This window comes from Lutra lutra, chromosome 4 (assembly GCF_902655055.1).
Source record: "Lutra lutra chromosome 4, mLutLut1.2, whole genome shotgun sequence".
Lineage (NCBI taxonomy): Eukaryota > Metazoa > Chordata > Mammalia > Carnivora > Mustelidae > Lutra > Lutra lutra.
In genome coordinates this window covers 20,827,549-20,971,727 of record NC_062281.1, presented here as the reverse complement: position 1 = coordinate 20,971,727, position 144,179 = coordinate 20,827,549, and the positions used below count along the sequence as shown (strand labels likewise).

Sequence of the window (144,179 nt, the reverse complement as noted above, 5' to 3'; positions counted from 1 at the left end):
ATTAGATAGAATTTTTAGCATTACTAGACTCAAAACTATAAGAAATATTCTCAGAAAGAGCTAAGTGAAACTGAAGTTATGAAACATAAGCCCTTTATTATGTTCCTTTATCTATAGGGAAACCCAAACATTTCAGATCTAGTTTCCAGCAGTTTATGGAATGCTTTTATTGATGATGAATTTGACTCCATTTGAAATTTCTCTATTTGCTGTTACAGAGGTGAGTGTTAGGATCACATCCTACTTTCAGGGTTGTCATTGGTTAATTTTTTTTTTTTTAAAGTTAGGGTACTTAAACATATCAGTAGTTCTACAAAGCATTTTATCTTTATTTGCATATTTCCCATCCCCCCAGAGAAGGTTCGGTCCCTCTGTGGCTTCCATAGCCAATACTCACTGAGAACTATGTGTCAGACTCTCTTCTAAAACATTAACACATGTTAACTCTTTCAATCCTCATGATATCCCTGGAGATGGTACTATTATTACACATTCTGTAGGTGAGAAAAATGAATGACAGATTCAGTTGTCGGCTTGAGACGCTACAGCTTTCGAGCGGCAGGGTCAAAATCTAGACCCAGGCAACTTTAATCCAGACCTGTGTGATTATACAGTCTCTTCAAGAACTCAAAATAATTTGCAAAACCTGAAACACTACACATCATGATGCCTGGAAACAAGAAAAAAAACAAAAACTATAAACAGAAGACTATACAGGGAAAGTCAAGTAATAAGGCTAAGATAAATGGATGGAGGGAAGGTTAAAACTTGACAGTAGATGTGGGCTTAGTGCAAGATCCCGAAGTTGAGCCAAAATTGTACTCCTGAATTTCTTGGAAGTCAAGGCAAAAAGGAAAGTAGAATATGTGGCATGACTTTCATTATATGGTAAAAGAAGTCTAAAAGTTTTCGAGGAGAAACAAAATGTGTCAGACTGTATTCCCAGCCTTTCAATTAATTTCCCGGTTTTGAACTTGAGCAAGTACAGAGGTCTCATCAATGATTAGTTTCTGAGACTAATTGCTTTAATTTTGCTGGTCAGGGATGTAGTTTCAAGAAATGCTCGCATTTCAATATGCCTATATGCCAATATGCCAATATTTTCTCGAATAAGGTTTTTTAAAATTTCAATTTATTATAGCTAAAAAAACCCCAAAACTTCACCCATTTTCTCCACCCCCTACCCTTTGTCTCTGGCAAGCACAGACCTGTTAATCATATCCATGAAATTGTTTTGTTTTGTTTTTTTTTAATAGGAGAGAGATCCACATGTAACAGAGATCATAAAGTATTTGTCTTTCTCTTTCTGACTTACTTCACTTAGCAGAATGCCCTCGATTTCATTCTTTTTTAAAGCTGAATAATATTCATACACACACACACACACACACACACACACACACCCCACAATTTCTTTATCCATTCTTCCACCGATGGACACTTAGGTTGTTTCCATAACTTGGGTATTATAAATAGTGCTTCAATGAACATAGGGGTGCATACACATTTTTGAATTAGTATTTTTGTTTCCTTCAGATAAATACCCAGAAATGTTATTGTTGAATCATACAGAGATCTATTTTTGATTTTTTGAGTAACCTCTATACTGTTTTCCATTGTGGTTGCACCAATTTACTACACATGAACAATGCACAAGGATTCCCTTTCTCTCCAACTTCTCGCCCACACTTGTTATTTGTATCTTTTTGACAATAGTCATTCTAGTAGCCATCTCACAGGTGTTGGAGGTTTCTATCTCCTTGTGATTTTGCTTTGTAGTTCCTTGACGATTAATGATGTGGAACATCTTTTCATGTACCTGTTGGAAAAATGTCTATTCAGGTAAGCTCATTTTTATTCTTTATTTATTTTTAATTATTTATTTTAAAATCATTTTTAATATTTTTTATTAGTGTATTAGTTGTATTAGTCACCGTTAGTTTTTTTAAAAATTTTATTTACTTTTTTAAAATTTCTTTTCAGTGTTCCAGAATTCATTTTTTATGCACCACACCCAGTGCTCCACACAATACGTGCCTCCATAATACCCACCATCAGGCTCACCCAACCCCCCACACTCGCCCCTCCAAAACCCTCAGTTTATTTCTCAGAGTCCACAGTCTCTCCTGGTTCGTCTCCCCCTCCAATTTCCCTCAACTCACTTCTCCTCTGCATCTCCCTATGTCCTCCATGTTATTCCTTATGCTCCACAAGTAAGCAAAACCATATGATAATTGACTCTCTCTGCTTGACTTATTTCACTCAGCATAATCTCTTCCAGTCCCATCCATGTTGATACAAAAGTTGGGTATTCATCCTTTCTGATGGAGGCATAATATTCTATTGTGTATATGGACCATATCTTCTTTATCCATTCCTCCGTTGAAGGGCATCTTGGTTCTTTCCACAGTTTGGCAACTGTGGCCATTGCTGCTATGAACATTGGGGCACAGATGGCCCCTCTTTTCACTACAACTGTATCTTTGGGGTAAATACCCAGTAGTGTAATTGCAGGGTCATAGAGTAGCTCTATTTTTAATTTCTTAAGGAATCTCCACACTGTTTTCCAAAGTGGCTACACCAACTTCCATTCCCACCAACAGTGTAAAAGATTTCCCCTTTCTCCACATCCTCTCCAACACTTGTTGTTTACTGTGCTGTTGATTTTGGCCATTCTAACTGGAGTCACAATTAGTTTTTGATGTAGTGCTCCATGATTCATTGTTTGTGTATAACACTCAGTGCTCCAGGCAATAGGTGACTTCCTTAATACCTATCACCAGGCTCACTCATTCCCCTCACCCCTCTCCCCTCTAAAACCCTCAGTTTGATTCCTAGAGTCCATAGTGTCTCATGGTTCATCTCCCTCTCCGATCCACCGCTTTATTTTTCCCTTCATTCTCCTAATGTCCTCCAGGCTTTTCCTATGTTCCACAAATAAGTGAAACCACATGATAACTGTCTTTCTCTGACTGACTTATTTCACTCAGCATAATCCCCTCCAGTTCCATTCATGCTGTTGCAAATGTTGGATATTCATCTTTTCTGATGGCTGAGTAATATTCCATTGTATAAATGGACCACATCTTATTTACCCATTTGTCTGTTGAAGGGCATCTCGGCTGCTTCCACAGTTTGGCTATTGTGAACATTGCTGCTATGAACATTGGGATACATATGGTCCCTTTTAAATCAGATTTTGTTTTTCCTATTGAACTATATGAGTTCTTTATATATTTTGGAGATTAGCTTCTTATCAGATACATAATTTGCACAGATTTTCTCCCATTCAGTAAGTTGTCTTTTCATCTTGGTGTTTCCTTTGCTGTGCAGAAGTTTCTTAGTTTGATGTAGTCCCACTTGTTTATCTTGGCTTTTGTTGCTTTTCTTTTGGTGTGAGATTAAAAAAATCATCGCCAAGACCAATGGCAGGGAGCTTGCCACCTGGGTTTTCTTATAGGAGTTTTACGGTTTCAGATTTTATATTCAAATGTTTAAGCCATTTTGAATTAATTTTTGTGTGTGGTGTAAGATAGTGGTCCAATTTCATCTTCTTGCATGTGGCTGTCTAATGTTCCCACCGCCATTTATTGAGATTATCTTTTCCCATTGCATATTCTTGGCTCCTTTGTTGTAAATTAGTTGACCATATGTGCTTGGATTTATTTCTGGATTCTTTACTATATTCCATTGATCTCTGTGTCTATTTTTATGCCAATAGGACATTCTTTTGTTTACTATAGATTTGTAATATAATTTGGAATCAGGGAGTGTGAAATCTCCAGCTTTGTTCTTTTTAAGATTGTTTCAGCTATTTGTGGGTTTTATAGTTCCAAACAAATTTTAGGACTGTTTATTCTATTTCTGTGAAAAGACATTGGAATTTCAATAAGGATCACATTGAATCTGTATATTGCCTTGGATAGTATGGGCATTTTAGTGATACTAATTTTTTTAATCCACAAACACAGAATAGGTTTCAACTTATTTGTGTCTTCTTCAGTTTCTTAGAGTTTTCAATATAAAAGGCACAAGGCATTCTGAATCAATCCTGTCTTATTACTGAAGAAAGGAGGATGGTTCTGATTTTCTCCTTCTTCATTGTGAATTGAAGGGCAAAATTAACACGGACAAACATGTAAAAATACAAATTATTTCTCTCCACAACTCCTTTAAATGTCATGTTAGGAGATAGAGCTTTAAAGGGAAATAATTTGTGCCCAGAACACAATTTTTCATTTAAACACAATCTTCATTTTGAAGTGAAACAAATGGATGTAATATGACCCTGTTGGCCTTATGTACCACGAATGCCATGTGAAACCATGAAAGGAACCACATCAAGGCAGATTAGACCACTGAGAACTTCAAGGAAATCATGTAAGCCACACATGATTTATCTGTGTACCTTTGTTAGAGAAAGCAAGCTGAGTGGCTCAGGGCTAATGGGAAAAGTCATCAAGTTAGAAGTCATCTTTTGAAATGACACAAAGAAGCAAAAATCCAAAGAGTCTGGAAATGTCTTCAATTTCATATACTTGGAGGTTTCTCTCTTTTAGGCAATAAGAAACAGAGTGTAATGTTGGTTAGTGTACTTAAAGTATTAAAATCCTCACAAAAGGGACAACCTTTTATTCTGTCCTTTTGGCCCAAGGAAAAACTTTTTTATTAGTCTGTTTTTATTTTTACACATTGATAATATAATAAATATTCATTTTTTTGCATTTAAATATTTGTGGAAGCTCAGCTCCATCATTTATAATCTATAAGTCAGTGTTGTGTAATGTGTGAAGAGACTGGGTCATTTAACCACTCTGCCTGGGATGCACCATAAGATGCACCACTTATGGGCCATGTGACATTTGTCAAATATTTACTTTCCTGTGTCTTGGTTACCTCAATTTGAGAATGGTGAACTAGTACACGTTCCATTAAGTCCCTGTGAGGATTGAATGAGATACAATAATCAAATTTCTCACAACCCTCCTTGGTACAAATTAACACCAAATGAGGACTAGCTATTAAAATCCTCATGTCAACCCCATGAGGTAGATCCTCATTCTCTGGATAAGGACCTAGAAAGGGAAAGTAACTGGCCCAAGAACTTAGAAATGGTAGAAGTGGTGGAGACAGCACAAAGCTAGTTGGGAGTCTGGCTACAAAATGCACACTCTAGAAATAAGTCAAGCAGAGAGAGTCAATTATCATATGGTTACACTTATTTGTGGAGCATAACAAATAGCATGAGGACAAGGGGAGATGGAGAGGAGAAGGGAGTTGAGGGAAATTGGAAGGGGAGGTGAACCATGAGAGACTATGGACTCTGAAAAACGATCTGAGAATTTTGAAGGGGTGGGGGGTGGGAGGTTGGGGGCACCAGGTGGTGGGTATTGTAGAGGGCACGGATTGCATGGAGCACTGGGTGTGGTGCAAAAATAATGAATACTGTTATGCTGAAAAAATAAAAAAATTTAAAAATTAAAAAAAAAAACAAAAAAAAAAACAAAATGCACACTCTAAGCACTCATTAAAATAGATTATTTTTTATTTTCTTGTATCATAGTTTTTTGAATTTAATTTGGATACAAACCTCAAGAAGACAAGAGCACCTGTGCCTATTACTTGTTATAGGTTTTCTGGTGTGACCCAGTTTTGTGTTCTGGAAATACATTGCAAAAATTGCTGAAAGAGAGAAAATTGACATTTATAAACACTTAAGAAATGTCTGCCAAGAACTATGGCCAGATACTAAGATAAGTTACATTTATATTTAATCTTTACAATAATCTCAAGAGACAGATGTTAATATCCCCGTTTTACAGATGTTGCCTAGAGAATGTCTTTTTTTTTCTTTCCTCAGACTATGTTTTCTCCTTATGGAATGAACGCAGTAATTGAAGGCAGGATTTTAAAGCCAAATCAAACTTGGTAAGAAACTTGGATTTGCAAACTGATGGCTGCCGGAGGGAAAGGGGATGGGGCAAAATGGAAGAAAGACACTGAGAGTTATAGGGAATTTTCAAGGAGGAAGGGAATAAATTAACAATTTATTAATAATTAATAAATTCCAATGAAGTCATGGGAATAAAAGGCAAAACAGCATAGGACATAGAGTCAATGGTATGATAATATCTTTGTATGGTGACGGATGGTAGCTGTGCTTGTGGTGAGTATAGCATAAGATAAAGGGAAGTTGAATCACCACACCTGAAACTAGTGTAACATTATGTGGCAACTATACTCAAATACAAAAATTAAAGAAAAATAAAGGAAGAAAATTGGGGCCTGGGGGGTGTCTGGGTGGGCTCAGTCAGTTAAGCATCCAACTCTTGATTTTGGCTCAGGTCATGATCTCAGGGTTGTGAGATCGGGTCCCACATTAGGATCTGCACAGGGCGTGGAATCTGCTTAAGATTCTCTCTCTCTTCCTTTGCTCCCTCTGCCCCTCCCAGCCCCAAAGAAAGAAAGAAAGAAAGAAAGAAAGAAAGAAAGAGTTCTGTTCCTTACTGAAGTTCATAATTTTGAGTTATTAAATTTCTCAGAGTTTCATTTATAAAATGCATGCAGTAAATAAGCCTTCATCAATGGATAATTACATTAAATGAGACAATACATTTGAAGCCCTCTACTACAATCACAGTAAGCAGTCAATAAATGTTAGTTATTACTGTTGTTCTTATTTTGTTATCACTGTTAATATGTGTTTTAATAGAGTCAGCTGAAGTGAAAGGACCTTTATTAAATTTTAGCCTATCAGTGTCTGCTTTAAAATGAAAAATAGCCCCTCTAAAATGAAGAGGTTTTGCGGGTCAATTATACAGGTAATTAGTTTCTACAACTCCACAGGACAGTACCTGCCCCCAAATAATCATTGTTTCGGTAAAAGAGTCATTAGAACTGTTTTAAATAAAACAGTAAAAATATGACTTCCTAACAGGAGTGTTGCCCATAAGTTTATAGGAATAGGCAGCATGTGATGTGAAGATAGAAATCTGTATGCAAGGAATGTTTCTTCTCAAACAAAAAGATCTGATCTCAAAAGGGACTGTGAAGCTAAACCCATTGAGATTTTATCATCATTTGGTGATCGCACTTCAGAAGTTCAAAATCCCAAGGGGAGGAAAACTTCACATGTAATATTTTGTGTGTGTGTGTGTGTGTGTGTTTTTTTATTAATCATTTTTTTAAATTTATTTTCAGCGTAACAGTATTCATTGTTTTTGTACCACACCCAGTGCTCCATGCAATCCGTGCCCTCTCCAATACCCACCACCTGGTTCCCCCAACTTCCTACCCCCCTACCTCTTCAAACCCTTCAGATTGTTTTTCAGAGTCCATAGTCTCTCATTGTTCCCCTCCCCTTCCAATTTCCCCCAGCTCCCTTCTCCTAACTCCCCATGTCCTCTTCCATACTATTTGTTATGCTCCACATGTAATAATCTCATTCTGCTTTAGAAATTATGATAAATCACCTTTTATCCAGAATGATTGGTACATTGAAAGTGCTACTTGTAACTAAATAATATTTGCCAAATGTCCTAAAGCCTAGAATATTCATATCAAATATTACACAATGACTAGTATATCTAACATTAGAATTTCAGTGAGTCAAATATTTTCTTTGACTGTTCTGAAATCACTTTAGATTCTCCGAGTGCCTCAATGTTATCATTAGGAACCGTAATTATGATAACATAAATTTCAGCATAAAGTAAAGAAGATATTTGCACAGAGAGAGCTGTTCCAATTTGGACTGGGCCATGCTGGGATTTTGTGGAGTCCCTTTGTAGGAAGTTTCAGACAATGGCTGCAGAATTGCTGGGCTGGAAGTTTGCAAAATCGATGTTAGCATAAGATGAGGAATCCCAGGGGTGCCTGGGTGGCTCAGTGGGTTAAAGCCTCTGCCTTCAGCTCAGGTCATGATCCCAGGGTCCTGGGATTGAGCCCTGCCTCGGGCTCTCTGTGTGGCAGGGAACCTGCTTCCTCCTCTCTCTGCCTGCTTCTCTGCCTACTTGTGATCTCTGTCTGTCAAATAAAGAAATAAAATGTTTAAAAAAAAAAAAGGATGAGGAATCCCAGTACTGATGTTTCCCTAAACTGATCACACATATTTCCTAGGGCTGCCATAACAAAGACTACAGGCTGGGTGGCATAAAACAACAGAAATTTATCTTCTCCAGCTTCAGACCAAGACATTGTTAGGGTCGATTTCTTCTGCAGCCTCTCTCTCTGGTTTGTAGATGACCACCTTCTCCCTGAGTCTTCATATGGTCCTAATCTGTACATATGTGTCCTACTCTCTTCTCATAAAGACACCAGTCACATGGGATTAGGACCCACTCAAATGACTATTTAACTAATAACTTCTTTCAAGACCCTATTTCCAAATACAGTCACATTCTGAGGTACTGGGTATTAGGGCTTCAACGTAAGTCCTGGGTTTGGCGGGGGTGGGTTATGGGGCACGATTGAGTCCGTAACACTGGTTTTGCAGGAGAAGCACTTGGGACCCTGGTGAAAGATTCATAATTCCTCAGCTTCACTTCTGAAGAACAATTCATTAAGTCAAGGGAATTGCATTTTTTTTTTCTGAGTAGAAGAATATATTGCACTCTTTATTTCTTTCCATTCTATTTATTTTTAAATTGAACAAAACCTTTTTTTCTAATTTTATTTTTTATAAACATATAATATATTTTTATCCCCAGGGGTACAGGTCTGTGAATCGCCAGGTTTACACACTTCACAGCACTCATCATAGCACATACCCTCCCCAGTGTCCGTAATCCCACCCCGCCCTCTCCCAACCCCCCTCCCCCCAGCAACCCTCAGTTTGTTTTGTGAGATTAAGAGTCACTTATGGTTTGTCTCCCTCCCAAGGGAATTGCATTTTTAACGAGGGTTTCAGAGGAGTTATTTTTTTGCAAATGGCGTAAGACCTGTCTCAAGCTGTGTCAATCAAAATAAAGAACTGAACATTTGAAGAGGAAAGTTTTTTTTTTTCTTTAAGATTTTATTTATTTATCTGACAGAGAGAAATCACAAGTAGACAGAGAGGCAGGCAGAGAGAGAGGAGGAAGCAGGCTCCCTGCTGAGCAGAAAGCCCGATGTGGGGCTCGAACCCAGGACCTGGGATCATGACCTGAGCCGAAGGCAGCGGCTTAACCCACTGAGACACCCAGGCGCCCCTGAAGAGGAAAGTTTTAGGTTGGATCAAGAGCCTAAAGGATACCATGACATGATTCTGTAGTATAAATGATACCATAATAGCCTAACTTCTCTTTTTACATTTCTTCCATCTGCTTTCTCAACGTTGCCTCCCTTTCTCAGTCCCCTTGTGGTTGGAAGGTGGCTTGACCCAGCCCCTATATCTTCAGAAGTTCATATTTAGTTGGGTTGAGGGTAAATCTGATTAACTTTTTACCTGTAAAGTGGCAAAATCAATGTTCAGTGGTAAAAATGGACCCTAAATGCCAAAATAAAGGAGGAATAAGGATTGGTGAATTTCCATGCTTTGGCAGTGACCTGACACAAAAGATACAAAGTATACAATTATACAAAGTATATTTGCAAGTTTGCTTTAGCAATAAAATAATACTAGTGTTAACTTAGTGCTTAGTATGTGTTAGCCTAATCGACATTGTACAGACGGGGAAACTAAATCTCCCAGAGGCTACACTTGCCCCAGGTAGCAGGGCTAATAAAGTAGGCAGACCTGGGATTTTGTGTCTTAGTACTTTGCGGTTTCAAAGTTCCTGTTTTGAGGTGTCACTTTTTGCTGCCTAATAACACACTAGCTATCAGAGTTAACTCTCTCTTTAAAAGAAAAAAAAAACCTAATTAATTAAAAAATCTTTTGCTTATAATTTTCTTTCTCAGTTTTATTGAGATATAGTTGACACCCAGCATCTGATGTTTAAGGTGTACAGCATGACGATTTGACATATATATCATGAAAAGATGGCCACAATAAGTTTAGTTATTATCCATCAGCTTATATAGACACTACGATAAATGTTTTTTTTTCCCTTGGGATGAGGACTTGAGGATCGATTCTCTTAACAACTTCCAAGTATGCCACACAGCAGTGTTCACTGTCGTCGTCAAGCTGTACGTCACATCAGAGTTAGCTCTCCTTAGCAGGGCTGAACTCCCTCAAATTTCAGCGGTCTTAATATGACAGCAGTGTTGGTGATGAATAGGAGGCACCATTATTTCTTAGAATTATCAACAGGCCCTAGGAAGACCACTTATCTGACGTTAGTTAGCAAAGCTGCCTTCCACAATCAATAAACAATGGTCATTATATCTCCTCAGCACGAGCCTTAGGAATTTCCAGAAGGCAACAACTTATTAATTCAATTCAATGTGGGCAAAAGGAAAAAAAAAAAAAAGGTCCAAAAACGCTTCTTTATTCCCTACTGAAGCTGTGAGTTCTACCATATGACTAGGTAGGGAAGGATGACCTTCCCGACGAGCAGACCGAGAAGCCTAACAAACCAGGACACAAAGCCAGCATTCACTGTGTCTTGCTCTTATTCAGCTGAGTACATTTATTTTACTACTGAATTGCACCAGAATGTAGGTAGGTCTTTCCCTGGAATTTGAGCAGGAGGCTTGTGTCTTTTTGCTGAGAAAATGCATATAAATGGCCAAACCAGTTTAGTGGTCTTTACCAAAAATAGCTTGGCCTTTTGACTCACCCAGGCTGCCAGTAAACTCTGCTTTTTTTTTTTTTTTTTCCTCTCTCCACAGATAGGCTAAATCTAGTAACATCACGTCAGTGCATTCCGAATTGGATGCAGCATTGAATTTGTTTTAGTTTGGGAATCCTTGTTATCAGTTCATATGCTGTATCAGAGAACATTGGGACAGGGAGGGTCTGACAGGTGTTCAACTTCAGCCCAGCCTCGTAGATTTATAGATAAGGATATAGAAGCCCAGAGAGGTTTAAGCGACCCACACAAGACCATGTTGCTGGAAAGTGGCAGCCCTAAAATAACTCTGGGCTGCTGATGTTTGAAGGAATCTGTTTCATGTCAGAGTGTCAGCAGGAGGTCTCATGGCTGGGCTATGACAATGACGGGTCCCCCTCAAAGTAGTTTGAGAGAGAGATAGCAAGGGAAGAATCCTGGCTGCTGCTGTGTTTATAGAATTTCGAAGAAGGAATGATGCAAAACCTAGGAAAACAAAGAGATATTTAAACGCTTGAACTTGGCTGTGGGTGGCCCTCTTATGGGGGCCCAGAGAAGCAGCTAATTCACATCAGCAAGTTACTCTAAGGTCTTTCGAAGCACCTGAGTCATTCCTGTGGCTTGTGGGCTTGTGGAAGGCCTCACGCCTTCCCTAGGTGGCCCGAGTGTAGTGCTTTGTGTAAGGAAACAAAGCCAGCAGCTTGCCCTTCACCCAGCAATCAAAACCTATGGGTTTCTCCCCATCCTTTGACCGCCGGGCCAAGGTTTCATTGGCAAACAGATATTTCTCTCTCTCTCTCTCAGGTCCTACCATCTGCTTGGATTTCAGGAGAGGTTCTGTTGCATTTTGTTTTTAACTGAGAAGGACACAAATTCTTTCTTTTTGAATTCAATTTGACATGGTTGTCTGTAATGTAAAGATGGAACTTGCAGTGAAAAAATGAAACTTAGTCATACTCAGGAAAGCAAATATGCCTTTGCTGAGTATATATGAAATGTCTCTTTAGACAAATATCCTGAATGTAATTAAAACCTGTATAGCGTCATTACAATTTTTTAAAAAAGTAAAGCAGGAACAGATCCTGGAGCAACATTTACCTTGTGTGCCAGTTTTGCAGGCAAGAAAACTGAACCTCAGAAAAGAAGGGTCTTGGGTTGGGTTGCAGAGATAGGAAGGCAAAAACAAGAACTTGGACCTAGATCCGAGGCTCCCCAGTGGTCATGCTCTTTCCATTTTGTTACACTATTGACCTCTACTGACTTGACGGTCAAATGTTTGACTTCAGGAAGTCATCATATCCTTTGCTTTTCACAGTCATCATATCCTTTGCTCTTTCCAAAGCCTTAGGAGGAAACTCAATGTCATTGACCCTATTTCAAGAAAAGGTACCTGAAAAGAAAATAAGAAAAGATATTTGAGCACCAGAGAAGTGAGTTGGCTTACCTGAAGTTGCCTGCCCAGAAGTAATTGATGTGGGACTCAAATCAAGGACTTACACAGTTAAAGTAAGGTGGGGAGTGAAAAGTATTTGGTATGTGGGTCAAGAGACCCAGGCTCAAGTTCTAGCTATTCATTCCATTTATTTGAAGTGTATCCTAGACAGAGGAGATTACTTTTCGAAAGTTCAAGTTACACCACTTTGCTTTTATGAAAGACCTACATTAGTACATACCTGTTTTCTCTAACCAAAAGAAATATAAAGAGAATTAAGTGTCATAAGGATGAGTGGCATAAAACATAGAAGATAGCTACGAACATCATTTCAAAATCCTGGGTTTTTTAAATCATTTAAACCTGGCTTTGATTCCCCGGCTCTGCCACTTAGTAACTGAGTGACCTTGGCCCAGTTAGGATAGAAAATTTCTTTACATAATCATATTTATTTAATTCTCTCTTCACTGACTTAGTTCCAGTTGAATTTGTACGTTGCAAAGAACAATACTCTGGCTGAATATCATAACTAGTTTCAGGAAGTGAAGTGTATAGGTAAATATTTAGGAAAAACTTGTGTGACCAGTTACAACAGAGAGGTCTTAAGTTTTACCAATTACGTTTTTTCGACTACTTTTGGTAAATCTCCTAAGTCAGATGACTTTAAGAGTATGCTTGACAAGAAGGTTGTAGTTCAATATTACTTGAAGATTAGAAGTCAGGAACCACATAAATAGAAATGGTGTACAGAATAAATTATACTCTGTACCAGGTTCTAGTTCACTGGTTTTAGGGCTCCCCTGAAATATTTCTTTTTCTTTTTTTTTTTTTAAAGATTTTATTTATTTATTTGACAGAGATCACAAGTAGGCAGAGAGGCAGGCAGAGAGAGAGGAAGGGAAGCAGGCTCCCCGCTGAGCAGAGAACCTGATGCGGGGCTCCATCCCAGGACCCTGGGATCATGACCTGAGCTGAAGGCAGTGGCTTTAACCCACTGAGCCATCTAGGCACCACTCCCCTGAAATACTTCATTGGTCCCCAACTGGCAAAATTATTTCCAAAAACAACTTCTCTTTTTGATATATTCTTAAAAGGTGACTTTGTATGTCATCATCACAAACTGATTTCACCATAAACAGAATGAATGATTGGCATCACTGAGCATAGGCCGAATTAATTGGATGTCCTTTTTATACAGGATGCTTGGAAAGCAGTATGGACCATTTAGAGAGATCTGGAAATTTTATCTTCTCTCTTATTGTTTGGTCATAGTTGTGCCACTTACCCTATACCCTTATCTCTGAAGTTGAGATAATAGTACAAAGCAAGTTGCCCAGATTTCACCATTTTCACATCTGAGCACACAGAAAATTGTAATATTCTTCTAGCACACTGAAGAAAATAGATGAGGCCAGAGGAAACTTGCTTGAGGTTCTCAACTATGCTAAGTTGGTTAGCCTTTTTGAGGAGATCAATATTTCATCACATTGATAACTAGGAGAATCGTAGAATTTATCATGCAGCTAAGAATGCTTCTGAGAGTTGAATTGTGCATGTTAATAATAACACTAAGATTGGTACATTAAGGATTTTACTGGGAAAACCAAGACATGTTTAACCTAACTAAAACCCATCCACAGCAAGCAGCATAGCTTTGGGGGAACTCTAGACTCAAGCAATACCTGATATATTCGCATGAGGATAAAAGGTATAGCAAAGGTAATATAGTCAATGATGTTGTAATAGTGATATATGGTGCCAGATGGTAGCTACCCTTGTGGTGATCATGGCATAACCTATAGACTTGTACAATCACTATGTTGTTTACCTGAAACTAATGTGACATTGTGGTCAACTACATTTCAGTTTTTGGAAAGTGGTTAGCTGCTGTTACTTATAGGAAATCTAAGTGGGGAGAACTGGTTTGACCCCTAGGAAAACAATTTCCTCCAAATGAGGTACTCATTCAGCCATGATGCCTACCATCTGTTCTAGCAATTCCAGCTATAGGATCAAGGGAGGAAAACCAACAACAATGATCCCAAGAATTCTAAGTTACCTTTTCAAGTGTCATGGACTTGTTGCTTCAAGTTCAGTCTTTTCCCTTATAGCTGCCAAGAACTACCCTTGAGGAAACCCCGTGATGTGTAGTAGTCTTTCTGAGGCTGTTGTTTTTAGGTCCCTTAGAATTCCGCCTATAGCCTAAGTCTCTCTCTTGAATTCCATACTCTTATTCCCATTGTCTTTTGAATATATACATCCAAATTTATATCCCAGTCTTTTAAACTCTCTGTACCCAAAGGGAACCCTATGTTTTCAATTTCACCCACACCAGCCAACTTTTTCCTGGTTTATATTTCTAACTTGCGTATGACACAATTAATTCACCCAAATTCTCACCTAGGTTCTTCTCTCCTATACTCTCCTTGGTCAGCCCAAAATCAGCCCACTGACTCTTCCCCCAGAATAGTTTTAAAGTGGGTATTTCATCTATATTCTTACTGTCCAGATTTTGAGTATCATCATATATCGCCTCTTTGCTGAAAATTCTTATTTTTTGGCCTTTATACCTCTAGTTCTAGCACTGTTAACACTGCCCACATACTTGTTTAAACATGCAGATATCAGCATATTTTTTCATGATCAAAATCCTCCAATGGTATCTGTCAAAGGGTAAGATGTGAAATAATTTTCATCTCATAGAAATATCCTTGGGATTAGTTCTCTAAGTGTCAAGCCTAAATTTTCTCAACCCTTTTTGCTTTATACTGCATCAGATACTTCTTGTGCACTAAGTCAAAGCTTCTCAATCCTCACCTCTTATTTCAGTCATGGTCATGTTACCATGACCAGTTTTATATAGAACTTGACTAGTTTCATTCAGGCGCATTCAGAAAATGCCTCACCTTTTACTCAAGCCACATAGTTCTTCCTTTCCTGGGGCTTATCAGTCATCAAAACGTGGGGCTCTCTGAGGAATCCCCAAAGTGTGAGATAATCATACACATGGAGCCACCTTGGTGTACAGAAGATAAAAGTTTGAAACTAAAGTTCAGAGAGAGATTTTCTTCTTAAGATTTTATTTATTCATTTGACAGAGAGACACAGAGAGAGCACAAGCTGGGGGAGTGACAGGCAGAGGGAGAGGAAGAAGCAGGTTCCCCACTGAGCAGGGAGCCCAGTGTGGGGCTCAATCCCAGGACCCCAGGATCATGACCTAAGATGAAGGCAGATGCTTAACCAAGTGAGCCACCCAGGTGTCTCCAGAGAGAGATTTTATAAACCTCTTTCTATTGCAGGTCACAAAGTAATGAGCATGTGTCACCTGTGCCAACAACCAATGAAACAAATGATATTTATTTATTTTTCTCTCTTTTCATTTTTTAGTCCCTCTTTCCATAATTCTTGATACATGAGATTACTTCCAAATAGATTACCTTTGTGTAAGGCTTTAACTGAAGCTTTATTTTCAAAAAAAAAATGAAAGATTATAGTTACTAGGAATGTTCATATAATACAACTCCCTGTGATGAGGTTTTGAAGCTAGATTACTCATAAATCAGAAAGGAATAAAAATCTGATTACTTATGAGAAGTGGGGGGGAATAATCTTTGACATGCAATAGCATCATAATAAGACTATCACACATAGTAGATTGTGATGAAGTATGGGTAGAAGGAACATTGCATTACATGGGAGCTTAAGCATTTGATTGGTATAGAGTTCTCTAAGTAATAAAGATTCTTCTTTGTATCACACTGCATCAGATACTTCTGTGTAGTTGGACCTTGAGATCGTGAAGTTGCCAGAAATACAGACCCTATAGGAGACATGTGAGCTAGAATCACAGGATGAGAAATGAACTCCACAAAGATTCAGAGTACTGCCATAATAATGAATATTTTGGTGTTGGTACATTATATGAACAATAGTTTAAAGGGACTGTTGGCACAATACAGAACCAGTCATGGGTAGTCCTAAATGAGATTGGTGGGGAAAAATCCTCCTAAGGGTCAGAGTTTGTGAGAAAAGCACTTGGTTTGTTTACTTTGTATGGATGGAGAAGTGGCTTGGGGTATGGATATGTAATAATTCATCACTATTAGAACACAGCTTGCCTATTGGTCATAAACATAGAATGAGTAAGACAAAAAGAAGGGCAAAAAGGAAGTCTGCATAGGAGTCAAATGGATTGACCTCTGGTAGTAGATCCAGCCATGAGGAGAACATGAACCAAAGAGGAGACAACCTATACTAACCTAGAGAGGATGACATCCTGCTCCACTTGCTGCTTGGTGCTGGTACAATGGGCTCATGAATTAAGTGACCAGGGTGACAGAAATAGAGTCTATATGCACAGACTCATAACATGAGATGCCTCTCCCCAAGGCTAATCTAGATACTTCTGTGGCTAAATACCCAAATCTGTAAGTATCAGAGACAAATACTGAGCCCTCGTAATGGTAATCTGGCTCAATGAAGCCAGTCACTGGTTTGGTGCTCGGCTGGTTGGATACATCAAACCTCTTTTTGATGATTTTTCCTTGATGGAATTGTTATATGGAAGCATATGGGTTACCTTTTCTGCCTTCAGTGCTACAAGCAGCACCAAATTTGGAGTCTTATAGAATGCCTGAAATATCATCATAACAATGAGATCTACTTGACTTATTATATACCCAGTAATCAAGAAACAATTGACCTAATAGAATAATGAGCAGGTCTATTAAAAACTCAAGTAATGTGCCAACTTAATAATATTGACCTTAAGATTATAAGTATACTGAGTCAATGGTCAGAAGATGATGTTAAATCCCTGGTAGGTAAAATACATGGATCCAGGAACCAAGTGGATTACAGAAAATTAGGCATTCTTATCATCATTCTCTGTAACCAACCTTAAAATTTATGCTTAAGCTCTGCTGGACCGGAGACCCTATTTTCACAAAGAGTTTACCTCCACTCTATTTGAACCCACTTTAATAGGGTTCCACTCTATTTGAAGTTAAAACTATCACTTAGTTACTCTGGATTCTTCGTATTAGTGGACTAGCAAGCAAGAAAAGATTATAGTACTAGTGTGAGTAAATGATCATGATTGCCATGAGGAGCTAGGGTTGTTGCTGTAAGTTGGAGTATAGCCAGAGGACTTGCTTAGAAATGTCTTGCTTGTTCTGTACCCACCAAAAATGGTGACAGGGCAAGTATAACAGCAATGACCTTAGAAGGCTATGAGTCCAAAGCCCTCAGGATAGAAGGTATAGACCATCTTACTAAATACTCACCCTAGACAGCTAGGAAAGACTACAAGACAGCCAAAGTGCGACTAAAGATGAGAAAAATATTAAATAAATAGCGTATTAGTCTTCTCAGGCTGCCATAACAAAATACCATAGACTGGGCGGCTTAAATAACAGAAATTTATTTCTCACAGTTTTGGAAACTGAAAGTTCAAGATTAAGGTTTTGGCCCATTTGGTCCCTTGTGAGAGCTTTCCTCCTGGCTTGCCGATGGCATCTTTCCGAGTGTATGTTCACGTGGCCTTTCCCTTAATTAATTTCCAAAGGTCTTATCTCCAAATATCATCTTACTGGGGCTTAAGGCTTCAATGTGTGAATTTTGGGGGGACCCAAACATTCAGCCCATAACAGAGAGAGTAGGAATAAAAGGATGAATTTGAATTATGTGCTTCAGGATGAGTTATAGCAGCAGGGATGGAGACTGATTCCACTAGTCCACCCTTATTATATTATATTATATTACATTATATTATATTATGTTATTATAATATCCACTGCCTATTACTTTAAAGAAGGTTTTGTGACTGGTTGATAAATGGAAGGCACAAGCATAAGAGGTGGACAGCACTGGAAATGGCTGGTGTTGGGTATTCCTTGTGCACCACCTCAAATCCTTAGAGCAGTTATGAGACATACTTCATAAGCTGCCAATAATGACTCTCAGACTCAAGCAACAGTTTCCTCTATCAGGGCCAACTAGATGATATAACCTGGCATTGGCTTGTATTCTTTTTCTATGTCACTGTTCCCTGACTTTCGAGATCACTTTCTAAATATACTATATTCACTAAAAAATTAGGCTCAGGAACTGTTTTGGGGGTAACTTTCACAAAGGCATCTACTTTAAACAACATTACCAAAATAATTACAGCACCTAGTGAAAGGACTGACACATGATATTGACCCAATGAACAGTTATGTAATTCTCTTTCGTGACATGCCATGCTTTTTCTGGATCTTTGGTTCTATCTGGGTCTTTATGCATCAATTTCTTTCTTTTTTTAATTATGTTATGCTAGTCACCATACAGTATGTCATTGTTTTTGATGTAGAGGCCCAAGATTCTTTGTTTGCATATAACACCCAGTACTCCATGTAATACGTGCCCTCCTTAATACCCATTACCAGACTAACCCATCCCTCCACCTCCCTCCTCTCTAAAACCCTCAGTTTGTTTCTCAGAGTCCATAGTATCTCATGGTTCATCTCCCCCTCTGATTCCCCCACTTTATTTTTTCCTTCTCTCTCTTCATATTCTCCATGCTATTTCTTACGTTCCACAAGTAAGTGAAACTGTATGATAATTGACTTTCATTTTTTTCTGTCCCAAGTACCTCCATCAGATTTATCACCTGTAAAATTTCTACCCAGGGGTTCCTGGGTGGTTGAGTCATTAGGCTTCTGCTTCGGCTCAGGTCATGATCCCAGGGGTCTGGGATGGATCCCTGCATTGGGCTCCCTGCTAGGCGGGAATCCTGCTTCTCCCTCTCCCACTCCCCGTGTTCCCTCTCGCTTTGTTTCTCTGTCAAATAAATAATAAAGTCTTAAAAAAAATCTCCTACCCATTTTTAAAATTTTAATTGGTTTTCAAGTCTACAATGTAAAATTTCCTGAGTTCCTATAGGAAACATAATGCAATTTGATCATCAAACAATTTGATTTCTGGAGATACTGGAAGAACACCTTTCCCAGTCCGCATTGTATGTCTGTAGGACAATATGACTGAGTCCTAGCCAGGGAAATGTGGGCAGAGGTGGTATAAATGATTTACAACACTAGCCATAAAACAATTTGCATGATTTTCCATTCTCCATCTATTTCTGCCTATGCGGTTGGAAATGAAGGAATGAACCTGGAAAAACTGGCAAAACTATAAGTTGAAAGTAGCCTGTTTCCTGGTTCATCACTTGGAGGAGAGTTTCCTAGACATATTCCCCACTCTGCATTAGACTTTACTTGGATGATTAGTAAACTGTCAATTGTATTAAGCCACTAAGACATCAGATTTTAGTTTTACTTTAGGATAACCTAACATATCATAACAAACACAACTGAGACAGACATAGAGGATTCCTCTAAATGTATATTAAATACATATTTAATTCTATTTGTCTCATTTCATTTCCATCTATTTGACATTACCTTTATGGATTCCCCAATGCTGGTACTATACTATATACTTATTGATTGGATGGATGGATGGGGAAGGACATGTAGATTTATTCTGTAGGATACCAGGAGAAAAAGTGTTAAGAAATTATTGAGAGACATATTTTGATTGACTAGGAAAAAAAAACTTTCTAAAAACTGTAGCCATGGAATAATGGTATAGGGCTGCTTATAGACATGATAAGAAATTTATCACCAGAGGGCTTAGTTGGCCTGAAATTTCAAGACCAATTGTCCAAACTGCTCAAATTCTTCGTGAAGTAATTAAGTCTAGGGGAGGCAAAGGACTTTCCCAAAGTATGTTTGTAGCAGAACTGGAAGTGAAAGTGAATGTTTTGCCTCTGATACCAATATTTTATTAAATCAAAATTCAGAGAGTCAGAGTAACCAGAACATCAAATGTATACCATATCTGAGTTAAGTCCTGATAATTTGCTAATAATATGTGCCTTTAGGTTAATTACTTAATCTAGCATAGGAAATTTTTCTTATTTATAAAAATGGGATATGATCTCTTGATAAATTTTTGTAAGATTGTTATGGTATGGGTTACAATTGTTATTATTACATTTAATATAATTTTAGTAATTGCAAGAAAAATAAATACTTCTTATTCAAATCTATTATTTACATTTTACCAGCATGGCATTTAGTAAATTTCAGTTTTATTATAGATTAGAGAATTTTTGGTCACTAAATTGAGAACATGAATCCTATGGAAAAATGTAGTTCAAGACTCCAACAACTGAATTTGAAGTGAGTTGTGGAACACAATGATTTTTTTTCAAACTGGGGACTCTCTGAAAAGACATTTTATAACATGTCTGACTCCAATTAATTGCAAGCAGTGAATGGAAGACAGTAAAAAGTAATCTGGGAACTCAGACCACGGTAAAGACTGGAAAGTCCCAGAATACCATGCCCCTTCTTACATTCTTAGTTCCCATATTTTAGCGTAATAGTCCTCAATCATGATTCCCATGAAAATGAGTAATTTTTTAAGTGTAATACTTAGGGCCAGGGAAGCACTAACTTAATATAATCATTGTCTAAAGAGTTGGTTTTGTTTAGTTTTGGTGAGTTTTTTTTTGGGGGGGGGTGTTGGTTTTTGTTGTTGTTGTTTTGGCATTAGGATTCAGTTTCACTTGTTTTGGGTCCATAATAGCTCAAAGGTTTGCATTTATTTCGGGAAATGCCCCTAGACCATAGTCAGTGGGAGGATCAGTCCAGGAAACTGGCCTTCTAGGGCTGCTCAGGACCCTGGTGAGTATCTGTTGGGAGACAGTAAGTCAGGTATGTGTGATGACCTATGTTCTGGCTCATCTAGATAATGAATCCTGGGTATGACTCTTCATATCTTTGTAAACTTGAGAAAGTTACTTAAATCTTCAGAGTTTCAGTTTCTTCATGGGTAAATTGGGAAGATGATATCTACTGTCAAATTGTTGTAATGATTAAATGAGAATAATATGCATGTATTATCTAGCACTGTACCTGGCACTTAATAGATACTCAGTAACAATTTCTCCCTCTTCCCCCCGCTTCCTTCCTCCCTCCCTCACGCCCCTCCTTCCCGCCCTTCCATTAGAATTCTAATTAAGCAAGAGTAAAAAGAGATGGTCTCAATGAGAAAATCCAATTAAAAGTGCATTGAGCACCAAGAACCATAAGATACCTGGGAATAAACCTAACAAAGAGGTAAAGGATCTGTACTCGAGGAACTACAGAACACTCATGAAAGAAACTGAAGAAGACACAAAAAGATGGAAGACCATTCTATGCTCTTGGATCGGAAGAATAAACATTGTTAAAATGTCTATACTACCTAGAGCAATCTATACTTTTAATGTCATTCTGATCAAAATTCCACCGGTATTTTTCAAAGAGCTGGAGCAAATAATCCAAAAATTTGTATGGAACCAGAAGAGACCCCGAATTGCTAAGGAAATGTTGAAAAACAAAAAGAAAACTGGAGGCATCATGTTACCTGATTTCAAGCTTTACTACAAAGCTGTGATCACCAAGACAGCATGGTACTGGCATAAAAACAGACACATAGACCAGTGGAACCGAGTAGAGAGCCCAGATATGGACCTTCAATTCTATGGTCAAATAATCTTCAACAAAACAGGAAAAAATATACAGTGGAAAAAAGACAGTCTCTTCAATAAATGGTGCTGGGAAAACTGGACAGCTATATGTAGAAGAATGAAACTTGACCATTCTCTTACACCGTACACAAAGATAAACTCAAAATGGATGAAAGACCTCAACGTGAGACAGGAATCCATCAGAATCCTAGAGGAGAACATAGGCAGTAATCTCTTCAATATCAGCTACAGCAACTTCTTTCAAGATATGTCTCCAAAGGCAAAGGAAACAAAAGCGAAAATAAACTTTTGGGACTTGATCAAAATCAAAAGCTTCTGCACAGCAAAGGAAACAGTCAAGAAAATAAAGAGGCAACCCATGGAATGGGAGAAGATATTTGCAAATGACAGTACAGACAAAAGGTTGATATCCGGGATCTATAATGAACTCCTCAAACTTAACACACACAAAACAGATAATCATATAAAAAATGGGCAGAAGATATGAACAGACACTTCTCCAATGAAGACATACAAATGGCTATCAGACACATGAAAAAATGTTCATCATCACTAGCCATCAGGGAGATTCAAATTAAAACCACATTGAGATACCACCTTACACCAGTTAGAATGGCCAAAATTAGCAAGACAGGAAGCAACATGTGTTGGAGAGGATGTGGAGAAAGGGGAACCCTCTTACACTGTTGGTGGGAATGCAAGTTGGTGCAGCCACTTTGGAGAACAGTGTGGAGATTCCTCAAGAAATTAAAAACAGAGCTTTCTTATGATCCTGCCATTGCACTACTGGGTATTTACCCCAAAGATACAGATGTAGTGAAAAGAAGGGCCATCTGTACCCCAATGTTTATAGCAGCAATGGCCACGGTCGCCAAAATGTGGAAAGAAACAAGATGCCCTTCAACGGATGAATGGATAAGGAAGATGTGGCCCATATACACTATGGAGTATTATGCCTCCATCAGAAAGGATGAATACCCAACTTTTGTAGCAACATAGACGGGACTGGAAGAGATTATGCTGAGTGAAATAAGTCAAGCAGAGAGAGTCAATTATCATATGGTTTCACTGATTTGTGGAGCATAACAAATAGCATGGAGGACAAGGGGAGTTAGAGAGGAGAAGGGAGTTGGGGGAAATTGGAAGGGGAGGTGAACCATGAGAGACTATGGACTCTGAAAAACAATCTGAGGGTTTTGAAGGGGCGGGGGGTGGGAGGTTGGGGGAGCCAGGTGGTGGGTATTAGAGAGGGCACGGATTGCATGGAGCACTGGGTGTGGTGCAAAAACAATGAATACTGTTATGCTGAAAAGAAATAAAAAAAAAAATACAAAAAAAATGTGTATTGAGTACCAACTTGGAATTCTTGAACACGGAATGCATACATTGTTCCAGTTTCCTCCTTTAGGCAGGCAGGGACTTTCATACCTTGCTACGGGCTCCTGCCAACATTTCCCCATAAAATTCACCTGTGAGATTCTTTTTGATAAAACCCTATAGGTACAGTCAGGTGAGTGAGGGAGGAAGGAGCATTGATTCAGATCCGCTGCACAAATCCCCTCCCCTTGGGGGAGGATTCTGTAGGAAGTTAGAATAAATCCTACAGAAGTGACAGATTCCTGGGGCACAGAACAAACTGGGGTTTGGTTTTTCTTTCCTCAGTTTCCCTGGGAAGCTTGGGTAATTCACCTTCCATCTGCTAATCTGCAGATTAAGGATTAAACGCACTTCAAGAAGACTACTTTGGCTTGGTTGTAACACAATTTAACAACTTACTCCAAAGGAAGCCAAGAAAGCTTAGCTTTTCATGCTGTCTTTATTAGAGTTAATAATAACAAGTCTTAGAACACATAGTATGTTTCCGGGAGTTACCTAATCCTTACATCACTTAGGATACAGGTAGACTATCATTCTACCTTTCATGGATGAGGACAGTGAGGCACAAAAAACCCAAAGTAACATGTCCAACATCACAATACTAGGGAGTGGCAGAGTCAGAATCTGAATCCACTGGAGGTGGCCCCAGAAACTTTGAGTTTAACCATGACGTCCTACTGCTGAGTTCCTTTAGCAGCTCTTAATTAAAAGGCACTGCCTCTTGAGAAAATGTGTTGCATTCTTTTGAAGAATTCTTGCTGCAGATTTTTACTTCCAGTGAAGTCCTCTTTGGCTTGACAGAGAATAAAAGTTGCCAGTTATGTCACAAGATGCTGGCTTTATTCAAATAACACATTTCTCTTCAACTTACATTTATATATTTTTCTTTACAGGTTTTTTTTTTTTTAAACCTAGATAAATCCTGTAGAAGACACTCTCTACATGGGGTATAAGAATCACAGGGGTCTGCACAGGGCAATCCACAAGGGTGTAAGAAGAAATACTTGAGCACCTAATCATTCCATCTCATTTGCTTAAATGTTCCATTATTAGTACCTTTTAATAAATAATATGTTATTTATTGTTACAGTAGTTCTTCTATGTAATTTACAACTGATATTCACCTATATTGGAGAGTAACTCTTAAAAATGTTTTTGATGGGCGCCTGGGTGGCTCAGTGGGTTAAGCCGCTGCCTTCGGCTCAGGTCATGATCTCAGGGTCCTGGGATCGAGTCCCACATCAGGTTCTCTGCTCGGCAGAGATCCTGCTTCCCTCTCTCTCTCTCTCTGCCTGCCTCTCCATCTACTTGTGATCTCTCTCTGTCAAATAAATAAATAAAATCTTTAAAACAATGTTTTTGATAAAGGTGAAGATTCACACAGGTTGGCAGATCACTATTTTAGAGGTCCTAGAATTTAGGAATTTAACCTTTAATGCTTATTGAAATGAATCTATTTCATCCCTTTCACAGGAGAGTTTACGTTACCTTCTAAAGACTCACTGGATTTATGGTCGGTATCAAAGCTACATATACTTCTGAGGGATGCACTGTAACACAAAATTTTGAGATTTCTAGCATAGCATCTAATGCATAATGAACTCTCAAAGAATATGGTTGGAAAGAAAGAGGGAGGGAAGCAGCAGGGAAGTATGGGAGGAACGGAGGGAGGAAGGAGAGAAAGAAAGAAGGAAAGGAAAGTTGACATCTTTTTTTACATAGCCTTAAGACATGTTTAAGATTATGGATTTTGTACACAGTCTTGATTTTTCCCCTAGAGTTGGGAAACTTAGGTAAGAAACACAGACTGTTCTTAGACTCAGCTCTATTAGGATGGTCATCCTGGAACTGAACAAATCTGGGGTCTTATGGGAGTCAAGGGAAATTTCACAACATTATTGTGAAACAGATTCTGTTATTAACCTCATTTTACAGACATGGAAACTGAGGCCAGAGAGATTAAGTAATTTGCCCAAGGTCACAGAGATAGTGACAGATGGAAGATTTAAACCCAGATAATCTGGCCCCCAAGGCCTTGCTCCTACTCTCTACATTATTACACTGGAACTCTTCATCTCTTCCTTCTTTCACATTTTTTTTTTCCTTCTTTCACATTTTTAAACTTCTTTTCCCTTTTAAGGATGACTTTGATTTTCATTTGAACATATTTATCTTGGATTTTGCAAGGTGGGGGCTGGGGGGCTTGCCACGGAGACTTCCCAGCATACTATGAAAGATTAGTTAAAACCATAATACCAAGAATATTGTCACAATAACCCACATTTTGTGTTGGTTCAACCCTTCAGTTTTCAAAGTACCCACAGATACTTCTATATTTAACACTTCAGACGCTTCTCAGGGAGACAATATTTTCCCATATCTGATAAAGAAAGACGATGGCATATAAACGGTTTAGTCACAATCACAAAGCTAACTAGAATTTGGATCATTTGATTCCTGGTCCTGTGTCCTTCAAACAATTTGTCCAACTTATATCCTTTGACAATGGGCAGTATAGGTGGGCAACTGTTCTTAAAGCACTCTAATAGCAATTCCTTACACTTGTAGAGAGCCAGATTAGCAAGTAGCTTCTGTGCCAGCTCTTAGTTACTGATGATGATCAGTTGTGTTAAGAAGGATTCTGAGGCTCAAATTCAGCTCTATGGGGAATGAGTGCAATCACAGATTAATGACATCTTTCACTAGCACCTGTGCCATGATTGAGGGTGCACCTCTAGCATAGTCACTGAACCTCTTATTGAGATTTATATTCTGGAAATTGATACCTTATATATTCTTTCTTCCAGATAGTGTTATCTCTTTGGGGACCCTACAGCACTATATTCATAGTTCTATGTTTTTTTAAATAACTACATAAATATCTAATGTCATTTCTCTCTCTCTCACTCTTAAAGTCGGAGACCTCATGTATCTGAGTATTTCCTTAGCCTGACACGAATCCTGGCACATGGCAGGACTCAATAAATTGTTGTTGAACATTTTATAGCTGAAAGTAATTTTGTGAGATGAGCATTATCAGCTGTCAGTTGAAGAAGGCTGAGAAGTCCATGACAGCCATCTTGAGTCAACACAGAGCTAATGAGATTTTTCTCTGCACTCTGTCTTATTCCTAACATGCAAATGGCTTTCCTCACGACCATTGGGACTTTTGAAAGCCATTAGTATTCTAGGAGGGGACAAAAGATTTCTAAAGTTGCTCTCTCCAGCTGACCTACTGCACTTTGTTTGAAATTATGCTGCCTGTGTTTCCTGCAAACTTCATCAGTTCCCTGCAGACATGAAAAGGAATCATTTCCACCGAACCATCTTGCTAGAAGACCTTTACTAAAATTGTCCTGAAGAAGAAATTATTCTTCACCCCTGGGGTCACTTGGTAGCTAAAACAGACTTCTCCTTTTTCTTTTAATCTGTTCTACTTCACTGCCTCCCTTTTTGTGTGTTCTTAAAGGTATTGCCTTATTTACTTTGATGGTTTCTCAACTAATTGAACACAACAGTGAGTTCATTCTTCCTTGACTCTTTTGGATGTTTCTACTACCCTAGGGGGAAGGGTCCCTATCAGACAGCTAGACTTTGAGATACTTGCTTATTGATATCACTTTAAATGCTATTGTTATATATGATGCTGTTAAAAGCTTACACATTTGACTAAAATGAAACATAGAGACTGCAGTGATACCATACATAGCGTGTGATGGCAACATTCCTGATTTATGGATAGGGAAATGGCTTCTGAAAACAAAAGGATGGGTACATCTTATAGCTTGATCTTAGTTCCATGTAAGTTGTCACCAAAGGTTCCTAAAAGATTTAAAAAAACACAACTAAGGAATTATCTTATATGAAGATAAGGAACATGAACTGTGAAGTCCAAATCATATCGAAACATTACTTAGGAGAAAGAAAGAATTGTCTTAGAACTGGATTCTTCCTTCTGACATGGAGATGACTTCTTTCTAACTCCATAGTTAGCAAGTATTTTCTGACTCCCTGACGCAGGTGCACATGTGTATACATAGGCACACACACCCCACAGAAAAAGGAAATCTTCCCCAACTAGTCATGTTGATATGTATCTCGTCACTTCCTTTCTCCATCCTTCTCTACCAAATTCATGTTATGAAACGCTCTCAAAACCATTTTCACCACAGTCAGGGTTTTACGTGAAAAGCCCTAAAACTCTAAGAAAACATTCCTACTACCTTCTCCTTCTGCACACTGGCCCATACCCAGCAACTCTCCAGAGACCAGGATTTTCCAAGCTTCTATCTTTAGTGAGCCATGTGTGTAATGAATCATAGTGTCCACCTGTAAGTGTCATAAACAGATGGTATAAATATGCTTGCATAATATGACTCAAAACACATCTCCAGTTTTAGCTGGAGTTCAAACAATATTTGCAGTTCCAAGAAACCTGTGGCTGGCAGCTTCAGGGTCAGTGGGCGGAGAATACCGGAAGACTGAAGCCCATGTTCCCTGCTGCCTGTCAATGCAGACTCCAGGGCAGGGGCCGGGGAGAAGGTGGAGTGGAGGAGGAGTGACAGGAAAGCCTGTTTTCCACTGGCTCTTGAAGCCATTCAAGACCAAGAAATTGGTCTTTGGATCCTATGGGAGTGGGTGGTTTCACATTCCCTTTTCCTGGAATGATCTTCCCTCCCCCAGAATCCCTCCCATTTTCCCTGTTTGTCTCTGCTCTGCTTATTAGATCCCAGCTTCCATGTGCTTTCCTGTGTGAGGGGAGGCCTTCCCAGCCCCCAGACCAGCGGAAGGGTCTGTGCTTCGTGCTCATGATGCACCAGTGTGGGAATCGTCTAGAGCAAGGGTTGTGCCATCTCCTATGTGGATGGAAGCCCAACCTTGCACACAGACACCGCTGGGCAATTAATACACCTTGTTCATTTGAAGGCCTGTCCTCAAAACACTGACCAAGCGAAAGAGCCCAGTTGAAATCTCAGGATGAGGTGATCTGGCTTCTTAAAGAACGTTGAGGATTGACTTTTGAAGAAAAAGGGGAATAGAGTCATCCTTGATTCTTGAGGTTCCATTCCTTCTTCAGCATGTATCCCCCAGGAGATCCAGATGAAGCATCCTGTCCTCTCGGAGATCCTGTCCAGGCTCCCCAGGCAAGCAGTAGCTTCCTCTTCTGTGACCACATAGTGCTTACTCATAGCCTGGGTTTCTTTTCATCTCTTTTTGACCTTCCTTACCAGGTCCCTAGCTATTTAAGGTGGTGAACTGAGTCTCTGGTTCTTCTGCCTTAGTCTATTTTTCCTAGGAATCAAGTACACTGCTGGGCATTGGATAAGCACTCACATTTGTTGAAATGATTGAGATGTTGGTGAGGACAATAGAACATCTACTCAGTTAACCAACATTCAATAAATGTTTATTGAGAGCTCCACTGTTTACCAAGTCATGTTTCAGGTGCTTGGAATGTATCAATAAAACACTGCCTCTTCAAATAAGCATTTTGGAGATATTTAACTTTTCCACAAACTAGAGAAAGGGTTTTTGGGTTTGTTCTGTAACTCTGTTGACCTAAGAGATGCACATAGCCAGTACAAGCTGCTAAACACTAGGTGTTAAATCCTAAGGTAGTGATTGAGAGTCAAGCTCAGTGTTATTACCTTTTTTCTTTTTAAGATTTTATAATTTTTTTTGAAGAGAAAGAGAGTGAGCAAGAGGGAGAATGCCCAAGAGCCAAGGGAGGGGCAGAGAAGCAGACTCCCTGCTGAGCAGGGAGCCTGCCTTGGGACAGGATCTCTGGGATCATGAGTTGGGCCAAAGGTAGATACTTAACTGACTGAGCCACCCAGGCCCTCACGGTATTTCTTCTTAATGGTATCCTTAATGGATGAACTTAGTACACTGAAAAAGTGTATTCAGTAACAGAAATATAAGAAGGGGCTAAGTTAGCAAATAATTACTATGCTTACCAGTGTCACCATGGGCACAAATATGAGTGTCATAGTGAGCGTTCTTTTCACTTTTTTCATTATAAGCACCCTCAAATGTCAGAAGGCTAAAAGCTTGGTTATCTTGAACCAGTTTCTAAAATTGTACTCAATTAAATTTCATTTTTAAAAAAGTGTCTAGTCCTTCTTCAGTACATAATCCTCTTTATCATGTTTAAATTAAGTTCACCTAGAAATAGATTTTTTGTAGTTTGTTTTAAGCTAGCATCATTAAAAATGCACACGAATTTCATGCTGTGCAATCTTTATCTTTTCTAATGATGTTACTTTAGTTGAAGAGTGTTTAAACAACTAGGACTTGCTCATTATCAGTCATTTTGACATTGAGGGTGATGTGTGGAATATAGCAATTCATGTCAATTATTATCCACTGGCACACTTCATTTCTGAGCCAGTAAGCAAAATTTTCGGGAGCAAACCTTCAATGTTAATTGAAAAATCAATAAACTTCTGATGGAGTGAGTTTCGTGCCTTCTATTTCCCTAATTTTAGAAGCCGCCTCAATTTAAAGCCGTGGTGTTAGCCCCATTAATATTATTTTGTGAAAAGACAGATGGTGACTTTTTATTCTTCTAGCCTATAATGGAGACATGTATCAAATTATTTCTAGATTTATACTAACAGGATTTAACATTTCTTTTTTTTTTTCTTTTAAAGATTTTATTTATTTATTTGAGAGAAAGAGTGAGAGAGAAAGCAGAGCACAAGCAGGGGAGGAGCAAAGGGAGAGGAAGAAACAGACTCCTCCCTGAGCAGAGAGGCCAATGCGGGACTCGATCCCAGGACCCTGGGATCATGACCTGAGCCAAAGGCAGACACTTAATCAATTGAGCCACCCAGGTGCCCCGGATTTAACATTTCTTAAAGGGCTTTGTGGCACTGCAGACTTCATAAACAGATCCTCCCATTCATCACGGATCCTTACTCCCTGTGGAAGAACTACAGCAGCAATTACATCTGAGACAGGGACTCTCGAACACAGTTTAGGATCAGGGAATGAATGTCTTCTATAATCGAAACATAGAAGCTGGAAAAAATTATTCCCACTGGACTTGGTAGAGGCTCACTGAGTCTGAATCGCAGGTCAAAACCTTAGGGACCGTAGAAACTTCCTGAGCCCTATCGCCTTTGGTTCCTGGAAAGACCAATCCTCAGCAAGATTGTGAACTAGAACAATGTTCACTTCTGGTTCCCCTTCTATTCACAGAGCCATCAACTGCTGCAAGGAGGAACATGCCTCGGCCCCAGAGTAGAGGTATGACTAGAATTAAATTCTGAACCCAATGTGGAGCGTGGCTCAGTCATTTCCCAGTGATATGACCTGGGGAAATCCATTAGCCTCCTTGAGACAACACGCTCCTCGTATGATACACACAATGACACATAACTCCCAGGTTTGTTTTGAGGATTACATAGGTTAATGTGTGTAAAACAGCTCAGTCAACTGAGCCATTGACACACGTGGTAGATAATATCATCATTATCCATAAAGCTAGCTCCTGCAGAGAAACTGGCAAGACCTTTTCATGGTTGGTGTTCATTCCCCTGGCAGTCATCTTGTTCAGATGCCAAGATTCCTCATACCTCTCTCCTGGCAACATCCAAATTTAAGGTCTTGATGTTTCAGAGACAAAATAAAAACTGTAACTGTCAAAACTCTGATGGAATTTTTATTTTTTTGAGATTTATTTATTTATCTTAGAGAGAGAACACACAAGCAGGGGAAGGGGAAGAGGGAGAGGGAGACAAGCAGACTCCCTGTGGGGTGGGAGCCCAATGTGGGGCTCAATCCCTGGAATCCTGCCTGATATCAAATGATCTGAGCTGAAATCAAGAGTCAGACGCTTAACTGACTGAGCCACCCAGAGACCCATCTGATGGAAATGTGAAAGCAAATTAAATCAGTTACATAAATTGTGAAACAGATATGAATTTTATTTCTTCTGTGATAGTTTAAACACTGCCTTTTTTTTTTTTTTAAGGAGAGTAAGTGGGAAACAGACTATGGGCACCCCCTTTTGAGAGGCAGGCTGCTCCCACTGTTAAGCAGTCATGCTTCTTAAACCTTTTTTTTTCCTGCTAAGTTTGTGATGGATGAAACAGCAAAGATACAAAAATATTAGCAGGATGTTAGCATTACATTAAAAGGATTGGAATATTAAGCAGAAGAAAATGCTCAAAGTGGGAAAGATAGAAAAGAAGTGTTTGTCATTCATGCAGCATAACAATACTGGGGAAGGCCAGCCAGGTTCCTCACACCCACATCCAACCTCTCAGGAAATCCTGTTGGCTCTTCCTTCAAAATAGATCTAGAAAGTGCCTTGTCTGAATCAGTGCAGTATCCTCCAGACTGGTTTCCCCCAACTCTGTCTGTCTGCCCAGTCTTCTCTCAATTCAGCTGCAGAATAATCCTTTTAAAATGAAAAAAGATCTTGTCATTCTTCTGTTAAAAACCCTTCAGGGGGTTACATCTCACTCAGAGTAATGCCAAAATCCTGAAAATGCCCAGAAGGCCCTCTTTATCCCACTGCCTGAGGGCCTTTGCACTGGCCATTTGCTCTGCCAGGGGCAGCTTCAGTAATTCATGATCTTTTCCAAACACCAACCTGGTTGTACTTGGATCTGCTTCCATTCTTTGCCTAAATAGCCTTGTCTCCAAGTCCACCCTGAACAATCTGCCCACCAATTCCCAGCTTCCCGATATTGTTGAACCTGCTTTATTTTTTCTTTAGCACTTGTCACCATGTAATATACCATTACTTTATTTATTTATTATGTTTATAATTGGTTGCCTCTCTTCCATCCGTATCCCCAATACAAATTCCAAGAACGCAAGGATACGTGTCTACATGGTTCATGTATATATCCGATTTGTAGAATGAATAAATGGGTGATATTCCTGACCATATGCTTTAAAGAAGGTATTTTTCAAGGGAAACTTGAGAGAGAAGCACGGAGCCTGGAGGATAGTACTTTGTCAACAAGGTACAAACCCAACAAAAACAGAGGGCAAGTTATAGAAAGACAAATGGAGCAACTGAATTTAATGAACAGAACTAAAATGAGATTATAAAATTCTGAAGACTCATTTTAAGCCTCCAGTGTCTTTTTTTATAAAAAAATGTTTTGTTTGTTTGTTTGTTTGTTTAGTCATTTATTTTAGAAAGAAAAAGTGCAGGAGCCAGCGTGCTGAGCAAGAAAGTGTAGGGGCAGAGGGGGCGTGAGGGGGACAAGAAGACTCTGTGCTGGCTGAGCACGAGCCCATCACAGGGCTTGATCTCATGACCCTGAGATGATGATCGCTGAAATCTAGAGTCCAAAGTCTAACAGACGGAGCCACCCAAGCGCCCATTAGACCTCCAGCTTCTAAACATATTAATTATTCAGCTTACTTCTCCCTTTGTGCTTTCTATGAAAACTGGGAAACATTCTGATTTTACATTTTTGTTATGTTGAAAGAGTGGGTAAAATTTGGTGTAATAGAACAATGATGTTCCTGCTAGAATTTATACCTCAATTACTATATCTTACAGCAAAAGTCACAGCCCCTCCCATATTTATCTTTCAGTCAATGTATTTGATGTCAATACACTCTGGGAAAGCTGTAATTATGCACCACCATTTGAAATCAGAAGAACAGCTTTTGAATAGGCAGAAGCAGGATTTTGTCACTGCTTTTGTCCTAGAAGACTGTGTGACAGTCCTGTATTCCAGCCAGCTGCTTTTGTCCTGAGCGAGGCACTGAGGGTCAAACCCCCATGTGAATGCCTCTTCCTTCTGGACGGTCTCACTTGTCACATGTTCACACCGATATGGTAAGGGCTGGAAGGTGGGGAGGATACAGTACAGCTTAGATATTTAATTTGCTCTGTACTCACCATGTTTCAGCACTTCATTTCAAGAAGGTGTTTTAAACTTTGTGTTTCCATGCCTCTGTTTGGGAAGGGGGTGGCCATATTAGCCGTTGACCAAAGACAAAGTTGATGGGTTTGATGAGAACCCAGAAGTTCTCTCTCACCCATTCCTAGGGTATCCCTTGGGACTGTTTGGCATCGCCTTTTATAAAGAAAATCTTCAAGGACTGGGAAAGTTGGAAGTAAAACGAACTAGGAAAAGTATTTGTATTATTTTTAGAGCTTCCCTGGGGATGGGGCCAGATTTATTTTACTAGTGTTCTTGTAGTGGGACCCCCCTAGGGCCTAGATTACGTATGTGACCTCAACTGGGAATAGGTGCATAGAACATCTTGGGTGCTGGACACTGATGGCAAAGGTCCTCAGGGTAGAAACCCATCTCTGCCACCCCATGTACATACACACACACACATACACACACACGTGTGTGTGCACATACGTCTGTGATGATGTGTGGCCCCCTGCCTTAGGAATGGTGAGTAGAGGGTCCTTCACTGAATATTCTAGATGGCATGAGGCCTCAACTCTTCTTCTATGACACTGAGGACAAGGTGTCATATGGAAGCCTGGATACAATTGTTCAGTTTTTCCAAAAACATGGAGGCTCAGAACAGACCATCCAATTTCCTAAACTAAAGTAAGATGACATTCCTTGCTTCCAAGTTTTGTGGAATAAAAGTCATACCTGCTATTTACATGGATTATCATAACTAACAAAAAGATCCCATTGCAGTGTTACGACTGTAGTAGCACACTATTGCATCTGCACCGTGCCATTTTTCAGAGTGTGGTCCCCAGCTCAAATCGACGGAATCTATTCCTTCTAGAATGTGGAAATTGACTGCAAGGTCATGCATTTGATCTCCGCTTTCCAAAGCTAAATGGAGAGAAATTGAGACTGAAGCATCTGGCAATTCGGTCCACAGAGTGGAAAATCTGAAATGTTCCAGTCCTCAACATTCACTTTTAAATTTACCACAGAGATTATTTTTTTTAAAGTTTTAACTGCTATTGCCTCCATTACATAATGCTTGGTTCTGCACCCTGCTGAGGAGAAACGAGCTGAGAGACACAGGCATTTCAGACATGGATCCTGTGCTCTGTGGGTTCGTGGGAAACACTTTCTGTGGTTAATTCCCCCAGACCACCCACCCTGTGGCCTTAGGTCAGGAACCTCTTACCTGAAACAGCTCTTGGCATTCCTCATTGTGTAATGGCAGGGCAAGACCTTAAGGAGAACTCTGGCTCCTAAAAAATCGGCAGTGTGGACACCCGGCATGAAGTGACTAAGCACGCGGCTTGACCACATTACAGTGTGGGATTTGAGAATTCACTTTTGGGAGCCTCCAGTTCTTGAGAAAGGAGAGGACGTGATGTGAATGGGCGTTCCCAGAGTCTTGGATGTTTGTTCAAGATTATTGCAAACCTCATTACTCTGGATTCCCTGTGCATATACAGCAGACATCGACCCCCCTCACCCTTGACAGTGGGCAATGTTAGAAAACAGCAAGACTATTCTGGCTCCCTTGAAAGCTGGGCTCCTAGATAGCAGAGTTTACCATCAATCATCTTTACATCTTCCCTCTGTTCTCTCTGGAATATACCAATATGGCGATGCCTGCATTATGTCACGCCAACAAAAGTCAGATTGCCCAAACCTCCATTGCCAAAGCCATTAGACAATTTTTTGCCCTTATCCCATTTAATCTGCCCTCAGTATTTGATGCATTTGACTAGTTCCTTCTTTATTTTATTTATTTTTTTAGATTTTATTTATTTATTTGACAGAGAGAGAGAGAAATCACAAGTAGGCACAGAGGCAGGTAGAAAGAGAGGGAAGCAGGCTTCCCACTGAGCAGAGAGCCCGATGTGAGGCTCAATCCCAGGACCCCGAGATCATGACCTCAGCTAAAGGCAGAGGCTTAACCCACTGAGCCACCCAGGCGTCCCTAGTTCCTTCTTTAAATGTTCTCCTTATTTGATTTTGACAGTGCCTTGTTCAATATCTACTCAATTCTCTCCTTTTCATTTCAAGTAAATTTTTACTGAATGACTGTCCTGCATCATGAACTAATACAAAAAGAAGAAGTCATCATTTGTCCATTTATGAATCATTTTTGCAGTACCGGGTATTGCCCTAGAGTCTTTGACTTTGTGAAACTGTATGGAAAAGCATTTAAAACCATGGCTACTGCAAGGAATCTATTGGAGTTCAAATGCTAGCTCTGCCACTTGGTGGCTGTTCAGAAGGGAGTCCTCGGAGAGCAGATTCTGAAATGATTAGTTAGTAGGATGTTTATTAAGGAGTGCCCTTGAGACCAACACCTTGGGCAGGAAGCAAGATTGGGCAAAAAGAAAAGTCTGCTGTGTGCACTCTCTCATCAAAGGTAATCGCATGGGGATCTGAAGTTGGAATAAGCTTTCAGAGTTATCTGAGCCTGGGGAGAAAAGCCTTTGCCTTTGTACCCCTGGAATTTGCCAATTATTTGTTGTAGGCTGCCCCCTGGAAGGACCTTTATGACTTTGGGCAATGTGGCTCTCCTCCCAATGGGGCTGAGAGCCGAGGGCTGTTAGGCAGCAACACTGCTTGCCGTTAGTCCTAAAGGGAACCCGGGCAGAGCCTCATAGTCCCCATTACCATTGCTCTATATCCTTTGAAGTCATCTTTCTGTGCCTCACTTCCATGGCTACAAAATAGGAATAATGAGATGCGCCTGGGTAGCTCAGTCGGTTAAATGTCTGCCTCCCGCTAGATCATGATCCCAGGGTCCTGGGATGGAGCCCCACACCAGGCTTCTTACTCAGAGAGGAGTCTGCTTCTCCCTCTCCCTCTGCCTCTACCCCTCTGGTCATGCTCTGTCCCACTCCCTGTGTCTCTCTCCCTCACTTTTAAATAAATAAATAAATAGAAATCTTAGAACAAAACACAAAACAGGGCCGCCTCAGTAGCTCAGTGGGTTAAAGCCTCTGCCTTCGGCTCAGGTTATGATCCCAGGATCCCAGGTTATGATCCCAGCCCGCGTCGGGCTTTCTGCTCAGCGGGGAGCCTGATTCCTCCTCTCTCTCTGCCTGCTTCTCTGCCTACTTGTGATCTCTGTCTGTCAAATAAATAAATAAAATCTTTAAAAACAAAACAAAACAGAATAGGGATAAAGATATTATATAACACATGGGTTTACTGTGATTGCTTCAAACTGTATCTGACACAAACTAGTGTCCAGTAAAATTAGTTACTGTTTTATTCCTCAACCACTCAAGACAACACATATTAGAGGGCTGAATTCAACAGATTGCCAAACTATAACCTTGGACTCATTCTAGACCCCTGCCCGCATTCAATTCATAAATTCTGTTGATTATTTTTTTGCAGTCAAATGCTCTACCACTGAGCTATACCCCCTGTTGATTCTTTTTTTGTTAAGATTTTATTTATTTGGGGCGGGGTGGGTAGAAGCACGAGGTGGCGGTGGGGCAGAGGGAGAGAGAGAAGCAGGCTCCCCGCTGAGCAGGGAGCCTGGTGTGGGGCTCGATCCCAGGACCCTATGCTCATGACCTGAGCTAAAGGCAGACACTTGACCGACTGATTCACTCTGGCGCCACTACTGATTCTTTTAACCATATTTTTCTTATTAGTGACCTCTTCTCCAGCTCCCACAATACTTCCCTAGTTCAAATCTTTATTTGCTGTTATCCTGACCATGTCTTTGCTTCCAGTATTTCTCTCTTCCAAATAATCCTTTGTAAATAGCTAATGATCTTTTATACAAATTCAAATCCAACCATCCTGTTCCTACTTAAAATACCATTACCAGTAAGACAAAGTACAAGTTTCTTAGCAGAGAGACAATCATTCCAAATCTTGCCACTCCCTTGTATGTAGCAAATTCTCCAGCAACAGCTAATTACTTTTAACTTACCTTATGAAGCTCTGGCATTGCTCTGGGACCTTAACACTTTTTTTTTTTTTTTCTGAGTTTAACTTCTCACCATAGCTAAAATATTTTTTCTTTTATGAAGCCTTCTCTAACTTGTATACATGAGTGCACAGATACACAAAGACCTTCCTTTCTCTGCCTGTGGGAAAATTCCTATCTCCTCCCTATGACCCTGCCTCTTCTGTTCAGGTCTGGATTTAAAGCACTTACCATATTGTATCATAATGTGATATGGTGAGCTCTGGAATTGAACAGTCCTAGATTTAAACCATAACTCAACTCTTAGTGGAGTGGCCTTTGACCAACTGTACCCTTGATTTTCTCAATTTACCCTGGGAAGGTATACGTAAGGGTTAAGTGAGAAAATACATACCAAAATACATACCAAATGTACAAAGTGTGTACTCAGTACTTAGTAGCTATGAATATATTGTGTTTATCTGCCTGTCTCCTTTATTGATTATAAGCTCTTCAACAGAAGAAGCCTTACCTTCTACATCTTGGTTTCTTTGACATCTAAGAGAATGTCTGGCATATTAAATGAATAATTGCTGGATACATGGCTAAAAAAGGTTTGATATGTATCATATATCATATTGAAATTGCACAGTAGTGTAAAGGACAGACTTCTGGGGAAAAAAAGTAAAATGTCAAGTGTATGACACAGAAACTTAGGGGTTATTATTCTATTTTAAAATGAGAATGCTTCCTAGTCTCCCTTTTGAAAAAGTGAAAGCTCCTTCAAAGCTTAACTCATATGTGGTTGTGTCATCTCAGGTAGATAAGCATTATTTTCCCCTGCTGATGGGAATAAAAATCATACTGGCTAGTTAATGGTAGTATGGTATTTGTTCATTCATTCATTCAGCAATTATTTGTTGAGCATCTGCTAAATGTGAACCATACTAGATGCAAGTCATTAGAAGATGAACAAAGACCAATATGGCTCCTGCCCTCAAGAAGCCTGCAGTCTAGCTGGGGGTATGGCTGTTACAGCAGCAAGTCACAATCAACGTGTAAGACCTCTCATAGCAGATATACATGACGCTACCACAAAACAGACCACCAAACTCGTCTGGAGGTAGCCGGGGAGGGAAGAGTATAGTACAGCAGTGCAGAGCACAGAGTTCCTAAGGGGCTTTGTGGTCCTAATTAAGTCTTTGGACTTTACGCAAGGGTACTTTGTAGGATGAAACAAGGAAACAAAAGAATCATATTTCTGTTTTATGAAGACCACTCTGACTTCTGTATGGAGGTTGGATGAAAAAGGCCCAAAATGAAGCTAGAAAGATCATCTGGGGGGCCACCAGAAATCTGGAGAGTCAAGTCTTCAGCCTCAGAATCTGATGATCATTCACTATTTGTCTTCCAAGGAATGAGTATTATGGTATTAGGCTAATAAAGAGTAGGCGCCCTAAGTGTAAGGACAACAAGGACTCTGATTACACAAGAAAAAATAATATTTACATGTAAAGGAGCAATTTAGAAACCATCTTCTCTATGACTCTTTCAGGTGGAGAAATTTTGGCTCACAAAGGGATGTATCTCACCTAAGTCCCATTCACTAAGCTTCACATTGTACCATGTCCTGAAAGCAAGAGAAAATAAATAGAGGCAAGTTCCCTAATTCCAAGAATTTTTTAATCCGGTTGAAGAAAATAAATAGTCTACTTAAGTGAATGACAACCAAGGATGAAGAATGAATTTGAGGCTAATTTTTTTCCCACTCCCCTAACTAAGCATCCTTGATGATGAATGAGAAATCTTTACGGGCACTTCAGCTCTATACAAACCTATATAAGTTCATAGCCAGCAGTAGAGTTTCTCCAGAAGGGCTACCACTACTGTGTCTGAAAGAATTCCAAATTCTCCTCTTCTCTATAGGAATAGTTTGCAGAAATAGGGATAGAGTAGGAATATCTCCCCATTCATGCTCCTTTAACCTCTCCCTGCATGCATTGCAGACCTATTCAGATGATTGGTGGCTCGGAGCCACATATTTAACTCCTTATCCCCAGAGCAGACAATGAATATGACCACACAAAAAGGCTTGAAGATCCACAGTCTGATACTATGGAAATATTGTAATTATGGAACAAGGCTTTGAAGAATATCAGATATGTAGTTATTAGACATCATGACTTCCCTGCAATAAAAATGTATTTTTAAAGCATGGGCAGTTTCTTATTTTAAACATAGCACTAATAATTTAATATTTATAAGGCAACTTAAATGTTTCTAAAAAAGAAAATACAGTTTAAAATATAAAGTGTGTCAGGACTTTCTAGTGGTTAGCTCTGGAGTTAGTTTGAATCCTGGTTCCACTCTGACTAATCATTTGAACATAAACAGATTATTTATCATCTATGTCCCTCAATTCCTATCACTAAGATAGTGATAATAAGGGTGGTCACCTCACTGATGTTGTCAGGAGGGTTAAATGACTTAACACGTGTAATAAGAATGATACTTAGAATGATACTTGGCACAGAAACATTAATTATTATTATGTTGTTATTTTGAAGACTTTGAGAACATGTGGTCTTGTCCACCAATAAATTTCCATAAAGCTATGAACATGTAAATGCTTGCCTGTAGAACTGACCACATTTCATATCAAAAGCAACTATTACCCTACCTCTCACCTACAATTCTGAGTTATGTGGCAAAGTATTTATAATTATTCATCCTGTATTTTACATGGAGATTTCAAAATTCCACTGATGACTCTAGGATGGAGAAATGAAAGTTGAGAGAGCATCACATCATGTCGGGCTCTAATCATCTCATACAGAAACCATATGTAAAGGTCCAACATATTCTTTGAAAAGAAAGATGTAGGGTGGTGCCAGGCCAGATTAAAGGTCTCTGGAGTTGTGGTTTTGCACACCCACTTCACAACCAAGGACACATGGAACTTCCTTTAAAGTTCCATCTCTGAAAATTGTAGGGCAAATGAAATATCATGTTGCAACAAATGATTATCAGTTGCAAGAGAGTGGAAGGTTCTTATGCATTAAAAGAAATCTTTTGAGTACCTACTCTTTGCCAGGTATCTGGATAGACATGAGGCTTCCAACAAGAAAACTTCAACCCTCCAGCCAAGAAAGTTCCAATTAATGGAGGAAAGAGAAAAGTAAAAATTTCCTATATGGTGTGATAATAGAGGTATGTAAAATTCAAGACAAGCAGACAAGGGGAGTGAGGACAGGGTGCTGTTAGAGGAGGCTGTCCACAGAGAGGCAGAACCTGAGCTGAACTATGAAGGACAAATAGGAGTCAATCATTAAATAAGATATTATCATGAGAAGAGCATTTTAGTTAGAAGGAATAAAGTCCAGGAATTTGGCATGTTTGGCAAACTGCTATCATCTCAGTACATCCAGGACACACAACCTGGGGTAAGTATTGGTGGGAGTTGAGACTGGAGAAGGCTTTTGTCTTGAAAATCTTGCTGAACAGTTTAGACTTTATTCTGTGGGTAGTAGGGGCCCATGGCTGATTTTTGACAAGATAGTAACACAATCTTACTTTTTGTTTTAGAAAGGTTCCTCCAGATGCAGTGTGGAAAATGGGGTGGGGGTAGGGAGAGCTACAGAGATTCTTGGATAATAAAATGACAGGTGATGAGGGTTGGCATTTATCATGGTGGGAATGAACATAAGGGATAGATCAGATGCAGAGTACAGTGATAAAACTTACAGGACTAAGTCACTGATTAACTGGAAGTGTTGGGAAAAAAGAGAGAAAGTAAGAGTCAAAGAAGATCGCCATATTTCCGATGTAAGTAAATAAATTAGCAAAGAGAGATGCTGATGATTGACATGGAGCACACGATTGAAACAGATGGTAAATCAGGGGATGGGTTAGAATAGTCTCAGAGTGCCTTCCCACTCCCCTGTGACGTACTGCAAACACTTTCTGGTTATCTAGAATTCTTTCCCTGACCACGTTACATATTAATTCATAAGAAGAGCAAACAAGAGGAAGAATTATATTTAGATCTCTATTATGTTATAATTGACTTTAATTCACTTGCAATGAAAATTGAGCACTTATAGAGAGTAAATGCAATTTTTAAAGCCCATATGTGCCACATCTTGGAGAAAAAGACTGATTTAGAAAGCATTGCATTAATAATAATAATGATCATAATAATAGTAATAATAATAATTGATGTTAAATTGGCACTTACTGTGTATCTAGCTTTGTGTCAAGATTTTCACAGGCATCATTTCATTTAAGCCTCACAATAAACCTATGAGGCAAGTACCAGTATTCTTCCCATTTTACAATGGGGAAATTTGAGGCTTAGAGAGTTTGATCACCCACCTTTAGAAAATTAGCCAGGATTCAAAGTGATGTCGTCTGCTGTTGTGGTATGAGCAAAAGAGTGGGGATTCAGAAACCTGGTTTAGTGTCCTAATATCACCATTTGTTGGCAAAACACAGTCATATCACCCTTCTTCATACGTAAAATATAAGTCAAAGGATGAGTTACTTGGGCAAGGAGATTTGAAAATGTTGGAATCAAGACCTCTGTAGCCCTTTCAAGTGTTGGCATTCTGTGATTTTGATATGCACAACGGAATGTTCATTTTGAGAGTGACTCTGAACTCTCAGGGATATGGTGACTGGTCCATACCATAAGCCAACGGGACAAGCACGTCACTGAAAGGAAGGCAGAACATTGTCTAATAAACGAGATCACTGGTTTAATTCAGACATTTATGAAAGCCCCTCCACATTTCTCCTGGCTACGGTTTTGTACTCAACCTAAGGAATTATTTGGCTTGTTGCCCTTTCCTTTATAGGAAAAGGAGTGAGAACAATTTCTCCAGAGGAGAAAAATCTTGTTCTCACATAAACAAAGATCTCCATCCCTGTCTATGTTTTAAAACGATATAGAAAGGGACTTTTTGTGTTCAGTTCCCTTGAATTTTGCCATCTTTTACCTTGTAGTTATATTGCCCAAATAAGGTAGAATAAAAACCCTTCTAAGTAGAGATTTGGAGAGTATAAACATTTCCAGGAAAACCTACAGAAAGGGTCTTTTCAAGCTGCACTTGGCGGCAGCAAAGTGAGAGGTGAAGATCCTAGCTGTTTCTAACTTCCGTCTTTTACACCGAGCTTTGAACAGCTCTTTCATTGTGGCTATAGGGAAGCTATTGGGGTTTTTTGGTAATTCCTTCTCTTAGGAGATAAAACAAAATGGCCACTTTGGACATTAAAAGTTCTGTGATGTTATGGGGCACCTGGGTGGCTCAGTGGGTTAAAGCCTCTGCCTTCAGCTCAGGTCATGGTCCCAGGGTCCTGGGATCGAGCCCCGCATCGGGCTCTCTGCTCCGCAGGGAGCCTGCTTCCTCCTCTCTCTCTGCCTGCCTCTCTGCTTACTTGTGATCTCTCTCTCTCTCTGTCAAATAAATAAATAATCTTTAAAAAAAAAAGTTCTGTGATGTTAGTCCTACTCTTGGGGTTGAGAAGAAAATACATATTGTGACTCAAGTCACAATACTTATTAACTGTGTGATTCCAGATAATATTCCTGAACCTCCATTTCTCATTTGTAAAATTGAATTAACATCCTTCTTTCAAAGGTTGTCAAGAACTTTAAATGCAATAATATATGTAAAGTACTAGGGCCAGTGCCTGGCTGAAGTTCAATAGATGAGAACTAATCACATTGTTCAAAAGGAGCGGACGAGTATTCTGAGGTAACAGAAGTAATGCTAACAGCGTAGTATGCCCTATCCATTGGGCGTGACCATCTACGAGACGTTCTTCCATCTATCATATTGAGCCTTTTTATAGCACACATGAGTAACAATAGCCAACAGATGCTGCATCAATAAACAAACAGAATAGAAAATAATTAACACAATATGCTTGCATGCATGGAAGTTTCCATCAGAAATTACAACGCTCAAGATCTGAATTCTTCTTGACAGCAATTTGAGCTCAAAATAGCTCTGTATGTGCATTAGCTATTATTTTGTGTCCTTTCAGGAATACCTGCTCTCTATGGTTGGTGGGAGTATTGATGAGAAGCAGACACAGGAAGAAGAGAAATTGTGCTGGGTTAATAAGAATGTCTGAGGCATAGAAAGAATATTAATGTACTTTGTGCAAAAATGGGCTGAGCCAGCTGAGCTCGGATATCAAACCTATCTGTGTATACAAGGATGTTAATTTTCAGTGAAAAATCTTGGCTGAATACCAATACGTTCTGGGGAAAAAAGGTCATGTTATACAGATTCCTTCCCAGAAAGCTTTGCTGTCCACAAAGAAAACTTTCCTGAAAAGACAATTATTTTCTTCTTTGGCTCATCTTTGAGGATTGTTCGAAGTAGGTCATTTTGCATCTGAAGACCACCACAAAGTTCAGAGAAGGTAGGAGGGGCCTTCCCTTTATATTCTTGGTCAACCATTCGCATTTTCCAAAAGTTAGTTGACAATTATAAGGTTTGGGGACTTCCAGTTATAATTGTATTGCAAAAGTAATAAGAGAGAAAACAAGCAGAGGTTATGTTAACAGGCCCCTGGTGGCTCTCAAAGACATGTGGTTCAGCCTTTGAAGTCAGTTTCAATAGGTTTTCATGAGAAATACGTAGAGTAATATGCTCTCATTTTAGGTTTTACAAGTCATACTGTTTAATGTCCTGATGTTGTTTCTTGTAAATTTGTTTTAGGGACTTACTTTATTTCCTCTGAATTACTACTGTTTTTTGGAAGTCAGAACTACTATATTAAGCTAATAAGATAGGGGGTTGAGATTTCATCTTTATTCCTATTTTTATGTTGTTTAATAAAATTAATTCAATCACATAGTTTTTAAAAGATAAAATAGATACCGAAAGCTGAAAGAATGTGAAGTAACAATTTCCCTTCCTTTAGCATTGCTTTACAAAAGTATCCCTTTCAAAATTTCTTTTTCTATAAGTCCAAAAAGTCCCCACCCTAAAACCCAACTCAAAAACCAAAACCAAAACAAATTTTATGTGTAGACCTACTCCTATGTGTTTTGTTTTTCACAAATAATATAACATACTGCCAAGTACTTTAATTTTCTCAATATATCTTGGAAACTTTTCAATATTAACACATACAGATCTATTACATTCTTTTTAACATATGCATATCATCCCATTGTTTGGTTGTACCATAATGTGTCTTAACAGTGATTTCTGTATCTTGTTATTACAAATAATGCTGTAGGTAAATATTTTGCATGGTGTTTCCGGGGCAATGGGTAAGTATATTTTAAATTTTGACAGACATATTAATTAAGCTCCTACTAAAAGTATGTGACAGTGCTTATTTTAGGCAGACCTTATTTGTCTCTATCTGTGTGTCCTCCTCTACACCTGGTTGAAGGTATGGTGTCAATCAATGTTAGCAGAATAAGTAAATGAAGGATAGAAACTTCAAAGACAACAAAGGTGTTATTTTAATCAGGGTTGTTATTTTAATAGGAGACACACTCAAATAGGAAAATTTAAGGATGAGTCATTTACAAAGGGACTATTTATGAAGATGCGGGTGGATATAGGGGAAACCCATGGAAATGTGCAATTACCTGGAGCTAGTAAATAATGGCTGAGTTGTTATCACCCCTAAGCCATCATGGAGAGAGAAGGAAGCTGATGCTGGATCTTAACAGGAGTCATGTAGATACATTCACTTTGAGAAGAGCAACAGCCTTACATTGAGGACCAAGGCATCATGCGGGTCCCTTTCCCTGTGATGCTGCTGTGGCTTCCCATCAGCTTAGCCAAGAGGAAGCCAAAACACACACCCTTTAATGGGATCCATACTGGTCAATTTCATGAGGCAAAAAGACGTTTGCTCCAGGTGAGTACATCTGATGGGGCAGAAAATTCAAATCACCCAACACAGAGGTGATTTCTATTATCAGTGATTTTAAGACAACCATTCCAAACTAGATAAGGATCCATACAACTTTTATAAACATTAAGGAGCAAAGTCTGTAAATTTTTTTTGGTAAAATATTATCCTGTCCATTATAAACTTATCTTACTTTGTTAGTTGTCTGAGGTGTGGACCATGTCTAACTTACTCATCACACTTTTGGCAGAACCCAGAATAGGGCCTGACACTTAATAACTACCTGCTGAATGAATGTGTGAATAAATAAGTTGTCAGAAAAAAATATTTATTTCTGAACTTGACACTTTATATTGTTATTGAAGCCCATTTCTTCATTGTTAATGAATTTTTTAGTGCTGGTGGTGAACAATCTCCTTGTGGAGAGCGGCTGGGCTTCTAAAACCTGAAATCATACATAGTTCTGTTCCTCCAGTGTGTTCACCTACATGGTGAGTCCCAGGTGTATGGCATTTTACCCACACAGAGAGCATAACTCATTATATATTATAAATATACAAAAGGCACTCTCTCCAAAGTCCTTTATTTTCCTCCAGCTTTACTGACAATTGACAAAGTTGTACATATTTAAAGTGTATAGTGCAATGATGTTATGTGGTTGCCACAATCAAGGTCATTAACACATCCATTACCTCCCATAGTTACTATAGTCCATGCTGTGCATTAGATGCTCACTCTACAAAGTTTTCTGAACCCTAAGTTACTCATCTCAAGCACTGCTATATGTTATCTACTTCCTTGGTGGCAACTTTTCTTCTTTTGCTCGCATATACCTAGATTATTATTCTCAGAAACTTTCTCTGGACTTGGTTGATAACTCTTTCCATAAAAGCATTTATCATATTGAATTGTATATTTTCCTTGAGTGACTGTATTAAATACAAAATGTTGTTGTCTAGCTGCCTGAGGGATTGGACTCCACCTTTTTCATGATGGACCCACAAACATGGAGCCCAACACTTAACAGACACTCATCAAATAGAATGACATTTATTTAAGAATACAACATTCTTCTCTTTCCTAGGCTCTTTCTGACACATTCTTTAGAGACGCAGCAGAAAATGGATTCTCACTCTGTTCTGCTGCTGAAGAGAAAGTGTGAAAATCAACATGGTACAATAGAATAAACTGGGACTTTAACACGAAACATATCTGGGCTCACATCACAGTTTTGCCATGTCTAGTTTGGTAACCTTGAGCATTATTTGACTTTTCTGAGGTTCCTGGGAGAATGTAATAAGATTACATACATAGTAAATTCACTGAAATGATAAAATATTAGATTCCCTTCCTCTATCACCCTGCCCTTAAGGATATCAAAACTGTGCACTCGTTGAAGTTGAAGGATGGGGTAATGGATTTAAAAAGGGGATTTAAGGAATTTGTAATTTTAGGAAAAGGGCATGACATCATGGTAAACAGCATTCTCTTAAACTTTCTTATCCCTTAGGCTGGCGAATATTAATGTTAGTACTATTTTATCTAAATAAACCACTGAAAAAATACCATAAAAGTTTATGTAAGGGACACCTGAGTGGCTTTTGGCTCGGATCAGGGTCCTGGAGTCCTGGGATTGAGCCCCACGTCGGGCTCCCTGCTTGGTGGGAAGTCTGCTTCTCCCTCTTCCTCTGCCCTTCTTTCTCCCCAGCTTGTGCCCCCCCTGTCTCTCAAGTAAATACAACCTATAAAAAAGAAAGCTTATGTACATTCACTCTCCTTTTTTTATATAAGTTGTGATTTCAACTCTTGTTAGGAATGTATTTGAATCAATGGATATTGGAGTCTAGATGGCAATGAAATACCCTTGCTCTCCGCAAGAACTATCAAAGGAAGTGGGAGACATGGAGGGGAACTGGGTTATTGGGGTTCCATGACACCGAGCGTTTGCACTGGTCTGCAGGGAGACTGTGGAAGGGAGCCCTCGCTTCCCTCTCTCCCCATCTTGTGAGCTCCAACCAGTGCTACTTCCCTGTTGAACACATTCAAACCTGGAAGCCACAAGGCAAATAAGGCTGTGACATCCCCTAAAAAGTACAATCTTCCAGGACAAAAGAACAGAGGCGAACGAAGAATCAGTAACCTAGAATGAGTCCCAAACATAGGGACATTACATTTCAAACATAGGAAATTACAGTTTGTGTGCCTGGGCATAACGGCAGTGAACTTCACAGTCAATCTGACACAATGCCAAAGGGGCACACGGATTCTCATCTAAAGGTCTGCTTGTAGCCAGAAACAGCAGTGGGGCTGCGTCTCTATCCAGCTTTGCTTGCTCCAAGGCCCGTGTTGTTATCTACTTGCCTGATGCTGGCTCTTGACAGATGCTCAGCCGAGAATATGTTCAAGAAGCATTTTTTTTTTTTTCTGGCCTGATCCCAAAATGATTGGGTACCATTCAATTCTGGTAGAAAAACCTGAAGGTCTTTTTTTTTTTTTTTTTCTTGAATAGTGTTTGTTGTTGCTGTTGTTGTTTTTATCCAGTACATCAGTACAGTAGCAAACACTATTGGAATGTCTTTTTAATATTTTTATGAAATGAATCAGAGACGTAAAGAATACCCCCAACAGAATTGCTAAGTGGTGATGAGTAAGAAATCTTAATTTTTCTAAAGTGCATTAACTGGTTCAAATTCTCACCTTTTCTCTTACTCTGCCTTTACTGCCAAACTGCTTGAAATCTTTGTACTTCAGTTGTCATACCTGGGAGATTGGGGTAAAAGAAGGGAGCTATTAGGATTAAATGTTTTTTTTGTTTGTTTGTTTGTTTTTATTTGACAGAGAGATCACAAGCAGGCAGAGAGGCAGGCAGAGAGAGAGGAGGAAGCAGGCTCCCCGAGAGAGCAGAGAGCCCGATGCGGGGCTCGATCCCAGGACTCCGAGATCATGACCTGAGCCGAAGGCAGCGGCTTAACCCACTGAGCCACCCAGGCGCCCCAGGATTAAATGTTTTAACATACTTAAAGTACTTAGCTTCTGGCATATGTTAATGATTCAGGACTTAATGTTATTTTACATGTCTTAGCAAAAATACCCTCTGCTTATTCTCAAAAACTTTTAGTGAGCACTTACTTGATGGAAAGACCTACAAAAAATGGTTTCTGTACTTAACACTAGGAATGAATAGGAAAACCAGACCATTCAATGTGAGCTGGTACATGATAGCACAGGGAGTCCTAGAGATGTGGTTATATTAACCAGCATGACTGGGGTTGTCACAAATTCAGACTGGCCAGCCATTGGCTGGGATGTGAACTAGTAAAGAGAGGGGAAAGAAGGATTTGTTAAATGGTACCTCCAGGGCTGCCTGCGTGGCCCTGTCACTTAAGCATCTGCCTTTGACTCAAGTCACAGTCCCAGGGTCCTGGGATTGAGCCCCACGTTGCATTGAGTTTCTTGCTCAGCAGGGAGCTTGCTTCTCCCTCTGCCACCCCCCCCCTGCTTGTGCTTCCTCTCCCTCTCTGGCAAATAAATAAAATATTTTTTAAAAAATGGTACTTCCAGCATTTGTGATTAATATGGCAAGTGTTCCTTATTTGAGATTGATTAATGTATGCTTTCAAATTTTTCTTTCTTTAAGGCTTTATTTATCTTTTTCTTTTTTTAGTTTTTGAGGAAATTACTCTAGTTTTAGAGACTTTGCCACCAGAACAGCTGCCCAAAGACACAGGTACAGTCTTACTAACACCAGGGCTTGCTAGCTTTGGGACACTGGATCACCCTGTCTGGGCACTGATTCCTCATCTATGAAATGAAGCTAACACACACCCTTTTTGCTGCCCTCATAGAGCATCGTGAGGACCAATATGCTAAGTGCGTGTGTGAGGAAGAGTTTTTAAAATGTAAGCCTTGGGGCACCTGGGTGGCTCAGTGGGTTAAGCCTCTGCCTTCTGCTCGGGTCATGGTCTCAGGGTCCTGGAATTGAGCCCCGCACTGGGCTCTCTGCTCAGCACGGAGCCTGTTTCTTTCTCTGCCTGCCTCTCTGCCTACTTGTGATCTCTCTCTCTCTCTGTCAAATAAATAAATAAAATCTTAAAAAAATTTTTTTTAAAAATGTAAGCCTTTGTTCAAATGTAAGGAAGAGACTTGTTACCCTATGGAATACCCACCGATAACACACTACAGTAGTTAAAGGCACAGGTTTTGGATTTCAGACATGCTTGGGTTTGAATCCCGGCTTTGCCACTTACTAACTGTTGCAGACTTGGTTGAGTAATTGACCTTTCTGAGTCTAAGTGTTTTATCTGTGTAATGGATCGTATTGAGGATTGATTGAGTTTACTTGTATAAAATGCTCAGCACATTGTGAAGCTCACAGCTTGATAAATTCTTTTTTAAGAAAGTTATTCCTTGTGCTGTAGGTTGGGTAGGAATGAATTGCAGTAATTGAATGAAAAAGCAATCTTGTGCCTTTACCTTACAACAAAGAGTCATAGCAGGGGCACCTGGCTGGCTCGGTCTGCAAAGCGTGTGACTCTTGAACCTGGGGTTTTAAGTTCAAGCTCCATGTTGGGTGTAGAGATTACTTTAAAAAAGGGGGAGGGGGAGGACAAAACCCTTATTTAAAAAAATAAAATAAAAGGTCATAGCTTAAGGGAGAAACAAACCACTTTTGCACTTGTCTCCCTGGCTCAGCAAGATTCCTTGAGGAAGTTTTGAAATGTTAGAGTAAGACAAGCAATATGGAAAGACAAAACACTACCCTAGATTACACCTGTGACCTATGCAGAAAGCAGATAAGGCTTATCGCTTATAATTTAAAAGGGGGGATTTATTAAACTGGATAAGGATCTAGAATTTATGATAAATTCTGTTTCTGTTTCTTATCCAACCACTTTTATGTTTTTAATATTTCACACCTCTGAAGTTACATGGGCCGTGTAAAGCTCATTTATCACCTACCCAGTCTTTCCTTTCAATAGACACGTAAAAGATAGCCAAGGCTTGCAGACACCCAGAGACAATAGCAGGAAGCCAGAGAATTTGCCTAAAAATTGAAGGTGAGTCAAATAGGAAAAGCCTTCGTAACCAAGAGCAACCAGACAGCGTCTAATGTGACTTTGCCACATAAAAGACTTCGTGTAACAAAAAACCCACCACTATCCCAAGCTGAAGAGTCTTGCCAAAAACACACATGAACAAACATTTCCTGTCTGTCACTGAGCTACCAAGTTGCTATAACATTATGTCTCTAGGTGTGACTTTCAATATAGATAAACAATTTTTGCTTTCTTTTCAAAGATAACATTACCAATGGCATACTCCAGACTCAAAGTCTGGTTATTTTCTTATTTAGTATTTACTGACACTTTATGTCCTTTTCATAATTGACCTGTGTTTTTTATACATGCATATGGATATGTGCAGATGTATGCATGTACGTATGCATACACATGTAAAAATACATACATGTTAAATGGAAATTTGGAGAGCATATAAATCCTAGACCTTAGGTAGAAGAAAAGTTAATGATGACTTAGTCTATCCCTGTCTTTTAATTGGGAAAAATACTGAATCCAAAAGAGAACAATGATTTTTGCAAGTTTCACAGTTAGAAGCAAGGCTTGGACCGCCATATCTTTTTCTATTTCTTTTTATCTTTCCACTACATAACAGTGCTTTTCAAAATTAAAAAAAAACAAAAACCAAAAACGTCAAATACCTACTAAATAGACAGAGAGGAATGTCTGAATGTACAGGGAGATTTTTATTATTATGGATGTTGGAATCACTAACATGAGGGAGATCACATGTCCTAGCTTGCCAAGAATGATTTCAAGTTTGCACCCTTGTCCTTTTGTAATAATGAATACCACTCTGTCTGTTCCCATAAGTATGTGATTTGGAAGAGAATTTATATGATCTCCTTAATTAAAACAAAAGTTTCAGGTTGAATGTAAAGATTCACATTTTACATGCAAAAAATCTGAAGATACCTTGTAAATCTTGGCTTTCTGTAAAGAAATATACAGAAAACCTCACAAGAGCTTGGGACTTAAAAGGGGGACATGGGATACTATGTACTTGAAAATGATCATGGTCACACACAAAGGCCGTAGCAGGGCTAACCCTTGCCAGGAAGACCCAAGTGTGTATGTGTGGCTTTGCAAGATGACTTCAATGAGAATTTTGGTTCTCTTTTTCATTTCTGTTTATCTTTAACAAACAAAATGAAAATATATGAAAGAGTTGCAAAACCATGCTGTGACCAAAACAAACAAACAAAAACAAAAAAAAACTACAGCTGGGAGTTGAGACCCAAATACATGTCTTAGCAAAGTGTGACTTGAGGTTAGTTGCTCTATATCTCTGGGTCTTATCATTTCTACCATCCACGAAATAAAGGGATTTAATGATTCTATCTCTGGTTCTTTCCATCTCCAATTTTAGACTCCCATAGATTGTTTGTTAATTTCCATAATTGTATAATTTCCCAGGAAAATGTATTACCCACCTCTTCCCCCAAATGGCAATTTGCCCCAAGTTCTCCATAATACAAGTTTTCCCCAGAATTTTCAAGAATGTGAGAGAATTTCTCCTTCTGGAATTTAGCTTAGGCATCAACACAAGCTAAAGACATAAGGTTGGTACACTGAGAGTCCATCTCTCCATCCCAGTGTCCAGGCTGGCTCACATATTTCTTGTTTGTCTCACATTTTTATTCTACTGGCTTCATGGCAAACCAAGACGCTGTCTGTAGGTGTGGATGGAAAACTGTGGCATGGCCAATTGGCTCAACTCTGCCTTTTCCCCTAGTTGGTGCAGACCACGGCCCAGCAACTTGTGTTGACAATAGAGAAAGCCGAAAACGACAGATTAGATATGCTATAACCCTATTTGATGGCATGAATAGACCCCGGTTCATTTTTCCGGCCTCAATTGCTGAGTTTTAATGAGAAGTCCAAAGGTCAATTACTTTTTGACCGACTGTATGAAGAGAAAACTGATAGCTGGGGAAAGTTGATTGTATTATCCGCTCTGCGCACACATGGCAAATTGGTTTTCTATTTATGGAGAATGTTTTTAATCAGCGCTCGAATTGTGCATTAAAATGGGGCATCTATAAATAGTTCACAGATGTGATATTTTATACCTTAAAATTCAAAACTTTTTTCTTCCTCTCATTTGATGAATTCTAACCCATAGCTCTCTGTTTACATGTTTGCTATTTTGGTTCTGTGTAATTCTAGAAATAACTAGTTTCAGACAGTTATGGTTTAGTGAGCGCAGGGAATTGCTTTAGCTAAAATTATTGTTGCTTGTTTCTAAAACTCCTACAGAATAAATCTACGGTCTTTGGAAAAGCAGAAGTTATTTCCAATGACACATACTATTTGCTGAAACTTTACGGTAGATTGACTCATGTGTCTTTGCATTGTACTTAGATTAAAATACTATAGCTTTGGTTGAAGGGTAGATGTGTCAGTGGCCTTGCTGTGGCCTAACCGTTTGTTTTGATGGGACGGAGAAAGTTTGCCTAATTCTAGGAGGCTCGTTATTGGTTCTGAAGAAGGAAAAAAGTCACCTCAACATTGATTTCTTCTGGAAATGAATCATGCATTTGTATAACTATTAGCGCCACTGTCTGTCTCCATCTATAAACTTTTTTTTCTCTTTTAGTTAATGTGAAGTTTGTCATTTCAAATAATGTCTGATGTCTGGCCCCAGGCTATTTGCAGATTTATCCTACCCAACATGTGTCACTCATCTCTGTTTAGAATTTGCAACCTTCATCCTAGCAACTTCTTTTTATTTTATCCTTGCTGCTGCTTCATTGGTGGCTCTGTCCAGATGATAATGGGCTCTCTCGGTAGAAGTATGATTAATGGTGGGTATCATAAGTCCATAGCTGTCCAGTAAATTGGATTCCTGACATGAATTTCTCATCCAGATAAATATTGGCTGCATCTTATTTTAGCAGTTGCTTTGCTCATATTTTATAATGGCCAACCCATCCTCTTAGTGGCGCTTCTTAAAGAAACAATAGACAGTTCAAACGATTCACCTTACACATCTCATTTCTAAATCGAAGTTGGAGATGGCAGACTTCTTCCAAATATGAAAGAAAAAAAAAAAGACTTGGTTTTCCAACCATTGTAATTTTTACCCTCCTCTTTCATGATTTTTATGTGATGGCTGCTTTGTCTACCTGCTTACAAGCACACAAATAAAAAGTGGAATCTGGCAAGTTGATGTCCATTTAGGAATCAACTTTCTCATCATTTAAGCCCAATCCTGAGCCATACTTTATCTTCCTATGGCCTCATTTGCTTGACAGTGGCCCCAAAACACATGGAACCACAGAATTTTCTACTTCACCTTCGGCTTTTACCATGAAGTAAGCAGCGTGAACTTGTACATCAAGAACTTAGCTAAGAATGTGACAAGATGTTGGTGACAGCATTCCTTTGGGAAACCCCTAAATGATGATTTAGCTCTCCGAAGTAATTAAATACTTCTACCTTGGACTTTATTCAAAAGTGTGTGTGTGTGTGTGTGTGTTTTGGAATGTATGTAATTCCAAAAAACAACAGATATTAATGGGTACCATCTCCAAAGAGATGGTACAGCATTTTCACAAAGTAGCAAACAACTTCAAATAAGAGAGTCTATGTATCAGTGTACACGGTAAATATTTTGGGTACATCTGAGCCTTGGTGAAGCTGGTTTACCACTTTGGCTCTCTTGTCACATGGGTACTGGATCAGGCAGCCAGAAAATCATGGACTCATTTCAACTGTGGAAGTTCAGGGCGCAACTCCAAGCCAAAAGCGTGGCCATGGCCAGCCATCTCGAGCCTCTGTGTGTACTCAGTAACCAACAGTGTGTTACAACACACACAGTGTCAAATCCAGCCATTCATCTTCCAGATCAAGTTGGGAGAGTCTTTCTCCTATTTGGTGCACCAGCAAGGAAGTTTCCACTGAGGTATAGGGACAGGAAGTAGAAAGGTGCACAAACTAAAGATCAAAAAGCAATTTGGATTTTCACTTTCTGTAAAAAGACAAATGTCTATCCATGTTTGTCTTCTTATAGAACTAACCTATATGTATTATGCAAATGTGGATTTTCCAACACCTTCCCCATCAGTTGGAATATTGAAGAGTTTCTTCTCTGAAAAATGTGCCAAAAAGTAAATATGTACTCTGATAAACACAAATGCCATTGACTTAGGGTTTGGGTTCATTTCTGTTCTAAAGCTCTCCAGTTTTCTACATTTTTTCTTCTGTAGGAATAAGATTGCTTGATCTAAAGAAAAAATAAAAACTAATAGGATAAAACAAATGGCTTTCAGTGTCCAGTGTCAAGGGTGTCATGTCAATTACAATTAAAAAAAGCACAGCTCTCAGCAATGATGCAAATAGATGGGAAGTCTGGATTGCCTTCTTTTAGTAAAAAGGAAGAAAGAAAGAAAGAAAAAAAATTTTTCAGCAAAAAGTTTATTTTACAGATGTTAGAAAAATATTATATTTAAGGTAAATTCCAGAGTTTGAACAAATCTAATGTTATCTATATACATAATACTCCTCTACTATAGAATAAGGACCATCATTCCACATGAGAACCCCCAATTCTCAAGGCTCAATCATCAAATAGAGAAAGGAATTTTTAGCATACTTACTTACCAAGTTACTTACTTACTTACTTACTTACAAGAATAGCATGCTAGTATTTTTAAAGTTTGGTTTCTTTTTTAAAATTGTTTTTTTTTTTTTAAACAAAAAGGGATTCTCAAGTTCAAAGACCAAGTCTTACTCATCTTACTATCTCCACTGACTAGGTAAGTACATGGCAGAGCAGGTACTCATAAATTTCTCATGAACCTGGAATCTTCTTTTAACATCAACTGCAGAAGCTGTATAATTGGCTCTGAAGAAGAAATGAAATCTCATCTCTGCACTGATTGACCTTGGCAAAGAGCCATGCTATGACTTGTAACACTCCTGGCTGTCTTCATCAAAGAGCTGAGAATGCAATTTTTTAAAAATTAAATTTCATCCATTTTCCAGGGAATGCACTATTGGTATGGTTGAACCAGCTTTTGGTAGGCTTTCAGGGCTGAAGTTGATGGCTTGGTTTTTTGTGAGAATCTAGTTCGTATATGTAAAGAACTTATAAAATGGGATATTCCCCAGAACTTCACAGGTCTTAACTATATTATTTTTAATGAGATTGTTTTTTTTTTTTTTTAAGATTTTTTATTTATTTATTTGACAGAGAGAGATCACAAGTAGATGGAGAGGCAGGCAGAGAGAGAGAGGGAAGCAGGCTTCTTGCTGAGCAGAGAGCCCGATGTGGGACTCGATCCCAGGGCCCTGAGATCATGACCTGAGCCGAAGGCAGCGGCTTAACCCACTGAGCCACCCAGGCGCCCCTTTTAATGAGATTGTTAAAAGAAAACATTCAGTTTAAAGTACATGTCATTTATAATTTCTAAGAATTTCCACAGTAACCAGAGGATAACTGAGTTTCCTTTTAATATATCCTGGATGTCAAGGAAAAGCAACAAATAAGGAAGTTCATTTTCCCTTTAAAATTTTAATTATAAACCCATAGTTACCTATGGAAATCATCTTACAGTAGCCCTAAAGTGATAAATTTCTTGGAAGTTGGTCAGTAAAGAGATTTTCTATCCAAAAAAAGCTTATAAATTATTAGCTAACATCTGGAAGAACAGTATAAACACATTTACAGTCTGATTAAAAGTCTGGGTGGATGTGTTTTTTTAGGAAAAAGTTTTTATTTTGTTTGGCTTGGTAATTTATTTTATTTTAATAAAGCTACCACCTTTTAAGACAACACGAAATTAAATAAATGACTGCATGGTTCTAAGATCCCTGTAAAAAAAAAAAAAACTTATTTTTGGAGATAAAAAGGCCAATAAATCAGTCCACATTCTGGTCACTAGTGCAAAAGAATTCTCTGCCACTATGGGAAAATATTGGAATGGCTCTGTCCTGGTTATACAGACTTGGTTCTAGATGGAAACAAGGCCAAAGTCATGTTTTTGTCACATGTGTTGGTCTGGTTGCTGTTTTGTGCCCATCACTCCTACAGTGCTCCATATTCAATTTAGCCAATTAATTTTTCATACATCTAAAAAATTCTGAGAAGTGTCCTCACCAACAATAAAGACGGAAGTATCAATAAATACTTGGTCTAAGGATAAAAGAGAGTAAACGAGAATACAAAGTGCTTTTTAAAAAATGAGTAAGTATTTAAGGGAAACACATGTGTCTTTCAGAGCTATTGTTTCCAACTTGGAGGAGTCAGAGCTGCAAAATTGAAAACACACTCGCATTTACTTATGGACATTAAGAGTCTATAATAAAATGAAATTTAAAAAATTTCACCGACTGTGGGAATTGGAGTATCAATGAAAGCATGAATTATAAGTAATACACCCATACTTGACTCTTCCCAGATAACGGTTTTAGGTAGAACTTGGATGACTGCAACTTTTTTCCTTTTTAGGGCTAAAGGGAGATAAACAGAAGATAGTAAAACAGAAGATAGCAAAACAGAAGATCTGAACTCAAGGGCCTACAATTTCCTAACCGTCTGGTTGAAGGCAAGTCTCTTGACCTTCCTTGAAGTTGAGTTATTATATTTATGAAATCAGGTTTTTATGAGGAAGGTATCTAGAGAAAACATCACTGGTGTTTGACAGCAGCAACAAAAATACTAAATACTTTACTCAGGAAGTCTGGGCCGTCATCACAAACAAGAGTATCTGGCACCCAGATGGGGCCAAAGAAATGTTTGTTGAATGTACATCAATGCATAAATGAATAAATGAATGTACAATAGATAAAGGATTGTGACATTATCTCAGCATGAGGAAAAAAATTAAAAACACATCTCATATTAACAGAGGCAGAGACATCGCCCTCATGTGGGGCAGAGAGCATTCTTTAAGTTGTCAGTTTCCCCAATGCATCGCATGCACATTGCTAACCGTGTTGAAGCAACATGGCACACCGTAAAGGTGAAGATTCTGGATCTAGTGGCAGAGCACAGAGACGCTCAGGCTCAGCTTAAATGCAGCCTAATTACAGGCTTGAATCCCAGCTCTGCCCCTCCCTTGCTATGTGATATTAAGCCAGTTGCTCAAACACTGTCTCAGTTTTCTCTCAAGCACAGTGGGAAAGAAAAGTTTTATTTATTATAGATTTTTAATATTGTACAGCATCAAAAGAGATAGTTGAGGTACTCAGGACTTAGCAAAATATGACCTTTCTGGGGTAACTTGATCAGCCCCTGAAGGATTGCTAGAAAAACACATCAGGCTGGTAAAATGGCTGCAATGATCCTCATCTACAAGATTACTGGCATTTCTAATTAAGGCTCCTATGGCTATCATTACTGACTTCCATTTTTTTCTGATAAATTTTATTTATTTTACTTGATTATTTTTAACTGAAGTACAGTTGACAGACAATGTCACATTAGTTTCAGGGACCCAACATGGTGATTTGACGAATTCTGTACATGCAATTCTCACCAAAATAAGTGTACTTATCATTTGTCACCATACACCATTACTACAATATTATTGACTATATTCCCTATGCTATGCTTTTCATTCCATGACTTATTTATTTTAAAACTGGAAGTTTATACCTCTTAATCCCTTTTACCTATTTTGCCCATCTTCACACTCTCCTCCCCTCTGGGACCACCAGTTCGTTCTCTGAATTTATGAGTAGATTTCTGTTTGTTTGTTTGTTCATTTATTGTTTTATTTTTAGATTCCACATGAGTGAAATAATATAATATTTGTCTTTCTCTGCCTGACTTTTGACTTAGGCCCATCCATGTATTTGCAAATGGCAAGATTTTGTTCTTTTTTTTTTTTTATCACTAAGTAATATTCCATTATCAATCTATCTAGCTACATATCTCAATTTCTAAGTTCTGAACCCAAATTCTCTTTGTGGCACTTATTAGTTGTATAAATTTATCATGTCACTTAAAGTCCCTGAACCTCCATGTCTTCACAGTTAATCAGATTCTCAGATTAATATAATACCGTGGAACAAATTATAAATAGTAAAGCAAGCCAGTGTTCTCTCCCATTAGTTGGTGACATTGCTTTTGTGCCCATTCCATTTCTAGATGAGATAAAAATAAGCATTTTCACATTTTAATGGAATCGAGAGAAATGTTGCTGGTGGAAATTCATACCAGGAAAAGGGCATTTTATTTTTAGAAATTATTGGGGAAATTCAGCAGAAGGCACACAAGGAGAAGGCAAAAGTATCTGCAAAATGAAAACAAAATAAAAAATGGTTTTGGAGCTTCACTGGCAGCCCTGGAAAGATGGAACATGAGGGTACCGGGAACCAAGAGGAGTGGAGCAGGGGTAAAATTGCCAAGAAAAATGTGGAGAAGGAAAGCCGAGAGAAGATGGCAAAGAGGAAATTCTCAGTGTCTTACTGGCTCCACAACGTTGAAGGAGAGGAACGCCTGCTACTCAGATTTAAGTTGCTTGATATTCTCTGAAATAGCCTCTGGTATCCTCAGAACTTCAGTAGAAAGACACTACACATAACTACCTTGTACTAGTGATGCTTCGGGAAAATCAAAGTAAAGGATTCGCCTACTTGTGTGTGAAGAGGACGGAGGACTGAGATGAGGTGTCTGTGACAGACAAGGAACCACTTAGCAGAAACACCGTAGATCTGAGTCTGAAAAACAGAATGCAAAACCCAACTTGAGTAGAGCTCAGTGGTATGGTCCTGATCGCCTAACGCATTAACCTATACACATGTCCTCACGGCACCCAGAAACATGAGCAAAATTATGTCTGGGAGTCCTAAAATTCTGGCTTCCACTTTCTACAGTGTATTCTTGTCTCTTAAATGAACATGTTTAAAACAATATTTTTAGTCACAAAATGCTCATTTTAAAACACACCTGTCCTTTGGTGTTATATACATTGTGACGTGTCCTTGTCAGCTTTTGGACACTTTGAATGAATAAGTAATTACGTGAAAGATTTCAGGATCTCTGCATGTTATCAAATAGACATTTGAGAGTGATTTATGGGAATTTAGGATATGAAGGATATTTGCTTAATTATTAAGTTTAGGTCTTCTCAAAAGTATTTTATGAAGGGACACCTGGGTGGCTCAGTCATTAAGCCTCTGCCTTCGGCTCAGGTCATGATCCCAGGGACTTGGGATCGAGCCCCACATCGGGCTCCCTGCTAGGCAGGAAGCCTGCTTTTCCCTCTCCAACTCCCCTGCTTGTGTTCCCTCTCTTACTGTCTCTCTCTGTCAAATAAAGAAATAAAATATTTTTTAAAAAAAGTATTTCATGAAAATATGTTTTGAGATTTATATATGATTTGCGATGTGAAGTCCCTAAAACATAAACAGGCCATAAAAAAAAAAAAAAAGAGCATGTCATTTATTGATTTCATGCTTCCCAGCACAGCTGAGATAAGTATTTATCTCTATAATGCAGGAAATATTTTCCCAGGAATGTGTTATTTTCTGCATTTCCTCAGTTCAACAAATGCCTGGTGGTTTCTCTTAACTCCTCCGTGTTGAGTATCAGGCAGGTACAACAGGTCAACCACATACTCTCTGTCTGTGTGGAAACCCTGCTGCTTCAGGCTTTTCAGAAGCAAGGGGGTAGGGTAAGAGTGTGCTGTAGCGATTACGCTGAAGAACACCCATCTCTGACCTCTGTTTACAGGGAGGAGAGAGGTGAAGTTGCCCTTCAGTTACTCAGTCTGTATCTGCTTGGTGCCTGTGTCCTGGAGCTCGGGTACCGGAAATCCTTTTCTGACCCATCTCTACAAGCAGGGAATGGCAGGAAATGGATGTGGGTCTCCACATTGGCAAAACAGAGAAGTGAGATGTAGAACAAGTAAATAATCTTCCCAGAGGCAAAAATCTGTGCTGGAATTGGAAGTTGGGCTCAGGCCTCTTAAATGTCAAGTCATGACGACTGTTTAACAGAGTTTCTATTAAACCTATTCAGTTTAATCATCTATTTGTCCTAGACAGCATAAAGCAATTCAAAAGAGATCATGTATTTGAGCTGACTGCAAACAATAAAAAATGCCTTGTCAAAAAGAAAAAAAAAAAGTGCCATAAAGAATAATTTCCTTTTTGAGCTGCCTAAAGCATCCAAGCTTCTCGCAGTTATAAAATGTGAACTTTCTTCAACACGGATTGGACTATTTCCCAAACTCTCTTGATACTTCCTTTAAAATAACATGACAGTCTTTTCTTCTCACTTTTTATTCTCTCAAGCTCTCCTTCACTCCCATGGTTTTAATTACAGTCTATATGGGGATGACTTTCTAATCTGTACCTCTGGTGGGGATATCTTTTGAGCCATCAGATGTGTCCCCTTGAATATTACAGAAGGAGGTTGAACCAATTTAATTTACCATCTTTTTTCCCAAATTTGAATTCCTTGCATCAGTAAATGACACCACATCCAATAGCTCAGGTTAGGAACCTAGGAATCCATTAGACTCCTGCCCCTCTCCTCCCCTCCATTGCTGGACAATCAGCAAGTCTTATTACTTCCACTTTGTTTTTAAAAATCCATTTGCATCTTTGTATTCTCATTGCCACTGCTAAAGCTCAGGTCATTTGGATAATCAGGCACTACTGGTTACCTAGTTAATTAAGATCCATTCTTGCTTCCAAATCCCTGGTTTACGTAACTGAAATATTTGATCGCTGAGCCTCCTTAGCTGCTACCATAGGACCTAATCCTGGCCAATGAGATATAAGTTGATTTCACCCCAGAAATTTTCCAGGAAGTTTCTTTAAAAAGATGACTAAGTTAACAGTCTTGTTGTCTTTGACCTTTGTCACAACCATTCTCTTCATCCTGCATGTAGGTGCAATGTGTGAACAGTAGCAGCCCTTCTGTGACAATGAGGAAGGAAACCACAAATAAAATGGGAAAGGCAGAAAGTGGAAGTCATGGTGCCTGGTGATAGCATGGTAATACTCTGTTGGGATTCTCTGCCTTCAGATTCCTAATTATCTAAACAAACAAACAAACAAAAAACAAATAATCCTGTCTCATTTCACTAAGCCAGTAAGTTCCCATTCCTGGGTTCCTATTACATGAAGCTGTTGAAGTTTTATCTTGACACATCTCTCATATTCCGATTACCAGCTCTAACAGTGACATCCCCTTTCTTAAAATCCTTCACATGCTTCCACTATTTCTCAAACTTTTAAGCAGCACATACAACACCCTGTGGGGTCTAGTTTTTACCATTACCTTGAGCCTCATCTACCCAACCAAGTTCTAAACTCTAGCCTCAGTGAACTCCTTTTACTTCCCACAGACTTGCATATGCTAGTCTGTTCATGTAGATTATCTTCTCTTTATTCCTTTTCAAGTTTGCTTGGCTAATTCTGACAGGTTTTTCCAAAACCCCATTTAGGAAATATCCCCTAAAGGAAACCTTTCTTGATCCACCAAGCCTAGACTAGACCTCTCTCTTCTAGGCCTCCATGAGAGCTGGATACCTGGTATTTATTTCTATCCAAATGGGAAAAAGAAAAAAAAGAATGGCAACTACTTTAAACTTCTCTGTTTCCTCAACAAGATAAAGGGAAATTCCTTGAAGAAGAGACTGTGTCTTATGGACTCCTGTAACTTCAGATATTGTACCACAAATCTGATAAATAATAGTTGTTGAATGAGTAAGTGAATTAATGCATCTTCATCTCACATTTCTATTGAACTCAAACTCCCATCATTATGTGCCTGTATAATTATCCATTCTCATTCATCCAATATTATTCAAGAGATTACTATGTATAATTAATCACAGAACAGAAATAACGAAAATCAAGAATTTGCCCCTTGCTCCCTTAGAGCCAAAAGAAAGTATTGACCCTTTTGTAAGTGAAAAAGATTGGAGAAAGCTCTGCTCTTTAATGCAATTAATTTTTATAATTAACTTTATACTTAGATGCATTTAAATAATAAAATTTAGTTATGCATCTATAGTAATATTTTTTCATTCTTCTGATAATTTTCTATTGATGGTTTAACTGAAAAAAAAAGTCTCACATAAAGATGCTCTTTGGGTGTGCTAAACCAATACACTCTGAACTGAAAACAATCTTGAGATTGATGACTTACTGAATCTATAAGGACGGCTCTCTAAAGGGGAGCAAAACCAAGTTTGTCTCATTCATGATTTCCAGGCTTATAAACACTTCTCGGGTATTAAAACATTCTAGGAATTTTGAATGCCATTTTAATGCTAATTATTTACAGTTTTATGAGGCATAAATTATATACCACACAATTAACCAGTTGTAAGTAAAGAGCTGGGTTCTTCAGTGTATTTATGTAGTTGTGTAACCATCCCTGTAGTTCAGTTTTACAACCTAACCATCACGTGCTGATGTTCCATTGTGCCAATACGCAATCAATCCGCACTTCCACTCCCAGTTCTAAGCAATCACTCACCTACTTTCTATCTTTAAAATCTTGTTTTTGTAGGGGTGCTTTAGTGGTGCAGTCCGTTAAATGTCTTATTCTTGGTTTTGGCTCAGGTCATGATCTTAGGGTTGTGAGATCGAGCCCCATGTCAGGCTCTGAGCTCAGCAAGAAGTCTGCTTGAGATTCTCTCTCTCTCTCTCCCACTTTACCCCTCCCTCCTGTGCTCTCTTTAAAATAAATAAATCTTGTTTTCAAACTCTTGCTTTTTTTTTTTTTCAGAAATTTCATATAAAAAAGTCATATAATATGTAGTCATTTGTTTCTTATTTCTTTCACTTAGTATAATCTGGAGAGAAAGCAGAATCCATATTGCTACATCTAGAGTAGTTTGATCCTTTACTACTGAAGAGTATTCTGTTCTATGGATATACTACTTGATAGACAAAATACATTCACTGCTGGATGGACACTCGTATTGTTTCCAATTTTTTACTTCTATGAATAATACTATTATACACATTCATGTACAAGTGTTTGTATGGACACAGGTTTTAATTTCTCTTGGGTAGAGTTGAATTGCTGAGTTATATTTTAAGTTTATATTTAACTTTCCAAGAAACTGTCAAACTGTTTTGCAAAGTGACTGTTCCATTTTATATCCTTATCAACAATATATCAGAATTCCTCTTTATTACATCCGAGTCAACACTTACTCCTGTCACATTTTTTATTATTATGGTCAGTCTTATCTGTGTGTATGGTATCTCACTGCAATTTAATAAATAATGACATAGGGCATCTTTTCATACATATATTAGCTATTTGTCTTCTTTGTAGATATGTCTGCTCAAGTGTTTAGCTCATGTTTTTTATTTAGTCATTAGTATTCTTATTATTATTGGATACAAGCTCTTTATTAGATTTATCACTTATAAATATTTTCTTCCAGTCGTGATTTGCTGGTTTTATTGTCTTTTGTTTCGTTTTGTTTTTGCTTAAAGATGTGTGTGTATTTCTGTGTGTGTGTGTTTGAAGCACAAATGTTTTAAATTTTTGATTAGAATGACTTATCAATTTTTTTATGAACCATAGCTTTGGTTCAATACCTAAGAAATTTTTACCTAATGCAAGGTCACAATGGTTTTCTCTTATGTTTTCTTCTACAAGTTTTATACTATGCTTAATTGCTTATGTTAAATACAAGTACATATAAATACATAAAAGTAAGTATAATATATATACCTTATGTATATATATATTATTTATATGCAATTGCGTTTTTAAAGGACTTACATTAATCTTTTATATTTAAGTCTGTGATCTATTTTGAGTTAATTTTTGCTTACAGTGTGAGCTATGTTTCTAAGTTCATTTCTTTTCATGTGGCTATCCAATTTTCCACATGGCACTGTTTGTTGACTATCATTTCCTTCATCAAATTGCCTTGGTATTTTTTTTTAAACATTTTATTTATTTATTTGACAGAGAGATCACAAGTAGGCAGAGAGGCAGGCAGAGAGAGAGAGGGAAGCAGGCTCCCTGCCGAGCAGAGAGTCCGATGTGGGGCTCGATCCCAGGACCCTGGGATCACGACCTGAGCCGAAGGCAAAGGCTTTAACCCACTAAGCCACCCAGGCGCCCCTTGCCTTGGTATTTTTATCAACCTTCAATGAGCCATCAATGTTAGGATGTACTTCTGTACTCATTAGTCACTTACATTAATATATAACTGTGTCTTCACACTCTGTATAATATTGAGTTTGCCTGTGGCAGCAAAGTTGCTGGATATTTTGGCTATGCTTGTGCTGATAAAACTGCTATTTTCACCAGCAGAGGTAGGAGAAGGATGGAGTTGGCTCCATGCATGAAAGCCTCATACTTCCACTAGTCTTATACAAAGCTATGGGATCGGGGCGCCTGGGTGGCTCAGTGGGTTAAAGTCCCAGAGTCCTGGGATCGAGCGCCACATCAGGCTCTCTGCTCGGCAGGGATCCTTCTTCCTCCTCTCTCTCTCTCTCTGCCTGCCTCTGCCTACTTGTGATCTCTCTGTCAAATAAAAAAATAAAATGTTTAAAAAAAAAAACAAAAAAACCCCACAAAGCTATGGGATCTTTTCAAGAATAAATGCTTCTAAGCTCGTATTCTTTGGTCAACTTTCAGAATTCCTAAAGGTTATTATTATTTTTTTAAAATTTGTCTAGTTTCATACATGTTATATGGAAAGCATGCTCTGATCTCTTCACATGGTCAAGTTGGAACTCCCTTCTAAGACTGATTTTTAGGGGGAAGAATATCCTTGGTGAACCTCACCTATAGGAATTGTTTGAAACTGTATTATAAGGTAATTGAAATATCTGAGTCTGTATAGAAGTTTGAATCTCTATGTTTATGTTCTGCTCCCTGCAGAATGTCACCAAAATAGCAGTAATGGAATAAAAAATAATAATAATCTACAAAGACAGAGAGAAAAGAAGAAGCAACAGAAAAGTGACTATAGATAACCCAGTGCAGTGAATACAAAAAGACCCATATTAAGGTCGTGTCACCAAAATTTCAAAATATAGCATATAAAGAAATTCTCCTAAAAGTTTCCAGAGAGAGGGAAAAAAATATTCTGTACGGAGTATAGAGAAATTGAACAATATCAAAATTCTTAACACCACCACAAGAAACTAGAAGAAAATAGAACAGTTTTACACCACAGGTTGAAACCTACTTTCAACCTGGGATTCCATACCTAGCCAAAATGTTACATAATTTGGAGATAGAATTATTATGTTTTCAGAAGTGCAGGATCTCAGAAACATATCTATAGCTCCATGCTCTATAGGAAATTACTAGAGAACATGTTACAGTAAAATGAGAAATGAAAACCGAGAAAAAAAAAACCAATGATGAAACCAAGAAAAAAAAAAGATGTAGATATAGAAAAAGGACTTATAACACAGATTTCTAGTCAATGGTGAAGACATATCCCAAATGAATAGCTCTATCAAAAGCCAATAGAATATCCAAACCAGATGGAGCAAGATGCATGAGGGTTCCAGAAGAGGTATTTCTCAGAAAAGCAATGAAACTAATAGAATATTTAAAATTTCCCCAGAACTGACAAATCTCAAAGAATTAGTAGTTATTGTGGGATTGGTACATAGAACACTGTGCAAAAGAAAACAACCCAATTACTAAATCTTGTGAAAACAAAATTAGTACAAGCAACAAAATGTAATCAATTATGATTCAGCTATGAATAACTGTTACAGAGTCATTATGATATAAACATTGAATATTGTATTAGTGATAATATTACTAAATTATAAAGAGAAAGAAAGGAAATGTGTGTCGAGGGGGGAATGTAGGATTAAGAATGAAAGAGAAAGAAATCTCCGTGTTCCATATTAAGAAGACATTGAGTATCCAAATTGAATCAAATAAAAATCAAGAACATTAACATAAATTTATTTTAGAATACAGAAGAGATAAAAGAAGCAGCACTAAAATTATTAAAATAATTTCCCTCCAAGAAGTAAGAATCCAGAACGAGGCAAGGACAGCAGGAGGCTGCAACTTAATCTCAGAAGCTTGTTAAAATCATTTTTAAAAAATATGCTTTTATAAATGTGAAATTTCAAAAGCAAACAATAATAAAATAATTTTATGAATGTGTTTGCTAGCATGTTGTTCTCTAATTATATGTCATTTTAAAATCTGTTCTACTAATTCCATTTTGTACAAACTGCATTCAATTAACTCACAAGAGAGGTTAATCCAAAAAGATACTTTTGTGAATGGACAAATGCAAAACCAGGTCCAAACCTGAGGTTTGTCAATTTGTCAGGAAATTCCTTCAGGAGAGGAGATTGTCATTTTGTTTGCTATTCTTTTTCAACTAGTAAATCATTCCTGCCTTATGATGTGCTGGTTTCATATCCTGTATTTTATCTCCCTCCAGATATTATATAAGCTGAATGCATGATAATTAAAATGTACAAGAACAGATGTTGCTCAGTCTCTGTCAGGCACTGAGTAAATTTTTTTTTTAAATTTTTTTTTTAAATTTAAATTTTTATTTTTTTTCAGCATAACAGTATTCATTATTTTTGCACCACACCCAGTGCTCCATGCAATCCGTGCCCTCTACAATACCCACCACCTGGTTCCCCCAACCTCCCACCCCCCGTCCCTTCAAAATTCTCAGATCGTTTTTCAGAGTCCATAGTCTCTCATGGTTCACCTCCCCTTCCAATTTCCCTCAACTCCCTTCTCCTCTCCATCTCCCCTTGTCCTCCATGCTATTTGTTATGCTCCACAAATAAGTGAAACCATATGATGATTGACTCTCTCTGCTTGACTTATTTCACTCAGCATAATCTCTTCCAGTCCCGTCCATGTTGCTACAAAACTTGGGGATTCATCCTTTCTTTTTTCTTTTTCTTTTTTTTTTTTTTTTTTTTACAGCTTTATAAACATATATTTTTATCCCCAGGGGTACAGGTCTGCGAATCGCCAGGTTTACACACTTCACAACATTCACCATAGCACATACCCTCCCCAATATCCATAACCCCACCCCCTCTCCCAACCCCCTCCCCCCATCAACCCTCAGTTTGTTTTGTACTGAGTAAATGTTTTGATGTGTCATTCCTTCCAATAACTGTGGATGAGTATCACAAGAATGGTGCCTTAATTTCCTAGGGTTGCTATAACAAATTACCACAACATGGTGGCTTAAAAATGAGAAAACCTTATTAATACAGTTCTGAAGGCCAGATGTAGGAAATCAAGGGGTCAGGAGAGCTGAGTTCCTTGTGAAGACTCTAGAGGAGGACTTCTCTTAACCCTGCTAGTTTCTGGCAATTCCAGATGTTCCTTAGCTTACAGCTGTAGAACTTCAACCTTTGCCAGTCTTCACATGGCCTTCTCCTTTTTGTCCCTGTGCCTCTCCTTTGAGAATCTCCTAAGGACACTTGTTCCTGTCACCCAGATAATCCAAGATTCTTTCATCTGGAGATCCTTAGCTTAATTACATCTGCAAAGACCCTTTTGTCAAAGAAGATCATATTACAGACTTTGGGGATTAGCAAGTGGACATATCTTTTATGCGCCTACCATTCAGCCCATGAAAAATGGGTAAAAGAAAAACAGGGGAGAAATACCATATATTATTCACTTTAGTGGCATGTCATATGTAGACAAGCACAAAACCAAGCCTGAAATTTCAGTGCCTCAGGAAATGGAAGACAAAAATATTTAAGAAAAGATGGAATCCCAGAGAGAGTTTCATAAGCCAGTCACTGATTTCTGTCTTGTTAGAATTACCATTAACTTCTTCCAATTTTATACCTGCTGAAAATTTGATTGGCTCATTGTCTATTTCCAAACCATATTTTAAAGAAAAAAAGCAATGTCACTTGTAGTTCTCAATGACCTTATTTTCTAAATAACTGAGAGTGGGTTGTTTTAAGTCTCAAGAGAAATCTTTTGGGACACTAGATTTTATCACACGCTAAGAAGAGTACACTTAACATAATTTGATCCCTTCCTTTCATTTATCCAATCATCTGTCTTATTTTAAAACTTAGGTCATTATTTACTCCACCCCTTATATATTGGGTTATCAAGGAACCTGTACAAAGTTCTTAAATAATGGCATCAGTATCATGATTTTGGTCCATATACATCACTTCTTCAATGATTCAGATAGGGTCCTATTAATACGTTCTTTACATTAATTTTCTTTTCCTCCATCAACAAGTTTTGGAAACTTAGTCTAGATTCCATTGCCTCACATGCCATCCCATTCCATTTTAACTGCACTCTTGTTTAAACACTGTTTAGAAACATTAAGAAGAAAACATACATTCTTAGGTGCTGAGAATAAGAGAAACTTGGGTCAATAAACACAAGCATTATTATTATTGTTGTTTTCATTACTATGACTGTTCAACAATGACTTTCCCAGTGGTCATGGGACTCTGTCACTCTTTTCCTTTCATCTTTATGAAATCCCTTTCACTTATAAGGTTCTATTTGTAGAATCCCTAAATCCCATGTCAACCTTCATCTTATGGTTCCATGCATTAATTGCCACCAGTTATATGTTTAAACTTCCTTGTCTTTTGGCTTCCATGACATTTTGCTCCCTCTCTGATTTATTTGTTAGCTTCTCCTCCTTCGGGTCCCTGAATATAGACTCTGACATTTATACTCCTGAACTTTACTCACTCAACATTCTACTTTCATCTATAATCTTCATACCTTGTAACTTTAAACCTGAAATCTCAAATTCTAGATTATCTCTTAGCATCAAGACCTGCATTCCAAACTGCCTGCCTACTATCTCCATCCTGTTATTTTCCTGACCCTTAAACTCACCCAGCTTCATTACTGTCTTCTCGAAACTAGTTCTTTTCTTAACCAAAGTTTCTTAGTGGCAATAGTGTTTTTCCAGTCACCCAGATTGTAGCTGAAAAGAGATTTTTAAGATCACATTTCTTAGTAAATCCTAGCTAAAAGTAGAGCAGTCCTTTCCAGTTTATGAAAATATTCTTCTTTGAATATCCACCTCGTTACAAGCTCCTCATATTTATCAGTCAGGAAAAAAGGGAACTATAATGTTTAAGGAGAAGAAAATATAACTACAATATATGAGATACTGTTTAAAAATTTCTCCTTTTATGTTGCTCTCAACATTCAGTGAGTTACCAAGCCATATACATTAGTCTTCTTCAATGTTCAAAAGGAATAGGCATGTAGATTGAGCTCTATGGGGTGCCTGGATAGCTCAGTCAGTTAAGTGTCTGACTCGATTTCTGCTCAAGTTATGATCTCAGGATCCTGAGATTGAGCCCCACTTAGCACAGAATCTGCTTGAGATTCCCTCTTCCTCTCCCCCCACTCATATGATCTCTCTCTCCCTCTCAAATAAATAAATAAAAATCTTTAAAGATGTTCTTTACAGTGTTACTTATATTAATAATATTATAAACGTTAACTTTCCAACAGTAGAGCATTGGTTGGATAAGTAGTACTTTACATACAAAATATGTGATGAATAATCTATAGCAATTTGAATCTTGGTATAATGGTCTATTCATTCATATAGAAATATATTTATATGCATTTGTAAAAGTTTTTATTTAGATCCCAGTTATTTAACATACCATGTAATATTAGTTTCAGGTATACAATAGAGTGATTTAACACTTTCATACATCACCTGGAGCTCATCACAAGTGTACCCCTTAATTCCCATCACCTATTTAACCTATCTCCCCTTCTTTGCTACACCCCTTTTCTTCTCAGTTTGTTCTCCATAGTTAAGAATCTATTTCTTGGTTTGCCTCTCTCTCTTTTTCCCCCCTATGCTCATTTATTTTGTTTCTTAAATTCCACATATAAGTGAAATCATATGGTATTTGTATTTCTCTGATTTATTTCACATAGCATTATATCCTCTAAATCCATTTATGTGTTGTAAATGGCAAGAGCTCATCCTTTTTCATGGCTAGGAAAATTTATATATATAATATATATGTATAAGTATTATATATACATATATATTATATATTATTTTGATGTAATCTCAATAGTTTATTTTTGCTTCTATTCCCCTTGCCTCAGGAGCTATATCTAGAAAAATGTTGCTACAGCTGATGTCAGAGAAATTACTGTCTGTGTTCTTTTCTGGGATTTTTTCACATCTTCTTTATCCATTCATCAATCAGTGGACATTTGGGCCGCTTTCATAATTTGGGTATTGTAAATCCTGCTGCAATAAACATAGAGAGGCATATATTTTTTTGAATTAGTGTTTTCAGATTCTTTGGGTAAATACCCAGTAGTGGAATTACTGGATCATAGAGTAATTCTATTTTAAATTTTTTGAGGAATGTCCATGCTATTTTCCTTTTTTTAAAAATTTTTTAAATTTCTTTTCAGCATAACAGAATTCATTGTTTTTGCATCACACCCAGTGCTCCATGCAATACGTGCCCTCCTTAATACCCACCACCTGGTACCCCCAACCTCCCACCCCCCACCCTTTCAAAACCCTCAGATTGTTTTTCAGAGTCCATAGTCTCTCATGGTTCACCTCCCCTTCCAATTTCCTTCAACTCCCATGTGGTTGTACCATTTTACATTCCCATGAACAGTGCACAAATGTTCCTTTTTCTCTACATCCTTACCAAAACTTGTTTTTTGTGTTTTTGTTTTTAGCCATTCTGACCAGGTATGAAGTGATATCCCATTATGATTTTAATTTGCTTTTTCCTGATGATGAGGAATGTTGAGTATCTTTTCATGTGTCTATTGGCCATCCAAATTTCTTCTTTGGAGAAATGTTCATGTCTGTTCATGTCCTCTGCCCATTTTTAGACTGGATTATTTGTTTTGGTTTAGTTTGTTTTTTTTTTTTTTTTTTTTTTTTTTTTTAGTTTAGCTTAGTTTTGTTTTTGTTTTTGTGTTCATTTGTACTAGTTCTTTATATATTTTGGATACTAACCCTCTGTAGGGGGTTAGTGGTAGAGAGCTTGACTGGATACTAAACCTTTATTAGATATGTCATTTGCAAATATCTTCTATTTATTAGGTTGTCTTTTAGTTTTGGTGATTGTTTCCTTTGTTGAGCAGAAGCTTCTTATTTTAATGTAGTCCCAATAGTTTATTTTTGCTTTTATTTCCCTTGCCTCAGGAACTATATCTAGAAAAATGTTGTTATGGCCTATGTCAGAGAAATTACTTCCTGTGTTCTCTTCTAGGATTTTTATGGCTTCAAGTCTCACATTCAGGTCCTCAATCCATTTTGAGTTTATTTTTGTGTATAGTGTAAGAAAGTTGTCCAGTTTCAATCTTTTGCATGTAGCTGTCCAGTGTTCCCAACATCATTTATTGAAGAGATTGTATTTTTCTCATTGCATATTCTTGCCTCCTTTGTCAAAGATTAATTGACCATATAACTATGGATTTCTTTCTGGGCTCTCATCCTGTTCCATTGATCTAAGAGATTAAAAGGGGTGCCTGGGTGGCTCAGTTGGTGAAACATCTGCCTTCAGCTCTGGTCATGGTCTTAGGGTCCTGAGACTGAGCACCAAGTTGGTCTCCCTGCTTAGTGGGGCATCTGCTTCTCCTTCTCCTTCTTCCCCTCCTTCACATTTGTGCATGCTCTCTCTTTCTCTCTCTCTCTCTCTCTCCCTCACTCTCTCTCTCAAATAAATAAATGAAATCTTAAAAAAAAAAAAAAGAGCAAGCTTTATCTACATGTTGCCTGCAAGAAACGTAATTCCAACACATACAGATTCAAAGTGAAGGGATGGAAATGAATTGATCATACAAATAGAAGTGAAGAGAAGGTTGAGGTAGCAATACTTTGTCAGACAAAATAGACTTTAAGATGAAAACTGTAACAAGAGACAAAGAAGGACACACCATAATCACAAAAGGAACAATCCAACAAAAAGATAATAACAAATTTATGCATCCAACATGGGAGCACCCAAATAAATAAAGCACCTAATAACAATTATAAACTGATAGCAATGCAATAATAGTAGGGGACTATAACTCTCTATTTATATCAATGGATAGATCATCCAAACAGAAAATCAACAAGGAAACAGTGGCTTTGAATGACACATTGGACCAGGTGGAACTAAAAGATATATTCAGAATACTCCATCCTAAAATAGTACAATTCACATTCTTTTCAAGTGTACATGGGAATGTTCTTCAGAATAGATCACATATTAGGATACAAGATAAGTCTCAACAAGAATCATACCAAACATATTTTCCATCCACAATGGTACGAAATGAGTATTCAACCTCAAGGAAAAAATCTGGAAAGAACACAAATACATGGAGGTTAAGTAACATACTCCTAATCAATGGATGGGTCAACCAAGAAATGAGAGAGGAAATCCAAAAATACACACACACGCACACAAATGAAAATAAAAACACAATGTTTCAAAATCTCTGGGATGCAGCAAAAGCTGTTCTAAGAGGGAGAATTATAGCAATACAGACCTACCTCAAGAAGCAAGAAAAATCTCAAAAAAACCAACTAGACTTGCACTTAAAGAAGCTAGAAAAAGAAGAATAAAAAACAGGAAAGAAGGAAATAACAGGTTTAGAGCAGAAATAAATAACAGAACCTAACAACTAAAAATTTAAAAAGCTTAAAAAAAAAATAGAACAGATCAATAAAACCAAGAACTGGTACTTTGAAAAGATGAACAAATTGATAAATCTTTACCTGGACTCATCAAAGAAGAAAAAGAGAGAGAGAGAGAGAACTCAAAATCAGACGTGAAAGAGGAAGCATAACAATGGACACCACAGAAATACAGATTATAAGAGAATATTATGAAATATTGCATGTCAACAAATTGGACAACCTAGATGAAATGGATAAATTCCTAAAAATATATAAGCTCCCAAACCGAATCAGGAATAAAAAATTTGAACAAACTGATTACCAGCAATACAATTGAACCAGTTCTCAAAAAACTCCCACCAAATTCCAGAACTATATGACTTCATAAGTAAATTCTACTAAAACCCTGCTTTCCATTACTCTGTCCTCCAGGTTGCTGAGTCACTCTTCATCTTCCTCTAGTCTGTTATTTATTCCATTTAGTGTATTTTAAATTTCAGTTATTGTGTTCTTCATTTCTGTTGGTTCTTTTTCATGTTTTCTATCTGTTTGTTAAGGGTCTCACTAAGGCCCTCCACATTTTTCTCAAGTCCAGTGAGTGTCTGATGACCATTACTTTGAGTTCTTTATGAAGCATATTACTTACCTCCACTTCATTTAGGTCTCTTGCTGTGATTTTGTCCTGTTCTTCATTTGGATATATTCTTGTCTCATTATGTTTAACTCTGTGTCTATTTCTATGTGTTAAGAAAATCAGTTACATCTCTGCTTTTGAAAGCAGTGGCCTTATGAGGCCACTTCCTACCTTCCTACCCTTTTCAATATAGCCTCTTCTCTACACTTAGCTGGAGAATCTGTTCTGCTAGTCTTTGGGTCATTTTCTGGGTTATTTTCATTGATGTTTCTAGGTGTATCTGTGGGATAAATGAGTTTAAGGTCCTCCTATTCTGCTATCTTCCCTGGAAGTCTCTATACTTTGTTAAACTCAAAGAGAGAGAGAGAGAGAGAGAGAGAGAGGGAGAGACAGAGAAAGGTTAGAAAGAACAGGCATAGCATATCCCAAGGAAAAATACTAAGGACTATTATTTGCTTCAAATTGTCACCAGTGGATTTCTACATATAAATATAATGAATGTATTTCACTATGTGCCAGGGAATGCTTGAAAAGAAATGAAAGAAAAAAATATATTTAGAATAATCTAAATAACTTAAAAAATACCTATTTTAAAAGAATCTTAATTCAGAAAGTACATTAATTATCAAGTCTAAACTCACTTTATATGTCTTATGGCAATTGAAATTGAGTGATTTGCTCTGTATCATTTATCTGCTTATCATAGATGTAGAATTTGAGTTTCTCACACCATTCTGTGAATTCCCACTATTTTCCTATCACTGTTAATATGGCATAGGCAACCATTTTGATGTTTTAAGAATGTGTGAAAATTAATGCATCTTCAAAGCTTGAGCCTACTCACCTGTATGGAATACAAGTAGCATTTTATAATAGGAACTTTGGGAAAGAATTTACATTTGAATTTTTTTGGGGCGTCCCGTTCTCAATTGGTGACTTTTAATCAGGGTTCTCCAAGGAAACAGACCATCAAGATATATCTATATTGATATCTGTATGTATCAATATCTATATCAAGAGAGAAAGATTTAGTAAAAGAAATTGACTGACATGATTATGGAGGCCGAGAAGTCCCACAATCTGCCACTCGCATGGTGGAGGCCCTAAAAAGCTGGTGGCAAAGTCCTGAGAATCAGGGAAATAATGGTGTTAAGTTCAGTTCAAGTCCAAAGGCCCAAGAACCAGGGAGATGATGCCACAAACTCCCCAGTTATTAGTGCAGGAAAAGGACAATCTCAGCTCCACCAATGAGGCAAAGGAGGAATTCTTTCCTCTATATTTTCACTCTGATAAGGCTCTCAATGATTTAGGTGGGGCCCACCAAGATTGAGAAGGAAAATCTGCTTTACACAGTCTATAGATTCAAAAGCTAATCTCATCTGGAAACACTCTCATAAGCATGCCCAAAAATAATGTTTGGCCAAACATTTGGGCATCCCATAATCTAGTCAAGTTAACACATAAAATTAATGTTCACAGTGATGTTAAACAAATTGCTTAATTTTTCTGAGCCTCAAGTTATTTGTCTGCAAAATGGGAGAGGTACTATCTATTCTAAGGGTTATATAAAGGCTTAAACAAGATACACTTAAGGGATCAATGCAATTTAGCACATGACTATTCAATTAATGCCAGTTCCTTTTGCTTCCTCTCCCTGAATTGCTAATAAAAAGATCCAGTTACATCACCCTATAAGCCTGTTATGGATTGAATCATATCTTCCCAGACCAAAAAAAAAAAAAGCCTCTTAACTCTCACTACCTCATAATGTAACTGTATTTAGAGGTAAGTTGTTAAGAGGTTTTCTTTCTTTCTTTTTTTTAAATACAGTTTGGTTATTTATTTATTTTTTAAATTTTTATTGTGTTATGTTAGTCATCATACAATACATCATTAGTTTTTGATGTAGTGTTCCAAGATTCACTGTTTACATAATTAAAATTAGATCATTAGTGGAGGGGTGCTAATCCATTATGAATGGTATGCTTATAGAAAGGGAAACATTTTTATGCAGACAGACAGACAGACAGACAGATACACACAGAGAGAATGCTGCGTGAAGATTAGAGCTGTGCTGTCATAAGCCAAGCAAATACCAGGAAAGGGGCTTAGAACAGATCCTTTCCCGGTGTCTTTAGAATAAGCATGGCTTTGCACCTTGATATTAGACTTCCAGCCTCCAGAACCGTGACACAATAAATGTTTGTTATTTAGGCCATCCCATTGGGGGTATTTTGTTACAGCAGCCCTAGGAAACGCATACACCTGTATTTCTTAGATTGGCCATTACTTGTAATGACATCTCATAGAAATAATTCTTCATTAGCCCTTATGAGGATATATAAGGTCTTTCTTTTCCAATTTCAAGGAGAGTAGGTCTGAAACCTCTTCTGGCCTCTCAGTTAACATGCTTCTCAAGAGTAAAGAAGGTATTTGAGCCCTGCATCGGGCTCTCTGCTCAGCAGGGGGCCTGCTCCCCCCCCCCACCCCACCTCAGCCTGCCTTTCTGCCTACTTGTGGTCTCTGTCAAAAAAAAAAAAATCTTAAAAAAAAAAGAGTAAAGAAGGTAAGGTAACTCCCTATTATATCTGATTTTTAAAAAAGATTGTATTTATTTATCTGAGAGACAGCATGAGAGATCATGAGTGGGGGAGGGTGGAGGGGTAGAGGGAGAAGCAGACTCCCCACTGAGCAGGGAGCCTGATGTGGGACTCAGTCCCAGGATTCTGGGATCATGACCTGAGCCAAAGGCAATCATTTAACTGCCTAGGCTATTCATACAGACCATGGGTTGATAGAATAGATAGGTGGATGGTTGGATGAATGGATGGATGGATGGAGAGAGAGATGATAGATGATAGACAGGTAGGTAAATAGAAGATAAAGGAAGAATAATCTGTATTTCTATCTCTGTATATATGTCTGTATCTGTATCTCTATTATCTATATCTATCCTATTTTTAAGAAACAGTAATAGCATAAGCTTCTCTGCTCCATTTTGTCAAAAACTTGCTACAAACATCATTTTAATAAAATTTCCATGTCGTACTCTCTCATATGTCTGTATTTACTATGATTTGCCAACCATAATGTGTTGTTAGGCAATTAATGCCCCTTCTTCTTTTTGCCGTATTTTTTCAAACAAAACTTTGTCCACATTTCAGGATATTTTCTTAAAATAGTGTACCAGAAAGACAATTACTAGACCAAGGTTATAAACATTTTTAATATTCTTGATACTTACTGCCAAATTGCTTTGCAGTAAAGCTGGTGTTCTTTCCTTTGGGGCTTAATCCCAAGACAATCCTTTGTAAAGAGAGAAGGAAATAAGGTAACATAGAGCAGTGGGAGTGCTAGCATTCAGCTGCCACAAACAGTTAATGATTATTTCCTTACAAAAAATCTCAAAGCCCTGCATAGTGTACCCATAACAGGCAGGTAATTTAAGCAATCTCTGGATTTATCTTTCTGGAACCCAACATAAAAATGCAATGTGGGATATGAAATTGTCGGCTCCTGTACTGAACAGAAGTCATCTCTATCCCCTCCATTCTCTGGGTTGTTTCTCCTTGAGTGTTTAGCTCAGAGATAATTTTCAGTAAACTGTTGTCACTTGAAAATAAACAGTCTGGACAATGTATGGTCCATTTGGAATACTGAGGAAATAAACAACTTAAGATATGCTTCCTTCTTGTCTTTGCAGCCCTTTCTGGAATGTGTACTCCAGATACTTTACTTTCTTCCCTAAAGCAGAAGTTTTATTTAAAATAAAGCTACTTCTTTGGCACTTCTGGGTAATCCTTTTTTGAAGAACCACAGCAATGAACGGTTTTGGAGCCCTTCTTCGAAGAAACCAATCCATCCTTCTGGTGCTCTTTCTTTTGCAAATTCAGAGTCTGGGTCTGGACATGGATGGTCGTCCTACCACTGAAGTTTGTGCCACACACACAATTGCACCAGGACCCAAAGGTGAGAAAAGCAAAGCAAAATGTTCATATATAATAAGTGAACTCTCTTCCCTCCTCCCTCAATCTTACTGTAACTCTGAATGACTTTCTGTTCTCCCTAGTGTCCTCCTTCTTTCCTCCTATTTTGGAAAACCAATGGCCTATTATTTAAGTAAAAACCTTCCTTGATGTTAGGCTGGAGAATGTTGGCAGGGGGCGGACCTCACCCAGGGCACGGGAAAATTCCCTCTTCCATGCTGTTCCAGGGAGAAGGTACAAAGCCAAGACCTTAGTGTTTCAGGAATGCTTTTCTTAAGACGCTCTCTATTCTTCAGCTGTTTTTATTCCAATGCCTTTCTAAGCACAGATTTTGGTAAAATTACCAGGCAAAAACCTCAGTACAGAGAAAATTAAATCTTTCATATATTTCATCAATTAGTGGGCTTCCTACGAAGAAGAAAATTTTTGTCAAGGATTGCAGATAGTGTATAAATGAAATTTCTTTATTGAAAGTGGAGTCTTTGAGGCCAAGTGCCTTCAGCTGAAGGATGATAGACTATTGCGGATTTTTTTCAAGTAGAGCCAAGGTCTAAATGTGCTTTAAGCAACTGGTTGATAAAAGATGCTGTTTTCCTGGTTTCAGTTCTGACCCTTTGGTTCTGAGAGTGGTCACTGCAGTGCAAATTTGGTGCTCCCTTATTAGTAATTCATGCTATGTTTCTCCAGGCTATAGGATAGAAGAATTGCAGCTGCTTAAAATTTTAAGTAGAAAAAATGGGTCTTTCAGAAAAAAGTAGAAATACATCGCCCTATGCTTGTCAGTTATTTAAATGTGTATTGCTGAAAGTGCATTTTTCTTAATCAGTGAATTAATTTCCTCCAAAGATTGCAATCCAGGCTTTAACCTTTGATACCATAAAATAAATGCCAGGGAGGAACAATGAGACCTTGGGGCTTCCAAATAATTTCTTGGGTGAATAAATGAATAATGTGAGGGCAAATGTTCAGAAAAGAAAGTTTTGATTAGAAATAAAAGTATTTTTTTTAAAGATTTTATTTATTTATTTGTCAGAGAGAGCGAGCACAGGCAGAGAGAGTAGGAGGCAGAGGCAGAGGGAGAAGCAGGCTCCCTGCTGAGCAAGGAGCCCATGTGGGACTTGATCGCAGGACACTGAGATCATGACCTGAGCCGAAGGCAGCCGCCTAACCAACTGAGCCACTCAGGCGTCCCATACATCTACTTATGCTTTAGTTTCTTTATTTGAAAAGTGAGCTTCATTAGAGAACTGTTTTAAGAATAATATAAGCTAACAAATGTAAACTTTAAGCCATGTAGACATCATAAATAGATAATTAAATTCTATTTATCTTTCCTCCTTCTCCCTATTTACCTAAGTCTGCTGAGTAACAATTATGGGAGTAAGCAATGTTCCAATTATCAAAACTTCTTTGTTGAAAGCCATCTTTATTTTTCTCTCTATGCCTTAAATTTATTATTTTATGCTGTTTAGTAGAAAAATGTTCTTTCCCACCTGCATCGACTCTTGAAACAATTCGTGTAAAATTCTGACCTCTAGTGGTATTCCTTGAAAACAGCAGTGGCAAGAAATTTCAGCAAGAAATGTAAATTTTAGCAAGAAAAGAAATGTAAGAGCAGTAAGAAATATTTGAGTGATGATTCACTATTTCCAAAGCACTTTCAAGTACATTATCTTGTTTAATGTTCACAATTGCCCTATGTGGTAGCAATTACTTTAAACTTAAAAGATAAGGAAATAAACTCAACAAGGCCAAGTGGAACTCTCAAGGTCTCTCACATACTTATAGAACAGATATGCAACTTGAAATTTAGCCCCGGCCTTCCGGCTCTGGGTTCGGTACCATTCCATGACATCCACTGGTTTCTAGTAGAGTCAGGTTTGAAAATATAGTCCACTGACCTTTGTGTGACAAGAAATGGATGCGACAATTAAGAACACAAAAAGGTTCAGGCCGCCTCATAGCTCAACATTGTACTGGATACTAAAATGTGCTGAAGGTAATGAGATGCCTCCTCTCTGATAATCAACTCCATTATTTCATTAGTCTGTTTGGAAATTAAAGATATGTTGCCTTATTACTTATGTTGGCTTCCATTAGCCTTTTTGTTTAGGAGCTTTATTTTATTATTATTATTATTTTTTTTTTTTTCCCAATGACTTTTGTGTGTGGCCTAAAAGTTCCTTTGCAATCCATCTGGCTTCTCCCTACTTCTCCCACATCAAACTACTTTTCCACTCATAGTCTGAATCAGGCATCCTTGCTTTGTCTCTCACTCCTGGCCCAGAATCTTTGGACTTGATGCTCTTTCTGTCTGGCCTAAATTTTCCTTTGTTCCAAGTATTGTTCCTTCTCCTCATTTAGGTTTTAGCTCAAATGCCATTCGCACAGTAGGCCCTTCTGGATACCCGCTCACTCTCTGGGTCCTAGCAATTGGCACAACCTGAGTTATTTCTGGGAATCTTCTCAGCCTCCAACGCAAACAAGCCTTCTCATGACTACCCCCAACAGATGGCCAGATATGCCCAGGAATGTGTAGATCACGTTCATAGCCAAGTTGAGAGTCTCACTCCCGTAATGTTACTATCAGAGGTAACTTGGTTTAATCCCAGTTATTTTTGCATTTGTTAAAGCTGAAGCCCAGAGAGGTAAAATAACTTGTTCTGGATCACACAGTAATCAACTGGCAGCAGGACTAGAACTGGAACACCTATTTCCATCACTGGGCCAGTCATTGGTCCATTCTGCCATGTTATATCATCATCCTCACGTTCCATCTTTCTCATTAAGCATGAAATGATCCTTCCTTTAGTTTTTTAAATTAACATTAGAAAAGGAGTTCTGTGGGGTCAATGCATACACATTATACGGAATTATTTTAGCTCGGTCACCTTGATATAAATTAAGTTGTTAATTTCTTTCTGGCGGCTTTATCAGAGAGGTTAAGCAAGTAGGTATTTTCCTAAGAGCTTTATATTAACTATATTAATTCACTATATTCTTTCATTGAGAGTTTTAGTATGTATTTTATGCATAAAGACAGGTTGAGATTTTAAGTGGCTTGGCCAGGGTGTTCTGAACCATTTTTTCCTCTCCTTTTCCCTTTGGGTAGATACCAAGAAAGCATCTCAAGGTTAGATCAGAAAGGGGAAAGTAAAAGTCCAGTCAATCAAGGTATGGGCAAAGATGAGTCAGGATATATGATATGATAATGTTAAAGAAAAATTTAGCCTGTTTTATTTTAATAATCATGTATCCTTTACCAGACCACCCCTTCCCTCAACTCCCTTGCACAATAACTTGGCTAGCCAACCATCACCGCTAGGGCCATAGTAGTAGTTTCCCAACAGGTACTTGCATGTAGGCAAAGATCATGGACTTTGAATTTGAGCTCTGCCATTTACCTGTCTATGAGACCTTAAGCTTCAGTGTCTTCATTTTTGAAATAGGGATAATGTTGTTATCCATCTCAAATGCTTAATTTGAAAATTAAAACGTGTAGCATATAGCTTAGCTATATTTTCCCATTAGCTTCCATTTTCCATTACCATAAGCTCCCTCTCTGCCCACATCCCTCATGAAAGGCTCACAGACTGTAAAGTTGGTTCCCCAAATAGAAATCTACCAGGGAAATGTCACCACCTTCTACTCCTTGCTGCAATTTCCTGCCTACTGTGGTCCCACTGCAAAATCAACTCTCATTGTCCGTAGTTCACAAACCTGAGATCACCCTTTCTCTTCACTCGTGTTTCCTTCTTCTCCAAGTGAGTCTGGTGTTCTTGATCAATGGCATAGGAATGACAGTGGTGTAAATACCCTAGGAATGTAATAGGACTAAATGAGTTAAAACCCACAAAACCAAACCTCAGTGTTTTTTTTGTTTTATTATTATTATTATTATTATTTGTTTTGTTTTGTTTTCAGTAAGAAAAGGTGGAATGATAAGTGTGACTACCTCATAGGGTCTTGGTGAGGAGAAATGAGTTGAGCCACACAAAGCACTTAGTACTGTCCCTGACATATTGCCAAGGACCCTTGAAATATTCGAAAACCATGGATTAACAAAACTCAAGAGAAAATGAGAATGGTTTTCCTGCCTTCTAGTCTTTTCGTCTTCCATAGGGAATATTTTCCTGTGCCCCATGCAGGCAGTTTTTTTGGCCTTGGGTCATCGACCATATGTGTAGGCCTGATATAACTTAAATCTCTCACTCTTTATTTGTGTTTATGAAATTCTAGTTCTGTTAGAAACGATGTTTTTTGGCCTTTTTTGCCTCTTTTCTAGATATTCCAATCCATAAGCAGTCTGTCTGGTTTTTGAACTACATATTTGATCTGTAATATTCTATAACTTTATAAAAATCTTTAAATTATATTCTAGAGCATTCTCCGCTCTTCTATAAATTATAAATATCTGCTGTGAAAATCTGACGCTCAGAGATTCAACTGAAGTAGCATCTAAAGAATTTAATTGTTTTCAAATTATTTATTGTGATTGTTCTTGACTTGAAAACTCTAGGACCATTATCTCACATCTCTTATAGCCACTTGAGAATACTTGTATCTGTTAAGCAAATTATATGAGTATGAGTCTTTAGAATTTATGAAGGGTTTATCAATTATTTTTCTTTAGTTCCACTGATTGATAAAATAATTGATAAAACATACTACAGGAATCATTATCCCTATTTAAGGAGGGGGATAAACAGACAAACAAGCAAGCAAACAAATAAGTCAAGGAACTAAAGCATACTTCTCTTGCCCATGACCCTTCTGAAGGTCATTTATCTGACATCAGCCAGGGATGAATGTACGTGCAAGACACTACAGTATGGAGTGCAGTCAAAAATAGTTTACATGATCTTGTTCTGCCTCGTTTGAGATGCACAAAAATCTAGAAAAGGGTTTTGACATTCAGAACCAAAGTTCTGCCCCACTTCAGGCCACATGCTGAGTGACCAAAGAAGCCCTTATGTCCAACAGGAGCTTGGAGATGGAGTGATGCCACAAGGGTAACAATATGCTGCAGACCAAAGTGTAAGTCCCCAAAGAGAGAGAGGGACTTGGATATATTACAAAGGAAGGTCTTTAGAATGGATTTATCTTAGCACGCGAAGAGCAAAGCTAGAGCTTGCCACTGGTGATCTTGGGCAAAGACACTACTGGCCCATAGACACAAACCAAATACACTGAAATAATGCTCACAGGGAGTGTAAAAAGTGTACAAAGTGTACTAAAGTGTACAAAGGATATGACCTTCTTTCCTACCTTAGAGGAACCCGAAGGGAGGTTATATCATGTTGGTATTATTTTAAGGTGGCTCAGCCATGCTAATATGGAATTTTTTCTGGCTCCCTCTTCCTGTTTTTCTAACATTGTAGCTTTGCACAGATGAGGGTATGCAAAATTAAAATGCTTAGCATTCGCTGATGCCAGGGTATTCCTGCACCTGCCTATAAGGCTTTACCATTGAGAAATGAGTCTCCCCAAATGCATCATTTTACTGCCTGTTCTCCTGTCTTCCTTCCTGTGTAACTTTTTGTAATTAGAAATATGGGTGAGTGTGGGAGATTAGGGCGCAGTACTCTGTCATGTCAAAATGTATCACTAATGCAACAAAGTTATTGACTTAATTTTCTTGTCAGTGGGGACATACTCTTGGAACAGGGTGTCCAGTGGAGGAGAAATTAAGTGTTATTCTACCTCCCTTTAGGTAAATAGAATCAATCTTTTAGTAAGGTGGAGCACAGAATGGTTTCCCTATCCTGGCTCTAATGGCTTCATTGTAAATGGAAACTTACTGCACTTTGTTACCCTAATTTTCATTATACCTAGGGTTTTCTTTATTTGGTTTTCACAGCTATTCTATAGAAATTTTAAGACTGTATCAGGTCTGACTGGCCGAATGACAGTTTAAACCAGAAGAGCCAATGGAAGTCTGAGTAGGAGAATGAAGCAATTTAGTTTCTTTCTTTCTTTCTTTCTGCTCAGGTAGACAAATCTCTTGGTGGGGCTAAAGATAGGCTGAAGGACTGAAAGGATGTGAGAAGCTCCTGGTGGGACATGAACAAAAAATGAGAGATGAATTAGGGCTGTTGGGATAGGGAGAAAGAGGGGGGACGAAAGAGAGATTTCAGAAGCAAAACTGGCAGATGATAATGAGTTCTAAACAGTCTGAGCTGCCTCTGGACATCCATATGGAAAAGTCCAGTAAGCAGGTGAAAATAGATATCGTAAATATTTTTAAGGCGTTTCTTCTCTACAAAAACAAATCACACTATTTGTCTTGACTCATGGTTTTTGTGACTTATCTCATTTAGCAGAATCATCAGGGAGGACGTTGCCGTTCTCACAGTTGGGTGGGATGTCCATGGATTGGGATGTTGGGATCTAACCGCATAGTTATTACTTATAATGCTATTCTTTTTATTTCTATTAGTTTCTGCCCCACTTTGTGCTGAAAGGAATTTTAGACAGAATATTGTATGCTACATCTACAGAGTGCTGTAAACGTTTCAAAGCCAGGGGCACAAATCTCTGGAAGCAAAAATACACATCAACCAGGGAGTTGCAAATCTACACAGCCAAGATATGAGCTAAAGAGGCATTGGCTGCCCTTGGCTGCTTCTTTGCAGCCCTCCAATTTCTAGCTGCTAGAATTTCTGGGTGGCCTAGTGGATGATACTGCCATAATATACATTTTTCGAGTGCTCACTGCATTCCAGGCATCGTTTGACACTTCATAGACATTATCACATTTACTCTTCTCAATAACACGATGAGGGAGATATTTCACTATTCTGGTTTACTAACAAGAACACTTAGACTTATAGAATTTCAGCAGGCTGCCAGTGAGCCAGTGGTGGGACCAGGACTTGGTCCCATCACCCAGACCTTCCACTCTTAACTACCGCATTGTGCTGCGGCAGCACACCACTTCGTCCTGGATGGATGGGATTCCTCCTTGCATTTGTTTCTACTGACTTGGCTGTGGATGCATTTTAATAATGAATGAGACGTGCAGGAGGGAGAAAACCTGCCCAACAAACTTTAATATTGTATTTTTCATTAAGTACAATGTCAGTTATTTTCTTTTTTTCTCCCTGTTACTCAGACATGCAAAGACGACAAAGACTTGCTGGTTCCAACGAGTAATTTTTCTTAAACCAAATAAACCTGGAAACTAGAGGAGGTGCTTTATAATTCAAGTAGGAAACACTGCAGGATCCTTGAAATCCTCACTTTTCTTTGCTAGGTTATACAGGAACTAGCTGAAGGGGGAATAAAGTTTATGGGTCTCTGAGATTGATGGGGCATAACAAAGGGACTAGTTGACATCACGGTCATGTACACCAACAGCCTGGGCTGGATCATAGGAAGCAGTAAACATAGCTGTTATTAATATTGTCGTTGATATTGTTGTTAGATAAATTAATCACTATATATGCCCTTACGTATTATATTTCCTTACATTATGTAGCATATCAATACAGAAAAAAGATTTCTGCTCTATTTCCTTATTTGATACATTATCTTATCATCTGAGGAGGGAGCATAGAGATGAATAAAAGCCAAATCTCCTTATCAGGGAGAAGAAAAAAGATCATTGAAAATCATGAGATTTTCAAAATCTCATCTTGTTAGATGCCAACAACACACATGACAATTTCCCATTCATAATACTTATAACATTTATAGGACCAACCTTTTAGGCTTAGATCATGTCTAGTCAGAGCCAGGGCTGTATGCCTAGGACTCAACACAGGACTTAGTAGCTAATAGAGATTCAATAAATATTTGTTCAAGGAATGAATGAGTAAGTGAGCAAATTGTGAAATTTTGAGTAGCTTTTGAGAACAAGGTATAAAATATCTACCCTCAAAACAAGCAACTTGCACTCTAATTAAGTAATTGACATTAATACAAAAAGTTAAATAACAGTGCATTTTAAAATAATACTCTAAGGCAACAATTAGAGAGTAGTAACAAGGAACCAGATGGTGAATTACCAAGGAAATAATTCTATCAATAAATTTAGGGAATTTAGGATTTGAGACAAGACTAATGGGTTAAATTTACAAAAGGAGAGAATATCCACAGTTTCCTTACATTATTATTTATTTTTCAAACTGTGAGAGTATTTCATGCTTGTTGAAATACATAGCATGTGTGTTACGCTAAGTGAAATAAGTCATTCAGAGAAAGACAAATGCCATATGATTTTATTCATATGTGGAATTTAAGAAACAAACAGATGGAACATAGGGGAAGGGAAGGAAAAATAAACCAAGACGAAAATAGAGAGGGAGGCAAACCATAAGAGATGCTGAACTCCAGGAAACAAACTGAGGGTTGCCGGAGGGGAGGTGGGTGGGGGGATGGGGTAACTGAGTAGTGGGCATTAAGGAGGGCACCTGATGTAATGAGTACTGTGTTGTATGCAACTGATAGATCACTAAATTCTACCCCGAAACTAATAATACAGTATATGTTAACTAAATTGAATTTAAATAAATAATTAAAAAATCCATATAACATGTATAAATATGTACAGAATAAAGACGTATAAAGAAAAAACTAACAATCTCACTTTTCAGTGTGACTCTTCCCTTTCCCAACCCACTTCTCCCATGTAACCCTCATGAATAACTTGGTATTAACACATTTCTCTGTATTTTTTCTGTTTATTTATGCTTTTTTCTGAATAGGATCATATGCATATGACTCTCCAAGAGACATTTTTTATATACTAAAACATGGAGATCACACCTTCCTCAGAGGTCTTTCTGGAACTCATTATATTTGGCAACTGCATGATATTTCTTCTGGGATTTCCATCAGTTTCAGGATGATACACTTCCAGATTGTTTATGGTTTTTTTTTTTTGCCACTACAAACATTCTCATACATATGAATACACACACAGGTAGATACATTACTTCTTACAGATATTCTCATAAAATAGGTTTGCTATGGTAAAATGGAAGGTGTGGGTTCTTTAATCCCTATTGACAGACTAGTTTCCAGAAATGCTATAGTAGTTCATGTTGCCAGAAGCAATGACTGAGTGCTCTCTGCATCTATGGCATCTTTGAATGCTATTAGTTTTTTTAGATAACTACTAAATCTAATGGCTACATAGGATAATAGACATTTCCATATGTACTTTTCTGACTAATAGTGAGTATGGACAATATTCATCTATCATTTATTATTCATATTTTTAGATCATCTTTTTATTTCCCTTATTGTCTTTTTGCAAAAGCTTTTCACATGTTAAGAATATTAATCATCTTCTATGTCTTAGTGCTTGATTTTTCCCCTGTCTTATATTTGTTTATAAATTCGATATAGTTATGTGACTTCTTTTACCCATATAGAAACTTTTAATTTCTCTGTGGTCATCTATGTCTTTCTTCTCTTTTATGACTTCTGCTTTTTTCCTCGGGAGAGTTGAACTTCAAACAGAGAGAAAAGCCTTTCAATGGGGGCATGAATTGAAAGACCTTTTAATGAAAAATGAATAAACAAGTTGAACAGGCATAGAAGGTTATGCAAGTCAATGTCAGAAAATAACACCAGAAAGTTGCAGTGATGTCAGCCTCTGAAAATCCAAATGCTAGACTAGCCAGTTTGGACTTGGCCTATAAACACAGAAGAACTGCTGAAATGTTTTGTCATGAAAATGTGATTTTATAAAGAACCATCTGCAAGACAGCTTGAAAAAGTGAAGCTCAGATCTAAGGAAACCAGTATTTCAATAACTATTCACTTAACAGACACTGTTCTAGGTACTTGGAGTCACCAGTGAATAAAACTCCATGAAGACCATTTAGGGGCCACCTGCAATGAAGGGGGTTAGAGTATGAGGACAGGGGGAGGTAGAATAATGGCTGCAGGGATGAGAGGAAAAAGAAAGGATGGATGTGAGAAAAAGTAAGAATCAGGGTGGGAATTTGGAAGGAGGAATAGTCAAAACCGATCTGGGGTCTGAGCCTGGGAGATGAGACCATGGCGGTGACACTGGGAGACATGAGCAAGTGTCTCAGTAATATATTGGGAGACACGGGCAAGGAAGAAACAAAAGCATGGGGTGGTGGGCAGAGCAGAGTCAGGCTGGCTGCCCTCCTAGGTTAAGAGCCTTCACACCTCTCTTGGCCGGCTCAGGTCCATTCATTAATCAGCCATTTGTGAGAATAACATTTTAATCAATGACTAATTTATTTCACTGTAGTAAGTTCACATTTATCAAACTTCACTTTAAGGGTGTTATTCCTTTTCTTTTGAAAACCTTCATTGAGGAAGTACCTGTTGCATCTGAGTGGCTGTGCCAAGTGCTGGGGATACAAAGGGAATAGTGTCTCCTCCCTGACCTGTCCCACTATCTGATGGGGGTCAGGGGGGATGGAGGAGCTGGAGTGGATGCTATGAAGTACAAGGGCAGTTCCCTTCAGGGAATGAGACTAATCCTGATGGTTGACAGGGAGATGGCAGCAGGACAGTCTGCGCTGAGCAGACTCGTGGGGAGAGGAGGGCAAAAGTGAGCCAAACCCATAGAGATGAATGGTTTGGACAGAAGATACAAATCCACACGAACTTGTATGGGTGAGAACGTTTTAGGACCAGCCTACTCTCATCCAATGACAGATTTGTATTTCAGCTTATTTTCTTTTTCACTTACCTGAAGATATAAACTTATTCTGGTGGAGCCCAATGCAAGGGATCCCATTTACTTCTTCCTGAGAAAGACTAGGGAAGCATTTCAGGTGTGCGCAGGTAGGGGCAGGTGTTTCCTCCCTTATGCTCCCCCAACAGCTGCTCTCCCAGCACTTACGACAGTAGTCCTTATGCTTCCGTGCCCATCCTCTCTTGAGGTTTCCATCTCCCCAGAGGAAGGCTCTTATTTTCTTGATCTGTGTCTACTAATTGTACTAGTAAGGAAACGTGTTTGCAGGTGAAAGAAACCAAATACAAACTAAGCCTAAACTGGTTAGTCAAACAAGAGAACAGAGGAGAGAAGGGGACTGTGTAGTCTCCGTAACAAGGAGGGAGTCAAACTGCGCTACATCCGGTCTGGGGTCAGGGGCTCAGGACTCAGTCTTCATACCTTGGTTCTGCTTTCCTCCATAATGACTTCATTTTAGAGAAGCTTCTCCCTTCCTGGTGGTAGATAGATTCTGACACTTCAATAATCGTCTGTCCTCTCTGCTACCCCTGCAGAAAGAGCAAGCCACCATTTTCGAAAGTTCTAACTGCTTGAGTTATGGGAGAGGCTTAGCTACAAATGGAGACTCCCTGGCTCTTACCCGTCATGTGCCCACTGCTGAGCCAATCACTGTGGGTTAAGTTCAAACCACATGGACTAAGAATAAACAAGTGTGGTTTCCTATGGAGATGTGTGGGCCTGTTACCAGAGGCACAGGAAGGTGAAACCTGTAGGTTCCCATTCTACACTTAATATTTAGTGGATGGATAAGGGCCCACTCATTGCACAGGTATCCTCTGCGAGCTCTGCCATCAATAATATCATTTAATCTTCAAGCAACCCCATAAGAAAAGGGTAACTACCTCAGTTTTCTAGTTTAGGAAGCTGAAGCAGAGAGAGTACTTATTTAGTATAATATTAAAGAGCTGTTAAGTGGAGATATGGGATTTGAGCCCAGGTCTCTGTGACGATGAATGAGTTTGCTGGAGCTGCCATAACAAAATACCACACACTGGGTGGCTTCAACAACAGGAAGTCATTGTCTTGCAGTTCTGGAACCTGGAAGTCCAAGGTCAAGGAGTCAACAGATTTGGTCTCTTTTCGCTAAGCCCTCTCTCCTTGGCTTGCACATGGCTGCCTTCTCACTGTGTCCTCACATGGCCTTTTTAGGGATTCGTGCATTCATCCCTTGCATCCTTTCGTGTGTCCAAATTTCCTCCTCTCCTAAGGACACCAGTCAAATTGGATTAGGATTGTCCCAACAGCCAGAATTTAACTTAACTCCTCTGTAAAGGCCTTCTGTCTAAGTTACATGATGAAGACCTGGGAGTAGGGCCTCAACATGTGAGTGAGGAAACAATCCAGCCCATGACAGACCATCAAACCCCTGTTCTGCCCATCGCACAAAGCTTCCAAAGACCTGTGGTTCCAAAGGCTGAAACCCTTGGCAAACTGCATCTTGGTTGAGAGCAGATTTCTTCCTCAGAAGAGTCTCCCTTGGACAGCTTTTCTCCTTAGAGACAGGCAGTTTCCTAGGGACTGACATGAACTTGGTTCTTCTGTAACCATATCCCTGCTGCAGGACCAAAATAAACATTTTTCAAGTGCTTTAAAATTATTAGAAAAGGTGTTAATTGTTTTATAAGGAGGGTTTCATTTCATGCACTCTCATCATAACAGGGTGAGGAAGTGTTAGGAAAGAGCCTCAGAAAATCTCTTAGAGGACCCCTGCCCTACTGTCATAGAAAGATTTTTTTTTTCTATTCATAGAGCATAATGTTTATTATTCTGTTGTTTGTTCTTGTTGTTGTTAAGTCAGGTTAGCCAAGGTCTGGGTCTCCCTTGACCGCAGATCAGTTGCCTCATGGTAATGAAGATGGAAGTAATATCTACAAATCATTCTTCTTTTAGAAACCACCCTTGCTCATTTTTTATGCTTCCATTAAAAGAAATATGAAGAAAAACCCCTCAGTGTCTCAAAAGAGTAAAGTAGAGCCATGATGAAATGTCACCACGGGCCTGTAGTCTCTCTGCAGTTTATGACCACTGCTCCCTTAGGGGGTCAGGGAGCCATGCTTGCAGAGGCCTGGTTTTAATTATAGATTGCCTTCTCCTGATGGTGCCTGTTAACCAAGTGGCTGGCACCATTTTAAGGGTATAAGGCCTTTGGAAAACTGGAAATCCCACCTTTGGGGAATGGGCAGCAGGAGTCTGAGTAACGTTAAACATTCCTGGCAACATGTTTGACAAGGAAAAAAGGAATTAAGAAAACTTTTTATTGATTTCTTCCTCTACCAGCAATTTCCACCACAAAGCTATCACAATGAATCAAAGTACCATGTGTCTCAGAGTAAGCAAACAGTCCTCCATTTGGGAGACAAAACAGGCAGGTACTCTAATTCTTTCCATTTACAGATAAAACAGAAATTTTGAAAGGTTAATACCACACCCAAGTTCACAAAGCTGGAAAGGAATATAATGAGGGATTGAATTCAGGATCTGTAAGATTGAAGCCCATGGATTTCACCGATATATCACCCCCTGCTTCACAGGAACTATAGTCTTCGGTGAATGACCAGAGGACCTGTATCTTCTTCCAGCCACTGTGGTCTTGGCAGTTTCTTGATTTATTAGTAGTCCTTCCAAAAGAAAAAATGGAATTTTTGTCATGATTTGTTTTCATCGAACCAAGTTTACTCCTCTGAATGTCTGTTCCTCTTTCTAAGTGCTCATCTCTTTTTTATACTTTATATACAGCGCAGTAGTTTGGGCTCAAGATGATCAAGGTCACAGAACTCTATAAAGGTGACTTTAGCAAATCCCTGCAGCCAAGTTGAACTGAAGATTGACATAATGATATTATGTGTACATAGGAGAATGTTCTCACTGTTTTGAGATTTGCTGAAGTATTTAAGGAAGCTGTGCCATGATGTCTGTAATTTACTTTTTAAAAAAATCAGTAAAAATACATAGATGAAGCAAAAGCAACATGTTAATTGCCAAGTCTCAGTAATAGGTATATATTAATTTCTATTTATCTTTAATTGTGTGAAAATTTACTTAGTATACAGAGTCAAGTACAAAAGTAAGTGATGATTGTAGGATAAGGATTGAGGTAGTGAATAGAAAGGAAGGTTTAGAAGAGATGTCATTTCTGATGATGATGATGATGATGATAATCATTCTTATACCTCCCTTCTGTTCTCAGTATAAGAAGAACAGATAACTTCGCCAAGCACCAGGCACTGTGCAGAACACTTTTCATGCATCATCCCCATTAGGCCACAATAATCCTATGAAGTAATGATTATTTTTTTTCCATTTAATGGTTGAAATGGAGACTCAGAAAAATGACATAACTTGCTCCAGAGCCCTCTTTACCAAAGGAAGGCTCTCCTTTTGCCTTAGGGAGAGCTCTGGGGGAATGACTGAGTTGAAGGAATTCAGGATATGTAGGGAGGTAGGGATAGGCACAGAGGGACTGATAAAGTAAGTGAATGGAGAGAAAGCCAACATAGTAGGTCCTGAGGAAGGCTGACTATTTCAGTGAAAGGACTAGGTGGTGATCAAGGAAGTCAAAGCACTGGGAGATGGTCCATTTTACCACCATACTGATATACCTGGTATGTATGAGATGTCCAGGGAATAACTGATATGACTAGAGAGCTTTCCAGGAGTGAGAATACAATTGGCAAGAAGGGGTAGCTAGAGATGGGTAGGATATATTTTAGGGAAGAGTCCTGGCCCCATAAACAAAGCACTCCATACCACTTACTTCACTCAGTTCTAAGGCTGATCAGGAAAAAAATTGCTAACAACTTTCCCCTAGTCCATAAAATTATTTTGGCAGTGGGAAAAGTACAGATTCTGGCGCATTTTCTTTAGCATTTCCAAAACCAATTCACTAATTTTTAATAATTGCTTCCTTTGAGCAGGGGGTACTGACCTAGGTTAAGCTATTTCATTTCAAAGTAGGATTTAATTTTAAAAGACTTTTTGCTTGTTGGGGGGGGAACCCCTTTACCTGAGAAAAATTGGTCAACTGTGTGCTCTGCTGGAATTCTGCTGGAGAGATTATCCCAGCAAGCAGGTGGCCGGGGGGTGGGGAGGGAACAAATCATTTTTGTAAAATTGAAATTAGTTCATTTCAATGGATAGCTTTTCATTCAATTTTTAAAATGTAAGTAGCTATTTTTAAAAAGAAAAAAAGAAAGGCTAAATTGCATGACGAATCCAATGAAATATTGCCAAGAGGATGAAAGCAGACAACTGTGAGCCATGTGGGGGATCCTTTCCATAGCTTGCTTTTATACCTCTCTTCTGTTCTCATTAAAGCAAGTCCCAAAGATCAAATGATCCCAGGGATCCTGGGATCAAGCTGAAGGCAAGGGTACAAGTTGTTTACTTCATCTCTGCCAGCAGCCTGCTCACCAAGAGGCTAGGAAGCAAGCACAGAGACCAGAAGAATAATCCCATTTTCACCCTCCCAGGTCTCCATCAGGAGCCACCAGGGAGCAGTAGATGACTAAGTCACTCATCTAGCTGCTTTCACTTAGATACTGGCTTGAAAATGAATGGGAAAGCTCATAGGAAGGGGTGGGGGGCAGAGGAGAAATCATGATGGCACCAGTAGTTCACATTTGTGTGGTTTCATGATTCACAAAGTGCTTCCCATACATGCCTGCATTTGATCTTGCCCTTTAGTGAGCAGACCGTGCATCTTTGGTCCCATCCTACAGAAGAGCAATCCCAAACCCAGAAATGAATTTGTTCCCTATCATGGAGTTTGTTCAGAGCATGGGCTTTGAAGGCAAATGCCCTGGTTTGAATCCTGGCTTTGTTACTTGCAAGCTAGGTGACCCTGAGTAGTTACTTCACCTTTCTTTGACCCACTTCCTCATCTGTAAAGCAGAGCTAAGAATAGTATGCATCTCAAAGGCTGTTGTAGAGACCAGATGATTGGATGCTTATCAAGGACTAGAAACTCCTTTGGCACTTGGTATTTTGTAAACACTACCATTGCATTTGTAAAATGTTTTATGGCTCACAAGATATATCCCCTTCAACTGTACTTATTAAGCATTAGAGACAAACACTGTGTCAGATGATGGGGATGCTAGAATAAAGCACTCATGACCCCAGCCATCCTGCAAGTCACAGATTATTATAAGGCACAGCACAGAAAAATGGGCTCACTCAGTCTAAAGTTCATTATTTTCAACAATGGAGGTAATTAAACGGAGAATTTAGGCCACCCTAAAAGTGTTAGAGATGGCTCCTTAAAGGAAAATACTTTTCTAATTTTGCCATTCCTAAAAACCCTCTGAAGAAGATGGTATTTTGTTCATTCTACGAATGAGTAAATCGAAACTTGGAAAAGGTCGAGGACTTCCCAAGTTCCCTCGGCTAGTCAATGGCAAAGCCAGGTCTCAGTGACACCAAACTACTTCAAGGATACATTCCCTGTGAATTAAGTCATTGAGATACTAGGCTTTTTTTTTTTTTTTTCCTGCCCCAACATTTTTCTTTTTCTTTTTCTTTTTTTTATAAGATTTTATATATTTATTTGACAGAGAGAGATGAGAGAGAGAGTGCAAGCTGGGGGAAACAGCAAAGGGAGAGGGAGAAGCAGGCTCCCCACTGAGCAGGGAGACTGATGTGGAGCTCAATCCCAGGACCTGGAATCATGACCTGAGCCCAAGGCAGATGCCCAACGACTGAGCCACCATCATTTTTCTTTTTAAAAAAGAAACAAAGACAGTCATTTTTTCTGGATCTCCCCTTCCCCCCCCCGAAAAATTTGGCACAATGTCAAATATCTAAACTTCAAAATCTGCGAAGGGTCACAGAGTCCTAGACTGGAAGGGACAATTGTTTATTGGTAGGGATCTGTAGGCACAGAGATAATACATGTTGATTCCTAGTTCTTTTTTGTTTTTTTTTTAAGATTTTATTTATTTATCTGACAGACAGAGATCACAAGCAGGCAGAGAGGCAGGCAGAGAGAGAGAAGGAAGCAGGCTCCCTGCTGAGCAGAGAGCCCGATGCGGGGCTCGATCCCAGGACCCTGAGATCATGACCTGAGCTGAAGTCAGCGGCTTAACCCACTGAGTCACCCAGGCGCCCCTGATTCCTAGTTCTACCACCCACAAGCTCTATGATAATAGGCAAACAATTAATCTCATTGAGTCTGTTTTTCCACTCATAAAATGGCACAATAATAGTTTCCACCTTCTAGAATTAACAGCGTTGGAACACATTATAATTACTTCACAAACTTTTGCTACTAACTTTATCTAAAGAAATGCCATTTAATCCATCTACTTCACCCCTCTGGTCTGATCACACAAGTCATCTGTGTGTTCTTCTTTGAAAGCCTTCTCCAGAAGGAGACTTTAGAGCCCCACATGTGAAGTGTTTTAATGCTTGACCAATCTCATGACTGGAAATAGAACTCTTCCATACTTGGCTAATGCTTTCATTTAGATATTAACACTCTGCTCTCAGAAAAAAAAGAGAATGGCTGATTATGTTTCTTTTCTGGATGAATGAATGACATCTCCACTTTCCCTCACCCAAACTGTCTCATCCAAGGTACTTCACTTTGCCTTTAGAAGTCTTCTTTCTACTTCTTTCCACTGGTGATGGACGGACTCCTTCCTGTCTTGAGACTGTGTGTGAATATGCAGATAGCTGGTCATAATGTTGTGTGTGTGTTGTGCTCTTTAGTTTCAAAGCACATTCACATACTTACTTTGTTGATCCTAAAACAACTGAGAGAGGTAGGGAGGGCAGGTATGAAGTCCACATTAAGGATGAGGAAAAGTAGAGAATAGCAAGAGCTACCATGGCACAATTATGTTCCATATCTTTAATGTATTTTATCTTATTAAACTTCTTACAAGGGCCCTCCTTTTGTAGGTGTTATTAGTTCAATTTGCAGGAGGGAAAAATGAGACTCAGAAAAGGGTGTCACATACCCAACTTTCCCCAGATAACGAGTGGTCAAGCTGAGAAAGGCCATATCTGTCCTACTTCAAAGCCAATAAGCTCGATCACTGACTTTTGAAGGTTTGCTCGGTCCATCAGTGACTGACATAATGTGAAAATCCAGGGCTCCTGATTTACAGTCCAGGATATTTCTCTTTCCTTTTTTTTCTTTTGTAGGATTTATTTATTTTAGCGAGAGCATTTAAGTAGGGGGGAGCAAGTGAGGGGTCAGGGGGAGAGAGAGAGAGAGAGAGAGAGAGAGAGAGAGAATCCTAAGCAGACTCCCCAGTGAGCACAGAGCCCGACTCGGGGCTTAATCCTATGACCCTGAGATCTTGACCTGAGCCGAAATCAAGAGTTGGATGCTTAACGGACTGAGTCACCTAGGTGCCCCCAGGACACTTTCATTAAGGTGCTCATTCAGTTCTTGACTGGGCAGGTGCTAGGGCTAGACCCATCTATGACCAAGACAGTCACTGCTCACACAGAACTGCTTTGCATCCCCATTCTTAGCTGTCTTCTATTCTTAGCTTCCTGGTTTATGCCTACAATTTGGGGGTTCTCAAGCATGCAGTCAGAGAGTAGTAATTTACAAAGGATAAATTATCATTTATATATTTTTATGTATTTAGATAATTATATAAAAATATATATTTATATTCTTTATATATGTATCACACATCAATATACATGTTTATACATGTTCATGTTTCTAGAACTGGCCAAATTCTCCAGCAAAAATAAAGATTTGTCATACCAGATTTTTATATATATATATATTATATATATATATATTTATATATGTGTGTATGTGCATACACACATATAATGTATATGAATATACATGTATACACACAATAGAATATTACTCAGCCATAAAAAAAGAATGAGATCTTACCATTTGCAAAAACATGGATGGACCTAGAGTATATTATGTTAAATAAAATAAGCCAGACAAAGACAAATACCATATAATTTTGCTTGTATGTAGAGTCTAAAAAACAAAATAAATGAACAAATAAACAAAAAGTAGAAACAGATGCATAAATACAGAGAACTTGCTGGTGGTTGCCAGAGGGGAGGGAAATAGGGAGATGGGCAAAATGGGTGAAGGGGTTTAAGAGGTACAGACTTAAAGTTATGAAATGAATAAATCATAGAGATGAAAGACATAGCATAGGGAATATAGTCCATGCTATTTTAATAGCATTGTATGATGTCAGATGGTGGTTTTACAATCAATAGACTTGTCAGATCAGTATGTCATACACCTGAAACTAATGTAATATTGTCAACTACACTTCAGTTAAAAAAAAGATTTGCTAAACCAAATAAAGTTCTCAGGAAATCGCCAGCAAAGATATGTCTTTAAACATAAAGTTAGTAGGTTTGAAAATTGGGAATTTCTTGCAGAAAATTTGAAACTGTCCCCCACCCCCACCTCATACACTAAGGGCAAGGGGAGACAAGGGAAGAGGCAGACCAATCCAGATTGGTGGGTGGTAGTGTTAATAAGCAAGGGAAGTTACAGATGAGGCTTATCTTCAGTGGTGGTAGGACAAGGTCTGCACACTTGCCTGCCAGAGTCTCAAAAGTTCATATAGAGCTTATCAGTATTCGGTCACATATACCAGCCAGATGTCTCAACAACACTTCACTCTCTCAAGGCTGCATCATTGAAATGGCTCCTACTATGGGAATGGTGGACAGCTCGTATGTTTCAAGAGAAGGGATGCGGTGAAGAGCTTTTGATCAATTGCCCAGGTCTAGTTCACAGGTCAATGGGCAGTCACATCATCTCAATGACCTCCCCCAACAATGTGGAGAAAAGTGAATGACAAAAGATACTGGGAGTGTCCTCTCTTTCCCTGAGTGTCCAGTCCATGGGAGCCTGTATACACATAGTCACATCGGAGTTATAAGGCAAGCGCTGGGCTGAGGAATGGATTCCAACCATGTTCACTACCATATCCTGGGGAGGATGTGCTGTGTTATTATTTAAGCTGCTCCACTCTTTCATTTTCCATTTCAAAAGGAGATGATGGTGAAAAGGGAGATCCAGGAGAGGAGGGGAAACATGGCAAAGTGGGACGCATGGGGCCAAAAGGTAAGTGCAATGACATGAATTTGATGTTCTAGTATTAAAATTACTTTCCTCTCCTGGCCTTGCCCTGGAAATTAGCAGCTTTCGTAACACTCTCTGCTCCAAAGGTGAATGAAATCTATTTCAGACATGAATTTACTTGCCACCAAAGAGCTCCTATGACATTGTCCCCAAGACTCAATTCATTTCTTAAGCTGCCTCCTTAGGGTGGGCAGGAGTGGGACACTCCAGGAACTCTAGGCAGTAGCAGTCTCCAGAGACATCTAAGAGATGGTGAGTTTTAGAAACACGTTGGGTTGATAGCTGTCTCTTCTCAGAAGCCACTGCTAAGCAACTCATTTTGGCTCGCCTAGAGTGTAAGGAGAACAATAAGGAGGGACAGAAAGAAGTTGTCTGGTCCCTTGACTTATTCACCTAGTTCCAAAATCTGTCAGCAAATGGCGGGGCGTGGGAAGAGCAGAGCAAAGATGGGAATGACACAAAGGCTGTTGTGATGTTTAAGTGTGTGTCTTCCAAGCACTGGACATATTTCCTGCCAACTACTACAAGGTGGTAGCCCTAGACCACTGATTTCAAAATCTTTAGTATGTTATAGAGAAAAAAAAAAAGACTCACAGGTCTTTGTGACCTCAATCTGAAAACTGCTGATTTAAACTCTTCTTATTCAATAAAATGTACAATATTCTATAATTTTATACAATCAGTTACAAAATTATTATCACAGAGATACAGCTTTATAACCAGTAAATGTTTTTTAGGTCATCATAGAAAAAAACAAAATCGATAACTGTTTTGGAGGAACTCAGTGATCCCCGATTATATATATATTTTATAAAAACTTGGTGGGACAATATCTGATGTTCCTTTGATCACTAGGTTTTATGACATGTTCCCTTCCCTTTTTAAAAATGGCTAAGATAGTCAAATTTTAGGGAGGAAACGGGCTCCCAGAATGAAACCAAAATAGATCTATAGAGGAACAGAATTAGAAAAAAATGCAAGAATTCTTCCACTCAGCCCTTTATTTGACCTTTCGATTAAACATTCTCTGCTATGGACCTTTTAGAAATACTGTGTTGGTAAGCATTTCAATATCACTAGATCCAGGATTTTCATACTTATCCACATTTAGTTTTAATACATACACTATAATGTGATTAAAGTAGATAAGGAAGCCTAGGATATATGTCACATGCCACAGATAGAAGAATGCACTTTTTGGTATTTCCTTCAAGTGCATATCATGCATTAGCCACATCTTCAAAGGGAATATAAACCTTAGGATATAAAGATGACATGCTTTGGGGTGCCTGGGTGGCTCAGTGGGTTAAGCCTCTGCCTTTGGCTCAGGTCATGATCCTAGGGTCCTGGAATCGAGCCCCGCATCGGGTTCTCTGCTCGGTGGGGAGTCTGCTTCCCTTCCTTTCTCTCTGCCTGCCTCTCTGCCTACTTGTGATCTCTGTCTGTCAAATAAATCAATAAGATCTTTAAAAAAAAAATGACATGCTTTGCTTTTCAGGAATTAAGGGGGAGCTGGGTGATGCAGGAGACCAGGGCAACATTGGCAAGACTGGGCCCATTGGTAAGAAGGGTAAGCTGCATTTTCTTTTTCTCCAGTGGCAATTTGAAGCAAATCACACATACCTTGATATATTCTGAAAGGTTCTGTATCATGAAAATGATCCTTTTTCTTTCTTGTAACATAGGAGTTCTTCTCTTTCTTTGTGTCTTAGCTGTTCCTTTCATACATAAACAATGTGTCTAAAAAAATAAATAAAGGGGCTCCTGGGTGGCTCAGTGGGTTAAGCCTCTGCCTTCGGCTCGGGTCATGATCTCAGGGTCCTGAGATGGAGCCCCGCATCGGGCTCTGTGCTCAGCGGGGAGCCTGCTTCCTCCTCTCTCTGCCTGCCTCTCTGCCTACTTGTGATCTCTCTCTCTCTGTCAAATAAATAAATAAAATCTTTAAAAAATAAATAAATAAATAAATAAAGACCTTGGGCAAGATTAAACAGAAATTCAGGTACAGAATCAAACGTAAAGTTTTGGTACTTTCTGTATTGAACTATGTCCTAGAATCTGCTGGTTGTAATCCTTGATATAACTAAAATGGGTATCATGACCATGAAGTGTGTTCAGTAGTAGAAAACAATTATTAAAACTTAAGGTAGCAAGTCAATTATCATATGGTTTCACTTATTTGTGGAGCATAAGAAATAACATGGAGGACATGGGAAGATGGAGAGGAGAAGGGAGTTGGGGGAAATTGGAGGGAGAGACGAACGATGAGAGACTGTGGACTCTGAGAAACAATCTGAGGGTTTCGAAGGGGTGGGGGGGTGGGAGGTTGGGTAAGCTTGGTGGTGGGTATTATGGAGGGCATGTATTGCATGGAGGACTGGATGTGGTGCATAAACAATGAATTCTGGTATACCGAAAAGAAATTAAAAAATTAAAAAAATTTTAAAAAACCTCAAATTAGCAAAGGACAGTGGAAATTTCCTTCCACCTCCCTCTCTCTCTCTCTATCCTTCCTTCCTCTTTCTTTCTTTCTTTCTTTCTCCTTTCCCCCTTCTCCTTCCTTCCTTTTTTCCTTTTAAAGATTTTACTTATTTGAGAGAGAGAGAAAGAGAGAGCAGGAAGGAGGGGCAGAGGGAGAGAAAGAGTCTTAAGCAGATACCCCGCTGAGCACGGAGCCCAACCTGGGGCTCGATCTTATGACCCTGAGACCATGACCTGAGTTGAAATCTAGAGCCATACACTCCACTGACTGAGCCGCTCCAGCATCCCAGTGTAATTGTCTTCTTTAACTGAGTGAAATAATAATGATTCTGCATCTGGGATTTAGTAACAGATTAGAAACTCTAAGTATATGTATTCATACTCTTGTATTCTGTCCTGTCCCAATCCTACATAAAATGACTGCTTTCCTGTTATAAAACAGAGGTGGCCTCCTCTTTACTATCCAAGCACTCCTTCATCTCATCTTCCCATGAGCCCTCACAATGATAGCAGGTTCCAGCGGCCCCTGATGGTCAGCAGTCCATACTGGTGTTTCTCCACTTAGTTTAGAGGTACAAAACCAAATGAGAATCACAATTTTATCACAAGGAACTCATAGACTACTTATGAAGCTAGGATACGGGACTTTCTCAGAAAGAATTAGAATACAGAGTAACTATATAACGACTATAGGAACCATGTGGGAGAGTAAGCCTGGATTGATAAGAAGACCTCAGCGAGGTTTTGAAGAACAGTGACATGTTTATGGAAATGGGAGGAAAGGCCTTTGAGGGGTGGCAAAAGATACTTGTGCAAACGTACAGAACTGAGGAAACTCAGTGCCACAGGTGACAGAATTCTGCAGCCTTGATGGGTACCCTGAAGCCTTCCTTCCACATATGCCTGAGCAACTACTTGATCAGTTGTGGCCTCCCCGTCACGTATGGTGTGTTCTTGGGCAGGCGAATTGGTGCAGGGTAAGCTGACGCTGTGGTTCCTCTCCTCGTCCCGTAGCTTAATATCTCCTCTCCCCCTGTCCTTTTCCAACTCATACCTTTGAGAATTTTCCTTCTGCCTGCATTTGAGGGCAGAGACAGAGTGTAGTAGCGCTGTAAAGAATTTGCTATACCTATTACTGATTCAATGGCTGGCACTGTATGTTCACTTGTGATTGAAATTCTCACAGCTAGGGATGAGCTAGATGGACTCCTCATAATGATGACTCTTTCTGTAATATGGATTTTGGGTGGTTTTACCATGAAGCTAATGAAGCTTTGGCTTCAGAGCCTGGCACTTACTTGGGTCCTTCCTAAGACCCTAACTGGAGCCTTATCAATGCACATGGCCATATGTCTTGGCAGAGTTTGTAAAGTAAAGCATTTAATCCTCAACAGGTTAAAATAATATCTCTCAACATTAGAAAGAAAGAAAGAAAGAAAGAAAAGAAACTATTTCCTCCTTAATCAGCCTTTTTAGACATTTTTTTCTAATTGCCCCCCCTATGAAATTTTAATACCACCCATGGACTATAAATCTATTGTGCATTGTGTGTATATTTTTGCTTTATGTATAAAAGAGCATGAGATTTTCCACCCCTTAGAACCGACTTTAATATCCTTGAGGTGATATCATCCTCATTGAGAACACACAGCTTAACATTACTGTCTCCTTCTGCTCCAGCTTCCCTACGTCAGACTTCTCTTTGTATCACCTGGTTATGGAAGTGGACACAAATATTTTGGGAGATCACCAGGAGGAACTTGAGTGGGGAAAACATTTAGTTTGGACTTCATGGGACAGGCTTACATCGTTTGCAGTTACTTCCGTGTATAGTCACTGCTAATAATTTCAGTCTAGGACTAGCTTCCAAGAATACTCTTACCACTTACTGTGCAGATCTATCCAGAGTCATGGTGAAAAGTGCAGGGGCAGAGATCAGATCGTCACAGGAATGTGTCTTGGGGGCATCCAGCACAGAAATGTGTGAGTTGTGGAAAAGAAACAATGTTTGAAATGTATAGGGTCAGAGCTAGCTAAATCCAACAGCTCATATATGGAAAGACCTTAGAGAGGTATTCTCAAATTTGACAATATTCTTAATTTACATAAATCATCAATGCTAAGGTGTAAAGGTGAAAGAAATTTCTTACACAATTAATAAAACAAAATTCAGATTTCTGTGCATAAGCTATGAGAAATTCACTTGCATTAATCCTTCTGCTATGAATGACTACCTGAGTCCAAAAAAAAAAAAAAAAAAAAGGCAAGACAAAACAAAAAAACAGATACAAATTTGAAGGCACAGGGGAGCTACCAAATTGAATAGGACTTTAGGGGCCTGATCTGGAGGAGAGGAGAACCACACCAGGTGAGCTATGCATTCTGTACTATTATTCCTTTCAAGTCATTCACCAATTTATAAGCAAGGCAGCGGTATGAGACTGAGAAGCTCAAACAGAAAGTTGCTCAAACTGAACTGATATTCAAGGCCTTCTAAAGAAGAATGACCTGGGAAAATGCCACTCTTTTTCACTTCAAAAATAAACATTTTCAGTTAGGACTCCAGAAATTCTGAAAAGCATTTAATTAAACATACACCCTTTCATGTTTCAAAACATATTAGCAAGCTAGACATAGAGGGTACCATGTTTAATATAAAAGGGAATATCAACAACAACAGGAACTATTAAATATCATATTCAATGATGAAATCTTGACCACTTCTCTCCTGAGGTTGGGAATGAGATGAGCACAGCTCTCATCACCAGTTTTCACCAACATCATAGCAGAAGTTCTAAGTTGCAAGAACAGGAGGTAAGAATCACAATAAGTGGAAACAAAGAAATAAAAGGATCATTATTTACAGATGATGTGAGTGCATATCCAGAAAATACAAATGAATCTACAGATTGACTATTTGTATTCAGATTTTTACAGTCCAGCCATACTAAGATCAATGTTTCTATATATCAGAACAATCATAAATGAAATAAAAAAGATGCCATCTATTACAGCATCAAAATTATTAAGTTTCTAGGAATAAAGCTAATAAAGTGTCTAAGCCTTCTACAACAAACATGACGTAATGATAATGAGAGAATTTAAAGAATGTTTAAGAAAATGAAGGTAAAACTACATTCATAGATTGAAAGGCTCATTATGGTTAAGATGATCAATATGTTTAAAACAACACCCCAATTTATGTGTAGATCAATGTTGTCTCAATCAACATCACAGAAATAGCTCTCTTAGAATTTAATAAGCCAATTCGAAACATATGTGGAAATGAAAGGAACCAAGAATACCCAAAGACAACCATAAAAAAAGAAAAACAAACCTGGAAGGATGGATTGAAACATTTGTTTTAAAGCTACCATCATTAAGATAGTGTTAATTTATGCAGATATAGATAAATACACCAACGAAAGGGAATGGAACATGCGGGAAGACTCTTAAATTTGGTTTATGCAAAGTTGATGTTACTTTGCAAAGGGAATTGATGTACTTATCAATAACTAGTGCTAGGTCAATTGTATATTCATGAATGCAGCCAAACATATGCAGCCCATAAGTACGAAAAAAGAATTATAGAGGCACAAATTTATTAATTTAAATGTTACGATTCTTAGTGAATTTTGTAATGTGGTGTCTACTTCTAAAATTTAGTGATTTATTTTTATTTCTTGTCTTATAAGCATTCATTTTTATACCACTTTTCGATTTGTAATTTGAATAATCTTTCTTAGAGAGGGCTCTTCAAATTGGGTAAGTTCAGATAAAATGCATCACGGATCTGCCCCTGGCTGTATCAGCTTCCTATAACAACTGGTTAAGGGATGGGGAGATGTAGCCAGAAAGTGGGATGCTGGACTTTTAAGACTTCTGAGAAGTAGCCGTATTCCATGTGGTTGAGATCCCAAGTATTGCCCTGGAGGTGAGCAGATGTGGAGGGGGAGAAGGAGTCATTCTTGTGAACACATCCAGAATTCAAGTTCTTTTTTCAGTGAGTTATTCTAGATGGTACACTTGCTGAGATTTAGATGTGTCAGATACCAATGAGGCTCCACCTAAGAGAGTTGGGAGTTCATGATGTTGAATGAAGTTCTTAAAACTTTCATAGAATAAGACGAGGTGTCTTGGGAGGGTGGTAGATAACAGAGACAGGAAAAGTAGCGTTCAGTATGATTTTCTGAGCCTTACAGTGGATGAACTTCCACAAATGTTGAAAAAGTAACAGTCTGGAAATGATAGGGTTAACAAACCATGTCTTCTTCAAGCCAATTCCTTATTTGCACACCACTATCATTTTTACTCATTGTCATGGCTTATTAGCTTGTCTTTTCCCCCCTACAGACTGTGAACTTCTGGAGGAAGAAATGAATGAAAGATTTATTGGATCTATTTGCTTAAATAAATATGAGTCCTATGTGGGGATCCTACTTTTTAATCATTTTATTCTAATGCCTAATATACAGTGGAAACTTTCTAAATGTTTATTGCATTAAGAACGAAAAAGTGAATGATAAAATACATTATTTTATATGCTGTAGCTCTATTTCTACCCTTTATTTCTATAAGTACTACTGTCCCTTAACACCAATTTCCTCCATTCACTAAGATTTCTTTCTCCTCCAGAGATATGTCATCAAAATTTATGAACATGTCCTGGAATTTCAAAAAAAAAATTGAGGGTTAGTGCTCTGGCTCACCTGGATTAATTTCATTTTTAATCTGTACTTTGAAATTTATTGTCCTCTTTTTGTCAGTAGCCCTTCTAAATTTTTCACTGACTCAGATTAATCTCAGCTTTCTGGGCTGACCTTAATGTTGTCACTTGCATGGACAAGGTAGCTTTCTGGATGTCAATATTCCATTTTAGGAATAAGAGAGAATGATGTAGTAGGGGCAAATTCAATCTCAGAGCAAAATAAATGTTTTTACTTAAGGTCAATAATCCTTTTGTAGTGGAAGCATTATGATTTTTTGTTTGTTTAAATACAACCTCTAATACTTTAGCCTTAAGACAGTTATTACTGACATGTTCCCACTCCTGGGCCAAAATAAGTTTTCATGTATGGCTTTAAACCAGAATTCATTTTTGGGAAATAGGCACTATCAGCTCACCCTCCTCCATGAACCAGCTAAGTATGGGGCGTGCTTTCTGGCTAAGTGTGTGGCAGAAGTGAACATTGGTTAACCATTCTTTATGACTCAAGCACAGAGTGAATACCAAGAGAAGATGACATGATCTAATTTATCCTCCTTGACAATATTCTGATTCTAAGTACCATTATTTCTACTGAAAAAATGAAGAAATAGAGGTTTAAAGAAGTTGTGTAACCCGTCCACATTTAGCTAGTAAGTGGCAGAAAGAGGACTCAAGCCATAGTTTTTCGGGCTGCCATGGTTGTTCCCTCTACCACAGTGCTTTGACTTTACCATCTGTTAAAAAAAGGAATGAAATTCATGTGAAAATACTGGAAAGTAGGGTGCCTGGGTGGCTCAGTGGGTTAAGCCTCTGCCTTCGGCTCAGGTCACCATCTCAGGGTCTTGGGATCGAGTCCCTCATCGGGCTCTCTGCTCAGCAGGGAGCCTGCTTCCTCCTCTCTCTTTGCCTGCCTCTCTGCCTACTTGTGATCTCTGTCTGTCAAATAAATTAATAAAATATTTAAAAAAATACTGAGAAGTAGTCACAGTGCTTACACCCTGTCAGACAAAAAAGCCCATTTATCAATTCAAAAATCTGTTCTCCACACTATTAGGATCCAGCTGAAGCCTCTTGCTTCAGTGAACGTCTTCTCTACTCCGACGCACGGCCATTTTTGCCAAATAACTGGCAGGCACTTCTTTTATTTACTTCACTCTGTGGTAGGTAAGAGTGATAGTGTCCCATTTCCTTGGTCTCTGATGTGTGCTTTATTTTCCTGAAAACCCCCATTATTTTTATAAAACAAATACTCCCATTAGGCTTCTTTGATGTCCACTATTGTATTTAGCCCAGAACTAAGATCGTAGCAGGACTAGAATCAACTTTCAGCCCACATTGAACTGAAAAGGATCCACATTTAAAGAACACACACTATTTTCAAAAGATAAAATATTAAACTGTATCATAAAATATTAAACTATATTCAAACATATGTATGTTTGAATATAGTTTAATATATATCATATATTATATATTATAGATATAGAATATATATTATAGATCATATATATATATGATCTTTAAGTCCATATTGTTTCTGGTAGTGACAAGGACTTGGCGTTCCTCTCAAGTACTGATAAGATTTTTTTGAATACTTTGCTTTCATTCATTAAATCATTGGTTCACTCATTTGGGAAACACCATGAACTGGGGAGCCAGAAATGGTTGGGTTTCAATACCAGCACTGCCATTGAATTGCTAGATGTCCTTGAACATAGAAGTTACATTGCCTCTATGATCCTCCATTCTTTCCATTGCAGAATAAAGATAACAATAATACCTAACTTAGAGGATTTAATTTGATAATATCTATAAATAATATGATAATATCTATGAAGTACCTGGAAATGTACTTATGAAATGTATACCCTTTCTTCCATTAATATATTCTCAAAATCTATTTTTATCTTTAACAAATTACATGTAAGAGAAATTGAGAAATTTGCAGGACACAACTTAGGTGTGAGTAGATCAATCTTCCTCATCAGGATGCATGGCATATTTCCATGCTTTTTTCCACCTTGTGCATTGTCTCCTACCTTGCTCGCATCTTCATCTGCTGAAGTTTTTTAGAACTGAGCTCCAGTGCTCTCCTCCCAGGAAAGCCTTCCTTCATCCTTCCAGTAGAAGCACTATGTCATCTACCTTCCTCCCAGAGTCTATTATCTCTGTCATGGATTATCTCTATCTATTATCTACTGTCATGGATTTCACCTTTGTCTTATTTAAGTGCCAGTTCTGAGGCTTCCTCCCACATGTTTAAATTGCATTCTGGATTTCAAGGACCTCTCCTGTTTGGGGAGCTCATGAATATCCACCATCACTGTAAAGAGAAGTGTCTTTACGGTCAAATTGACTTGGGTCAGTTTGGAAAGGCTTAGCAAATTCTTGGTGCCCTGGCAAGCAGGCTTTCCTGGAAGATCAACAGTCAATATGTGTAGGACTCTTAATGAAAAGCACTCAGCAGACAGTAATGAAAAGAATGGGTAATGAGCAGGCAACATGGGCTACCTTACGGGTTTCAGAGTGGCTCCTGTTTTTTTTCCCTTTTGCTGGTGAAGGATGGAGGTAGGCAGAACCTCAATCCTGACACTGTTTCCCCTCAAATTGCCCCCTCATATTGCATGTAACTAATTTCCTGGTTTCACCAAACTCCTACAGAGGTAACCAAGCCCCCATCTTCTTCTAGCCTGGATGACCTTCATCTTATATTCTTTCCTCCCAAATTCTTTCTTTTTCTTTTTCCAGCTCACCATTGAAGCATAAACTCTATTTTACTTCCATCAGGGTCTTCTCTTTTGATTCTCAAGAACTTCAGCCAAACATTTCCTCTTGGAAATCAAAAGCTTTTGCTTTCAATTATTGTGTCTGATGTAGGCTTCAAGGGCTTATTTTGAAGTTGAAAAAAAATCAACATTTTTTTCTCTCTGCTTTAATAATCCTGATTCTCTGAGAATTATTTTGTGGATGCCTCTGACTGAATAAGAAAATGACCACATACAAAGAAGAGCAGAAGGGAAAATTATCAAGGTTGATATTTCAGCATAATATATTTGACACAACTTTATATTACAGATATTTGCATGCATCACATCTTTTCAAAAAGTATAAATCCCTTCAAGTCAGTTTAATCTTGTCTCTTTTTATAGCCTCTCAAAGTACCAAGCCTTTTATCTTGTATAGAGTAAGTAATAAATAGTAAATATTTGAATTAAATTGAAAAGGCACAAAATATGTTTTTGAAAATACAAGGGTAAAGCCGTATGGAAGAACTTGGGGGGACAATAAATACAGACACTGCAACATGCTAATCAATTAATTCAGATATACAAAACAATGGTACTTTGAAAGTTAAAAACATGCAGAGAGTTGTATTAGCCTTTCTCAGAAGGCCATGTTAGTAGGACAGGTGACACAAATTTAAATATTTCTTTGCCCCCTATCTGAATTCTACATTCCATCTAAATAAATTAAGACGTGTTTGACTAATTGTACCTGTGCAGCCAACTCAAAATCAAATTATTTATATAAAACCAAGGAATATTAGTTGGAGATATTGCAAATAAAATTTAAAAACTTGGAAGGGGAGGTGAACCATGAGAGACTATGGACTCTGAAAAACAATCTGAGGGGTTTGAAGCAGCAGGGGGTGGGAGGTTGGGGGAACCAGGTTGTGGGTATTGGAGAGGGCACGGATTGCATGGAGCACTGGGTGTGGTGCAAAAACAATGAATACTGTTATGCTGAAAAAAAATAAAATTATAAAAAAATAATAAATAAAAAAGCAATAATAAAAACATAAAATAAAAAAACTCTTTCTTATGTTTTTAGGTATATAAGCTATTGTCTATCAGAAATGATTCCACCATTTTAGTTAATTGTTCTTTTCACGACTATTGTTTTTATTCAGGTGACAAAGGGGAAAAGGGTTTGCCTGGGATACCAGGAGGAAAAGGCAAAGCAGGTATGACATGTTCATTTTTCTCTTAAATTTCTAGCATCATTCCAAATGTATTCATCTTTAAAAATAAATACATTTTTATGAAAAAACAATAGTCCTCTCAATGCTTAACCTTGTTTTACTTGGGCTAGAGGGAAGAAAAGAAGGGAACTTTCCTCTCTGTCTGCTGGTGACTTTCCAAGCCCTAGGGTAGGGAATGATGGCACATTCCATCCTAGTCATGCTTAGTGGGAGGAAGCAAACCCAGCACATCAGGAAGCAGCCTTCATTGTCCTAGGCAGAGGAAAATCCACCATTGTCTCAACAGGAGGACTACACCAGCATGCCCTACATTCCACTAGCATGGTGGTGCCCACAGCAAACTGGTCCAATCCGGAAAGAACCCATGGATACAGAACATGCCTTCAGTGGTCAGGGAGAGTCTCCCTGAGTCCTGAAAGAGTTTTATTTCCAGTGCTACGTGCAGGGAAAGAAAGTAGATCTCCCCTTCTCTGGGGAAGATCACAGAGGTATACTGAAGACTAATTCTAAGAACTGTTTTAAATTCTGTATATTTAACTGTGAATGTGAATAAATAAAGCCACAGATTTTTTTCCCCCCTTTGGCTAATAAAATTCTTTTTGCTTTTCAACTGCCAAAGAAGAAAGCAAAAGGGACTGATTACATGAAGCAGCCATTAAATAGAAAAAGAGAATCATTTGAATTTCACATCATTTTCCTTACACTTCTTTCTCTGTCACAATATCAGCAGGTAGTTGAAAAGGTAAATGAGCAGAGAGGGAATGAATGGCAGAAATTAAAATCAGCGTTAATCCACAAATGGGATTGAAATTAGAAGTTGAATCTATTCACAAGACTTCAGCTTAGTCCTTGAAACATTCAAGGATCATTCAAGTTGTATTTGAAATGGATAATCAGAATTATCATTTGGTTTCATCATGAAAGTTTTCTTTTGTCTTGGGAGAGTTGTATGAGCCAGTGAGCAATACGGTTAGGAGAAGAGAAGACTGACTAGAGATTTGTTTTAAGAAAGCTGTAGGGCGCCTGGATGGCTCAGTGGGTTAAAGCCTCTGCCTCCGGCTCAGGTCATGATCTCAGGGTCCTGGGATCAAGCCCCACATTGGGCTCTCTGCTCAGCAGGGAGCCTGCTTCCTCCTCTCTGCCTGCCTCTCTGCCTACTTGTGATCTCTCTCTCTCTCTCTGTCAAATAAAGAAAGCTGTAAAGATTTTATTTTGAGATTGGATGGGCGCATTCTGTGTTTGACAAAAAGGCCAACGGTCCAGAGTATGTGTGCAGGGGTTGGCCATATTTATTCTTCTCTTTACAAATCTGTTTTAGAGCTGTGTTTTAACTCATCCAAAATACTTAAGAAGATATTTTATAAATTCTTGAAGACAATGAAATGTGGAAGCCTTGTTTTAAGTAAAAGACTAAAAGTATAGCCATTCACACAAAGATATGGCCAGGCTAGGAAGAGATAGTAAAGTTTGAAAATAGAGCAATTGCCCTTTCCAACAGATCTATATGTGCTCCAACACGAATTCACAGTTTTTGTCATTTAAAAGGCACCGTCTGTGACTGTGGAAGGTACAGGAAAGTTGTTGGACAACTGGATATTAGTGTCGCTCGCCTCAAGACATCTATGAAGTTTGTCAAGAATGGTGAGTATATCCTTTTTGCCTTGTGCCATCTACCAGTTTGCTCTCTTTTGACATTACAATTCCAGTATGTGTAGTGGGAAATACCTAGGGTCAGGCAAAGGCCTACTGAGATAGTGTCACCCCTGTACACGTCCCTCAAAATGCTAATGATCCGCTCAGACTCCAGGACACTCTAGGACCACTACCTACATATAGTCACACATATTGCATTGCCTATGAGTAGAAAAAGATACTTTCTGGAGAGAGGGGAATGGAGAAAAGGGTAGAGTTTGGCAAGACATGCCTTAAGAAGAGAAAGGGACAGGAATTGTCAAAAAAAGCTAGCATCTCAGAAAAAAGAAATAATAGTAAAAACAATAGCTATTTTCTTGAGTACTTGAAATAATACCTAGGGTGTGTGTATCACGATTACCCTAAGGCTTAGAGAAATTACCTTGCCCATAGATACAGAGCTAATTAACAGATCAGGGATTCGAATACTGGTTTCACTGATGGCTCTAGCCTCAAAACACCTCAACAGAATATTGTGTTTCTCTGAATTGTGCAACTTCCCACATTAGCCATTTTTGTTACCCCTTCTCATTTCCCCATTGTAGGTAGCAGTGAAGCCCTTCAGGTAGGTTATGTGCTCTCTTCTGAGACAGGATAAATGAGGAATCTATTGTAGTTGCAGGTGAAATTGGTCTTCTTTTGTTGTACTTTTATTTATTGTAACCCAGCTATGTCTGTTGTACATTATTAGAAACACACATATGTCATCTTGTGTTCTTCATCTTGTAATACTCTTAATTATAACTCTGGTTATAATTAGTACTGAGATGCTGTCTCTGATATGACTCGGATTCTCATGAAGAAAACCAGACCCTAGAGGTTCCACACAGAGTAGTAGTTCTTGACATTTATTGTGTGGTCACAGATTTCTTGGTAAATTTTGATTTTTAGACCCAAAGAAATATATGTAGATCCCCTCAAAACCTAAAACACATTTAACATCTTATAAGCTCAGGATGACTCTGGGTCCCCAATTCTGTCCTGAAAATTTTTCAGTAGCTCAGTACTTCGTGTATGTGGAGTGAACATGGACAAACTCAGTCTCTGTACATGTTAATAGCCCAGGAATTCAACCCAAATGGGACAAATTTCTATATTATTCCTATGTCTATTCAATAAGCATTTACCATCCAAAGCACTTTTGTAGGCTCCGAGGCTACAGAGTGGTAATGACATGGTCCTTTTCCTCAAGACATTCATAGTTTAGTATGTGAGGCATGCAGACCAACAATTAGATTAGAATGTGTTGAGTGATGCAAAAGAGGAAGAGGAGGGAGCTATGGAAACATGGGGGAGTGTACACAAGAGCCCCATGCCTGTCCAGAGACATTGGGAAGGCTCTTATAGGAGAAAATACTTCCACTGGGATCTAAATGACAAGTAAGAGTTTTCCAGGTAAAGCAGTGAGAAGACTTTCCAAGTATGAAAGAAGTCATGGAAATGGAAGAGAGAAGGGCTTTTTCTTGGGATGCTAAGTATGGCAAAGCATAAAGTAGGATGGGAAAAGAGTCTGAGAGGAGTTGTGCGGCAAGACACATAGCATATAGCAAACCTTTGTTAAAATAGTCTCCTCTTCACAATTGTGTGAGGAGTTAAGGAGGAAGGACAGGGAAGACAAATGGCAGGACTTCATTCTCCATTTGATAACTACAAAGGTGATAAAAATATTTAACCAGTGCCTACCTCATACTAGGGACTTGCAAAATAATTGTTGAACATCAAATAAGTGAAGTTAAATCCAGCAATATTATATACTTGCCTTTTCTTCTTTTGAGATGCCTAATCATGCTCATCTTTTCCTCTCTGCAAAGTCATAGCAGGGATTAGGGAAACTGAGGAGAAATTCTACTACATCGTGCAGGAAGAGAAGAACTATAGGGAATCCTTGACCCACTGCCGGATCCGGGGTGGCATGCTGGCCATGCCAAAGGATGAAGCTGCCAACACACTCATCGCTGACTATGTGGCCAAGAGTGGCTTTTTCCGGGTGTTCATCGGGGTGAATGACCTTGAGAAGGAGGGACAGTATGTGTTCACAGATAACACTCCCCTGCAGAACTACAGCAACTGGAGAGAGGGGGAGCCCAGTGACCCCTACGGTCATGAGGACTGTGTGGAAATGCTGAGTTCAGGCAGATGGAATGACACAGAGTGCCATCTTACCATGTACTTTGTCTGTGAGTTTGTCAAGAAGAAAAAGTAACTCTGCTCATGCTACCCATTTGTTACTTCTCTGTGACTGTCATTGCAGTTATTTTTATACATCCTTTTCTTTCTAATTATGCCAAATTCATTCTGACTCAAGACAAGTAGAAAACGCTGAGCTGGGGTTTGGAATCCCCATTGCCATGGTCTTCTTTGATGATTTTGAACATTTTCATACACAGTATATGATCGAGCCAATAGTTCACCAAGTTACATGGATCCACAGAGAGAGTTTGAATTACTAGTTGTGCAGGATGTGGTTGTCTATGTGTCAAATGAAATGTTCTCTTGCCATTCGCTCTGCTGCCTCTCCCTAGACCCTGAAACCACTGTCTATTTAGCCCGGTGGATAATTGGACAGTTGGTTGGTGATGATTAGGCTAACTTGCCCTTGCTCAAAGCCAGACATATGAGAAGGCCTTCTGTTAGGAATGCAGAGATATTGTCTGACTTTGAAGCCAAGAGCCTCTATTCTTTGACTGGTCACTCACCATGGCTATAGTCACACTTGAAAGGTCCTCCTGTTTGCACAGATATAAAAGGACTTCAACCCCAAACCTCTGTTTGAGAAACTTCTGGTCTGTGACCCATTCCAGACCACATGGAATCACACAGACAAATTCCGTGCTTCTAATTCATTATGGCCTTCAATGAGGTCTACCAAGGATTTGCCGTGGCCTCTTTCTATAGGCCCACAACTGCATCCCAGGGCTCTAAGTTTTAATTCTGATTTGTGGAAAGAGAAAGATTAGAAATTGAAAGAGAGAGAGAGAGGAAGGGGGAGGATTTTTTCCAAACACTATTATCTATAATCTTCCTGTTAAATTGCCCCTTACTACTAATATGGCCCCATTATTCTTTGTCTTGGGTTTAGCCTTATCAATTTTTCTCCCCTTAGGCATGGGTAATGAAGGAAGGAGTTTGTGAAGCTTTCAGAAAACTCTAGAAGCCTCAAGATGCTACCAATGTCAAGTCACCATGTTCTCTCCTCCTTGCCTCTAATATATCACTTATGGTGACATTTCATGGGAGGCCTTTTACTTTCTGTATTCATATGTTATAAAGACCCCATATCAGGGATGCTGTTTGTAGTACTCTGACATCACATGTATGTGGCAGGTGTGGAGTTTGGAACATGCCTCTGACTCACACTTATCAAAATGGTAAAATTCTACATTTTGCCATTTTACATCGTAAACTTGATCTACAATCAAAACTCAAAGCACCTTTCATTTCAAATTTGAAAATAATATAGTTCAACAGAACTCTAGATTTTCCCCTTAAAATCTGCTGCTCTGGCTATAGTTTGTGACATATGATTACACTGTTTAAAATGCTGGCAAATGGTTAATGAAATAAGAGAAACAGATCAACAACATATGTTCACCTTAAACCATCTGTCCATGATTTCACCCATGACTAACTGGTTATGAGATAAGATTTAATTAGGTTATTTCTGTGGGTTTATCCCAAGCCACAAACTCAGGTCCTACAGGGTCCATAGAAGAAGACATAAATAAATCAAATTGAATGGATGGGGATCCTAGTACTGAACACAACTTATTCTAAAGGAACTAGGTTCCCTCTTCTCCACTCCCACGCCAGTCCCCCTCACTGTTATGTTTGCTGTGGAGGACCCAGTATCACTACGTGCTCTGATATTTCAAGAGAAGTCAGAAAGCTGGAACTTGATGATATATATTCATATTTTTAAATATTGGCAACTAGTTAGTTTTCAGCTCAAGTTTTAAGTCACACAAAATAGTCTGCTAGGCCAAAAAAAAGGGGGGGGGATTTTTCATTTCTCATCTCTGGGGAAAAGTTCTGAAGGTTCTAACCATGTCGAATGTCATGAGGTTACCATGACATCAAAGTCGAGGTCTCCCATTTATACTTCAGTCAATTCAGCTTAATTACGGGAATTTGTTCAATGTTTGCCATTTGTCAGGCTAATAAACTAGTTACACACTCAGATTTTTGAGAATGTGGCCTATGATATTTTGAAGGCAAGTCAGTTTAATAAGAATTACAAAGCAGAACACCATATTAAAGCCAGTAACCTTGGGTGGAATGCAAGCCAGTCAAGACCATGAGGAACAAGAACCTAAGAATGGTTGGAGGAAGAGAAAGGGATTAGAGGAAAAAAGAGAAGGGATGGACAGCAATCATTGCCTAGAGGCATGTAGCAGTGGGATCCATGTTCTGATCTGTTCTGGGTGGCCAAAGTATGAATATTTAGTGTGTGTACTCTAAGTACTATTATTATCATTATTAAAGCATTTCTTGTAATGACTCATCTTTGCTGCCAATGCTTCCAAGAGAAGATGACAGAGTATCTAAGGCACCACACACCTGATTAGATTTACTAAAATTTTGTGAAGCCCTTTGTGCTTTATAAATATCCTCACACATCATTTCTCATTTGATCCTGATAAACTTAGTGCAGTAGGAAGGGAACGTGTTTCTACTGCCATTTTCCCAATTAGAATACTGAGAGCCAAGGGAGCTAAGCAATTTACCAAAGTTGACTCATTTGGGATAAAAGTAGACTCCAGCCTGCTGATCAAAACTACCAAGCCAGTGTTCTTTACAGCCTGTTTGTTGTTCATTAAATAGGAGCTCATCCATGATTCTCTCATGATAGCAGGAACTCAACTAATCTCTCTTGATTACTTTCCAAAGCTAAGCATTAGAGTCAATTAACAAAGATACGGTGGATTTGGAAACTTACAAGTTTGGTGCTCCCTGGTTTGTTTCTGAATTCATTAATGTCTAAACCTGGCTTGAATGTTGGGGAGGTGACTTAGTAAAGCCTCACTAGTTCTGCAGATAGCTACAGATACAGGGAAAGCAAAACAGATATATGAAAATTGAGTTTTGCTCAAAATAAAAATGGGGAAATAATTTTTTTGCCCCATGAAATTCATGAGCATTCTCTTAAATAATTAGCATTTAAAATCAATTTTATTCCCCAAAAGTTGAATTTATACTCAACTTTTCAAGGATACACCTGTGTACCTCTCAAGACTGCATAAAGTTTCCAAGGGAAGAAAATTTAAAAAATATATTTACAACCTCACTTCCCAAAGCAACACATTCCATGATGAGGTAAGAAGAAATAATCTTTTGTCCAGAGTTATTGCCCAAACGCTGTGGAATGTGCATACCCAGTGTTGAGACACATATAATAGACATTCATTACACTTTGGACAACTCACCCATAAAAACTGGTGGTACTTAAAAAAATATATATATATGCATATATATGCATATATATATGTGTGTGTGTGTGTGTGTGTGTGTGTGTGTGTGTATGTATCACTGCTTAGATCTATGTTAACCATATATGGGCTGATTTATTATTAACCGACTAATTTTCACCTTCTGGATTGCATAATTTGAAAAAAATAAGATATTTTGTTGACTAGGAAAGATTAATTAAATAGCAGTATCCACTGCATTATTAAGAGATTGAGACTGAACATTTGTAGGTATTCTTTCTAATAAGAAAATTATGATGATAAGATTCCATGCAGTACTGTGCAACTGTAAGCATATCACTTTAAAAATCTAGATTTGGTGTCATGATGTCGTGAATTCCAATGCCAACTGTGCCACTTACCAGCCCTATTAGGGGAAAATTTCCATGCTCTGAACCTTGTTTTCTTAATCTGTATGGTTCCTCCACACAGAGGAGAACTAGGACATTTAAAGATGTAACATGACAAATAGCATGGAGGACAAGGGGAGATGGAGAGGAGAAGGGAGTTGAGGGAAATTGGAAGGGGAGGTGAACCATGAGAGACTATGGACTCTGAAAAACAATCTGAGGGTTTTGAAGGGGCGGAGGGTGGGAGGTTGTGGGAACCAGGTGGTGGGTATTAGAGAGGGCACGGATTGCATGGAGCACTGGGTGTGGTGCAAAAACAATGAATACTGTTATGCTGAAAAGAAATAAAAAATTAAAAAAAAATAAAGATGTAACATGTAATGAGCTAAGAAACAGGGTACCAACCAGACATATTACATGGGGTAATAAAACTTAACCATTACTACCAGCTACCTGTTGAAAAGAAACAAGTCATATTTTAAGATACAGGGTTCCCCCTATTCTTGAAAGTAGAGCATTCTATGAAACCTTTACTAACTGAAATGGTGTGAAGCTAAGAAATGATTAACATTAATTTATATGGAACATTTTTTTAGTATTCTCACCCCCCACCCCAAATCACCTCTCTTAGGCTTTCCTGATACCTTAGGACACATGTTGCTAATGATGCATGAAATAAGTCAAGGTAAAGCCCAGATGTCCATAGACACAGATCAGAACTCTGGCAGTTGATGCCGGACCGGGAGTGTGGGTCCTGGGGAAGGAGCTTGGTGGGGCGGCTGTGGTTGCTTGGGGGTACAGCTGCCTTTATCAGGGCCGCTGCCAAACCAACACTGAATCCTGTGTTCCCTTTCGGGATTTTCCCCATAAAAGTGAAAATTCTCTTCAGATGTCTTTCAGTTAGTGAGAGCAGGTACCAATGGAGGTCTTTCATAAAAGCAAAATGGCATCATGCAAACTTACACACAAAAAAATGACTTAAGGGACAAACTGTACATATCTAGCACATAACACTCTATGTATGTACATATGGATGGGCTGTACATGTGTCTTTGTGTGTGTAAACACAGACAGGTCACTTTTCTCATCCTTATTTCTAGATAAAATTCTTACCTTCAGGGCAGGGAATACATCTGCTGAAAGTTGCACTGCTGGTTGGAATTAGCGCTGAGATTGATTCTGAAACCATTTCTACTTTTGGTTGATTCTAAACCCATTCCTACTTTTCCTAAGATGCAGTTCATCTGAACCCATGCTTATCACATAAAAAGTAACTATTTTTTAAAACTTAAAAATGAAACCATCAACTTGCACCACCTTGAGGTTGTAAGACCCTCATAATCTAGCTGGTAAAATTTGAGGGGTAAAAAAGAAGAAGGAAGGTGAAAGGAGAGGAACCATTTGCCACAGATATTGGATACACAGATCTTTTTATGAATATAGGCATTTCTTTCACTGCTCTCCTAATAGTCATGTAATTTATATTTGAACATTTTTGGCAATTTGCTAACCCCATTAGCAAAATTTTCCTGATGGTGAACTAAAATAGGTTTCCTTCTAATTTCCATTCATTGTCCTTGTTCTGCTCTCTGCTGTTTATAATTCTGAGAGCTCTGGCCCAGAGACAAGCTGGAGCAGGCTCTGAATGGAAGTATGGGTCCGAGCAAGGAGAACTGTCCTCACTATGGCACTGACTACTGAGTTGGATACCCAGTTTTTTGGCCTTTTTTTTTTTTTTTTTTAGATTTTATTTATTTATTTTTCAGAGAGAGAGAGAAAGAGCACAGGCAGGGGGAGCAGCAGGCAGAGGGAGAAGCAGGATCCCTACTGAGCAGGGAGAGCCCCATGCAGGACTCAGTCCTAGAACTCCAGGATCATGATCTGAGCCAAAGGCAGACACTTAACTGGCTGAGCCCTCCAAGCATCCCGAATATCCAATTTTATATGTCTCTAAACCTAGAGGGTATGCCTCATATCCAATGAATTCAAATTTTGTTGGTAAAGCATGAGATGCACAGAGGTAGAGTATGAATGGTATTCCAAGTCATCTGGGGGCATCTCAATCATTAAAAAATCGATTTATTAGGAAGTTATATAGTGGACAGCGTTCAACCTCCCAGAGAGGAGGTTGTTAAAAGGTAGATGGTTTGACCAAACTTCATTGAGAGGGCTCAGGGCAGGTGTCCAGTGCTAGTGCGAGAGTCAAAATCAGAGTCCACGTGCATAAAGCCTACGTGAGGAGCAATTGGCTTGGGTGGATAGGAGAGTTCATTAATTCATTAAATGCAGTTGTGGAACATCAGACATGTGTTAAGTGGCACCATGATAAGGGCTGGTACACAATGGAAGTGAAGACAAATCAGATTTCTAGACTCATGGTCAGAACTCCCCTCAGGCTCACTGAACATCAAGACTACCATGCAGAGGCCCCAAATTTATTCCATTATCATGAATGGAATACATAAACCTGTCCTATTTTTGTATGTACTTCCTCTTCAACATAACACCTCTTCAAAGATACATTGAGATAAGTTGGACAAGGAAATTTTATTTTTTTTTTTGTAACAGTACCACATTGCCCTTTCTCGAAGAGTAACATAGACATCTCTCTTTGAATACATTTACACATTGAGTCACTTTGATATGAGCAAAAAGTTCTTATATCAATGTTCATACTCACCCACACCATTTTCTAGCAGAGATAGAATGTATCCTTGTGGTTGTACATAAATGAGCATTGACACCTCGTAAATGTTCTCTTGACTTATTTTTTCCTGGCGACCTACACCAGACAGTCAGTGAAACCCAGATTTGCCATACATTGTCACTTTCATAGTAAAGTAAGAATAGACAGGAAGAAGGGAGAAGTGAGTCAGCCATTTTACAATTTGTTAAAATGTGAGTACAGCCACCCCAAATTGATCACCACGTTGGCCTCTGCATTTCAAAGATAACGGAGAATAATGTGTGTCCATACAATTTTAAAGCTATATAACCCTTTGGCATGTGTAGTTTTCACTTTATAACCCTTAAGCAGAATAATGTATTATTAGTTAACACTTATTTTTTGTGTAAACCTATCTGGTGGGAGAGGGGAGGGAAATGAAGACCTGAGGAATGTCTAAATCAAATCCTGCATATATTGATAGAATGTAAGCCCCAGGAAAGAGTACTCATAAGCTTTCCCATGATGTGTGAAAAGCCCAGGAAGGCACAGGAACATTTTCTAAATCTTAAGAAAATAAGGTAAAAAGAGATGTAATTGCAAACATGTTTAACTTAAATCCAATAAAGTCTAGATGGATATTTCTAATATCTATAGTGAGCATAACATAGAATTATGGGAGACTCTTCCCATAGCAGATCATAATTTCACATGGATATTTCCTAAATCAACTTGGAGAAGGTGATTCTGAAGAAGGCTACAAGAAGAAACATATAGGTATTATAAGTGGATGTTTTCTGGCAATGTTTATGTTTAAAAACATTTTTTTCCCCAATTCCCTGTTTTGTATGATCTTAGCTTTGAACTTGTCAATCTTGTTGCTTTTCAGGGACACAACCTCCAGGATGGGTGAGGATTTCTGTACTGGCACTTATAAGCACTGTAATTGTCTCTTCCATAGAATAAGGATATTCTCTTTGCCCTAAAGGACCTTAGGACTTAAAGAACAGAGTGGACAAACACAAGAAGCTATTTCTAATTTTGGTCTTGACATCAGAGAAAAAGGAGATAAGTTGATAAATCTAAAAATACATATTGAGACATTAAGATAAAATATCAAAGAGCACAGTTTTTAAAGAAGCTTGAACATATTCCTTCTGGGTTTCCTAACACCAAACACCTATGCATAGAGAGAGTTTATAAAAAGAATATGGAAGGAGGTAAATATATATATATTTGTATCCCCACCTTTGAAAGTACAAAAGAAAAAAATAGCTAAGCTCTTCTTTTTTCAGATACTCTTTTATTGGGAATGGGATGAGGCATGATAGTACTGCTTCTCTTTCAAAATGTTGTGTCACAAGTTACCCTCATTCCTACATTTTCACAAATTCAGTAGCTTTATATGCACTAATACTCTTGCCTCACTGATTCATACTCCTATGAAATATCGAGATAATATTTACAGAGTGAAATTATACACAGTAAGGAATGTGTTCCTCTGATCACCACAAATAAGCCTACAGATCCATATGGACAAAAATTACATGATATTTGGGTCATATTATGCAAACTCCTTATACTAGAAATACTTACTGTTACATTATCTACAAATACTCCTAAATGATTTAGTATGCTTGGGATTCTAAAACATCCCTGCATTTAATATAATCCCTATTTCAGGGGAATTCCTAGCCATGGTTGTTGGAAAGTATCTTCACCCTTTTCTGAAATATAATTATCACATAGATATTGGGATTAAAACCCCTTAGTTTCTTTACTCTTTTTTTTAAAGATTTTATTTATTTATTTGACAGAATGAGATCACAAGTAGGCAGAGAGGCAAGCAGAGAGAGAGAGAGGAGGAAGCAGGCTCCCTGCTGAGCAGAGAGCCCAATGCAGGACTCGATCCCAGGACCTTGAGATCATGACCTGAGCCGAAGGCAGAGGCTTAACCCACTGAGCCATCCCGGCGCCCCAGTTCCTTTACTCTTAATATGGTTTCTTAACTGGCACCAGTGATGATGAATTTGTCGACATGAATTCATACAGGAACTTAGCCTAAGTCTCAGGAGTTTGATGGAGGCAGAAGTCAAAATAGAGTTGGGTTGATGAAGAAACGCGCTGTAAGAAGGTAGAGATGGTATATATAGTAACATCCGATACACAGAATTCCAGAAAATAGACCATTTTTTAAGGTGCCATGTGAGAAGTATATTTTAAGTTAAAACCATGGGATTTAACAGGAAAGGAAAGTCATACCTTGTGATCGAATTAAATATTTTTAGGAAGCTTGCTATAAAGGAGAGTTGATGAATACCCAACTTTTGCATCAACAGGGACAGGACTGGGGGAGATTATGCTGAGTGAAATAGGTCAAGCAGAGAAAGTCAATTATATGGTTTCACTTACTTGTGGAGCATAAGGAATAACACGGAGGACATTAGGAGAAGGAAAAAAAGTGAATTGGGGGAAATCAGAGGGGGAGATGAAGCATGAGAGACTGTGGACTCTGAGAAACAAACTGAGGGTTTTGGAAGGGGGGGTAGGGAAAAGTTGGCTTGGTGGTGGGTATTAAGGAGGGCACGGATTGTATGGAGCACTGGGTGTGGTGCATAAACAATGAATCTTGGGGGCACCTGGGTGGCTCAGTGGGTTAAGCCCTGCCTTAGGCTCAGGTCATGATCTCAGGGTCCTGGGATCGAGCCCCGCATCGGGCTCTCTGCTCATCAGGGAGCCTGCTTCCACCTCTCTCTCTGCCTGCCTCTCTGACTGCTTGTGATCTCTGTCTGTCAAATAAATAAATAAAATCTTTAAAAACAAAAAAAACAAAAAAAACAATGAATCTTGGGACGCTGAAAAAATAAAATAAAATTAAAAAGCTAAAGGAGAGTTGAAGCAATAAGAGCAAGAGTGGTGGTTGGACACTGTCAATCAGATAATGGGAATAACTGATATAACTTGAGTGTAATACTAAGCATTTGACATGTGGTTTTAATTTAAGCCACAAACCAATGCTATGTGGTACAGACTACTATTATCTCTTTTTCCTATGAGTAAATTGGGGCACAAAGATTAAATTCACCCTGCTGGGATTTCAAGGCAGACTGTCCAGTCCAGTGTCTGCATTATTAACCACTGCACTATTTGGTCTCACCATAGAATAATGGGCATATTTGGAAGGTCCAGAGTTTCTGTCTTGCTACTTATGTTCTGTGTGGCTGCTCACAACTCACTTAAGTTTTCTGAGCTTGTTATCTGCATGTGCACATATGCACATACGTGCACAATGCACATATTGATGGATGCATGGAAAAGAGGGAAAACCGTACAAAAACATGACTGTTTCACAACACCTCCATCAGTCATGAACAGTTTGGAAGCTTAGGAACATTTCATCCATTCTCCAAAAGGAATAAATAGATATTTCAAGAATTCTGAAGACAGCTCTTTTTTTCCCCTGTGCCTTAAGAAGGCAAGGAAAAATACTGCCTCACATAAAGGAGGAGATTCTAATAGAAATAGAGTGTTCCAGGGGGATCTTGTTGAAAACACTTGAAGTCAAACATGAAGTTTCTGAAAAGAACCTTGAGAAGCAATTGCTCTGACTGAGAGAAGGAAAAATGACATAATCGGGGTCCTCTGGGGTGAAGTGGTATGATCCTGGGATGGAGAATGACAGGAAGATGGAGAGCACAGGACCCTCCTACAGGACATGGCCAGTCCCTCTGGAGGAAAGCATAGCCCATGGGAGCCAGGTGGTAAGGACGTCAAGTCCTCTGCTGAGATTTATGAAAACATTCAGGTCTCTCTGCTGTAGAGATAGTATTCTCTACTGGACAAACAACTCCCCAGAATTTTTAAATGATTCCTATTTTCTACTCTTATTATTGTGAAGTATGTAACAGGATATGTTGTTTTTATTTAATTTTAAGAATGAAATATCAAGTATTCTACAATGGCAAAAATTTTTTATTTTTTGCAGGTATACAATCACTTAAGACTTATGTCCAATCCTATCTCCCACTCTCACAGTCCTATAGAATAGAGTCACAAATTCAAGACATAATTGTGATTTTACAAATTGTGTTACAAATTGAATTACAAATTGTGTATTGCCCAACATAGATGTTTGATGAGTACATACACTTTGTACTTCTGCCATCTTTTTAAGCCCCTCCTTTTGATACCCACTTCTGGGTGCATACCTCCGAACGTACACATGTGCTAGAAGTTTCCACAACAGGTTCATCTCTCTGATTTGTGTATTTTGCCCATATGTATCATTCCCTCTTGTCTGTGCAGCAACCTCTCATTCATCCAGTGAAATGAAGTTTATAATCTCAGTTTCCCAAAGGCCCTCAGGGCTCCTCCCTCTGATCCGTAAGCATAGCTCTCCATGTTTCTGTCATGGCATTTTCCGTTGAGGACAGGGATTAAAGGCAAAGGCAAAGTGCCTAGAATTTAAGAAGTAACCAGTGCATGCTTGTTCAATAACTACCTCATAAGTGGCGAATCTAGGAATAGAATTCAAGGTGTCCTAGTGCCCCCTGGTCCTACTATATTCAGGGCAACCCTCTAGAAACAAAAGGTGATTTAATCAAGGTCGTGACAGGAGAGAGATGGCACACTTAAATGAGGTAATTGAGAAGAGTAGAAAGGGAAACCTTATATAAAAGTATAAGCAGAATTTAGGGAAACCATCAAGGGGTCATGACACATGTAGGGCAATAAGTGCACAGCCTGTAGGGCAGTGTTACCAGGCCTAGAGAGAGCCACATGTGAGAGCTACCTGATGGGACCTACCACCTTAGCAGTGAGGGAACAACCTACTACTGTGACCCCAGGGAAGCCAGGAAGTCATTAGCTGACTCATGTCTCCCACTGCTTTCTGCTCTTCTACAAGTGCTTCCCATTGTCCAGTCTCAACTGGAAGCCAAAAGGGAAAAGATCCAGTTGTTGGAAACTGTAAAATTCAACCTCCTGAGGCTTCCAACATGGTGGAGCCAGACAGAGTTGGAACTGAAGGTCAAACAAAGATATTCAGCTCAGAGTGGAGTCCAAACTCTCTCCTTCAGCAAGCAGAGTCTCATGATGGCTTATCATAGATTCTGGGAACAGGGATGAGATGAAGTTGGAAGAGTTTCAATATTAGAAAGGCAACAAACAACGGACAGCCAGGATTAATAAGGGCAGTCCTAATAAAGCATCAGAGTGAAGAAGAAGGCAGAATGGTGGAAACCAGATATGAGGTAATGGGACAGGAACCCAGAATTGAACAGGGGAGTTTTAATGAAAAATAGAAGGAGTGGCCAAGAGAAATTCTCTAAAACAACATTGTCGGTCGCAGTGCCTTTTTCCAAAATATATGCAGATTTATTCATAGATGAAGAAGGAGCTGGTGGATCTGCAGAACCAGTTTTGGCAGATACAAAGAGGGCTAAGGCATGACTCCTAACTTTAGGAACTCTAAATTTCTAAATCCAAACGAGCCAGACATAATCGAAGAGTGCTGCCATCCCTTGGCATATCCTAGCATCTCGGGCCTGTCGGGTCTCTCCTATGACCCAAATCCTTCAGAACTATTTTTGAAGATTTCCACAAGACTCTGAAATTCCTTGACATCATAGCCATCTGCTTATGAAGTAGAGATATATATGTATATGTTCATATACAACAACATATAATATAATAAGAAAATAAATTACTAATATATACCAGTCATTAATCAAATCGTTATAATCATTAATTAATATCATTATTAAGTATATATTAGTTATAACAATATACAGTTATATGTGTTATAATTAGAAACATAAATATAATTATGATAATTATAGTTGAGCATAATTACACCATATATAATTATATTCTTATATTCTTCAAAAAAATTGCCAGTAAGTTGGGTTTTTTAAATGTCTATTTGAATTCTAATAAAAATCTCAGTACCTAAGACATGACTCAAGATTTTACTTTCAATCACAATCAACTCAACGTAGAGAAAGGCCATTTGGAAAAGTCATGGTTACTTTAGAACTGTATCTTCCTGTTCCTTCTGCACCACCAATTCTTGTGGACTCCCTTTTTTGCTGCTTCAGCCCAGAGTCTTTTAATGGGAAGAAACAGAAACTCAACTCAGACTAATAGGGAAAGAAAGGAGGAAACACAGGGCCACAGCTGGACTGTGGCTTATCTGGACCTGGGCCCTGAGATGGCTCGGCCTCCCCTGGGTTCTCTCCATTGGACTCCTTTCTATAGACTCATAGGATAGGAAAGATGATCAGCTGTAAACCCAGACCCCCATCCTTCCACTTCACCAACTCCAGAAAAAATAGGGTGTGCCCCTCTGTCTGGGACACAGTGTCCTGTTGTTGTTCCCAAGTAGCGCAGTCTTGATCTTGTACCACCACTGTGGCGGGAGAATGGGCAAGATGGGCACAGGTAGGGGGAGAGTAATGATTTCATGAGCTCATGGAATCGCTTTCTCTGTGCCTTTCTTTTCCTATCTTTCTATCCATACATCCACCCATTTACCTACCTATAAACAAATACACCTTTGTTTAGAGTAGTAGCATTTTGAATTAGGCCAACTTGAATTGAACTGAAGGCTTAATGAGAGAAAGGGAATAAATGAAAAGGGATAAACAGCACAGGCGTGCTGTTTCTCCACTTTCATCCTGCCAGGAGACATTACACATCCTAATTACTCGGAACATTTACCCCTTAGAAATCCCAGGCCTGAATTTTGCTCTTGTTTCCAGTGGCCTAAGACCACCAAGATTTCAGATCTAAATATCAAGAAGCACGAAAGAAAACCCATTTTCTTAAATTGCAAGATGCCTCCTACATCCCTTCTTCCCTCTGTTCCCTCTCACCTCCAAGCTTCTCCTCTAACTCAGACTCGCAAACTTGTCCCTGCCAAGTGATTCAGACCCTGGGAACTGAAGCCTGTCGATGAGGCAAAAATAAATTTATTTGTAGTTCTAGATCTTATCTCAAAAATTCATCTAAATGTTACAATCTAATCTGCAGTGCAATGTGTTGGTTTTCATGTGAAACAATGTATCTACCAGTCATCTAAGTAAAAATGGCAGTGGAAAAATACAGCCATATTTCTTCTTTGCCGGGCACCTCCCCGTTCCCAGCACACTGCTCTGAATACCCAAATCCAACAGGCAAGGTTCTGCTTACTCCCTCACAAAGAAATTAAACTTGGGTAGGCCCACGGGGATAGAACTGCCAGCCAAAAATCAATCCTGTTGCTCTAATGTCACTTTCATATTCACTGAAATTTCAGTTTCCCTAAGTGATTTGACAATTAGTAGAAATTTCCCAAATGAGGAAATAGCAATTATGGTTTTTCCAAAAGAAATGGCCATGAGATATTTGAAATTATTGTAATGTCATGGTGATTTGACTGTTACTTTTTTTTTTTTATCAGGTTGGCATTTTTGAGATGGAAAGGGCTTTCTCGAATGATTTAGAATTAGATATTGCTGTGAAATTGACACATTGTACCTGGCAATAAGACAGGGCCAGCACCCAATTTGAGGACGTAAAGTCGTTCAGGCTGCAAGAATAAGTATGTGTGCCCTTTTGTTCTGCTGACCCACCAGTCTTGTTCCACTCCTAGGGGTGATGGATTTGACCATTTTTCTCTCCCACCCCTGCTTCTTTCTGCAGGAAAGTTCCTCCTTCTTCCTCTTGCTCCTTGGACACAATCTGATGTGGATCTTAGGGACCATACCTTCTTCTGCGGGTTTATAACCTCTCCTAAAATCTCCTCTTTAATTAGCTGGCATCTTCTAACACAGCAAGACCCCAATTTCCAGAATCTATTCTTTTTCAATTCTACCTAATGCTAGGCAGCTGTTTTCTGACTTTTTTTTTTTTTTTTTTAGTAATAACCTTGCCAAGGCAGCCAGCAGTAGCCAGTAGACACTAGTTTTCTTATCATATTCATACACGTCTTCTAAAAGTACAAGTTAAAGATATTTACTCTGTCTCCCAAGTTACTAAAGGCAACAGTTTTGGGGCTGCAGTTTTAAGCACAGTATAAAACGGATAGCTGGTTTCTTATATGTCTTCATCTCTCATATTGACCCTATTGTTGCCTAACAATGAAGCCAATGCCATATAGTATTGTTTTACTTTAAAGCAATTTGATTCAAAAGAAATTTAAAATATCATTGTTAGCACACACTAAGCTACATCTGAATAAATGTATCCTTAAATCGTAATAGTCTAATGCCATCAAAATTTATTTCTTGTTCCTGTCACAGTTGAAAAGGGGTTGGGCAGCCCTTTGCCATCTCATAGTGGTCCCTCTGGAGCCACTGGCTTCCTAAGTTGTCAGAGCAGAGCTGGAGGACTGCATCGGGTGATTTCAAAGGCCAAGCCTGGAAGGGGGTTCCATCATTATTGTCTACATTGCTAAGGTCAGAACTCAGTTATTGGGTTCCATCTAGTTGCAAGCTAATCTAGGAAATGCAGCCTTTCTGTGGGATCTGAAAGAGGAGGTGTAGTAAACACATAGACTTTTCTCTGCTATTGGCGACTACAAGCTGGTGGTTAAGGCTATAGTTTCTGACTCACCATGTATTGGCCATTGAACAGGCTACTTAACCTCCATGTGCTTCTGTTTCCTTCTTTGTAAAAGGAGGGTAATAAAGGGATAACTACATGTGGGGTCATAAGTTTTTAAGTTTTTATGTTTATAGGTTTTACCATATAATCTCAATGAGCCTGGCACACAATTAGCACTACATAAGGTTATATAAGTATTACATAGAAAATTGTTACTCTGTTGCTACAGACACACTGGGATAATCAGCACATAAATGTGCCATTTTATAGAAAGTCTATTTGATTAGAAAGCCAGACATTTTAATATCCTAGTCCACATAGCTATAAGGCCAAAATAGTGCCTACCTTCATGACTCATGTTGTGTCCTTTTACTTGAGCTCATTGCAATTTTGCAGGATTTATTTCAGACTGTGTGCTAAATCAATGGGATGAGACATTAGTGAAAGTTCTTCAGATGGGTTCTCACTCAAGGAATATTCTTTTGAAACATTCTAGAGGAATTACCTGACTAATGACTGCCTATTTTACCAAGAAGGGAGTCTGTATGAGAAAAATTGTCTTTTCATTCATAAAATAATGTTTTCATATATCAAAACTTAACAAGCATTTCATATGTGCCAGACACTGAGTTAAAAAAAAAAAAATATATATATATATATATATATATATATATATATATATAATGGATTCATGCCATAGTAGTAGAAGATTGTGCATCTATGCAGTAGCCTTTATTATTATCTACATTTTTAAAACAAAGAATGTGGAGTTTGAAAAGGAACCATCGATTCTCCGAGTTCTCCACTTACTACAGGAAAGAGTTAAGATTTGCATCTGGGACTGTCCCAATCAGTAGCCATATACTTTTCACTCCTCCAGCATGTCAGCCTGAATACTGTAAGGAAACATCCAGTCCATTAAAAATAGGTAAGTCAACGTGAGTTCTAAAAAGGGACTACAAATAAGAATGTGGGCCAAGTATGAGGAAACACCAAGGATCATGTAGTGCAATACGGCTGGTAAAATCTGATGACAGTTCCTACCTGGAGGTGTGAAATGAAAAGAGAAGGAGTAGTTACCAGGAGCCAGAGAGAGAAAGCAACCTGTCAGAAAATGAGAATTTCGGTCCAGGAGTGTAGCCAACCTAATGTGATCCCACCAGGAAGGAACCGGTGCAAGAAATACTCAATACCTCCCTCACTCTGATCTCCTGCCAGTGATTCTCACTGACCAAAACAAGCAGAAGTCAGAGATCGGGGGAGTCCGTTCATGAATAAGTCCCTATGGGTCAGCCTCCCAAAGAACCAAAGAAGATGGGAAAAGGAAATAAGAGTGAATTTGAGGGGGCATCAGAAGGTATCACAGGTGAAACATGGAGGAAGCTGAGTCTGAGGGGAAAACAAGATGGCCAACATAACCACTTTAAAATCTGTGCATGCAAGGCGCCTGGGTGGCTCAGTCGGTTAAGTGTCTGCCTTCAGCTCAGGTCATGATTCCAGGGTCCTGGGATTGAGCCCTCATTAGGCTCCCTGCTCAATGGAGAGCCTGCTTCTCCCTCTCCCTCTGCTTGCCACTCTGCCTACTTGGGCTCTCTCTCTCTATCTCTTTGTCAAATAAATAAATAAAATCTTTAAAATAAAATAAAATAATAAAAGAAAATAAAGAAAATAAAATATCTGAGCACGCACCTAATTATACAGCATTTAAAAATTGTATTCGTCAAGATTTTACAATGGATTTAACCTAATTTCCACATCAACAATTCTCCTCTACTATGAATGTTACCTCAATGTATTAATATTTCATTATTTTATTATAGTAATAGATGAACTGGCAAAGCCAGGTTCGGGAACAAACACATTACACATTTGAGTCTTTGTAGGCACACGTGTCAATGGCTAACCGCTGAAGCACGCGGACGTAACACAGGTGCCCGGTCTCTGCAGGAATTCACTGAGCAGAGGAATGGGTCATGGCGATTTAGCAAGTGAGCAAGTACATATGCAAAACCAGCAAACCGGAATGAAAGGACAGAAAAGAGAGCTTCCAGTGAAGTTCTATGCCGAGCATCTACTCTGCTTGGAACCTTAATGGAGAAATATGTGTCCATCTAGAATATTCTACAAGTCATTTTTCCTAATCTTTTTATCCTGGTGGTATCAAAAATCTTATTGAAGCTGTTTTGGGTAGTTCACATCTGTGCAATCCTCCTGTCTGAAAAGTTCATGGATCAGTGTCTCCTCCACTGAATGCACGTCCATTTTCACAGACCTGTTTTGCAGGCAACAGAAATGATTAATGAATCCGGGGTGGTGAACTAGCAGCTTGTTTGGTGTTTCTGACCCAGGTGCTTTAAAACTCATTACTGGTACCTACCGAAGCTTTTCTAATGGACCTAAAATAAATTTCACTACTGTTAACATGATTCTGCTCTTGCGTGATCTTGATTTTCATGTTCCTTGTTTATGTGTTGTTACTTGTCATTGTTAGCACTATCAACAAGCCTACTTTTTTTAAAAAGTCGATCTGCATTCAAGGTGGCAATTTACGTGTCCCATTTAGAAAAGAAAAGCATTTGCTACAAAATCGCAGGTTTAAACCATGGACATTTGACACAAGATAGCACTTTTTAAAATGCAGAATCTGTGAGCTTAACATTACAAACAAAGTGCCCTGGAGTATTCCCAATAATGGACATCAGTAATGTGCTCAACACTTCTGTGTGGCTGCGACCCAGCCAACAAACATTAATTAGCCTCTTTCTCACCGTGGGTGGGGACCTTCAACTGGCCAATCAGATCAACTCTTTTCTCCAACTACTGTGATTGGTTCAGAAAGGGACATGTGACTCCAGCACAAGGCCAGTTCCTTTTTTCAAGGTTTAATAGCAGATGGTGGGAGCGATTATGCGTCTGTCTTCTCTGGGATTACAAACAATGAAGGTTATGGAAGCAAGAGCTATCACAGAAATCTCTCTTTCTTGCGTGAAGGAAGCCATCTGCCCTCGGGAATGGGAATAACTCATAAAAGATAATCACCTAATTAGTACATGAAAAATATATCACCAATCCTTTCCCTTGTGGAGGGCATAAAATCTGTATCTTCTACATTCCTATATGACTCATTTATGCAAATTTATACTTCAGTCTTTGAGGCTACTCTCCCCCACCCTTAGCTAAGGAGGGCCAAGGAACCCTAATGGACAATCTCCACCATTGCCCTTAGTGCAGGTTGTACTGAGGGCAAATGGGGTTAACAGAAGAAGAGGGAATAGATGTAAATGACCAGGGGAAAAAAAAAGAAGTAGAAGAAAGGAAAAAAAGAAAATATGAAAAAAAATGTAAGCAATAAACCACAAATCTGGATTGAAAACCAAATTATAATCAAACTTGGTGGTTGTGTAAAAAATTAAAATAAACAAAAACAGACATTAGATAATGTGTGTGTGTGTGTGTGTGTGTGTGTGTTTTAAAGATGTATAAAGGCTTGTGTTTTTAAATTTCAGGGTTCCAGAAGGACTGGTGGTATCACTAGCCAAGAAACGTTATAGTCATTCAGAGAAATTGTGTACGTTAACAGAAAAGCCTTGAGTAAATGGAATTGCACACCACAAATGGAAGATCATATAATCTACTCATATTCTTGACTGTGGAGTAACTTTCAAAATACAATGTGTATGATAAGAACTTCTAAATCTTTGTCATTCACAAAGTATGACAGACTTAAACTGATACCTCATTGAACAGCAGAGGCAAATCTTTCTGTGTATCAATGCTTAGAACACTGTATTTGTTTAAAGAAATCTCATCACCCAGATCCAGAAAGAAAGAGATGTGTAGGATTAGTGCCCAGGAAAAGAGAGTGACTGTCTTATTTACACAGATACTAGGTAATAAAGTATTTCAGAGGAGGGTGTCAAGATTGATGGAACTTTCCCTATGCAGTGATCAAACTCTTAAACAGTGTTAACAATTTTGGAGGACAGCTTTATACACTGAATTATTGTAATTACATTTCTTCTTCAAAAGACCACATGTAATGTAGAAATATTTTTGATAGTTGAAGTGATTAGTATGAATATAAATTCTGGTATTGTATTACAATTACAATTACAAAATAAGAATGCCTTGAGGACTTCTAAAGTATTTTCCCTAATCCAGATGTCTATGCTTTCAGAATTTTTGTATCTGGATATTGTTATTATTGTCATCATCTTCATCGTAATCATTAGCTTACTTCATGTTGAGTTACCAGTTACCCTTTCCTATTATTGGTTTAATGACTTAATGATGTACCTGGCTGTTCAGTACCATTTAGTGCCCTTATTTTCTAGGGAAGAGGAAGTGTGTGGAAGCTGGAGTTGAAGACTGAAAGCTTAAAGCCACCTTGTAGTCAAGTTCATTGGCCTTCTAAGTTGTGCTGTTTGCCAGTTATTTTTGGTTCTCAGTAAATCTAGCTCTCTGTCTGTGTGTCTCTCTCTCGGACACTTGTTTGCTCATCCTCATTTCTATACATCTCACTGTGCCCTGTTTATAGAGTGAGCCTTTATTTGATGTGGGAATATATTTTTGTGTGTGCATCCTGTGTGTGTGTGTGTACTGTGTGCACACACACACATAGCATGAGGCATAAAGCATATATTATAATGAAAGGGGTGGGGGGCGCCTGGGTGGCTCAGTGGGTTAAGCCGCTGCCTTCGGCTCGGGTCATGATCCCAGGTCCTGGGATCGAGCCCCACATCGGGCTCTCTGCTCAGCAGGGAGCCTGCTTCCTCCTCTCTCTCTGCCTGTCTCTCTGCCTACTTGTGATTTCTCTCTGTCAAATAAATAAATAAAATCTTTAAAAAAAAAAAAGAAAGGAAGGGGTGGTAGCTTATGATTATAATAGAAGACAATTATAACTATATTTATATACTTGAGTGTATAGTAAAGTGACTGAGATTAAGAAAGAAATCAAGACAAAGACTTTGATGGAGAACTATGAGACTGATGACAGTACTATTTCAACTATAAAAGAATTGTAATGCAAAAATTGAAAATTATCTGAAGAAACATTTGGCCCACACTATTCTACAGCAGTCTAAATTACATGAAATTACATGAATTACATGGTTTCAACCATGAAAATTCAGTGTCTTTGAGCAAACAAATGACTCACATAATTTATGATATTTAGAGAATGATCTCAGTTGTAAAATAATTGTAATAATTGTAAACCACTTGAAGTCAGGGACCAGTCTTGTTCATCTTTGCCTCCTGTCCACACCTAGCCTAGAACTGCATACAGCAGATGCTCAAAAAGGGCTTTTGAAGGAATTACTGTCAACTCTGCATAAACTGAAACACATGGCTGGCTGCTGGTTATGTAGATGAGCATATGTGTACATATATACATAAATATACTAGGAAAAAATCTTTCATTAGTTATTCAATTAATTATAAATAAAATCACTTCATTCCTTGCAAAGATATTCATTTACTGTCTTTAAGTTAAATGGATCGGTAAGACAAACTCTGCCTTAAAGAGGATTGTAGTTCCTTTGAAAAATATAATATGTTACTAGAGCTAAGGATTGTTTATTTCTACACTATTTGGCAGTATAGCTATTTTAAATGTCAAGTAAAACTGAAATTTATAAAATTTCATAATTTTATTTCTCACATTTATTTCCTAATTTTTATTCAAAATAGTTGATGTGGTTTGCTTCTAATTATTTTGTTTTGAGAGAGCAAAATCTTAGTAATAGAGATAAAATATGACTTGCCAAAGATTATAAGTCAGTATCTGACCAATCTTAAAATTAAAGAATATATTTCAGGATTGTACTCTCATAATTAAGCTCCTGTCCTGCTTACTGAATTCATTTATTTACTCATTAAGTGTAGTGTTCTCTCCAGAGTATGATTCAGTGTGAGAAATTTGTGCCTGAATTTCATTCATTGACTTTGTACATTCTGATTATGTGAGTAACATGGTTCAGAACCTTTGTTCTTTTATCCTAAGCTTTTTAATGTCTGATTACCAAGGTAAGTCCACTGCTCAAAGGTTTTGTTTTTAAAATAACACAAGAAGAAGTGCAAAAGTTTCCTTGTATAGGAGAGATAGTCTGAAAGACTATTACCAAAATGAATTAAATAACTCAGTTTATGCATTGCCTGGAAACTCATAAATCAATGGATGACAGCTGCACCTTCCCACGGTACCATTCATTTCCCCAAACATAACATTGATCAAACTTGTAATCTCTTGCTTAATATTTACATTCATGGTTAGACTCTCAACCCCACAAGAGCAAGGATGTATTAATACGATTTGCCATTTGGTGTCCATTGCCACACAAAAGTGTCTAGCGTAGAATATTCGACCCGATAAATATCAGTTAAATGGAACCAAATTGAACAGGTGAGGCAGTAGGGAAGTCATTTCAGTCATCTATTGGAAATATGAGAAATTCCTTCTGCAAAGGAAATTAAAACTATATCAAAGAAAATTAACTAAAATCCTTAATATGTTTTTATGTGTTATATATATATACAGATATTGCTACCTAAATGTGTGTTCACGTACCCATTTTGATTCTATCTCTAGATTGCCGTAGAGTTTGAATGAGTTGAGAATGTAATAATAATAAGGTGAGGAACCACAAATAATATATATGAACATTTATTGAGTTCTTACTATGTGCCTGGAACTATATGCTTTACATGAAATATACATGAATGAAATATTTGATTCTCACAGCTGCACTACTAGGTAATTACAGTTCCATCCCTATTTTACAGAGAAAGAAACAGCCTAATTCTATAGGTACTTTAAAATAAATGGAAAACAATGTCACCTTTACTGTCTGACAAGCTTCTTGTATGACCACAGGAAAAAAGAAAAAGGAAGGGAGGGCAGGAGGCTGAGAGGAAGGAAGGAAGGAAAGAAGGAAAGAGAAGGAAAAATTCCTAGCCAGAACTTTTTTTTTTTAAGATTTTATTTATTTATTTGCCAGATAGAGATCACAAGTAGGCAGAGAGAGAGGCAGAGAGAAGGAAGGAAGCAGGCTCCCTGCTGAGCAGAGAGCCTGATGAGGGGCTGGATCCCAGGACCCTGGGATCACAAACAGAGACTAAGGCAACCCACTGAGCCACCCAGGCGCCCCTAGCCAGAACTTGTGAAATATACATCAGAACAGACCATTAAGTTAGAAATTCCTTTGTTCCACCTGTTGCAGAAAGAGAAGGGAGTTTAAGTGGGTGTGGCTCTGTCCTATATTCACTGCAGCACATTTCATGGATCACTGATTCTTTTCAGCCTCAGCCTTGCTTTTTGGATAGTAAAGAGTGGACAGCAATGACTCAGTAAGTTGCAGTAAGTTATTCCAAGATTTCAGAGATGCTAAAGACGTCCACAGAATCAAGCTAAGTCTATGAATAACAGGTGAAAATATATAATTTATTGATCTCTTCCGTTGAGCCAGGCACCATGTAGAACACGTTTTATGGATTGTTTCTTCTAAGGCTCCTCAGTGAACTTTGACAGTAGGCATGGTTTCCTCGCTGTGGAGATGAGGAAGTCAAAGTGAAAACCGATCCCAGGTCACACATAGTAAGTGGCCGACGCTAGCTCCCATGTCCTCTTGGGAAGCCAAGCTGCATTTGATAAGAGCACACTGGCAGGGGCCCAAACACAGTAACTGTAAAGGTGAGGCAGACGCAGAAGCGTAACGCAGCAGGTTACTGACATTGGTCAGCCTTGAGCTCATAGGAGACCCAACAGTGGCTCTGTGGGACCGTGGGGGAAAAGGCAGGAGGCAGACATGAGCGTGAGAGACACTTCAGAGACCGAATGGCCAGAGCTTAGCACCTATGAGATGCACAGTGGAGGTAGGGGGGAAACAAGGGGAACAAGCTGGCAACTGAAAGAACCCTTCAGTTCCCGGCTAAGTGATGATAAGAAGTTAGGGAAGTGGTTTGTTAATTATTTCCAGCAGGAAAATGTTGCATTTGAGGTCATTGCCATTCAGTTGGAGATACCCAGAAGGCGGATAAATATGCAGGCATGAAACTCAGGAGAGGGATTAGCCCTATATACAAAGCTATTGGAAGTTGTTAGCTTGGTGGTGAGGTAGTTATTGAACGTGATTAAGGTCACTCGAAAGTGTACCTAGAGTGGATAAAAAGGTAAGGAACCAAGGACAGGAACCCTGGAACCAACCAATATTTAAAGAGCTCTGCCATGCTTCCCAGGATCAAGGCTTGATTTCTTTAAGACATTCTTTACTGTTTGGTTTTAAAATTTTTTTAAAGATTTTATTGATTTATTTGACAGAGATCACAAGTAGGCAGAGAGGCAGGCACAGAGAGAGGGGGAAGCAGGCTCCCTGCTGAGCAGAGAGCCCTATGTGGGGCTCAATCCCAGAGCCCTGGGATCATGGCCCAAGTCAAAGGCAGAGGCTTTAACCCACTGAGCCACCCAGGCGCCCCTGGTTTTAATTTTTTAAACAGCATTTATACTGATAAATTATGTTTGGCTCCCAATAAATTTGATTTGGATAAAATAATACAATAAATAAAATAAAATAATACATAAATATAACAAAATGTATATACACAACTAAATATAATGAAATAAGCAATACAATATATTATAAATGTACAAATATAAAATAAACTAAGTAAATAAATTTAATATAATAAATAATATTAATAAAGAACATATAAGTTAAATAAACAAATATAAAATAGGATATGAAAAATTACAAATACTTTTGTCATAGGTCTGACGTGTGTGATAGTGGCATTTATTAAATGACTTTATTATAAACTATGAATTGCAGAAAATATTGAAAGGGTAAAGAAACAAAAAGACTAATCTTTTTAAAAAGGTTTTATTTATTTGGGAAACAGCAGGAGCAAAGGGAGGGGGCGGTCAGAGGGAGAAGCAGATCGCACTACGAGCAGGGAGTGAGTCACCGGACTGGATCACAGGATTCTGAGATCATGATCTGAGATGAAGTCAGACGCTTAACTGACTGAGCCACCCAGGTGTCCCAAAAGTACCGATGATTTTACCACTTGAAGATAACCCTTATTCATAAATCAATTTATTTACTTCTAGTAATTTGTGGAAAACATAAAATATACTTTCACAAAAATAAAATCAGTGTAATGTTCTATATTTAATTTGTTATTATTTTTATTTGCTTTTTAAGGTAAAATTAGTATACACTAAAATTCACACATTTTATGTATTTATTCATTATTTATTTATTTTTTAAAGATTTTATTTATTTGACAGAGAGAGACACAGCAAGAGCAGGAACACAAACAGGGGGAGTGGGAGAGGGAGAAGCAGGCCCCCCATGGAGCAGGAAGCCAACGGGAGGCTCAATCCCAGGACCCTGAGATCATGACCCAAGTCGAAGGCAGACACAACGACTGAGCCACCGAGGTACTCCAAATTCACACATTTAAAAAATAAAATGCAGTTCAGTGCGTTTTGGAAAACGCATATACCCACTACCCAACAGTCTCAACAGGTATGGAATAGTTCCATTTACCCCAGAAACTTGCCTTCTGTTCCTTTACAATCAATACCCCCAACTGTGGGAAACCCTGTTCTGATTCTCGGGCCATGGGTTAGTCTTGCCTCTTCTACAGAACTTCGTATAGATGGAAGCGTGAAGGACGTACTCTTTTCTGTCTGGCTTCTTTCTGTCAGCATGATGCTTTGGAAATGCACCAGGTGGTTTTGTGTATGAGTAGCGTGCATTGCTACATAGTATCACAATTTATTTAACCATTCGCCTACTCATAGATGCTCTGGGTGTTTTTAGTTTGGGGCTCTTATGGAAAAACCTTGGATCATGTATTTACAAATTTCACGCATGTATGTTTTCACTAATTCTGGCTTTCAGAACTGTCAGATCATATATTTAAGTTTAGGGGCTTCTGGATGGTTCAGTGGGTTAAAGCCTCTGCCTTCGGCTCAGGTCATGATCCCAGGGTCCTGGGATCGAGCCCTGCATTGGGCTCTCTGCTCAGCAGGAAGCCTGCTTCCTCCTCTCTCTCTACCTGCCTCTCTGCCTACTTGTGATCTCTGTCTGTCAAATAAAGAAATAAAATCTTTAAAATATATCTATATCTATCTATATGTATTTAAGGTTATTCCACACCACTGAATTTATCACAGAAGCAATAGAAAACTAATGCATTTTCTTTTATTCTTTTCAGAGTTGGCTTAACCCAATAGCTGATGGGTAGATGCAGCACATGGAGATCTCTCCAAACTCATTCCAGATTGCTACAGCCATTCATAGGAATATAACTATAATCCCCAAATACGAGATACCTAAGTCAGACGTCTCTTTAAATGCAGGGTTCTTAAATAAAAGGGGCCAGAGGATGTGTATTCTCATGTATGTTGGCAGGCAGTCACTAAAACTACTACTAAATAGATTTTTGCTTTAAAATGAATGCCTATTCCTGATATGAATATTCCCGATGATCCGAGAATATCCGCCATTGGAAAACTTGTTCAGTTTGTAGAAACCAGGATGTACTTTGACATGGTGAGAAAATTGTTTTGTCCTTTCCCTGCTCTTGAGACAAGTTCAGGCAGGGCTGGAAGCCTCTACTGTCAGGGGCACCACCCAGCCCACCTCCTCCCTTGGCATCCACACCCAGCTTCTTGCGTAATAACTTTAATCGATTCCCATTCATAGATGACATGAAGGGAAACCTGCTAATGTTTCTGCCCTGTCCTTTTTCCCTTTTACACTAAAACTTCACCTGTGTTCATAGATGCAGTTAGCATCTCTGTTGACTCAGTCCCGGGGCTGGGAAAGAATATGTAGGATGAAAGACAGAGCTTCTGATCTCCGATCTCAAGTGACAACATAAACAGTAAGGTACATGGCCTTGATCCAACACTCCTTTATATATATTTTATGTATTTTTACTTCCTTGTATTAAGAAACAGGTAATGTTTTACCAAGAATGTAGACTAACTGGTTTGGTGAGTTTTATTTATTTTTAAAAAATTAAATAAAAGGAACAGAAGGAGAATGTTTTCTTTAAGTTCCCTTCAAAACTACAAATCAAATGCTTCTGTTAATCATGGAAAAACACACGGAAGAACAGCTATTTCATTAAAGAGCAAAAAAAAGGACAAGGGTGGTCTTAAAATTTGACTTTTTTGCAGCACCCTAACAAATTCTAGTTCTGAGGGAGAAAATTCCAGGCTGCCCCCAGGGGCACAGTCATTTAAGTATCAGACACTTGATTTTATCTTGGGGCTGTGGTCTCAGGGTCCTGAGGGTGAGACTGGCATCCACCCCCCAGCTCAGTGTGGAGATTGCTTGAGAGTCTCTCTCCTTCTCCCTCTGCCCTCCTTATAAATAAATAAATATTTCTTTATTTATAAATAAATAAATGAAATCTAAAAAAAAACAAAAAGAAAATACATTTATTACCAATCTGCATTCTGGTTCATAAGATTTTTTTTTTATCAGTCTTAAAACTGAAAGTTTCTCACACTTCCCTCTTCCCAAGATGAATTCTATAAAACATAGACTATAGTAATTTTCCATTTTCATGAAAATCTGAGAGTTAGGGGCCTTGGGGGAAGGGAAGGAAACACCTGCATTGTGGTATCACTCTCCCTTTTAATTTTCTTGATCAGTCAACATCCTGTTAAAGCCATACCTATAAAGTGCCTCTGGTGGGCATTATAGCAAAAAGGTAAGACCAAGTCCCAGCTTGAAACATGCCTTAAGAGGACAACTAAAATCTATTAGCTATTTCTAAAGATCTGTTTTTTTACCTCAAAATCAACAGATTCCATTTTTAGCGATGTTTGGGGTGGCACAAATTTTAAAAATACACATATGTAAAAATAACACTTCCCTTGCCCCGACTCAAGGGACATAATCCAGGTTTACCCAAGAAAGTCCTAATTTTAAAATTGAAATCCCTATGCTTAAAACCCCCTCAGTCCTGAGCAAACTAAGAAAGGTGGTCACCCTCTCATACACAACCAGATTCAAGTTAGTTTAATTTAAAAAGTAATCCTTGGTAGGGGTGCCTGGGTGTCTCAGTGGGTTAAGCCTCTGCTTTCGGCTCAGGTCATGATCCCAGGGTTCTGGGATCGAGCACTGCTTTGGGCTCTCTGCTAGGCGAGGAGCCTGCTTCCCCCCCTCTCTCTCTGCCTGCCTCTCTGCCTACTTGTGATCTCTCTCTCTCTGTCAAATAAATAAAATCTTAAAAAAAAAATTTTAAAGAAAGAAAAAAAGTACTCCTTGGCTTTTCTCAGGGGTGCCTAGTACTCTGCCAGGAATAGTATATGAGGTAACTATTGTTCAAACCAAGCATTTGATCATTTGACAACATAACATATAATAAACAGTATGTTTTAGGGTTTTTTAAAATCTCCTTATTTGAAAAAGCAGCAAGAAATTACAATGCCTTCTACTTTTTCAAATGATAAAAAGAGGCAAGCCTTCAAATCATGTGGTTTTCAGTTACACAGGAAGTGTCAGCTGAACACAAGCAATTTAAAATTGCTGAGGGAAAAGTAACTTCTAATTGTCTCACTCTGGGGCCTTGTATCTATATTTTTAAGTGACAGTGTGAATGAACATCTGTTTTTCACAGTGATTTAGATTAAATGTTTCAGGATTTGAAGGAAAGGTTTTGTGCCATTTGTTTTTTCAATAATGCTGCTGTTAATTTGTAGCATAAAACAAACACATTAAGTAAATCTAAGAACGGTATATTGTCTTTTCATATAACTATGATAAAAATTGGCGAGTTATCATCTGGCTTTCAAAATTATACGATTCTGTTGACTGATTTTATAGACTGAATGAAGTAGAGGTCTCCATTTCAATTTGGCCCTCAGGATTTATGTTTGTATTTTTTCTATTTGTATGTTTTTTTTTTTAAATCATGGTTTTAAAAAGTTAAAAATTTCTGACATCATTTAGTACACTGAATTTAATTGTGATAAAATTACATCTTGCCAAAATAGAATCCCCAAATTTTTGAAGAGTTATTTGTGATTATTTTAGGTTCCCAAAAGAAGAATTGCTAAGAAAACACTCCAAGCTACAGCTTCATCCAATAAGGACATTAAGCATATTATTATTAATAATAAATGGCACTTAATTGTTTTCCTGCTGGGAGAAAATGTCTGTACTTGAGTTTCTCCTTTGAGAAATCTCAAATTTAGCACGTGTTAGAAAGAGCTGCTGATTTGATTGGGCCATTTCCTCCCTCCTCAGTCCTCTCCTCAGCCCCGTAAATGCCATGGCCACCCCACCCAGTGAATTAGCTGGAAGCCCATGTCCCATCCCGATTCCTACTTTTGCACTTCCATTTCCTTACAGCAATTGCCATCAAGTCTTCTTTATCCTGTCACAAGTACATCTGGAACCCCTGTCCTTCTCTCCCTCTTGGCCCCTGCCCCCTTAGACCAGGCCACCATTGTATTTTTCGTGGATGAGTGCAACTGCCTCCTGACCGTGCACTCCCCTCTCTTAACCTGCTTTAGATCCATACAGCATTAGAACTATGCCTGAAACATACACCAGAGGGGCTCCTGGATGGCTCAGTCAGCTAAGCACCCAACTCTTGACTTCTGCTCGGGTCATGATCTCGGGGCCATGAAATCAAGCCCTGGGTTGGGCTCCATGCTCGGGAGGGAGTCTGCTTAAGATTCTCTCTCTCTCTGTCTGCCTCTGGCCCACCCCACTGCATGCTCTTTCTCTCAAATAAATACATCTTAAAAACAAACAAACACACAAACAAAAACAGGGCACCTGGATGCCTCAGTCAAAGGTCTGACTTAGACTCAGGTCACGATCCCAGGGTCCTGGGATGGAGTTCTGTGTCAGGCTCCCTGCTCAACGGGGAGTCTTTTTCTCCCTCTCCCTCTGCCCCTATCTCTGCTCAAGCTCTCTCTCTCAAATAAATAAATTTTTAAAAAATAAATTAAAAATAAAAATAAAACAAAACATCTGTTATCTGTTTCAAAGCTCTGTACTGATTTCCTGTCGCTTTTGGAAAAAATTCCTAATTTCCAACTCTACCTCTAACAGCCGGAATGAACAGATTCCAGGCTCATTTTCTGCAGCCCCATGACACACTGCAGGCTTTATCTCCATGGATTGTCTTAGTCCATTAGTGCTGTTATAACAAAAACACCACGAGTGGGGTAGTGTATAAACAACAGAAATTTATTTCTCACTCTTCTGGCAGCTGAGAAGTCCAAGATCAAGGCGTCAGCAGATTCCGTGGTCCGGTGAGGGCTCACTTCCTGCTTCATAGACAGCTTTTCACTGTGTCCTCTTGGGACAGGAGAGTCAAGTGTCTTTCTTATAAGGGCAATTTATTCATGATGGTTCCACCCTCATATACCTACTCATTTCCCGAAGACCCCACTTCCTAATACCACCACTTTGCGGTTAGATTTCAGCACACGAATTGGGGATGATAGGGGTGGGGGGTGGGGGAAGGTGCAAACATTCAATCTAGAGTGGATTCCACAAAGCAGACAAGGCTTTTTAGAATTTTCATACCTCTCTCTCCCACCAATATTTCCCCCTCTTTTTGCATTGTCTAAATGTCACCTCCTCAGAGCAGCCTTCCCTGACTACCCAGAATGGGACAGTACTTTCCTTCCAGCACTTAGTATGACTTATAATCTTTTCCTTATGAGCCTCTACACCGTATTTGGTGTCGTCCCACTACAAACTTGTAAGTTTTATGAAGCTGGAGGCTGGAGTGTCTTGTCCACTTTCTATTTTTAGTGCCTAGAGCAATGTCTACAACAAGTGAGTGTTAAATTAGTGCCTGTTGCAGAGTAGGGACTTAGAGATTTTTTGTTAATAAAGGTTCAACAATTTATGTCTTTTTTTTTTTTTTAAAGATCCTATTTATTTGACGGAGAGAGATCACAAGTAGGCAGAGAGGCAGGCAGAGAGAGAGGGGGAAGCAGACTCCCAGCTGAGCAGAGAGCCCGATGCGGGGCTTGATCCCAGGACCCTGAGACCATGACCTGAGCCGAAGGCAGAGGCTTAACCCACTGAGCCACCCAGGTGCCCCTCAACACTTTATGTCTTATATCATTTCATCCTTAGTGAGAGACAGATACAATCCATGGTACCATTTTACAAATGAGAAAATTGAAACTTAAACTCTCTGGCTGTGTAAAGTCCCCATGTAGTCTTACTGGTCGAAAGTGGTGAAATCAGAAACATATCGCTCTGTTCAATTCCCATGTCATTACTGGCCCTGGGACCTTGCAGGCTCCCAGGAACTGGGGCAAATCATAAACATGAGCCCTCCAGGCCCTTCTTCTGCCTGATTAGGAATTACAAAATTGTGATTTCTCTAATTTTATCATTCTTTCTACATTTCTTAGCTGGAATTTATCTATTACCAGGGGGGCTTTATGCTGTATGTGTTTCATATATGTCTTTTTGTGAGTAATTGAAATTACTAAATCATGTGGGTTCCAAAAGTCAGGAAGGAATTTTGAATAGACTTAAATTCCTTATAGTTCCTTAATTCCTTATAATTCCTATTTCTAACAGTCCTTAAAAACTATTCTGAAAGTAACGGGAGGGGGCAGGGATGAGTGGTCTCTCCTGTTCTCCCTCCCTACCATGATGGTAACACTCTTCCCCTTGTCTAGGCCATAGCACACTTATTATCTTCCCACAATCAGTAATAAGAGATCATGTCTTTTCTGTTAGCACAAATTACAGTTATTAGAAATCTCCCTGCAGAGATATTATACCGAAATATCATGGATTGTCTTGTTTAAGTCCTGGGAGTGGTGGGTTTAATGTGATTTAAGCAATCACCATACACTAACAGCAAGCCACATGCTCACCCACACAAACTTCTGCCTTCTACATCATAGGCCTTCTGGATGGCCTCAAAAGAGAAATTGGGGGAGGAGGGGAAGTAGAAGAAGCAAAAAGAGAAAAGGTCTCTTTTCCCCCTTAAATCCTATTATTATATACATAAGTTAACCAGAAAAAAAAAAAAAAAAGCAACAACAATGAACTTAAATTTAGCTGCATAGGAGACTCAAGTGAGCCAATAGACTTCAAAGCCATGAGCTGGGGAGACCCAGTGAGAACCAGAGATCAATAAGGTTGTGCCTTTCTCACAAGCCTCTAGAACTCTACCATCCCAAAGGATTCCTTCTCCTCCTCTGTTTCTCAGGGGCACTCACGAGCATGTCTGTCCTAGATCCCTGCCTTCCCTTTATCTCTACCTTTCCCTTTGCCAAACCAGCCATCCAGCCTGTCAGTTGCACCTCTAAAATGCCCCCTGGGTCCCTCTCCTCCCTTCTGTCTCTGGTGGCATTACCCTAGTACATATTCCCACCATGTTGTGTCTGGAAAAATAAAAACATCACAGCTTCTTAACTGGTCTCCTCCATCTCATACTATCTCGCTCAGGCCACCACTGACCCATTTTTCTCGTAGTAGCCAGTAGGACCTCTTTAAAACCATAATTGTGACTCATAAAGCTTCTCTGCAAAGGCCCGGCAATAATTCCCTATTGTGTTTAGGTTAAAGGCTAAGATTCTTCCTAACTCTTTTTAAGATCCTTCAAGAATTGACCGAGACTGACCTGTTGCTCCTCTGTCATGACTGTCTTCTTTTCCACTGTGGTAAGCTTTCCTGAGATCCTTGCACACATGATGCTCTTCTCCTTGAGTCACCACATGGGCAAGTTGCTTCTACAGGGCTCTTGCCAATACACTCTTCTGACGCCAGATGAATGATCTCCTCCTCAGGGGAGTTTCCCTCATCATCACAACTTCCTCGGATCAGGCCTTATTGGAACCCCATCTCATATCCTGGCACATGAGGGCTCCACAAGATCTGCTCACTGACTTTTAAATTCTCTTCCAACTCACAAGGGCCCGAAAGCTAGCACAACTAGATATGAATCTGGAGTCGTGGAGGATTACTCACCCTAGCATTTGCCCACAGTCAGCCTTACTTGGAGAAGATATGATAGGTGCAAATGGAAAACTCCATAACCCAGGTGTCAAGATAAGCCCTGGGAATTGGCTACATGGCCAATTGCTGTCAAATTCTGTTTCTCCTTCTATGGAAATGTGGTAGCTAGGCAATTTCAATAACATTTGGAATCCAACCCACAAAAATCTCACTCTGAGACAGGATGAAGTGCCAAAACTGGTCGGTTTCCCTTGAGAGCACTCTCCCTTAGGCCATGGACATGGGCCAACTGTCTGGGAAGAAATTTGTATAAATACCTATGCTGCAAACATGCATAGTTATGTTTTATTGAGTTAATTATGTGACATGGTCAGAGTGTCTGATACAGTATGTGGAAGGCCTGGATTTTCCT

General features: G+C 38.7%; 1 protein-coding gene and 2 long non-coding RNA genes across 3 annotated transcripts; 1 reads left to right on the top strand and 2 right to left on the bottom strand.

The window, feature by feature from the left end:
* Nucleotides 1-38,406: 38,406 nt before the first annotated feature.
* LOC125097009 (uncharacterized) lies at nucleotides 38,407-76,418 on the bottom strand. Its single transcript, XR_007126456.1, has 3 exons — nucleotides 76,307-76,418; nucleotides 47,471-47,533; nucleotides 38,407-38,516 (listed from the first exon to the last, which is right to left on the bottom strand). It is a non-coding gene; the product is annotated as an uncharacterized LOC125097009 (long non-coding RNA).
* Nucleotides 76,419-76,770: 352 nt separating this feature from the next.
* On the top strand, nucleotides 76,771-115,149 carry COLEC10 (collectin subfamily member 10). The gene is made up of 6 exons (XM_047728394.1): nucleotides 76,771-77,031; nucleotides 96,779-96,850; nucleotides 98,367-98,438; nucleotides 107,965-108,018; nucleotides 109,582-109,677; nucleotides 111,540-115,149. The coding sequence occupies exons 1-6, from the start codon at nucleotides 76,884-76,886 to the stop codon at nucleotides 111,929-111,931; spliced, it is 834 nt and encodes a 277-aa protein (XP_047584350.1). The 5' UTR covers nucleotides 76,771-76,883; the 3' UTR covers nucleotides 111,932-115,149.
* LOC125099041 (uncharacterized) lies at nucleotides 90,014-143,882 on the bottom strand. Its single transcript, XR_007127012.1, has 4 exons — nucleotides 143,433-143,882; nucleotides 98,492-98,608; nucleotides 91,778-91,815; nucleotides 90,014-90,392 (listed from the first exon to the last, which is right to left on the bottom strand). It is a non-coding gene; the product is annotated as an uncharacterized LOC125099041 (long non-coding RNA).
* Nucleotides 143,883-144,179: the final 297 nt, after the last annotated feature.

Coding starts and splice junctions, on each gene's coding strand:
- COLEC10 (XM_047728394.1), top strand. CDS start 76,884: ATGAACGGTTTTGGAGCCCTTCTTCGAAGAAACCAATCCATCCTTCTG. Junction 98,439..107,964: donor TGGGCCCATTGGTAAGAAGG/GTAAGCTGCATT, acceptor GTTTTTATTCAG/GTGACAAAGGGGAAAAGGGT. Junction 108,019..109,581: donor AGGAGGAAAAGGCAAAGCAG/GTATGACATGTT, acceptor GTCATTTAAAAG/GCACCGTCTGTGACTGTGGA.